The sequence below is a fragment of the Crinia signifera genome, chromosome 2 (assembly GCF_055691185.1).
Source record: "Crinia signifera chromosome 2, ASM5569118v1, whole genome shotgun sequence".
Taxonomy (NCBI): Eukaryota; Metazoa; Chordata; class Amphibia; order Anura; family Myobatrachidae; genus Crinia; species Crinia signifera.
The window spans coordinates 313,280,608-313,424,786 of NC_139218.1; the positions used below are offsets into that span (position 1 = coordinate 313,280,608).

Sequence of the window (144,179 nt, forward strand, 5' to 3'; positions counted from 1 at the left end):
TATCACTCTCTACAATGTCCAACCTCAGTAAAACAGCAAATCAAGGGAGCGATTGAATTGTACTGTCCTCTGCCTGGCATCTATTCAAATGGGCGTCCAATGGAGAATTTCTCTGTGCGAGTGGCATTTAGTATTTAACATGACTTAAAAGTACCGGGATTGCCATTCAAATCAGGTAAAACCGTCCAAAGCAGTGGTTTTGGTGCCCAAATGGAATTTGGTTGCCCAAACCATCGGCTTTGCACACATTTCTTTGCACACTTCAGTAGGCTGCGAGAATAGATGTCTCTGATTTTCAACCAGCCTTAGTATTAGTTGTCAGAGAAAAATATAGAAAAAAAATAATTATTTGCCTATGCACCAATAATACATACTAATAACACTAAATGATAAAACAGACATAAAAAAATGTAAATTAATGATGTTAAATACCAGACCTAAACTAATACCTAACATACTATTCAATACAAAACATAAAATTATATTTGAGTTAGTGTAGTGTATCTAACAAAAATATACTAAACTGTTAATGTCACTTTGGACCTCTTTAAAATACTGTATATTAATGTGACAACCAGGTAGGTATTTCTTGTGCAATATTCAAGTAAGTATTTCAATTATGATAAATAGGTAAGTATTCTAGGTGTTATTCCCTGGTTCCTCTTTGTAGGTATTTATGAATAAATGTATTTCGAAAAGAAATTAACACATATATGTAGGCAATTCACATTACACAAGATAATTCACAATGCAGATTACAATAAATGTATTATACTAAACGGGAATCTAGTAGAATCACTTCTGACTTTCCCTAAAAGTAATCAGATTAAATTACAATACCTTACTGTTAGGTTAGACTTTTAAATATGAATGCACAATTGACACTGATTTGGTAATAAACAGGACAAATTTATATCAATAGCAGTCATTTTTTCTCATTAAGCATATTTCAACATGAGGTAGATATGAGAATATACCTTCAATACCATACTGTGTTTCAACCTAACCATTATTGCCCAATCTTTTTACTCCATCAGCCTGCATTAAATTGCATAAACAACAATGGGGTTTATTCTGGTTCGGGCGGCTGGGCCATAAGCGTACGTTCCGGGTTTTTTTTTTATCTGCGCATGCGTACCTTCCGCAATGCGCAGGCGCGACGACTCCACAACGCTCACGGACGGTTGTTTCCGTGCGAAAAAACCTGTCCGCAAGAGTACGGTCATTGTGGGCGGCATAGGGGCGTGTTGAGGGGAGCGGCCGAAATAATGAGGAAAACTGGGCGTAAACATGGGCGTACACGGGGGTGTGCACAAAAAATGTACGCTGCTACAACCGCTCGATCGGCGAAAGCAACGTGCATTTCGGACACAAAACAAGCGGCCGCCACCTCCAGACCACCCCTACAGATACCGCATGAGAGCGGACGCCTGGGTCTGCTAATTAACGCTGATTACTACTCAAACACATACACCTGAATGTAATAAGCACTGCTGCAGCCTATTAAGTCCAAACCATTATTTCACTACCTGCAAGCCACACACAGCCCTCAAACACATTGGAAGCATATCTTTCTACACTTCTCTACATGTAAAGGTTGGTTTCATTTTAGTTAAGACCTGCTTATATATGCCAAGGTAGTTATTTGGTAACCATTTACACACATTCAGTAAGTGTTTTCATATACTTTAAACAGCAGCACACTCAATCTACACAAGTCGACATGTGTCAACGTTTTCACTCGAATACAAACAATTTTTTTTTCATTTTGATAAAAATACATAAAACAATAATTGAATAACAATTAGAATAAATCATTTAATTGTCTTAATCATAGTTGAAAGGCTAGATTATGAGGGCCATAAATATTAAGGGTATGTCAGCATGCACGGACGTACGCTAACTCTCACGATCGGTGACATACGCTGAGTTTTCCATTGAAAACAGGCGAGACCCGTCCGTACAAGGTGGTGAACGCTCAGATAGCCGTAAGATGTCGGTGTGAAAATGGAAGAGTCCCATCCGTAAACGGTGGTGTACGCTTTGTTGTACGCCAGTTGTCGGTGTATAAGCGGTGATCCATCCGTGTACGGTGGCGTACGCTCAAGTGTACGCCACTCCCCTTTGTCGGTGTTTGTGGCCATCCGTATGCGGATGTTTTGTGGGTGGACTTTCGCTCAGCGTACGGTAAACGTACGCTGATACGGAACGTACGTACGTTTGTCCGCCGCAACCAGAATAAGGCCCAATGTTTGGCAGAGCAAACATTGTTGTTTATGCAATTTAATGCTGATGACCCACAACCTAGGCAACCTGTTTCAGTGAAAAAATTACATTAAGGTAAAATTATAAATCTAATAACTTATAAGGGAGTATAAAGGAATGAGTGTCCTGATCCTATTTTTTTTTCTGAGGAGACTAAGTTATCAATTACAACACTGATATTGACTGGCTGGCCTACTTTTTAACCAGTTAATCTGCTGATTGCTATGAAATCCAATAAAAGAAGTTGCAATCAGTGGGTTTAGAGTACCTGTTGGTCAATATTGTGTAGAGCATTATCATATTAGGCTCTGCTTATATAGATTCAGAAAGTTTACATAAGTAGTACTTTTTTGAAATGTTAACACAATATTAGAAGTTGGAAATTAATTTGAAGCAGAATTAATCCAAAGATGCAGAATCGCCCTTCCAAAAAAAAAAAAACAGAGTCCACAATGGTTTCTAATCAATCAAATGAAATCATGTTTAAGAAGGCATATTTAAATACGCTGATGTTTTCACCACCAGGAACGGGATGTCATAAGAGACGATTTTAGCACCTGGAAAAATATTGCTCAAATTCAGATGTTACAATGTCCAACTCTTCCCCTAAACTTGGCCAATGTAATGGCATGCATCTTTAATGCTCTCAATGTAATTTGAATCTGACTTCTGATGGTATTTTTAGATCAGAAAGCATTCGATTTTGTTAGGCCAATGGAAATGCGACGTATAAAATAAAAGTTGCAGGGCAAGTAAGTCTCACACAAAACAGCTCCATAAATGCAGGCATAATTAGCCCTGGTTTGTTTGGGTGATACCCATGTTCTCTTCCATATTGCACTTCAGAAATATGTCAAGTAAGAAAGTAAATGAACAGTTGCACAGTGTTAGTGCATGTAATGCTTTATTTCATTTTATGGCATGATATACATTTATCGATTTTGTATACAGTAAGAAAGCAAGGTACTTATGTAATATCTGGGCGCCCAATTTTTTCATCGCATCACATGTAATATAGTGGCATACAATTCATGCAATGCGATTTTTCATTGTAAAGACCCGATTTTTAATTGTATAGTCACCCATGGGTGATTTCATACCCCTACTATCCAACTACGCATGGAGTTGATTTTATATAGTGTGGCGAGCGCAGCGAGCCCCGCGAGGGGACGCAGAATACATGTAAAGTAATCTGCGTCCCCTCGCGGGGCGCGCTGCGCTCGCCATGCTTCGGGCTTGTGGTTTGCTGCGCTCGCCACACTATATAAAATCAACTCCATGCGTAGTTGGATAGTGGGGGTATGAAATCTCCCATGGTTGACTATACAATGAAAAATCGGGTCTTTACAATGAAAAATCGCATCGCATCGCATGCCTTAAGTAGTGGCATGCAATGAAAAAATCGGGCGCCCAGATAATATATAAGTACCGAAAGCAAATCCAGTGTGCTGCCAGTGTGCTAACTGGATGGATGTAAGTTACACCAAAACATGGGTGAAATTGTGTTTAAAAATATAAAATTTAAATAGTATTCGTATGATGCGTGCAATTCTGTATAGTGTGCAACTCTTGTATTTTCACAAAATTATATGTAAGAAACGTAAGTGTAGTATGTACGATGTAGCTCTACAGAGAGAGAGGGTTCCCTATGGTCTGGCAGTGGGAAAACGACTTTGTATAAAAATAAATGCTTTGCCCTTTCTAAGTCACTTGTGGCAAACTGTGATGTACACTACTCCATTACTGCACTTTAATGAGCCCCACTGAGAGATTGTGTCTATTTTTCTCTCTGTTTTGCATTTTTTAAATGTATTCTCTATTAAAAAAAAAAAAAAAATTCATTATATAATGAACTATTTGTGTGATCATCATATTTTAAGTAAGGCTGGTGCCAGCATATTATGCAATATCCTAACTCATATAGATTTTCCAAGGATTTGGGACTGCATTAAAAAATATTTTTAGTGATTTTGACAGTAATAAAGAAAAATTAGACACTACTTTTTTTTAAATGAAGAATGTGATAATGATAATGGAATGGGATGGATCTAGCTTGTCTGAAAAACGATAAAGCAAATGAGTACTGTATATGCAAAGAGGATATGAAAACAGCCATTTTTCTCACTTGGATCATTATGGGGTTATTCAGATCTGATCGGTTCCCTGATAATTTGCAGAACCCTACAAACAGGTAATCACCGCCCAGACAGAGTGAAATCCTGCCCTGTGCAAGAATTCAAATCAATGTGCAAGGCTTGGAAATGGCTTGCAAAAATTATGCCCATCAGTGATTAGCCATAACATTTTCTCCCTCCCCCATACATTAATTCCATTTTTTTTTACCTATATGCTTGTTGCCTGGGGTTTCTATGCTCGTTGTCAGGGGGTGATATGCTCATTATGCTCATGAGAGATGGAGGGGTGTGAGAGAAAGGTTTGAGAGAAAGGGGGCAAGATGACAAAGAGAGCAGGAGAGAGAAAAGAGGGAGAGAGAGAGAGGAGGGAGGGAGAGAGAGAGAGAGAGAGAGGAGGGAGGGAGAGAGATGGGGGGCAGGGGTTTGAAATGGATGTGAAAGCATGACAGGCATCACTGGCAGAAGGGAATGGGACAGAGGAAAGTGGGGAGAGAGGAGAAGGAGAGAGAAGAGGGAGAGAGTGAGATATGGGGGAGGAAGGGTGCAAGGGGTTTCTCTCTTGCAGATAAAGAGCCTGGTCTCCGCAGTCTGAGTGCTGGCTCTCCCGACACACAGCACCAGGTCTCCCATGGACACAGACAGGCTTTAATCTCCCTTTCTGACAGCTTCCGGCTGCCCACAACAGCCGCTCTGTACTGACACTCGGCTGTCAGCCGCTGCCTGTGCAGGGGGAGGCTGGAGCAGAGCAGCAGAATAAGAGGGGCCGGAGAGCAGCCACAGCCTGCCTCCGGCTTTCAAAGATCACTGTATCATGACCCTGTGCCCCCATGGCGCCGCCCCCCCACCACCACCACTAGGGCTGCGGACCATATGTTATGTAGGCCTGAACTATTTTAGTTTCCCTGCATTGCATCTCCGCCCTGCCTTTAGGTGTCACACTCTCTGCCAATGGCCTGTCTAGCAGATTCCACTATGATACTGAAGGTTAATTGCCTAATCATGAGCAGCTGGGAATTGTTATTTAGTTTCGGCTCACTATCATGCCTGTACAGATAATTTTAGTCTTCTAGGTCACAGGTTCTCAAACTTGGCTCCTTATTCTGGTTGACTCACAAGGTCCACCAGTCGCTGCTCCCTGCCTGCACAGCCACTCGCCCCCTCGCATGGTGCAATTACCTGCAGGCTTGCAAATGGATGATTTGCATAATCATCCATTCACAGCCTTGCATGCAGGCACAACATCATATGATTTTTCAAGCGCTTGCATATCTAAGACACATCTTTGGTGTCTTACATCTGCGAGTGCCTGTACGGGAATTGGGCAGGCAGCTGACATCTGCTGAAGTCAGCTGACCACCCCCACCCCCCCACCCCCGCACCCGCGTCATTGGGGAATTACCCAATGTTTTCATGGGAACGCCCATGAAATGCTGCGCATTCCCATGGCCGAATCCCCCATGCCGCAACCCCACGCCTGCGAATAATCTATTCGCTGTGGACGTTTGCACACAGTGGCTGCACATGTGCATAACTGTCTATGCACATGCGCAATCACAAAACATCGCTCCCCTGTGTGGACACGCAGGGGAATGTGTCAACCGAAATAAGGCCCTTGGTTCTTAGGACCCCACACAGTGGATGTTTTGCAGGTCTCCTCACAGAATCACAAGTGAAATAATTAGCTCCACCTGTGGATCTATTTAAATGTTCATTGAGTAATGAATGCACCTGTGCACCTGCCGGGTGACCAAGAAAACGTGAACTGAGGACTGATTTTGAGAACCCCTGTTCTAGGTGATTCCCTGTTTATTTGGCTTTGCTTCAGCCATTTCGTCATTTTCTTCAGTCTGCTTCTACATTTGCCTGGTGACAAGATTTCATGGTAAGTCTGCATTCCTGTGACCTTTGTTAAATCCGGACTTTCCTTGTTTATTCCATCATTGTCATATCTTTGGACTTTTTACCTGTATTTAAACACTGTTATACTTTATTGGTTCAAGCTACCCATTCCATGTACCTGCCGGTTTCAATATTCACCTTTCCAATATCAGTCAATTTTAATATGCAGTCATTATTTTCATTCTACACCTTGTCAATCAAAAATCAGTGTTCTCCAATTGTAAGCATTTTGTCTGTTCTTCCTGTAATCCTGCACCATGCCCGTGTCTTATTTCCCTGCACCGGGCCTCTGATTAACCTTATTTCATATAACTCCTGCATGTATGCACACAGAAGAGCCAAGTAAGCATGATACCATCGAATGTGATTTTTCCACTGTGTGCAGTCTATGTGTAGCCCAGGACTAACTCAGTGGCTGCGATAGAAACAGCCTGATTGGGGCTGCAGCTGACATCACACACCTTCCCTGAAAATGCCTGGGCACAACTGCGTTTTTCCTGTCATTCCTAGAAAAAGGCAGGTTACCTCCCTCAAATGCTGGCTCTGTCAATCAACTTGTATTCAGCCAACGATGAAAAAAATGTGATGAATTTTATTGCAGGTATACATCGTGCGTGTGTACTACGATCTGTAGTCATGCGCAGTCTATCCATTATCACCTGTCCTGCAAATTCCCAGCTGCGCAGTGCGGTCTGGATAACCCCGATTGATGGGTTCTACTGTGTTATACATGTCATAGTGTTAATTTAGATTTCATTTTATAAATGTCACCTGAAATTTGCCAGCTAAAGTGCAATGATGCTGATGTGTACAATAAAATAGTAGGTTCTGCAGACGAGGATCAAAATGGCTTACCTTTTTCAGTAGCGTACCCTTTTTGACTCCACAAATGCTAAAGTCGAAACATTGTATACATTGTATTTGTATGGAAGTCTTTAAAATGTTGAGGATGGCAAAAAAAGCTCTTTAGTTTGTTTAAAGCTATTTTGGGTGAAATACATTGAAATGTAATGTACTGTAGCTTTTATTGGTATTTAACAATCCTTTCTGTGCCTATAGCCCATGTATTATTCTCTAGCAATTTTTTGGGGTTACAGTTCTTTTTAAATAAATTCTGTAGGTTTACCTGCTCTTGTGGAGAGTTATTGGTAATCTGTGCTGCCACGACAAATACTTTGTGCCTTTTGGTACTTTTTATAAAGTGGTTGGAGATGTTTCCATGGGACTTTTGCCACCTTTATGGAGAGTAGTCTGTAAATTGTAGAGTAACATGACATGTACAGTAATTGCAGATTGTTTTTATGGAGCTACTGGGGGCTACATAGCTACTACATAGGTGCCGATTTATGTTTTTGCTGGTGGGTGCTCAAGCCAAAAATATAGAGGAGTGGCTTCATGGGGAAGGGGTGTGGCCACAAAATAATACCAATTTATATTACCGGAGCACAGTTGTCTCCAATATTCAAATTACAGCAACAGAGTTCCACATACATAAATGCCCCCACAGTGCAGGTTCATAAATGTCCCTACAGTACAGGTACATATATGCCCCCACAGCAGAGGCGGAACTAGCGAGCAGTGGGCCCAGGTGCAAAAATATTCTTTGGGCCCCCCGCCCCACTCAAAATGTGAACAGTGTGCGCCAAAGATGGCTGCAGTGTGCATGTGTGTGTGCATAAGATTAGGGCTACAGGCTGTGGGGTGTGTGTATGGTTAGGGTTATAGGCTGCGGGGTGTGTGTGTGTGTGTGTGGTTAGGGATATAGGCTGTGGGGTGTGTGTATGGTTAGGGTTATAGGCTGTGGGGTGTGTGTGTGTGTGTATGGTTAGGGTTATAGGCTGTGGGGTGTGTGTGTGTACGGTTAGGGTTATAGGCTGCGGGGTGTGTGTGTGTGTATGGTTAGGGTTATAGGCTGTGGGGTGTGTGTGTATGGTTAGGGTTATAGGCTGTGGGGTGTGTGTGTATATGGTTAGGGTTATAGGCTGCAGTGTGTATGGTTAGGGTTATAGGCTGCAGTGTGTATGGTTAGGGTTATAGGCTGTGGGGTGTGTATGTGTGGTTAGGGTTATAGGCTGTGGGGTGTGTATGTGTGGTTAGGGTTATAGGCTGCGGAGTGTGTGTATGGTTAGGGTTATAGGCTGCAGTGCGTGTGGTTAGGGTTATAGGCTGCGGGGTGTGTGTGTATGGTTAGGGTTATAGGCTGTGGGGTGTGTGTGTATGGTTAGGGTTATAGGCTGTGGGGTGTGTGTGTATGGTTAGGGTTATAGGCTGTGGGGTGTGTGTATGGTTAGGGTTATAGGCTGCAGTGTGTATGGTTAGGGTTATAGGCTGTGGGGTGTGTATGTGTGGTTAGGGTTATAGGCTGTGGGGTGTGTATGTGTGGTTAGGGTTATAGGCTGCGGGATGTGTATGTGTGGTTAGGATTATAGGCTGCGGGGTGTGTATGTGTGGTTAGGGTTATAGGCTGCGGGGTGTGTATGTGTGGTTAGGGTTATAGGCTGTGGGGTGTTTGTGTATGGTTAGGGTTATAGGCTGTGGGGTGTGTGTGTATGGTTAGGGTTATAGGCTGTGGGGTGTGTGTTTGGTTAGGGTTATAGGCTGTGGGGTGTGTGTATGGTTAGGGTTATAGGCTGCAGTGTGTATGGTTAGGGTTATAGGCTGTGGGGTGTGTATGTGTGGTTAGGGTTATAGGCTGTGGGGTGTGTATGTGTGGTTAGGGTTATAGGCTGCGGGGTGTGTGTATGGTTAGGGTTATAGGCTGGGGTGTGTGTGTATGGTTAGGGTTATAGGCTGCGGGGTGTGTATGTGTGGTTAGTGTTATAGGCTGCGGGGTGTGTGTATGGTTAGGGTTATAGGCTGCAGTGCGTGTGGTTAGGGTTATAGGCTGCGGGGTGTGTGTATGGTTAGGGTTATAGGCTGCGGGGTGTGTGTATGGTTAGGGTTATAGGCTGTGGGGTGTGTGTATGGTTAGGGTTATAGGCTGCGGTGTGTGTGGTTAGGGTTATAGGCTGCGGGGTGTGTGCCTGCGTGGTTAGTGCTATAGACTGCTATGGGCGGGAGAGTATGGGTAGGTTTAGGCTGTGGGGAGGGAGATGGGTGGGGTTAGGCTGCAGGTGGGTGGTGAATGGTTGGGCTGTGGAGGGGGTGTATATATAGGGTTAAGTCTATGGGGATGTGTAGTTAGGGCTAGGTTACTGGGGTGTGTATAACTAAGGTTAGGCTGAGGGTGGGGTGTGTATAATTACAGTTGGGCAGCAGGGGAAGGGAGTTGTATGGTTAGTTAGGCTGGGAGGGTTAGGGTTTGTGCCCCTATGACATTTTTAGTTAATTTCTTCGGCATCCTCCACCCCCCACCCCCCTTTAATATGCTAACATATTTTTTTGCCTCCAGCTTCCGTTTTATTTTAAGTTTTATGCAGCACCCCACCCCCCCCTTTACAGTATAATTTCCAATGATTCAGCAATGTATAATGCGCCCCCCCCCCCCACTCCCTCCAAGTAACTTACCCCTGGCATGGCAGTGGCTGTCATTGCTGCTGTCTGTGACGCTCCGGCACTCCTCCTCCTGGAGCCCTCCATGCTCAGCCTCAGAGCAGACAGGAATTCACTTCCTGTCAGGCTCCAAGACTGAGAGCAGCAACAGGCAGCCTTGCGATTGGCTGCCTGTTGGAAGGAGGACGATCACCGCCGGACAGAATGGATGCAGGGCGCTGCTGCCTTTGCTTCTGCATCCATGTCTGCCCCACGTGTACGCGCACCTGCTGCCCTGCCATGTACCCCGGGCCCCTGCCAGCCGCGCGCGGCCATGGCCGCCATGCACAATATATAAAAAAAAACAAAAACAAGGAACTCTGTCATGCCGAGCAGGCGGCAGCACCGGGCCCCTTTAACCCCTTGGGCCCCGGTGCACTGCACCGTCTGCACCGGCGGTAGTTCCGCCCCTGCCCCACAGTGCAGGTACTCTGCAAATAGAATACACTCTTCCCGGCATACTGTTTCCCAGGTGGCGAGTCTGGCAATGTGGGTGCTGCAGCCGCAAATTAGAAAGTTAATATGGCGGCCCAGCAGCAGGACTCGGGCCCGTGGGTGCTCATCAATGTCCGTGGGTGCTCGGGCCCCACAGAATCGGCACCTATGAGCTACTACACCTTTTTTTGAGGTGGACAGTAGTTTTGAATTCTTATAAGTTTAATACATAGGAATAAATCAGTGAAATAATTTAAGAAATTAATAAAATAAGCATCTAAAGTTCAGAGTGTTGAAGTTACTATAAATCTTGTATGAACTTATAACTTAAACTCACAGAAGAAAAAGATGACTCTCTTTGTTGGGGCACAACTTATTAAAATCTATTGTTCTTTAATGATATGCATTAAAAATAGGACTCACGGGTATACATCAAAATATCTGTCACTCAGTAAAGAAGATAGAGAGAGACGCTCAGTTAGCTTCATCTGAAGGTTTATTAATAGAGGATATTGGTGAAAAAATTATTAGTGAAAAATTATTAGTAAAAAATTATAAGTGTATCAGCCTCAGTCAGAAATTATCTCATCGTGGGGATATTCTCCCATGAAGCATTACGATTGCCTGGCTGATATTTATTTGGAGTGACAAAAGTGTAAAATATATATATAATTAACAATTATGTGTTCAGTGATTGTGCAATTAAAATTTTGGCAAAATATAGCAGATGATATTCAGGTGACTGTTACGGATGGGTTACCACAGTATGAGATCCTGTGGTATCTTTTGGCACATACTCATAGGATTATCCGGTGCTATGTAAATACATATAAAGCTTGGAGGTAAGATTCTACAATTTTACAATGGGGACAGAGAGGAGTATAGTCAAAGAAAGCTGCTCTCTTGAGTCTCAAATCATTCCTACTGTCTGGCCATATGTCTCTCGGACAGTGAACGAACCGAATGTGGGGGTGAGTTTTTTTTAGATCAAGTGTTGATTTTTTTTTTAGATCAAGTGTTGAGAGCAGTAGAAGAAAGATTTCGGGATCTGCTGTTGAAATTCGGCATCCAGTATCACCCCTGTTGGTTATAACCAGCGCAGGAGATCAATCAGGAGCTGAACACAATGAAGGTTGAAGGTTATAGGAATCCCTTAATAGGGAATGCTAATGAGATATATATCTCTCCATATAGACATGTAATCTTTTGTAGACAATATAATTCTTATATAATAAGGGGGCCTCTTCCCACAGAAAAAGAATTGTAGTCAGTAAATCCCTTTTTCTAGTATATATATATATATATATATATATATATATATATATATATATATATACTGTGTATATATGCACCTTCAGAGATACAGCCTATTCAAATACAGGGTAAAGGAATACTAGACTATATAGATTTTACTTAGCATATAAGAGCTCCATGTTTCTTCTATCGGCACCTTAGCCTCCCATCCGTGACGGTCATACCTTCCCTGGACGCGCGTTTTGCCTGAAAGCTTGTTCACACGAGCCTAGGGCTTGGTGTACAGACCGTGACACAGGTCTACAAGATCTGCTAGCTGAAAGCTATTGAATACGTTTATGAACATTGAATGTTGTTTTGATCATTCACCACCTTTTAAGTAAAAGCAATTTGAGAATACCACTGTGTTATTCTTAATATTCTATAAATACAACATAAACATTCCTCCCACTGTAAATAACCCATATGACTAAGACAGAGCGCAACACTAACTTGTGATATCTATACGTTCAAATTAATGGGGTCCTAGTCAGATCTCACTGTGTTTGCAGCTAGTCACAACCATCACTCAGTGCGCAGGTACACAAACAAAACTTCTATACTCTTTATTATATATCGATAACTATTACCCCATTGTTAATCGTGTCTGTTATGGATTTGTTGGCTTGAAAGGATAGGATATTGTGTTCCTCAAAAGGTTGCTATATGCTTAATAATAATCTTGGGGTTTGAGCAAATTTGCCTGGAGAGACAAATTTCTTGCTGGTAAATAAACAGCAATGTTTTGTACAACCAGGTGCTTACTGTCTAAAATATAACAGTTCTGTATATTTTTAAATGGAGTAAATAAACACGTTGGTGCTTCAATCATAATTTGGTAGTGTAAAGTACTTGATGTGATGCTTGGTAATTGAGGTGAACCTATAAAAATGTGGAATAAACTCAGGCTACTCTGACAGAGTACTGTAGTTACAAGGCTCAAAGTGCAGTCAACATTTCATAGTTTAAATGAATCTTTCTTCAGGATAAGAACTGAATATAGAATCAATAAAACTCTGAAATGTTGACTGTAAATTAGGCCCTGTAACTATTTTCTTAGAGTAGTCTGAGTGTAGTCCAAATCTTTACAAACACGCACATAAAATGCAGAATACAAATATTACATGTTACACTGAAACTCAAATAAATGTACTCATGTTCAAAATACAAAATGCAGTGATTTATTGTGTATTTAAGTTCTCTTTCCTTTGAATTCTCTTTATTTATTTAAGGTTCTCAAACTGTACATAATGCAGAGAAATAAAAAACAATTCATACTGACATTAGCTTGTAACATATCCAAGACCAGGGAAAATTCTGCTAAGGTATTGCCTGTTAATGCTGGTTCTTTACTGTGGGGAGACTTATACCCCTTTCACACTGCACTTTTAAAACGGTATATTGCCGTTTTTTTTCCATTTTAAAACGTTTAAGGCTGCAGTGTGAAAGTGCCAGAGTTGATTTACCGGTTAAAGTTAACTGGTATTTCAACACGTTTAAAAAGCAGAGTCCTACACTTTTCAAGCCGTTTTTTAGGCAGTGTGAACTGCTCTATTTCTATGGCTTGAAACGTGTCCCTTGGGGGTTAAACGGGTTGAATGTGTGAATGGTATTAAATGCTTTTTAAAACGGTTTTCACCTGCAATGTGAAAGGTCTGAAGGTTCAGACCCGTTTTAACGTCCCATTTAAGAATACCGGGTCCATACCAGTTTCTGCAATGTGAAAGCAGTATAAGTAAATTTATGGCATGTTAAATGTTTTTATTATTGTTATTATTTATGTTTTTTTATGGCATGTTAAATTGTTGATTTATTAAGTTGAATGTTCAAATATTCCATATAAAGGTCTTAATATTTAACACAATTATTAACTAATTGATCAAATATATTAAAGGATTTGAAATAATAATTTTAGTTTAGTCATTTGCTCTCCCACAATAACAATCAATTTGGGATTTACAAAAAGGATAAAAAGAAATGGAACATGTATTTTTTTTTTCTAATTTCATACACAGAATTAAGCAAAGATGTAGAGTATGGCAAGAACCTATAATTACACCAAAATCTTAAGCTCGTATCAGAAAAATAATAAAAATATCAGTCCCAACACTAGTTAGAGAACATTATAACAGAATGTTGTCCCCAGATACAGACAACATTATATCTGAATAAAGCTGGCATATTTTCCAAATTTCGTTATCCACTGGGTAGGGGTAATGTTGATATTGTCCTTATATCTATAAAATCTATAAACAGGCAAACATATATATGGATGTATAAATATATACATTGGTACGTGTAGAACATACAAATCTCACCACAGGATATATTATTTTGTTTTGATTCAAAAAGTTGTCACGGAAACTAAATCTAAGTACATCACTCATAAATTTCTTCCCAAGCATCCCTTCTCTTATATACAAGCCCAGACAAGATAACTCAGTTTGTAATTCCATACATTGATGTCCAGAATATTACATTTCAGCTTGAGTAGAACAAAGTTTGCTTGCGGTTATTGCTATTCCAATGGCCAGACTTCCATTGTCAGCAAAAAGCTGAGCCACCGGGGCATTAAGCACTAGGCAATCACCGTCTGTAATCACAGAGTCAACACAGTCTAAGACTGACCGGGGACTCGACTCCCACGTCAGTCTCCTACGGTTCCTGCTCAACTCTAGTTTGTAGTTGAAATTCTCTGCCTGTGTCGGTGTGCCAATCAGCATCATTGTAGCAAAAAACTGTGGGTATCCTTTATACTTCTCTTTTTTTCTGAGCACAAGTAAAAAATGGTGGCCCAGGCATGAATGCGCAATGATCCAATCCACAGGCGCTGGAAGATGCATGTCAGTAGCAAGAAATACTATTTCTGTTCCATGCAGTATGTTAATTGTGTGTGTTTGAGTCAAATGAGCAATAACAACCTCCAAGTGACCTTTCCATTTACAGGCAAACAAAGGGCAAGTGCATGAAGTCAGCTGTGGATCATGGACCGTTTCATGGCGCTGATGATGTGTGGTTTGTTGAGAGGAGTCTTCAGGGACTGCACATCTGTTTGTAACATTCTGAAAGAGAAAGAAATGAGTGTAGAAGGTAGGCAATAGCACTCATGTTTAGTGAAATCCCTGAGCACAGAAGCAGACGAACATAAAATAAACATAAAATGAATGATAATTGTTACAAAAAGGTGTATAAAAGCAGTTGCTGCAAGAAAACCAGCTCTTAGATCCCACAGTGGCTGTAGCAGCCTAAAATAGCGCAATAAAGCCTCTGCTACTATTCCGTTATCTTCAGCAGACAATTAATTTTATTTGTAACTGTCTGTATCAGGAAAACATATGATGCATGACATGACAATTAGTTTAATTGCATACCACAGAAATACTGTGACCCAAATAAAGCATAAAATGATCTTACAGAACCTTTCTAGATAACAGATTGCAATAGCTTTTAATGTTCTTTCCTCTTCATAGTCCTTCTGTCAGGCCTGAGGTAAATATATTATTGCCTAAAGGAAATGTCTGAAATGAAATTAGATTTTTGTATGAATGGTTTGCATTGAGCAAGAGTTAACCCCTTAATGACCAGGGGTATTTTAGACCTTGGGCTGAAAACCAAATGATATAATTTATATATAGGTTAGTTAAAGCAAGGAACACTACTTTGTATAGGCATGTCAAGTGCAAACTCTTTTGTGGTAGTGCCATGGCTCCAATAAACTCTGTAGGTCAATATAGTTATATATATGCCTAATACATCTGTAATCAAACAAGACTACCCACAGAAGCTTACACATCCTAGAGAAGTGGTACCCCAACTGGAATCACGGTAACCTACTGTATCAGCATTTTTCAAGGCATCCTTAGTCCAAAAGTTTCTTCTTGATAAATGACCCTTAAATCACCCTTAAGCCCATATACATTAGCCGATAGGCTCTACCGCCAATATCGTTAATGATATCAGCGGTAATCGTGGTTGAATGATATAGCACATACACACTGGAGGTGATTCTGATTGATTCAGTTCCCCGTGTGAGATGTTTTTGTTGTGTGCATGTGCATAATGATTTATGCACATGTGCATGGTCCATGGGTGAATGGCTTCTTCGACTTGCATATTCCCCATGCCATTTGCACAGAGTGATGCGGGCCAGGGGCATGGGACAGTAGAGTCGGGTGTCGCCCATAGGAATGCCCAGCGTTTCATGGGCATCCCCTTGAAAACGCTGGCTGTTCCCATGGGATTGCAGGAGGGACAAGGTGTGCTGGGGCAAGCGGCTGACATCCCATGATGTCAGCCGCCTGCCCTGTCTTCGTCACGCTGCCTGCAAATAGAAGTCAATCTCCACTAACGTATATTTGCAAAGGCAGGAGAAATCATTCAATGGTCAGCAACCATAGAATGATTTCTCCTGCTGCGGGCACATGCGAGGGGTTGTGTCTTAGTGACACATCCCCTTGCATGGTTGCAAGGGGAAATGGCATCTTACAGAGTAAACTAGAATCACCCTCACTGAACAATATCAAAAACTATATAGTTGAATGACGTCACTTGGCCCCGCTGCTATCATGCCTCATTGACAATATAGGGGAGTTATTCAATGTTGTCCAGTTTTTCAGCTAGCTGCAAAACCTGGGCTTACATATTCAATGTGGCCATTTTCAGACACCTTTTCCATCAATGCAGGTTGGACTTTGCATCGGTAAAAAAAGTTGAAAACAAATGCATTTTTGATTGAAACACATAGATTGGCGAGTATTTCACCGATCTCCTGTTTTTCCAACCGTGACAATTTTTCCAAAGTACAAAAATCGGCACTTGGACTGAATAGGTTGAATGTAAATTAGACTGGAAATAAATGGTGTCAATTTTTCTGACTGCCAAAAATCGGCAAGGATTGAATATCACCATAGTTAACACTGGACATGCTGCACAGAAGATGGGTTGGAGTCATTAACGATGTGCGGGAGCACACATTATTGACAATATTGAGCTTACACACTAAGCAGTTATATTTGTAAGATATAGCTCAGAAGGGCCATCCTAACCAACCCTACCCATGGCGCGCACATGCGGTAGGAGGGCTATTGAGTCTAAAGCTGAAAGTCCTCTGTTTGCAATTCATCACTCTTTTGATTATTCATGATTAAGGAGATAATAAAAGCCGGTATGCATGCAATTTGGGTTTTAAGATGAATCACATTTATAATGTGATACATAATACATCCCGCTCAAAAGAGTAATAACACAATTACCAAATGATAATCATGAAGTGTGTTGTCTGGAACCTGTACTTTCCTAGGTGTAAAAAAAAAAAAATAGACAGTAAGTTTCATTTGAATTTACAATTACATTTTCATATTTTATAACTGTGTCATATTAAGCACATTTAACCTGGAAATCCATTGTAGTAATGATCTAGATTATTATCTATTTATAGGCGTTTCAGACCTTCTCCGTTTATCTAATTCATTATAATAGATGTCCATAAGCAGATACTTTGTGCTTTATCCTTCCCATTACGGTAAGCAGAGTGTAAAGTACATGCTTTCTATACAGAATATCTCATTTTATTAATCAGTACAGATACATACACACAGCCAGATACATAAGAATAACACCATCCAAGACATTCCCTAGATAAGAAAAACTTGCTAAAATATAATTATTCTTTGCCTGCTTGTTGGGCATTGACAATATGATTAATTTAACACCCTTTGGTAAACAATGAAGTGCCAGCAAACCACTAGGGACATTTTCATCTCTGCAATTTTAATAATGTCAAAAGATGAATGCCAATACTCACATCTAATACACTTACTGTAATTACTTCCACTAACCAAACTCTTAATGCAACATTAGCAATTACACTAATTAAAAATAATGAACTTTCTCTTGCATTCTCCTAAACCTCTTGGCATGAGTCAACGTACTTACGCTCTCTACGACTATAAATATTTCTATTAGGAAGCTGATTTTAAAATACCCTTTAAAATGAATTTAAAATTTACAATTGGAAATGTTGACTCCAATACATTAGTTCTTTGGAGAAATGGAGATGATTCAACATTCACATTTAGTGAACCATTAAATCTGGTAATTGCTTTAGCATAATTCATTAACCTTTAAGAGGGGAGCTAATAGCAAATAATGACAAGGTAGGACTTGTTTATCATTATTTTCTTAATGCGGAGAACTTCCAGCACACACTTTATATACACATTATAAATGCCCAGCGTGCTGAAGAGTGACCTACTGTAAAATATATGAACTTAGTACTGTAGGTGCTTGATACTATAGACAGGGTAAAATACATAAAATACATTGGGGCAGATGTATTAATCTGCCTATAACGTTTGGCGAATAACGATTCCCGCTTCGCCAGCATAACGTGGAGAAGCGGGCAAACGTTATAGGCAGATGTATTAACCCCATCCCAGCTGATAAGGAGAGCCGTTATCCCCAGTGTGAACGGCTCTCCTTATCGTCTCCCTCGCCGCCCCGCACATGCGCACTCGCCGTCGTCGTCCCCTGGCCGGCTTTCTGGGCATGCGCGAGATCTCGCTAAAACCGCGAGATCTCCAGCGCAGCCCAAGCCAGACGCAGGGCTAGCGTTGTCCCCATAGTGGGGACATAGCCCTGAGCTGGCGAAGCGGCCGGGGCGAATTAATGCCTTGAAGGCTGTTAATACATCGCCCCGGCCGTTAATCCCTGGGGGGGAGTGCAGGGACAGCCCCGCCGAGCGTAACTCGGCGGGCTGTCACTAGCGCACGTTAGGTGCGCTAGTAATACATTAGGATAAACGTAATCCCCCCCCCAGTTAACCAGCGTTAAGTGCATTTTTGCACTTAACGCTGGTTGATACATCTGCCCCAGTATGAGGGTCAGATGCAAGGCCTGCTTTAAATTGCAGTTTCCCCGGAAACCTTTGTTTTCCAGGGTAATGCTTTCACTACAGTAAGTGGTCTTTTCTAAACAGGATGGATGGAGTCCTATACAAAACTTAAAGAATAAATCATAATAACAATAATAATGCCAGAATAAATGATCAGGATTAAAAAAATAGGCATGGACCATAGGGCCAACAGTCAATAGGTCAACATCAAAAGGTAGGCATTTGAAAGCCAATCAGTGTCTGGCCAGTCATTTCAAAATATTCATCAGCCGCATCCCGCCCCACTGCCCGGCAAAATGTTGCTTTAAGCTCCCAGCTGCCACCGCTGCTCAGACGGACCCCGCTGCCCACTACTACAAGCTGCCCACCCCTTGCCACCACCAGCTGGCTGGACCCTGCATCTCTCCCTCCGCCACCACAGCAGCTTCCCAGGATTACATGCAATAACCTGCATGTGAGTTATTGCATGCAAAAATGGCACATCGAGTGCCAAATTGCATGTGAGCCTCCCGGGGAGCTAACTCAAGGGCAAACTGGTCCGACTTGTCCTTAGGACAAATCAGCTAAGTGTATGGGGGCCTTAAGGAGCAGATTCCATCAAGTATGACTCTTGCACAGTGTTAGTTATGCCAGAAATGAAACTGCAGCGCAGTCAAAAGTGAAATAGGGGAGCCACACCAACTGCTTCCCAAGTGCTGCCAAACATCCCCAGCTGGGACTCACTGGCTGTTTGATTACCTTTTCTGTATTTTAGACTGCACTGTAGCCCCACATCTGGCGCTGCCACAGATTTGGTGCAAATAACAGGGTTCTTCAGTAGGAAATTATTTAATTACTGGAACTATATTTCTTAAGTCTTAGCTCCATTCCGGTCACTCCGGTTACTTTACTGGAAATTGTATTCTTCAGTCTTCAACTCCAGTCTGCTCAGTCTGGTAACTACTCTGGAAATTATATTCTTCAGTCACATTAGAGGTATTTGGACTTTCATTTCTACTGTACAGTTTGTCCAACTACAACAGTTCATCCCAGTGTCAGTCCAGTTGGAGAATCCAACCAGGTAGTCAGGTGTCGCAAGAGTCCATACTTCCTTGCAGGGCTTGCAGGGGTTCCTGGTGAGGACCACTGGTGTATTCTATTCCTCACCACTGTCCTTGGTCATACCAATCTCTTTACTGATTCTTCATACTTTCTCCGTTTATACACAAGCTATATAACACCTGCTAAATTATAACATCCAAATTCCAATCCGATGATCCCATAAGACTTCCGCAAAAAAAAAACACATTTCCATGTCACATGATTAACGCACCTGCATCTAACTGAATCTGCCCTGGAGTGTTTTACAGTGGAAGGTTTTGTCACAATGAGGAAGACTGGTGACTATAGTGACATGCATCTATATGAATGAAATAACACATATACCTCTTGCTCATAATACTCATAACCCTCTTAGCTTGAGGTATAAAGCTTCCATACTCCTATACAAAGTAGATAGGATTGCAGTGTGTAAAACCATGGCCAGTTAATTCTCCCAGCATCAGTGAGGGATGACTTGCACCCTGTAGAATGATAAAACCAAGAGAGATAAAGGACCTTATTCAGATCCTTTCGGTCCTCCGTGCATTTGCACAAAGGACCTATGTTGAGCATTTCTGCGCATGTATAGTTTGTAGTCACTATATAGGTGTCTTTGAACTGCGAGCGCTGGAGAAAGGCAATTTCTCCCGGCCTGGGAATGGATGATTATGTAAATCATCCATTTGCAGCCATGCAGGGGGTCCTGCATGTGAGGGGGGGCTGGGTTGCCGGCCAGCACTGCAGGTGGCGTCTGATGTACGCACAAGGCTGCAAAATTCGCAGGCTTGCAGGTCAATAAGAATAAGGTCCACAGTACCAACAAACCAGCTACTATATTGTCATTTTTTAAATATAACCTATAACATTGCATTTCGGAGCTGGTTGGTATCTTCATGCACTTTATTTCTTTCCAAGGCTTTGTACATCGGCCCCCAGATACTAATATTTTATAATACTCAATCCAATATAAAATAAAACAACTGTGTTATAAAGGAAATAATAATCTTTACGTAAAAGTCCTTGGTTTTGTGTTTTGAATGATGGTCTTTCCTGATGGTTCATGCAGCCTGAAGATGGGCAGTTGGTCATATTTTATAGTTAATCTGTGAACGAGGATGTTGTTGATGCAGAAGACTGCACTAGATGTTTTGCAATTCTTTGTACCCCGCTGTTTACTTTCATCTCCATACCTGGAGCCATAGAGGATCATGTCACTGTAGCTGTAGGAGCTGGTTAGTGTGAGTCGTTCATGACTAAAAGAATTCTGTGATGGAGATGAGTGATGGAGGATTATTGTAGAAATCTTTTTTTTTTCTTCATGTACTTTCCTTTAGAGATAACTACAATCTTTGAGACCAAATGCAACTGCACAGAAGTCTCCTTTCGGCTTTGACAAAATCATTTCTTTTTGATGTTTGGATTGACCACATGCGCTATGTAATTATGATAATAATATGCTTTTGCAATAGCATAGTAGTACATCTGTCACCATGGAGTGCTAAACTATAAATCTCTGCAGATTGAATCCACAATGCTACTGTGCTTTGGTTTTGCAAAATACATTCTAAATTGCTTTTTTTTTAAGTTTCATTAGAGAAAGATACAGAAATATAGGCTGCAATTCTTATTTTTAAATTTAACAGATGACCTTAAACAATGACAATCAGTACAGTTGAAAGTGTACAGAAGAAAGACATCCACTAGGAAAAAGTATCTGATAGTTGATGTTAAAAATAAAGGCCACATGTAATCGGGTGTGAGAATCAGAAAATGATTTTAGGAGAGTTTTCCAATTTTTTTTTAAGCGGCAATCATTTACACAGAAAAAAACAACAGTTTAATTATACCATGTAATTGATTGCCGCTTTAAAAAAATGGGAAAATTCTCCCAAAATCTCTCACTTTCTGGTTACCGCACCCGATTATAATTGGCCATAAAGATCTGTTATGCTGATAATACAAAGTGCTACAGCTATATAGAGCTGACGCTATTAAGCACCACAATTAAGTCATCAGCTCCTAACAAATAACTTACTTGGAGGTAAAGAGAGAGAATTGGGAAATAGGAAACTGGTTTATTAGCTACGTTTGTATATTTCATGTTGGGGGGTGTAGTAACAGCGGTTGACGTATCAGTAGATACAGTGTGATTTGCAAAATATAGGAGATTGTGTGTGTGTGTATAGATTTGAATACCTAGCACCTTTTACTAAACTATAAATACTCAGACACTGAATTAGAAAAAATACAAAGAAGAGCAACAAAGCTTGTTAGGGGATTGGAGAATTTAACCTATGAGGAAAGACTAAGTAAGTTGGGACTATTTACATTAGAAAAGAGACGTCTAAGGGGGGACATGCTCAACATGTATAAATATATTAGGGGCCAACACAAGGAACTGTCTAAATCCCTTTTTTGTTCTAGAATGGAAAATAGGACCAGGGGGCATGAGTATAGACAAGAAGAAAAAAGATTTTCTTCAGCGGGCAGGAAAAATTTCTTTACGGTTAGAACTGTCAAACTCTGGGACTCTCTTCCGGGCGAAGTTGTATCAGTGACCACAAAAAATAAGTTCAAAATAAGGTTGGACAATCATTTATTGGCCAAAAATATCCAGGGTTATATCTAAGTAACAACTCAGTCTTTAAATGAGTACAACATAATATACAGCATAACCAGGTTGAACCAGATGGACGCAAGTCTTTTTTCAGCCTTACCTACTATGTAACTATGTAACTGATGAGGTAATTCAGATGTGATTGGAGTAGAGTTAGATGCGGCAAAGTAACGATTATTGGAATATTGTGTGTGCAGGACCTACACAAAAAGCTTGTGCAATGACAGATGCAGATCAGCATCAGACTGTAGGGATTGTAGTGTAGTCTGATGCTGTTTGGGGACAGTGAGAGTTTAGCGGCAACCTCTGATTTAATGCCTAGGCCTGTCTCATAATGACACTGGGAAGCAGTGGCAGATTGTGGCATCAGGATGCTCACAGTGCTTGCCAGGCCAGATAACAGCTACCTCAATCTCTGATCAGGCAGCAGTTAAAGGTATTCTAGAAGTTAAATATCCATAGGAGAGCCAATGTCCATGCCCTGCTGCAGCAGATCCTCAAATGGGCCTTTGTGGAGATTGTGAGTCATTACAGAATCATGGCTCCTCCTCCATCAGCCAACAAGCCAAGAAAAGAGCACTGTAACCCAAGTGAGTGCTTCCTGAGATTGGGCCAGAACACAGTATGCACAGTAGGTATCTGGCCTATGTTATGTGTGTGTGTGTGTGTGTGTGTGTGTGTGTGTGCACCCAGCTTGTTCTCCTGTATGGGATGGGCCTTGACCTATAGTATGGCAGGCTGTTGGGGGAGCTGAGGACCTTTACCTATGGGAGTGGCACTGGTATGATAATGTATGTCTCATCCTGAGCTATGTATTTTAAAATCCCACAAAGATGTTTGTGTTTGCTCTTCTGAGAGCTTTTAGGCTTTTGCAAAAGGGTTCCTGGGGTGGGGACGAGAGATAGAAGGAAGGTCTCCATCCACGAGGCCCATTTCGGATCTTTAGACTCAGCCTGAGAGCAGACTATCTCTCTCTCTCTGTCTCTCGCTCTCTCACAGTCTCTCTCTATCAAGATTATATATATTTAAACTTAACAGGAAACATTTAAATTCTTCTTTCTCTTTTCCTTAGTAGCTATAGGATACTTTAATAAAATTCAACTGTAAACTCAAAGAAACAACAAAATGCAACCTGGGCCTGATTGAGATGTGGATCCATCCTGTGCAGCAAAATACTGAAGTTTGCTACTTTGCACATGTACAGTTTGTTGCCAGCATTGGCATCCATTTCTCAAAATGGAGATGTGTTGCTGTTAGGAGAAGGGGACCCCTGCCGGACCCTAACTCCGTTGCCTCAGACAGGAGTCGGCAGCTGTGTGCAGAGCTAGGCTTCGCCTGGGCCCGTCTCGGCTGGGGAGCGAGTTAGGCCCGCTCCGCTCCGCTACAGGCAGGTCTTAAGGGTGGACAACACCTGCTGCCGAGGCCAGGAGAGCGCAAGGGGATAACCTAACTAACCCTGAGATGGCAAGGGACCCTAATCCCACTGAGAACAATGTCTCAACTACGGGCGTAACAATACGCAAAGGTGTACCATAAATCCAAAGCAAGTGTAACAATACACAGAGGTGTCTCAGTATAACCAAAAGCACAGTAAAGGAGGTTTGGGGGAATACCCCACTTATCTGTGCGCAGCAGGACAGGTCAGCTGGAACCAAGGAGGGACAGGAGACTGCACACCGACACCGGAATGGCTGGATACTGGATACAGACACTGGGAACAAACTGGAAGCTGCTCATGGACACAAGGACGGGCTGGACACTGGATGCGGACTCAGGAACAAACTGGAAGCTGCACATGGACACACAGATGGGCTAGATACTGGATGCGGACACTAGGAACAAACTGGAAGCTGCACATGGACACGAGGATAGGCTGGATACTGGACACGGACTCAGGAACAGGATGGGAGCACGGAACACTTCTAGCAAAGACTGAAGCTATAACCGGCAGGAAGTAATAGATGAGGAAGGTTTATATAGTGAACACCAGGAAGTGATCAACACACATAGCCTGCAGGTGAGCATAGCAAGCTAGCAGTTGATGAGAACACCTGAGCCCTAATCACACACCCACACAGACAGAGTGAGCTGCAATGGCCCAGGCTGACCACCGGAGGTCACCAACGAGCAAATACCAACACAGACAGGAAAATACACAGGGAGCCAACACACAGGGGAATGCGTGAATCTGCGCATAACACCGATCCGCTGGAGGCGGATCGTAACAGTATCCCCCCCTAAAAAAGGTGGACTCCGGACACCTTAGTAGGATACGACAAAGACAGAACAGAGTTAATGTCTCCGACGAGACTTCTTCTTCTTCTTCTTCTTTGGTAAATTGGTACAGGAAGCCGTCCCTGGTTTACAATAGGCTTCTTCGAAGACCACAGGGCCTTTATATACCGGATAACCATCAATCTCCGAATCAGAATCAGATACAGACTCAAGCCTAGACCTCAGTACTCTAGAAGCTAACATTTCAGGGATATATCTGTTAGACGGAGTCAAGAAAGCACACCCCGCGGTAATAGCTAAGGGCTGGGCTTTCCACGCTGAATGACATGAGTTGTTCACGGGGGTAACATCACCAACGATCTCACTTGAGGTTGTGGCTATAGGGACCCCCCTTGAGGATATGGCCTTATGAGCAGATCTTTTGGCTGAATCTCCCAAATCCGACGAAGGTTCTGCCGGCCAGGAGGTCGGCCCAGGGACATCTGAATCAACCTTATTGGGGCCAAATCTTTCTAATACAGCATCCTTAAATGCTGAGAAGTTCTTTAACAAGGGATCCTCAGACTGAACCAATTCGGACGCCCATCTGAAAGGCACACCTCTGAAGGAATATATTAGATATAACACCAAATTGTCAGGAGTGATGCCTAAAAACGGTCTGGACTCCATGATGATGACATAATGTTCTAATAATGCAACAAATTGGGCTAAGTCCCCATCAAAGACTATAGAGGTAGAAATATTATCCAAGACATCAGACATTTCACTCTCTGTTACCTGACTGGACTGCATATCTGGGACTATGGCCTGTGGGGCTGAGACTTTAAAGTCTGATGGTCCTTCTCGTGTGGCAGCACTAAGATGAGTCTCTGGCTGAACAATACAGTGATGCATTTCTGACTGGGCAGCACAATGGTGAATCTCCGGCTGAGCAGCACTAGGGTGAAACTCTGGCTGCGCAACACTGTGAAGTGTTTCTAAGTGAGCAGCACGATAATGAGTCTCTGGCTGAACAGCACAAGGTAGACCAACAGCTGTTCTCTCGAAGCCACCGGCAAGGCTGGAACTTAGCTGAGAAGCAGGACAATCAGGATTCCTCTGAGAGATGGGGCAGACAGAGTCCCCTTCTGGGGCAACAGAACAGACAGGGTCCCCTTCTGGGGTAACAGGACAGACAAAGTCCCCTTCTGGGGTAACAGGACAGACAAAGTCCCCTTCTGGGGCAACAGGACAGACAGAGTCCTCTTCTGGGGCGACAAGACAGACAGAGTCCCCTTCTGGGGCAACAGGACAGACAGAGTCCCCTTTTGGGGTGACAAGACAGACAGAGTCCCCTTTTGGGGTGACAAGACAGACAGAGTCCCCTTTTGGGGCGACAAGACAGACAGAGTCCCCTTTTGGGGCGACACAGGCTTGAACCCCCTCTGGGGCGACACAGGCTTGAACCCCCTCTGGGGCGACACAGGCTTGAACCCCCTCTGGGGCGACACAGGCTTGAACCCCCTCTGGGGCGACACAGGCTTGAACCCCCTCTGGGGCGACACAGGCTTGAACCCCCTCTGGGGCGACACAGGCTTGAACCCCTTCTGGGGCGACACAGGCTTGAACCCCTTCTGGGGCGACACAGGCTTGAACCCCTTCTGGGGCGACACAGGCTTGAACCCCTTCTGGGGCAACACAGGCTTGAACCCCTTCTGGGGCAACACAGGCTTGAACCCCTTCTGGGGCAACACAGGCTTGAACCCCTTCTGGGGCAACACCAACTTGAACCCCTTCTGGGGCTGCGGCCTCCGGGCCCCCACTCGGGGCTGCGGCCTCCGGGCCCCCACTCGGGGCTGCGGCCTCCGGGCCCCCACTCGGGGCTGCGGCCTCCGGGCCCCCACTCGGGGCTGCGGCCTCCGGGCCCCCACTCGGGGCTGCGGCCTCCGGGCCCCCACTCGGGGCTGCGGCCTCCGGGCCCCCACTCGGGGCTGCGGCCTCCGGGCCCCCGGCATCTGGCCGGTTCGGCGGGCCCCCGGCATCTGACCGGCTCGGCGGGCCCCCGGCATCTGACCGGCTCGGCGGGCCCCCGGCATCTGACCGGCTCGGCGGGCCCCCGGCATCTGACCGGCTCGGCGGGCCCCCGGCATCAGACCGGCTCGGCGGGCCCCCGGCATCAGGCTCGCTCGGCGGGCCCCCGGCATCTGGTTCGCTCGGCGGGCCCCCGGCATCTGACTGGTACGGCGGGCCCCCGGCACATGACTCAACCACCTGGGCTTTCCCTTCAAGGGTTTGCAACTCTAACTCCCTGGTCATTAAAACATCAGCACTGGGACCAGTAGAAAAAGGCAGAGTGCTTTTACTGGGAGACTCGGCAGAGAGCTCCTCTGCCACAGTGGAGACAGGCTTAGATCTGACAACCTGCTCAGACCTGGCCAGAGGAGATACCCTGTCGGCACCACCGGAATTACGCAAGCCACACGTCTGCAAGAAGTGGCCAGAATCTCCACAGTATAAGCATAGATTAAGGTTTCTACGCCGCTGACGCTCCTCTAACGGAAGCTTCGGCCGTAGATAACTTCTATGCTTTACCTGACCCTCTGGGTCTGAGGACTTGCTGCCTAATACTTCCGTAGGCAGGGCCTCATTAGGGGTTGAACGAACCCCAGTGACCTCTGGGAGGACCAGAAAAATATCAGTGATGAGTCTTTGCAGCTGCAGAAGAGACTGCTGCAAAATCTCCCACTGTCCAGGTTTTACGGCATTGAATGCCAAATTTAGAGCCGCTAATGATTCTTGCATGGCCTGCATGATATGGTCATGCAAGTTTATACACCAGCAAGAAAAAACTGACACAAGAATAAACTGACACAAGAATAAACTGACACAAGAATAAACTGACACAAGAATAAACTGACACAAGAATAAACTGACACGGGCAAAAAACTGACACGGGCAACAAACTGACACGGGCAACAAACTGACACGGGCAACAAACTGACACGGGCAACAAACTGACACGGGCAACAAACTGACACGGGCAACAAACTGACACGGGCAACAAACTGACACGGGCAACAAACTGACACGGGCAACAAACTGACACGGGCAACAAACTGACACGGGCAACAAACTGACACAGGCAAAAAACTGACACGGCTGGAAATCTCTGGACTGAGAGGGCAGAACCCAGCTCCAGAGTGCTGTATGGCCGGTTATAATGTTAGGAGAAGGGGACCCCTGCCGGACCCTAACTCCGTTGCCTCAGACAGGAGTCGGCAGCTGTGTGCAGAGCTAGGCTTCGCCTGGGCCCGTCTCGGCTGGGGAGCGAGTTAGGCCCGCTCCGCTCCGCTACAGGCAGGTCTTAAGGGTGGACAACACCTGCTGCCGAGGCCAGGAGAGCGCAAGGGGATAACCTAACTAACCCTGAGATGGCAAGGGACCCTAATCCCACTGAGAACAATGTCTCAACTACGGGCGTAACAATACGCAAAGGTGTACCATAAATCCAAAGCAAGTGTAACAATACACAGAGGTGTCTCAGTATAACCAAAAGCACAGTAAAGGAGGTTTGGGGGAATACCCCACTTATCTGTGCGCAGCAGGACAGGTCAGCTGGAACCAAGGAGGGACAGGAGACTGCACACCGACACCGGAATGGCTGGATACTGGATACAGACACTGGGAACAAACTGGAAGCTGCTCATGGACACAAGGACGGGCTGGACACTGGATGCGGACTCAGGAACAAACTGGAAGCTGCACATGGACACACAGATGGGCTAGATACTGGATGCGGACACTAGGAACAAACTGGAAGCTGCACATGGACACGAGGATAGGCTGGATACTGGACACGGACTCAGGAACAGGATGGGAGCACGGAACACTTCTAGCAAAGACTGAAGCTATAACCGGCAGGAAGTAATAGATGAGGAAGGTTTATATAGTGAACACCAGGAAGTGATCAACACACATAGCCTGCAGGTGAGCATAGCAAGCTAGCAGTTGATGAGAACACCTGAGCCCTAATCACACACCCACACAGACAGAGTGAGCTGCAATGGCCCAGGCTGACCACCGGAGGTCACCAACGAGCAAATACCAACACAGACAGGAAAATACACAGGGAGCCAACACACAGGGGAATGCGTGAATCTGCGCATAACACCGATCCGCTGGAGGCGGATCGTAACAGTTGCCCCCACAATGTTGAGGAATAGGGCCAAAATCTCCATCAGAGCGCCTCTTGGTAGCTCCTGTCATGGACGCCTTGCATGACCACAGGGCTCATGCAGGGGTTTAAGAAATGAATCAATACTGTGTCCTAGAATGGGGATCAGTAACTCAGCAGCAGGTGTGGCGCCTCCTGCTGCACTAAAATATTACTGCTATCACTACTGCTACTATATATTAATAGCAGAAGGGAAACTGTTATGATTTATTTATATAATGCAATTATCTTAGCATTATATAGCAAATTAAAGCTCTTGGTTGTAATCCGTTGCTTTGTTTCAGAGTTATGTGGGAAAATGTGCACCTGCCATTTACAATGCATCACCACTGTGACAGTAGGTGAATACCTGTGTACATGCTTTATGACCTGGAACATGTGACCTGCTGGGTGGTCTGGATACTGTGACAGTTATTTGCGGCCACCCACTATGCAGGGATTTTTTTTATTTTATTTACTCCTAAAGGGGTAAAATGTTCTGCCCAGCAAACCATTTCCTGGTTGAAACTGGGCACATCAGCTAGTATTCTTTATTTGTGTACTGAGCATGGTATGGTTTGTATCTGTATCAATGTAAGTTGATGTCACATCATTAATAGCTAACTATACAGGAAACCAGTGATACATTTCAGGGCACAAATGCTCCCAGATTATTTGTCTTTTCAAAATTCTTTATCATCTAAACATTTAATAGCTAACAAATATTATTTAAGTATTATTGTGAACCCCAAAATGCCTTAGCAACATTGTACAGAATACAATATACAAAAACGTTCATCTGGCACGAAAAAAAAATATTTCAGAAAAAAACCATCATAGAACAGTTTGCAAACTCAATCAACAATGCCAATTATGTGTGATTAGAACACTGTAGCAGCATGCTTGGTATTAGATGTGGGTTCTAATGGAAACAGATCATTATCTGTGTGGTTTCATTATCTTTGCTTTTATTGTCTCCATCCTTTAATATTTTATTTTCTAAATTGCATCTAGTACAATGTAATGGATATTCCAGTCCTATATACCAACTTCTTTACAGGTTCCAATCCTAATTAGGAGTTTGTCGTCTGTACTGTGCCTGCTCGTATTGGGTCTGATTTGCACGTAGGTCTGAATGCAGCTGCATTCGGAATGTGGATGGATTGCACACCTTAACCCTGAAGAAGCCAGAGAGGTGAAACGATCGTTGGTTTCAGTGGGAGTGACGCAGACACTGTGCGCCTCCCAATCTTGCCGCACTTGCCGCAGCAGCAGCCGTGCCACAGACCGGCTTCAACACTATCCAGCGCTCCGGACACTTTTTAGCCGTACCAGCATTATCAGCCCCAGCTTCTGCAGCCCCCTCCACGCGCTAATCGTGGAAGACACTTACAGCGGCAGCAGCTACAGCCTGCCTGACTGGAGAGTGCCGCTCAGCGCATCAGCGGTACCAGCCGCATCAGCCCCAGCTCCTGCAGCCCTCTCCACGCGATCATCGTGGAAGACGCTTACAGCTGCAGCAGCTACAGCCTGCCCGACTGGATTGTCACAGTGCCGCTCAGCGCATCAGCGGTACCAGCCGCATCAGCCCCAGCTCCTGCAGCCCTCTCCACGCGATTACCGTGGAGACGCATACAGTCGCAGCAGCCACAGTCTTTCTGACAGGACTATCACAGTGCCGCCCAGCGCATAACGTGCACTTACAGGTACCCGCTCAACCGCACTCCTTCTACCTCCTTCCCTCCCTGGTTCCTCCTTCCACTTCTTACCTGCTACCTTCCGTCCTCCTCCCAATCTTTTCTTTTTCCCCCACACTCACTTCATTGGTGCTATAAAATCCCCCACAGTGTGATAACAAGCCCGCTCACCCACCATACCTAAAAAAAGCCCACCTAACAAATGATGGCAGCTTACTTGGGGCGTATGAAGGTATGACAGGAGAAGGGTGACCTCTCCCAGTTTCATACAGTATTCCACCCCTAGTGATAGGTATAATAGGTGGGCAGTAGCCGCTTTTCGCACCAAAGGGTAACACCAATCTCTTTCTTCCTGACTCCATACTGGGCAGAGCTCTTCCCCCACAATACCCATAAGAGCCCACTACTATCAGGTGGCAGCTGACAAGTGGAAGTGGGTAGCCTGCCAGAGGTGAAAGGAGACTTTCCAATCCTCAAACCAGACTACCCCACCACTGTTAAGGGTATATAAAGTCGGTGGGATCACTCATACTCTTGTGGATACAGTCAGACTCTCATCTCCATCTGGTCCCTCCTTTTTTCATTTCTCTTGGTCATTTTCCTCCCCCTCTCTCCTTGTGTCCATAAACCCCTTCCCCCATTCCCCACCCCAATATCCCTAATCCCTATCCACCCACCTTGCGGGAGCATCTGTACTATTTTCTGCATATTGTGACTCAGAGATCTGTACATACAAACAGTACCTGAGCCGCTAATGATTAAAACATTAACTGTCATTGAGATATTGTTGATAGTTAGAGATTGGTTTGGATGTAATTATTAAATACTGACAGTATAAGCATACTATGTTGACACTACAGCTGTCGGCTAAACTGAAATAACACAAAACTGCCACAGCACAGATAAACTCATCTCGTTGTGCCAACTGCTATCTGTACTAACACCAATCTGTGTTGCAAATATATGTGTAACTGCCGACATGGTGGCAGGTAGACTGTGACAACTTATATCTAGGAGATTGGTTTGGATTAAATCAGAAAATATTGACAGTTTAAGCATACTATGTTGACACTACAGCTGTCGGCTAAACTGAAATAACACAAGATTGCCACAGCACAGATAAACTCATCTCTTTGTGCCAATTGCTATCTGTACTAATACCAATCTGCTTTGCAAATATATGCGTATTTGCCGACATGGTGGCAGGTAGACTGTGACAACTTATATTTCATGCTTCACATGCCGGCCATGAACCGAACTAGAGCCTGTCTGTATTGATTGAGACATACTCTAGTGTCGGCCTGCCGACAAATACACTGTTGACGACGGGCATCTCTGTAGACGGTTAAAAATAGATAGGACTGCTTAATAGGCACTGTTGATGAATGACATTTATATAGACTGTTGTAAAGAATAGCAGAGAGTACGGTACAAACAAATGCATATAACAGTCCACAACATCAGGCACTGGAAAGTGTCCCCTTAAAAGTAGATTCCTAAGTCTGCGGAATCTCACTATAATTAAAGGTATATTTTCCCCTTTTTGGCAAACAAACTAGGAGAATCACTAGTCAGCCTACACGCTACCTCTTTTTAAGAACAGCTATACTTTGCAGAGGGATTGTTACCCCTTCGATACAATGTTGAAATAGTAACTGTTCTAGCAATACTTGAAACATTTTATTTACTGTGGTGAAATTTCATGTATTGACCTATCCATTATACCTCCACTCTCTAACTGATAGTTTATGGTTCTGACTAAGTGAATCCTAGTAAGTGTTAATAGATAACATCCCGCTTTTAGCAACACGCAGGTGACCCCCTCTAACCCACTACCTGTGTTGGGGAACATTACCACCTGGACTGGGGGCTGGGCTACATTAATTTAGTCCAACCTCATAGGCTCATCTTTGAGACTTTTTTCAAAGAGTCCTTATACTTTTAGACTCATACGTATCTTTTTGAGCCGAGTCACATGGTGTTGCAGAACCAGGGGATGTTATGCCCACAGGGCACACACAAGTTAGTGTGAATCACTCAATTTCTGTAGATATATATTTATATGTTATATGTTTGTGTGTGAGCGCCTAAAAAACGTTCTTGTCTAGTGTTTATTTTAACATAATCAAATAAAAGTTAATTTTTAGCCTACACCATATTCGGGGTTGGACCAATCTAACCCACTCCTTTAAGTGTTACTAGCATCCTTAACTAGTCTACTCTACCCCAGTGACACTGGCTCCGTGATATATCTACCTATATCATCCCACTCAAACCTGTGTTGCTACTCATGACTCACTGACAATATCTTATGATATATTTCTACAAGTTTCTGATTACTGAATTGTAATCATTGTTAAAGAGTGCCCCAACAAAGAGAGAGTCTTTCTCTTCCTTCCTTTGCATATATAATTACTCTCTAGGGTGCACCTCCACGCTATCTACCTGAAGTGAGATCCCTCTAAACAGGCCTCCTATATCATTTTGAATTGTGGATTCATCGATACACACCCATACCTACTGTATTTACCAATCATTACCTGTGCTCTGATCCACCTTCCACTTCCCCTTTCCTTTACATTTCAAAGAATGCTAATGGGTCTAGACACTAATCGATATGTGTACACATCACACTGCAACACGTTTTCCATATGCCAGAGCTGTTGGAATCACTTATACCTTTCATCTCTCCTGTGCTAGCTGCAAATGGTGCAAATGAAAAACACGCTTAGAATATTGTGTAACTCTGCCAAACACCCACTAAATACCCACTACACTTCCACAAGATGGTTCTATACCATGTGTACATCCAGATACCACCCAGTTGATACCAAGAACTGCTCATCTCCTGGATGGAAACATTTTCAGATTCAGAATCACCCAGATATACGCAAAGAGACATTTATTTGCAACTCATAATCAGGCTTATCATGTCATGGTTGAGTCCACATTATACCAGCCTAAAGTAACCCTGACCAAGGCCTGATTAAAGGTTCATGGTGCCCTAGGCTAATAAACATGGAGCCTCCCTTGTAATGCTGCTAAACAAACATGTATTGGCACACGGGGACTCGCCAGTCATAATGCCCATGTGCATGTAACAAAGATTTTACATCTGGAATGCAGGATCTAATGATTGTGGCGTTGGAGGAGACTTTGGCTTTAGGCTGCCCAACTTGCATTGTAGCACAATGTACATAAAGGAATGGCTCCATCAGTAAGTAACATTGATACAGCCATTTGTCAGTCACATTAAGAACCTTACCACCCACAGTACATTGGGACGGGTGATAGCTAACAATAGGCCATTGCTTTATTCCTCAGCCGTGACCTGCAAGGTACCCCCCCCCCCCCCCCCCCAGTCCTGGTGCTCTAGGCTGCAGCCTAATCTGACTATTGGTCAATCAGGCACTGCTCCAGGTGTCACAAACACATGACACGAAAACAAAACGAAAACAAGGGCAGGAGCCAGGTCAGAACATTTACATTTGCGGGTTCCCTTCGCTCACCATACTTCATGCCCAGTGGACCACTTCACTCTGCTTCACTTGCTATCTAGGTACTAAAGAGAAAATATGTTGACAGCACTAACCCACAACCTTGCCCTGCTTTCGCCTGTTGTGTGGTTGTGATGCCAGAGGTCTTTTAGCTCACTAGGATCTAGCAACTACCATAATATATCATGGCCCAAATGACAACATATCCTTCACTAATTGTAGGAATTATCCTAATTATCTTTATGCATAGGAATTATCATATGAATTAGCATTATCCATTGGAATTATCTTATGAATTATCATTATCCATATAAATTATCACCAATGTATAATGAGGAGGAGGAAAAGATAAAGGACAAATATATGATACTCTGAAAATGAAAAGAAACAACATAAAATACAATCAGAATTCTGAAACGCTGATGTTGCATACACAATGGGCTATTTTGCCCAGCATGTATGGACAGCGATGATTGCGAAAATCGATGGGCTGAAAATTGCTCAGTACATTCACTCTGAGTGATTTTCGCCCATCTAAGTTGGATAGCTGTACACTCCCTATCAGTTCAGTTTTGCCATTTGAGGTGCTTTCAGCTCAAAAGCCACCCATTGTGTACGGGGCAGCCATGAGCGGTGAGCTGTGATCTGTGATGCGCGCTCCTGCATTATTGCTGTCAGCCGAAGTAATACCAGCAGATGAGCATCAGCGGGCGGCGATAATGCAGGAGGAGCACGCATCACAGCTCACTGCTCATGGCTGCCCCGTACACAATTGGCGGCTTTTGAGCTGAAAGCACCTCAAACGGCAAAAATGAGCTGCTTTAAGCCCAAAATTGGCCAGTGTGTATGGGCTTCAACTCTTTCAGGTCCAACGTCTAGTCAGGCTCAACAGCCCTAGCGCTAGTACCAGATCCAATGGTGAGCCACTTTAAAATAAGAACATTAACATCCTTCAACATTCAACATTCACTTAAAGTAGAATGCCAATGGCGTAAATCTCGTAGTATGACTGATTTCCTTACATACAGTATAAGACTAGCTACCACTCCTACTGCAATGCTTTGGACACTGCCAAACAAACATACTACCATTCTCTCATCTCTTCTCATGCCACCAACCCTAAGCGACTTTTTAACACATTTAAGTCTCTTCTGTACCCTGCCCTTCCTCCCCCACTGGCTACCATCAGTGCACAAGAACTTGCCTCATACATTAAGGACAAGATTGATAACATCTAAGATGAAATGGTATGCTCCACAACCGCTAACCCTCTTTCTTCCCCACCTGTACCCTCTGGCACTGTGAGCCCACAAATGAAAAGGAAGTATCCACACTGTTCTTATCCTCCTACTCTACTACCTCGCCTCTTGATCCTATACCTGCACAAGTCATTAAAAATCTATCTCCTGTGCTTAACCCAACCTTAAATAAAATCTACAATATCTCTCTCTTGCTACTGGTACTTTTCCTTCTCTGCTCAAACATGCAGTGATTACTTCCATTCTGAAAAAACACAATTCTGACCCTAACTCTCTCTCTAACTATTGTCCTATCTCTCAGCTCTCCAAGCTACTGGAGAGACTTGTCTACTCTCGCCTCACAAACTTTCTTAACTCTCACACCCTATTAGACCCACTTCAGTCAGGCTTTCGCTCTCAACACTCCACTGAGACAGCACTGACTAAAGTGGTGAATGATCTGGTAACTGCTAAGTCTAAAGGCCATTACTCACTACTTATTCTTCTACATCTTTCTGCTGCGTTTGACACTGTGGATCACACTCTTCTCTTACAAACACTACACTGCCTCTCTTTCAGTGTTCGCTTCTCTGACTCTACTTCCTCTTCACTACCTCTGTTAGTCGTAGGTCCTCTGCTTTTCTCAATCTATACTTCCTCTCTTGCCACACTAATCAGCTCTTTCAGATTTCAGTATCACTTATATGCGGATGATACTCAAACTTATCTATCAACCCCAGAGTTGTCACCAGTGGTTTTGGTCTCACCAGTGGTCTCTGAATGTCTCTCTGCCATCTCATTTTGGATGTCTTCTCGCCAACTCAAACTCAATATTTCCAAAACAGAATTACTTATATTCCCGCCAACTAAGAACAGTTATCATCCTTACATTTCCATCACTGTTGATAACTCGACAATCTACCCTACCCCACAAGCTCCTTGCTTAGGGGTCATCCTCGACTCTGAACTGTCCTTTCTTCTCCACATTCAATCTGTCTCCAAATCATGTTACATGCATCTAAAAAACATATCCAAAATACGACCCTATCTCACACACAAGACACTACAAAATTTCTTATCCATGCACTCATTATATCCCGCATTGATTGTTGCAATAGTCTCCTAACTGGTCTTCCCAAGAACAGACTCTCACCACTGCAATCCATTTGCAATGCTGCTGCTAGGCTGATCTTCCTTGCAAGACGCTCATCGTCTGCCGATCCACTCTGCCAGTTCCTTCATTGGTTGCCTGCATCTTACCGTATTCAATATAAAACTCTTGCATATAAAGCTATTAAACATTCTGCACCAGCATATATCTCGGTACTTGTGTAGTTTCACGACGCCAGGGTGTACGCTCGCCACGAAATATGTCCAAAAAAGTAACTTAACTCTATGCCAAGTTCATACCTCCACTATCCATGTTGGCATGGAGTTGATTTTAAATGGTGTGGCGAGCGCAGCGAGCCACCGAGCCCGCAGCGTGGGCGAGCGAAGATATAGGTACTACACAAGTACCTATATCTCTTTACTTATCATAAAATATCTCTCATCTCGACCACTCCGCTCTGCGTCTCTCTTCTGCATGGATCACTAGCTCCCATTCACTATTACAGGACTTTCATCAGGCTGCTCCCATCCTATGGAATGCTCTTCCACGCACAATAAGACTCTCCACTAGCCTCCAAACTTTCAAGTGTTCACTGAAAACTCACCTCTTCAGGGAAGCCTATCATAGTTAAGTTCTACACGCATTACCTTCTGAGGCACTTATGTATTATATAGCTTCCCTTCTGGACTTGGTAGGACTGCTATGCTATTACTGATGCCTGTCCTTGTGTTTCCCTCCTATATCCCTATAGATTGTAAGCTTGCAGCAGGGCCCTCCTACCTCCAAGTCTCTCTGTTACCCAGTTTGTTTTATCACTGTCTACTATTGTAAATTGCAACGCAATCTGCTGCGCTATATAAGAAACTGTAAATAAATAAATAAATAAATGTAGACAATTTTTGAATTTTTAAAACATTACAATTAATTTAAACATTTAAACCAGACTGTTTGAATTGCAAAACAAACATTTCTACTGCAAAGGGTTAATAGTTACATAACAGATAAATGCTGTTGTGCTTCTAAATTTGAAATAGTTAATATTTATTATTATATTTTGATTGAAATGGAATAAAGTAAGACAATACTGATCCTCCCTATGCTATGGTGATAGTCTGATTATAAAGCACTTACTGTACATCTAAGAGATTCTTCCTAGTAAATGGAATCTTTCTGTAAAGACACAAATTCATAATCCTATGCCAAATTTTCTGTGTGATACATTATGTTATTACCAAGCTGTGAAATGCATCTTCTTGAAATTGTTGGCACTATAGATAAAGGATCTATTGCCTACAGTTACGTAACTTCCAGCAAATATGAGCCACAATTCAGGACTTGAAGCCATAAGCCGATGATCTAACGCCACACTCCTGCCAATAGATAATACGTTTCCCTGCTATATATATATGCAAAGACAAGAAATATAAATCCTTTTAATCTTTTTATTCATGTCTCACTTAATATCTTCCCTGCATATGCTAATGGGACTTTGCAAATTCTCTTGGATAAAGACAATCTCTTTGGCATAGCCTCAGAATCCACATCAGAAATTAAGTTATCAGCCGTTATGTGAGAGATTTACTAACACCGGGATCACAGGAATCCTTTTAATTATGTAAAGTAATTCTGAGGCTTAATTTAACAACTTGTGAAAATTACATGGGAATTTTTTTTCTGAAAGAGGGATGCAGGAGACCGCTGTAGCAAACGATTACACTACATTTACATGAATTGTCGCTAATGGAGCACCCACATATGTGTGAGTGGAATGCATTTACACTGACTAAAAGGAACAATGACAATTTGCTTTTAATGTGCCTACTCACTATACATTGTGGCCTTACTTGCATGTTTTCCTGCAGTTATGTCTGCAACTTTATGCTAATGGTGTTACAATGTCCTTCTCTGATGACATTCACGTATCTGAATATGCAAGAACTATGGTGCCCACTATCAGTGTCTACAGACACTGTAATCATGCTTTGTGTGCCTTCAGATGCCACTCGCAGTCATACCATTGACAGTTTCACCAGCCCAATGCTAGGTTCTAGTCAGATGACCTCATCACGGTGGGGGAGATAGGAGCCCCAGGCACTGTGGGCAAGACAGGAGCCTTTGGCACCTCAGGTAGACAGGCACCTCAGGCAGCTACCCATGCTATGCTGAGGAGAGCTCCTTCCTCAACACCAGCATAGAGGCATGCACCACCACCCCCATAGAGGCATGCATCCACATCACAACCACTATCGCAGAGGCATTTGCCCCTACCACAGGCATCGGAGAGGCATGCACCACTATGACCATGGGAGACGCCTGCACTCCCACCACCATCAGAGAGACATGTGCCCCCACCACCAGAGAGGCATGTGCCCCCACCACTACCATCTGAGAGGCATGCGCCTCCACCACCACTGGAGAGACATGCACTTCCACTCTACCACTGGAGAGGCATATGCCCCCACCATCACTATCAGACAGACAAACTTCCCCACCATTGGAGAGGCATGCACTCCCACCATCTTAGAGGCATGTGCCCCACCACCACCAAGGGAGAGGCGTGAGCCACCACCACCATTGAAGAGGCTTGCACTCCCACTACCACCATTGGAGAGGCATGCGCACCTACCACCACCATTGCAGAGGCATGGGCTTCCACCCCCAACCCCAGAGAGGCATGCATCCCCACCCCCAGAGAGGCATGCATCCCCTCAAACAGCATTGGAGAGGCATGAGCCTCCACCAACAGCATCGGGGAGGCATGTGCCCCCACCTGCATTGGAGAAGCATTCTCTCCTACCACCAGCATCGGAGAGGCATGAGACCCCACCACCATCATCAAGAGGCATGCACACCCACCACCAGCATTACAGAGGCATGTGTCCCCCTCCACCTCCATTGGAGAGGTGCTTGCTGACACATAATGTATTATTTTCAAATTTTCTTATTTTTCCAATTAGAGTTTCTATATTCTGAATGAATTTTTGAGAGCTACTGCGTCACTGGAAGCATGTATTCATTATTTCCCAGCATGAGTACTCATAACTCTCACATAGGAAATTAAGACGCATTAAGAGGTTATAGGCAATCAGCTTATAACTGATCTGTGATCTTACAACCAATTATATAAACACCATGGTGTGCTTTCTTATAATTACTCTGTTTTTAGGTCAGAATTTACCATGTCGCAGTAAGGTTGTACAATTTGGGTTGCCAGCCAAATAAAGTGGATAACGTTCTCATGCACACTATGCTCACAGTCCGCACACACTGCACTTGCATACGTTACTTGCAAACTCGATATCTGATTGATAGTAGGACCATGTCTAGGTCAACACACACCATAAACCAAAGGATAACACAAGCATAAGGTTGGATGGCCTTTTACTTTTTCATACTTTAGCATTCATGTTGACACTGAATGAATATGGTAAAGAGACCTGAGTGCAGTGCTAGCAGGGTAAGGCACCTGGCCTAAAGCATGGCAAGAGTATGCAGTACACCAAAAAAACATGAAAAACTCATATCCCTTCTTTCATGTGTCAAACATTTCCTTGCATCCTTTTCCTTGTGTCAGCCTTTTGTCTATGTTGACCCTGTGCATGTTGACCATTTGGTCAACTATTGACTGTGGACCTACCACAAAAAGACTTGTGCACAGTGCCAGCTCCTACCTGATGGTAGGAGGGGTCTGCCACTGGCCACGATGCCAGTACCCCCTCCACTGCTGCTGCTCAATCACTGGTTCCGGCACCCCCTGCCACTGCTCACCTGTTGATTCCGGCACCCACAGGTACCGGAATCACTGCCCTTGGCTGCGATGCCAACATGCTTCAGCTGCAGCCCATGGAAGCCAAAGAGGCAGCTCGGAGGAAGAGAACACCTCCCAATGGGACTGCCTTACTGCGAGTGACTGGCAGGTCTGACCTCCAATAAAAAATCAGTGCCAGTCACAGTGAAGACGGTGCAGTCTCATGGACTGCATCTGGCTTCACCAACATTGAGCACAGTGACAGATTTTACCTGGGGGGCTGCAGTCTTGCAGCCCATTGGTAAAATCTGCAACTGCTGGTGATGACGATAGACAGGGAGGCTCACTAGAAAGACAGGGGGCTCTGATGGAGATACATAAGGAAGAGACAATAGCTAGTGACCAGATGAATGACATGTCCAAAATACTAGTGACAATATATTCCTGTATAGTTACACTGTATACAGATCATAGCCCCAAATTAATCTGCTCTCACATCCAAGGTCAACAACAATACCCTGATCTCTTTGAAAATAAAAAGGTTTGCCTACAGAAGAAAGTGCAGAGTCTAATATATGAAACAATCTACAAGTATATAAAACAATCAGGGAGATTATAGCATAACATTCTTGATGCAACAAAATTCTCCATATAGTCAAAATATTTGTTTTATTTTCTGCTTATTATATTCCATGACTTGTTTGGAGGGGGGGGGGGGGGGGGCAGTTTGGAAGATTCAAATTCAAGTGTCCAGTTCTTCAGTCAGTCCTGTTGTAAATCATAAGTATGAAAGCTAAACAAGTTCTTAACCTGGGTTTGTTTTAGTGGCTAAGGGTGAGATGTTCTAAGCCTTGAAAAGTGATAAAACAAGTGATAACCAATCAGCTCCTAACTCTCATTTCTCAAACACAGCCTGTGACATGGCAATTAGGAGCTGGTTGACTGGTTGTTTATCACTCTCTGTTTTATCACTTTTTAAGCTTAGTACATCTGGCCATAAGTATTAAAGGGCTTAATGAACAGCATATATTCTAATTTGATCTGGCACAATTCTGATGGCCATAATCCCAACAGCTTCTAGGTAACATAAATCCCAACTTTCCTGATTTCCACGGGACAGTCCCATTTTTTGGGACTTTGCCTCACCGCGGACCTGTATATCGTGGCATCTGGCTGAAATGGGGGCATGGCTTAATAACATCAGCGTCTGCCAGACCACCCCAACTGCACATCCATTTCTCCTCTCAGGGCTTCTCCCGGAGAGGAGCACAATAAGATAGGCAAGTATAGTTTTAGGGCTGGTAATAGGGCACACTGATAATTTTGATAGCCATGAAGTCAGATAAATGCTGACTGACCTTGGTTCCGATTTTGCTTACACTTGAACTTCAGCCCTAAATGTTATCATGCACAGAGACTTAAGGTGTAATTTGAGCTTCCGATTTTGACTATATAGTCAAAATTGGAATAAAAGTTAACACAAATCGCACAGTGTGTGTATACAGCTTGCGATGCCAATGTGTGTCCCTTGTGGAATCGGCATTGCAAGATAAAACTGAATATGCAGGCAAGCCAATTCTGACTATATTGTATACAGTCTGGTGTTCTAGTAGAGTCAAATCAGCCATAGTCACAATCACAGGTAAATATAGTCAAGATTATATGGTTCGGTGCTCCAGGGAGTTCAAGGGAAATCACATAGTCAAAATCATACATAGCCATAATCACACTGTGTGTATGGGCATTGGCATCACAAGCTGTATACACACTGTGCAATTTGTGACAATTTTTCTTCCGATTTTGATTACTGTATGCAGTCAAAACCTGAAGCATAAATCGCACCGGCAATAACTATCAAAAACATATTTACATTTTAATCAAAAATAATTTATGAATTTGTAATTCTTCAGGTGCAAACAACCATTTTCTAATATAGTTAGCTAAGGATTCAGCTCGGCTTGCCGGGAATGTCACGTTTTTCAGCCGCCGCCTTATAGTCTTAGAGAGAAATTAAAATGATTTAGAGTTTTTGCTTGATATTGGAATTCATTTCCATTCCTCCTGCCGTATGAATGATTACTGACCTGTGATACTTATTAGAGATTGCACAGGGGTCAACTCATTTGTTTTCTTAACACCAAAAATTAAAGGATGTTATAGTCCTGTCATTGGGGCAGAATTTATGCAGAGCTAGTGTGTCATCTTTATTAGAGATTTCAGCACAGTGTGAAAGAACGGTGGCTGTGATTAATGCGAGCGACTGTTTCTGGAAGAAAATGCAGAGAACCAGATATGACGAGGGTAATAATTCAGTATACTCATTTTTTTTTACTCAGAATTATAGAGTTTGATGCAATAAAAGAAAATACACAAACAAAAACCACTTACGCTCATTACAAGAGACTGTATATTATCATAGAGTAGACCATTCATAAGGTATAAATTACTTACCCAACTGTTATATGGCTGAATCTCCTTTTTATATATGCAAGTGAAGTAATACATACTCCACACATCAGGGGAAATTTACTAAGAAGGAAGATTACGGCCAATCCCGCGTATGAACGGATACAACTGGGATCGGCCGTAATCAGCTGAAAATATGGAGAATACAGCTAATTTACAAAGCTGCCGTATTCTCCTGATTCATATTTTCTGATGGTAAAGTCATGCGTATTTGGCGGCTGAGTTTCCTAGCAGCCAAATACAGAAGATGCTTAAGCATTGCACGGATCAGTCAGATCCATGCAGGCTTCTCTGTGTAAAATACAAAAATAAGTAAATAATGAAAGAAAAAATGGCGTGGGGTAACCCTCCGCCAGAGTATACCAGCCCCGGACTCATTGAGCCGGTCCTGGTTGCAAAAATGCTGGTGTAAAATCAAGTGTGGTCACCCTGTATGTATATAAGGCTCTTGGCCTGGTCATGGTTGGCAAAATATAGGGGACAAATAGAGTAGGGGTACCTCGTATTTCGGAAACCAGCACCAGGCTCAAACAGCCAGCGGTATCATACCACAGCCAGTGCAAAAGTTTTACATAAGGTCCTCCAGCCAAAGCATGATCACCCTGGCGGTCAGGCCCGTCAGGTCCCTGGGGGAGTGGGGACCCACCCAATAAAGGGAAACCCCAGCCCGTACTGAAGCCTGGGGCTCCCCCACTACCCCTGGGCTGTGGGTGGTGGGGTGGTGACAGTGAAATATGTAGAAAATAGAATATTAGGTTCTGTTGTGGAACAAGAAGTCCCAGCAAGCCTCCCCCCCCGCATGAAGGGACATGGAGAACCACAACTCCCAGCATGCTGGGCATTAATGGGCCTGCTGGTTCTTGTAGTTCCGCAACAGAACCAATACCTAAATAAAACACACACCCACAGGCGTGCGCACATTGAGTGTTAGTGCGCAGACACTCATGCACACACCATGATAAAGTATAACTTTAATACACACCACACACACATACATACTTATCTATAGGATCCCTATAGGCCTGTCTGCTTCTCCAGAAGACAATTTATAGGGTACCTGTGAAAAAAATCATACTCACCATTCCATTCAGTGTAGATCGCGTTCTCTTTGTTCCATGTAGCATCCAGGATGCTGCTCTGATACCAGTGCCACTTTTTGTGCAGGGCTACTTATTATTAGTGCTCCAGTCTGTTCCTTATTAGTTATATGCAGTGGTGGTTTTTACCTATGCAGCCCCCCCAGGTAAAATCTGCCACTGTCTCTGCCTAAAGTAAAGCCAGATGCAGTCTGTGAGACTGCTCTGGCTTCAATGTGACTGGCAGTGACTTCCTATTGGAAATCTGACCTGCCAGTCACTCAAGGTAGTCCCACTGGGAGGTGTTCCCTCCCTCCGGGAGGCCTCTCTGTGTGCAAATGCGCGGCAGCCCCCAAAATGGGTTCCGCGCATGGGCGACGATACTGCGCATGTGCCGGACCTGGGAACCTAATTAAGCCTCTGAGGGCTGCTGCAAAGAACCCATGGAGGCTTGGGCCAGGGCATGTGCAGTATGTATGAAGTTATTGCGCATGCGCTGGCCCCATGCAGGGGACCGGCGGCCAGGACCGGAAGGACGGTGCGAGAAGCGTGGCAGCAGAGGGGGGTTGCGCATTGTGGTAGCCCCCCTCCTCCAAAAGGGTAAGAGCCACCACTGGTTATATGGCAAAACCCATCACTTCAGTTATGGAATTGCTTTACCATTTACCATTTCTCTTATACAGGTAGATGGGTTTGATAAGAGCGTGTGTGGATTATTAGTTCAACGGTGTCTAGATTGACAGTCAATAGGCCAATCAATATTGGTCAACAGGCAATAGCTCAACACACGAAACAGGTTGACTTGGTCTGGGTCGTCAATACAAAAGTGCAACACAAGCAAAAGATCAACACAGGAATAAGTCAACACTTTTTTCCACATTTTTGTGCGTCTGTAGAAACGGACACAGTATTAGTGTATCAGTGTAGTGGACACCATATTAGTGTATTGCGTCCTGTCACTGCGCTCGCAACGTTCACCTTGCTTCGGGCCCTCTAGGCCTACTTTGATTGTAAAGTAAGAACAAGTTTGTCAACCTTTTCATGTGTTGACCTATTGCCTGTCGTCCTAGACACTGGGCGGTATTCAATGAGCCTGATTCGCCATGTTTTTATGGCGAATTTGTGCTGTTTGGCGAATTTCTGACTTAAACGGTGAATCACCCTATTCAATGACCACATGGCGAATACATTTCAAGGTTTTTTTCGCCATGATTCACCGAGTAGCAATCGCTATCTTTTTATGGTGAAGTGGAATGTGAACTTTTAAAATAAAGTGTTTTGTTTTTTACATTTGGTGTCAAAAAATCAGGAATTTTATTCTGAGGAGGGGCATGCTACTTTTATTCATGTGCTGTAAGCACATGAATATATATTTAATTTAAAAAAAAAATATATATATTTTTTTTTTTTTTACACAGCAGCCAGCAGGGGGCGCCGGAGCCGAGCCGCTCATTACATATTCATATATTCACTGCACCCGATCGTTACGATCGCGTATAGTGAATATACGCTCCCCTGCTGGCACCCCCGGGGGGCAGCCTGTGCTGCCTGGCACCCGGGGAGCCCACCTACCCCCACAAAGTTCTGGGGCAGGCAGAGAGACTACCATCTCTCTGCCTGGCACCGTCCTCAGGCTCCCTGCGGCAATCGCCGCAGGAGCTCATATTCGCCAGTCAGGGGCAGCAGCCCCTGACACGTTGAATACCGGAGCCCGCCGGCTCCGGAACGTGGCAAATGTGCAGCGAATCCTAAAAAGGATTCGCTGCACCTCGCAGGTATTCTCATTGAATACCGCCCACTGTCGACCTATCAACCAGAACCAGATAAAAGCCTGTCCTGAGGAAGAGTAGAAAGCAGTGTGATAGCATAGCTCTATCGCACTGCTTCCTGGATGAATTTGGGAAATTTTAATTTAGGCTACTAACATTAGCTAGCCGAATGCATAGCTGCATTGGAGGTCTCCATTTGTGGTCAGAAAAGGTGTTGCAATACCCCCGTGGTATGTAAGGGGTATCCTTAACCCAGTGCCCAGTGAATTGGTCAAAATAGGTGTAAAAATGACCAAGCAACCATTTTTATTCATCATGATGACCTGTAATGTTTTCCTTATATAGGAAATATAATCTTTTTTTACACAACATTTCTATTTGAATTTATAGAACAAATGTGAGTGACGCTGGCATTTTTGGTGGATATTTTGCACATCTCTCTTAGAGATGTTGGCACTCAAAGGTAGTTAAATATTCTACCTCAATATTGGTGGTTAAATCATACCTCACAACTGTCCAGATTTTTGTGGGACAGTCCTTTTTTTGGACTGTTCCACGTCTCCCCCAGGGTCGGCGGTATCCCATAGCGAGGGAGTCCCCCCTGCCTATTCAGTGAAACAGAGGGGCTTACATTGCGCTGGCCATGCCCCCATAGTTACAAAAAATGTGGGGCAGGAATGTGCCTAACAAAGCAAGATCAAAATTTTGGGAGGTATCGGTAAAGATTCATTTTCTAAACCTTCACATTAATGCTTTCATCCATCAACGGACTCGAACGCCGGATTGGCCCTGGCATTTGTGCAAACGCCCGAGCTTTTTTCGTTTTGCACACTTACGCATGTGCTGGCTTGCAGGAGAGATGGGAGTAGCGACATGTGATGCCCCCTCTCTCCTGGACCCCAGTGGCACACAGAGAGAGCCACTGGACCCACCGCAAGTCCAGCGGCATTCTCTGTGTGCTGATTGGGAGGCGGAGCCTCCACCTTTCAGAAAGAAATTGTCCCACCTGGCCATCGGTCCCTCTGGAATTTGCCAAAAGTGGCAGATGGCCAGTCCGGCCCTGCTTTCATCCATTCTATCATAAAGAAATGAGTGGCATACCACTGCATACACGTTCACTTCCATAACCGAAACATAGCAATTCAGATTTAGCCATCAAGAGACGAAAAATGTAACACATGAAAGTGGGTGTAAATCCAAGTTCCTGATCCCATGCAAGATGGCGCTGCCAGAGCCTGCCAGTGTATGAGAGCTTACACACAATAGCTGCATTGCATAGCCAATTGCATTACATTACAAGAATTGCTTTATTTTTTAACACAGTCTACTTTGCTGCAAACTTCTTTTTTAATGAAACATGTCTGACTGTACAGTATATTGTTTATGAATGAGATTACACACCAGAATAAAAGCAAAGTTGGGTCTTCTCGCCCAGCAGCTCATCCATCATGACATAACTGTAATGCATTTTAGCCCATATTTCAGTCATTTTGCTTTTCAAAGTCAGAGTGTACTTATCTGTAGTGCTGTCACTGCATAGATGGACAGCTCTCTGTTGAGCCAGTTCCACACTGCCAGCCAAGAGATGTAGTGTACGATGAGCCGACGATGCAGAACGAAAATATCAGCCGTAGCTGTGCCAAGATCTAAAGTCTTTCTCAATAGCTACAGTATTCTGACTACTTCCCAGGAAGGTGATGTTACCATCTCCTTCTACATAGAACTGGCAGAGAAAAGAAGGGGCAAGGTCTGAGGTGTGCACGGACTGTCATGCCTCAAGTCATCCATATAGCAATGCAGCCATTATTATGATTAATGCCATATTTTATACTAGGTCAACAACAGTCACATTCATTGCAAAATACAGCTGTTTAAGAAAATTGTGAATGGTAACTCTATACTTTTATATATGCAAAATAAATGTTCAGTGACTTATCGCACCTTGCTTTCTATTCTGTAGAAATACAAATGTTTGCAGAAATATGGACCCATCAGTATTTTCACACTTCTATATATAAATATGCATGGAAGCTTAACAAGGAATGAATTGCAGATTTAGGGCCAGATTCTCTAAGCTTCAAAAGTGATAAAATAGAGAGTGATAAACAGCCATCCAATCAGCTCCTACCTGCCATGTCACAGGCTGTGTTTGAAAAATGTCAGGCAGGAGCTGATTGGCTGGCTGTTTATCACTCTCTATTTTATCACTTTTGAAGCTTAGAGAATCTGGCCCTTAGAATTACAATATGATTTTGTTGTAGTACTGTAGGTTTATGTTTTCAGTCCAATACATTTATTTGTTGGGGTATACCGTGTAAATACATTCACCCTTGGGGGGTTATTCTGGTTCACTTGCAAGGTAAATTCTCTCTCAGAAGGACAAAACCATGTGCGCTGCAGGTGGGGCTGATGTAACATGTGCAGAGAGAGAGAGAGAGAGAGTTAAGGTGCCCATACACTGAGCCGATTTGGTCCGTAAAATCGGCCCAAATCGGCTCAGTCTGATATCCCCTCAGGTCCGATGCGCAGTCCCATGCACATTGGACCTAAGCTGGTGGTCGGACCTTCTGGCAGCAGGGCGAGGAGCAGGGACACATGCGATCCATCACAACAAATTGTGAGGGATCGCATGTGTCCCTGCCGCCCGGGGAGGTCCCAGGTGGCTTGCGGGGAATCGGGTGGCTGTACACTGCTGTGAGACATCGCAGCAGTGTATTGCCACCTTTAGGTTTGGGTGAGTTATTTTGTTTCTGTGCAGGGTAAATACTGGCTGCTTTATTTGTACAATGCATTATAGATATCAGTTTAAAGTACACACCCCACCCATACCTAATTCTCTCTTCACAAGTTACATCTGCCCCACTTGCAGTGCACACAGTTTTGTCCATCTGAGAGTGAATTTGCCTTTGCGAATGAACCAGAATAGGTCTACTAGATCCCAACCAATCATAAACATCACTCATACGTCAGTATGTCAAAAAGTAAAGAAGGTCTGTAAATGTAGGAGAACCATATTACATGATACAGAGCAGATGATTCAAAGTCACGCAGAAAGTGGCTGTAGTTGCAGGTAGCCATGGAATCCTGATTTACTATTTTATGCTATGGCAGATTCAGTTCAATCAACGTGAAAGCTTGTCTGTGTGTACTGCCCATTGGCTTAACACCAGCTGCTGCAACCTTAATAAGTATAATCACATCAGTCCAGGGGCGGGCTGGGCCGGGGGGCAGAGTGCCATATGCCCCCCGGGCCGCTTACCCACCCACTGGCTGCGGGCCGCCCTGGATCAGCTCCTCCAGCCCTCCTGCGCTGGCCGCGGCTTCCTGAACACGGCCGCGGCTACAGGAAAATGCCGCCGGCCTCCTGCACTGAGGATGTCCTCAGTGCAGGAGGCCGGCGGCCATTTTCCTGTAGCCGCGGCCGTGTCCTGGAAGCCGCGGCCAGCGCAGGAGGGCTGGAGGAGCTGATCCAGCGCGGCCCGCAGCCAGTGGGTGGGTAAGCGCTCCCCCCCCCTCCCGGGGGCATATCTGTCTGGCACTCTGTGGGGGCATATCTGTCTGGCACTCTGTGGGGGCATATCTGTCTGGCACTCTGTGGGGGCATATCTGTCTGGCACTCTGTGGGGGCATATCTGTCTGGCACTCTGTGGGGGCATATCTGTCTGGCACTCTGTGGGTGCATATCTGTCTGGCACTCTGTGGGGGCATATCTGTCTGGCACTCTGTGGGGGCATATCTGTCTGGCACTCTGTGGGGGCATATCTGTCTGGCACTCTGTGGGGGCATATCTGTCTGGCACTCTGTGGGGGCATATCTCTCTGGCACTCTGTGGGGGCATATCTGTCTGGCACTCTGTGGGGGCATATCTCTCTGGCACTCTGTGGGGGCATATCTGGCAGGCACTCTGTGGCGGCATATCTGGCAGGCACTCTGTGGGGGCATATCTGGCAGGCACTCTGTGGCGGCATATCTGGCAGGCACTCTGGCGGCATATCTGGCAGGCACTCTGTGGCGGCATATCTGGCACTGTGGGGGCATATCTGGCACTGTGGGGGCATATCTGGCACTGTGGGGGCATATGTGTATTTGGCACTGTGGCGGAATATCTGGCACTGTGGGGGCATATCTGTCACATTGTGCGGTGTAATGGGCATCATGGTATGGGGCGTAATGGGCATTACGGTGTGGAGAGCATTGGGTAATTGCCATCACAGTATGGGGTGTAATGGGCATCAAGGTGTGCGGCATAATGTGTAATTAGCATCACAGTGTGCGGTGTATTGAGTAATTAGCATCGCAGTTTTGGGTGTAATGTGTAACTGGCATCATGGTGTTCAGCATAATGTGTAATTGGCATTACGGCATGTGGCTTTATGTGTAATGGGTATTACAAGGTTCGCTAAAATGTGCAATCTGCAGGTAGACAATACAATCATGGTACAGGCCACGTCCCCTTGTGATAGGCCACGCCCCTAATTTTCCTGCGCGCCTTCTGCGCGCAAAAGCATTCCGGCTGCCGTAAAATTGGCAGATTATGGGCCAGTGCTCTGGACTTGCCCCCTAGGCTAAAAGTTGCCAGCCAGCCCCTGCATCAGTCCCATCATAAGCGCCGAAACCGTGGGTGGTCCGGGGCCCGAGCACCCACGTAAAGTGTGGAGCACCCACGGCACGGGCCACGGCAGTGGGGTCCCAGCAGCGGATATGCTGTCATCAGCAGGAGGCCCTGCGGCAGATAGGAACTAGCAGCGGTAGTACTGCTGCTAGTTCCCATCTTCCGCAGGACCCTGCTGCTGACGACATATCCACTGCTGGGACCTCGCCGGATCCCCGCTGCTGGGTCCATGGGGGGGGCGTGGGGTTGGTAGTGTGTGTGGGGGGGTTGTTCTCTGTGGGGGGGTGGGGGAATTTGTGGGGTGGGAGCAGGTGGGAGCACCCACCGGAAAAAATATAAATCGGCGCCCCTGAGTCCCATAGGTGTATGAGATACTGTGGGGTGAACAGGGGCGGGCTGGGCCGGGGGGCAGGGTGCCATGTGCCCCCCAGGCCGCTCAATCTAATGTGTGTGGGCCGCCCGTTTGGCTGCTGCTGCAGCCACGGCTAACCAGTTTCCGAATGGTCTTCGGAAACATGGCCGCCGGCCTCCTGCACTGAGGACGTCTAGTGCAGGAGGCCGCTACAGAGAGTGGCTGTTGACTCTCTGAGGAGCTCAGACCTCTGTGGCTGCCAGCAGCTGCTGCGCCTGTATCACACTGCATTACAGGCAGCAGCGTGGACAGCACAGAGGATCCCGCCCTGCTCCTGGTCTGCGTCCCTGTAGGGATCGAAAAGGGGGCGGGGCTAACGTCCGGAGGGGGCGGAGCTACACGACTGTGAAGGAGATGATGAGCTGCCAGCCTGAAGTGCCCTGAACCAGGTATGTAAAATGTGAGTGTACTTTAACTGGTGTGGGCATGTGTACAAGCAGCGCTACTAGTGTCGCAATTGGTGTGGACATATGTACAGGCAGCGTTACTAGTGTCGGCAACTGGTGTGGGCATGTGTACAAGCAGCGCTACTAGTGTCGGCAACTGGTGTGGACATATGTACAGGCAGCGTTACTAGTGTCGGCAACTGGTGTGGGCATGTGTACAAGCAGCGCTACTAGTGTCGGCAACTGGTGTGGGCATGTGTACAAGCAGCGCTACTAGTGTCGGCAACTGGTGTGGGCATTTGTACAAGCAGCGCTACTAGTGTCGGCAACTGGTGTGGACATATGTACAAGCAGCTTTACTAGTGTCGGCAACTGGTGTGGACATATGTACAGGCAGCGTTACTAGTGTCGGCAACTGGTGCCGACATATGTACAAGCAGCGCTACTAGTGTCAGCAACTGGTGTGGGCATATGTACAAGCAGCGCTACTAGTGTCGGCAACTGCTGTGGGCATATGTATAATCAGCGCTACTAGTGTCGGCAACTGGTGTGGGCATATGTACAGGCAGCGCTAGTAGTGTCGGCAATTGGTGTGGACATATGTATAATCAGCGCTACTAGTGTCGGCAACTGGTGTGGACATATGTACAAGCAGCGCTACTAGCGTCGGCAACTGGTGTGGGCATATGTATAATCAGCGCTACTAGTGTCGTCAACTGGTGTGGGCATATGTACAGGCAGCTTTACTAGTGTCGGCAACTGGTGTGAGCATATGTATAATCAGTGCTACTAGTGTCGGCAACTGGTGTGGACATATGTACAGGCAGCGTTACTAGTGTCGGCAACTGGTGGGGGCATATGTATAGGCAGCACTACTGTTGTTGTGTCTGGTGTCGGTGTGGGTGTTACGTTTAAGCAGTGCTACTACTGTCAGCAACTGGTGTGGGCATTATGTACAGTATAAGTTGCGCTGCTACTGTCGGTAACTGTGTGCGATATATATATATATATATATATATATATATACACACAGCGCTACTACTGTCGGTAACCCTGGGCCATTATGTAGTCATATGCAGGTGTACTCGGGGCATTGCGTGGAGCATAATGTGTGTCGTAATATCATATGGGCATTATGGTGTGCGGCATATTGTGTAAGGGGCATTACGCTGTGTGGCATAATACATAATGGGCATTACTGTGTGTGGTATAATGTGTTATGGGCATTACGATGTTATTAGTACTTTTATAGGGCCACGCCTCTTCCCCATGAAGTATCGCTCCTACATTTTGCCGCGCGCCTTCGGCGCGCACTCTCCTATTTCAGGTGTGGTTGTGGGGCAAGCACCAATTTCCTTTCTGGCACAGGGTACCAAAGTGGCTAGCAATGCCACTGGTTCTGGCATAACTAGCCAGGGTGAGCAGCCTGTGGTGTCCTATTATTTTTTTTTTTTTTATTAATACATATACGAAAAACCTCCATTTAACGATACGCTGTTATTTATGGGCCGGTGCTCTGGACTTGCCCCCCAGGCTAAAAGTTGCCAGCCAGCCCCTGGGGGTGAATGTATGAAGCGTGGAGAAGTGGTATCTATCCCCATAAAGAATGTTATGTGCAAGGTGATAATGCACCAGCCAATCAGCCCCTAACTGTCAATTTATATGTTGGAGGTGATTGGCTGGCTCATTATCTCCTTGCACATGTTCTTTATGGCGATACCATTTTTCCAAGCTTCATACATTTATCCCAGAATGTCTGAAACAAGCTTAGTTCTATCCCTATACGCATGACTCAGAATCTAACGAAGCAATTGATACACACCCACAACACTACCATAGCACTCCCAGAAGTGTGGGTGGTTAGCTGCAATCGATTTGCCATCACTGGCTTCCTGCCCAAAAATGCACTTTTTCATGGAAAGACAGATATAGCTAAGACAGATAAGTTACATCCAGATGGACATATGTAAGCATAACTACATTTACATCTGTTAGAAGATATGGCCCATTTATCATTGGAGAACTGCAAATGTGTGTCTTTACAGGCTGCATGCCTGCTGAACAAGCACCGCAGCAGCACTTCCTGTACAAGCACTTCCTACATAACAGAACACTTCCTGCATGACACACATCACACATGTACAGATTAGGGATGTGCACCGGCCACTTTTCCTGTTTTGGGTTCTGATTACCTTGAGGTTTTGGGTTCTAATGGGTTTTGCCAAAACACCCCCTAAACGTTTTGTGTTTGTATTTTTGGGTTTTGGGTTCCTGATTTTTTTTTTTTTAAAGCATAAAAACTGCTAAAATCGCAGAATTTTTTTTTTTGGGGGGGGGGGGGGGGGGGTTGTTGCTCCTACGCTATTATTAACCTCAATAATATTCATTTCCACTCATTTCCAGTCTGTTCTGAACACCTCACACCTCACAATATTGTTTTTAGGGCAAAAGCACTGAGGTAGCTGGATAACTATGCTAAGCCACACAAGTGTGCGGCACAAACACGTGGCTCATGTAAGAGTGGCACTGCAGCGGCAGACAGGATGGCAGTTTAAAAAACTAGGCCCCAAAAAGACCCCTACCTGGCTTGATCCTGCACTGTTTACCATGTGCAGCCAAGGAGCGATGGGCATTTTGTGCAGCACAGAGTTTGTCTGCAAGTGTGTAACGGTTTCGATCAGTTTAACATCCAACAAGACCCCTATCTGGCTTGATTGTGTGATTATGATTATTATTAATTAATGTAATCTGATTGTTTAATTTTGTGATTATTATTCATTTATTACCAGTCGTCTCTTAAATCATTGCCTAATGGGTGGAGGGGAGGGGGCTAATCAGTTTAAAGGTGGCAGATGGAAGAGTTCCTCCACCTCTCCAGGACCCCTGGGTTGGCGATGTATCGCTTTTCAGCAACCGGTGTCTTACTACCTAACCGTACATGTACGGGTAAGCAGCCAACAAGACCCCTATCTGGTATGTGAGGGCTATCTGGCTGCTACTTCTGTCACTCAATAGATCGCTAGGGTGGATTCAGCTATCTGGCTCGCTAGACGGGTGTTCCCTTTCCTCACTGCTTCACATGCGTCCCTCCCGAAGCTGCGTGCTTGGTCGATTTGGATGTGGACTGAGTAAATAATACTGGCAGCCTCTATTCAGTATTCAGTGCAGGCAGCACCAGTGGACTATATATAATTAAATTAAATTAATTAAATATTAATAATATAGCAGCCTAGTAGGTAGTGAAAATAAGCTACTAGGTAGGTAGGCAGTAGAACTGCCAGTGGCCCCCACAAAAGGTAGTTACACAGCAGCAGTAGCAGACTATTATGCACCAGCAGAATTTATAATAATTTTATTATTAGGTACTGCTTGGCACTCAGTGGCACACATCAGTGCACCAGCAGCATGGAATTATTTTTTACAGTCCCACGCAGTACAAGTATTATTTTTTAATTAAATTATATATAGCAGCCTAGTATGTAGTTGTACTAGGTAGGTGCACCTAGGCAGTAGCACTGCCAGTGGCAACAGTGGACTGAGTAAATAATACTGGCAACCTCTATTCACAGTATTCATTGCAGGCAGCACCAGTGGACTATATACAGGTTGAGTATCCGGTATCCGGACATCCCTTATCTGAATTATTCCAAAAACCGTGGTTTTTGGAATCATTCAAAAAATTTTTTTTTAACCCCCTAACCCTCTTTTCATACTTACCAAGTCCCCGGGCGTCCACAGCAGGCCTCCGGCATCTTCTCCAGGGTCTCCAGCAGTCCCAGGAATGCATTGCGCGAGTGTGCGCGCGCGCGCGCCGGTGACGTCACCGGTGCGCGCGCACACTCGCGCAATAGGGGGTTAAAAAAAAAAAATATTCCAAAAACCGGAAAATTCCCCTATCCGAAATGCTCGCGTTCCCGAGCATTTCGGATAGGGGATACTCAACCTGTATAATTAAATTAATTAAGTATTAATAATATAGCAGCCTAGTAGGTAGAGAAACTAAACTACTAGGTACTGCTTGGCAGTAGCACTCAGTGGCACACGTCAGTGCACCAGCAGCATGGAATTATTTTTAACAGTCACATGCAGCACAGGTATTATTTTTTAATTAATTTATATATAGCAGCCTAGTATGTACTAGGTAGGTACACTTAGGCTACAGCAGCACTGCCAGTGGCAACAGTGGACTGAGTAAATAATACTGGCAGATTCATTGCAGGCAGCACCAGTGGACTATATATATATAATATAATTAATTAGTAATATAATATATATAATATTACAGCACAGCACCAGAGGTAGGCCCCAGCACAGAGGAGACAGTAGTACTACAGGTACACAGTTGGACTGTCCTCCTTGCTAGGGAGATCCCTCCCTAAGCAGAGAGGAGAACAGAGTACACAGCAGCACTGAGGGAGACAGCCCCAGCGAATAAAATAATTACAGCACAGCACACCAGAGGTAAACCGCACAGAGGAGACAGCAGTACTACAAGTACACAGTTAGACTACACAGCAGCACTGAGGGAGACAGCCCCAGCGAATAAAAAATATTGTGTTCAAGGTCAAGCTCAAGCTCAAGTTTAAGCCCCAGCAGCAGCACCAACACACCCTCTCCCAACCCACTACTAGACTGGAGTGACGATGGCGGGCGTGGCAGCAGAGGCGTAGGGAGGGCGGAGCCACCGGAGCTCACGCTCCAGGCGCCGATTGGATGACTGGCGCCGCCGGCCCGCCCCCCCTCCGCAAATGTACTATACTAAATAGTACTAACGGCGGGCAGCATGTTCCGACGCGTGGCGTTTAATAGGGAACATCGGGCAGTCACACTCACACTGACTGTCAGCCCGCAGCCCCATCACCCGATTCTCTGGAAGCGGCACAGCGTTGTGTGCAGCCCCAGCGTCCATGATATCCTTCTGCGCATGCGCCGCTGCCAGCCTGTGCTTAAAAGCACAGGCTGATTTACAGCTCTAGGGTGCGCACGCACACAGCGCTCTGCCGAGTCTGATGTGTCTCAGCAGCACAGGCTGGCCGCGGCGCATGCGCAGAAGGACAACACGGACGCTGGGGCTGCGCCGCTGCCGGAGAATCGGGTGATGGGGCTGCCAGTCAGTGTGAGTGTGACTGCCCGATGTTCCCTTACTATTGAAAGCCACCGTGTGGCACTGGTAGGCTTTGAGGAGTTTTTTTTTCTCCCTGGCCTCTGCTGCTGCCAAGGGCTCAGGCTGCCCTAGCAAAGCCCGGCCAGGCTCCAGCCCATTGATTGTGGGCCCACCCTCTTGAGTCCTGTGGCAGCCACTATGTGGCTGTCTCTGAGAAGCCCTAAATTGCCCCCATGGCCCCTGCTGCCCTAGCTCGGCCCTTCTATTTGGCCTGTTGTCCACCGGGAAGGCTGAGTGACACTGACACCACACAGGTGTCACTGGCTGCCTGTCACAGAGACCCCAGACAAAGCATGAAACCCCTGGCATCGAGCATGAAACCCTTAGCAACGAGCATGCAGGTAAGTGGCACTTATGTGGCATAATATGTAATAGGCAGTATGTTGTGTGTTATTATATAATGGGCATTACGGTGTTTGGTGTAATGGGCATTACTGTGTTTGGTATAGCGTGTAATGGGCATTACAGTGTTTGGTATAACATGTAATGGGCATTATGGTGTTTGGTATACTGTGTAATGGGCATTACGGGGTTTGGTATACTGTGTAATGGGCATTACGGGGTTTGGTATACTGTGTAATGGGTTTCACGGGGTTTGGTATACTGTGTAATGTGCATTACGGGGTTTGGTATAATGTGTAATGGGCATTACGGGGTTTGGTATAATGTGTAATGGGCATTACGGGGTTTGGTATAATGTGTAATGGGCATTACGGGGTTTGGTATAATGTGTATTGGGCATTACGGGGTTTGGTATAATGTGTATTGGGCATTTTACGGGGTTTGGTATAATGTGTATTGGGCATTACGGGGTTTGGTATAGCGTGTATTGGACATTACGGGGTCTGGTATAGCGTGTATTGGGCATTACGGGGTTTGGTATAGCGTGTATTGGCCATTACGGGGTTTGGTATAGCGTGTATTGGGCATTACGGGGTTTGGTATAGCGTGTATTGGGCATTACGGTGTTTGGCATAACATGTAATGGGCATTATGGTGTTTGGTATAGCGTGTAATGGGCATTACGACATGTGGTGTAATAGGTATTATGGTGCGTGTCATAATGTGTAATGGGCATTATGGCATGCGGTATAATATGTAATGGGTGTGTGATGACATCAAGTACATGGTAAAAATAGTGTTGTTTTAATTCAGCATGGTGACTCCTCCTGGAGACTGCTATAACCATGTTGATTTAAAAGAACACTATTTTACCAACATATCAGTCAGTCTCCGAGCGGGGGGGGGGGGGGGCGCGAAATATGCCCTTGCTCCGGGCACCATGGCACCTAGCTACACCGCTGCGCGGCAGCAGCTACTTAAAGCCTTGCGAAATCTGGCGCCGGGCGATGACGTTCTGCCCACACGGACGGACCCGAGTCAGGCGGGAATCTCCGAGCGCTGCTCGGAACCGGGCTCAGAATGATGATGTCCGTGGGGGCTCGGATCTCTGGAATCCAAGTCTGCACATCTCTAGTACAGATGACTTCCCTCAGATAGGGGGTTAATGTACCAAGCAGTGAATAGAGTGGATAAGTCACCCTTAGCAAACAATCAGATTAAAACTATCACACTTCTGTATGTACTTGATAAACGGTACCTCAAACCTTGGTTTCTATGAGCAGCTTCACTCTTTTTACTGGTCGATACACCAATCCCATACTAGGCAAAGGTTACTTGCCTTCAGCTCAGCTTTACCCATATGCAACTGCCTCATGCTGCCTTACAAAAGAGAACCCGGGCCAGACGCACTAAGCTTGAAAAGTGATAAAATGGAGAATGATAAACAGCCTTCCAATCAGCTCCTTCCTGCCATGTCACAGATTGTGTTTGAAAAATATCAGGCAGGAGCTGATTGGTTGGTTGTTCATCACTCTCCGTTTCATCACTTTTGAAGCTTAGTGCATCTGTCCCCCCAATCCCTTGCACACAAGCTGATATTCACAACACTCTCTCCTATAAACCAGTGAGGAAGCATATCTCCCAACATAGAAACATAGAAACATAGAATTTGACGGCAGATAAGAACCACTTGGCCCATCTAGTCTGCCCCTTTTTTATACATGTTACCTCAAACCATATTTTATCCTTATTTTTTTGTAAGGATATCAATATGCCTATCCCAAGCATGTTTAAATTGTACTACTGTATTTGCGTCTACCACCTCTGATGGTAGGCTATTCCACTTATCTACTACTCTTTCTGTGAAGTAATTCTTCCTCACATTTCCCCTGAATCTTCCTCCCTCTAGTGTCAGTGCATGTCCTCGTGTTCTGTTGCTCCTCTTCCTGTGAAGAATGTCTCCCACCTGTACCTTGTTAAAACCCTTGATATATTTGACCCCCTTTTTTTTAGGGGGGGGGGGGGGGGGCAATGAGGGAAAAATACTACTGGAACTTGCTGAGGTTTGGCTTCAGTACAGTCCAGTATTCAAAGGGAACCTACAAAAACTGACAGACTGGAATGGGTCAGTTGTCCATAGAAACCATTCAGCTTCAAGATATAATTAATTATGTACATTCAACTTCCCCACAAGTCTGTTTTAGATTTGATACAGTAATTCTCACCCTTGTTTTTAACTTTAACTTTAAAATAATTATTCTAATACCAGTATCAATCGAAGGAACATACTGTAAAATATCCATTATGTTAGTGAATGCTATGTGAAGGACGTCAACATTATGTGAAAATGCTGCTGCTGACACAGTCTTATTGACGCTAACTGCTCTAGTACTCTCTGTAACTTAAATTAACTTGTTTTGCATTTTTGGTACGCTGATAGCACAAAATCAGAAATTACCTAGTACTTTCTTCTTCATTACATTCTGGGCTTTAGTAAACAGGGCAATCTTTTTACTGGAAGCTTTTTATTATGTGCACAATTGATTTTGTTCTGCCCTAAGCATAAATATCAATAAAGTGAGCCTTTGTCTGAGCCTAAAAGCAAACTGTGATTTATGGGAACAATCACTTTCAGTTATAGTTAATTAATCTTAAGTATACTGAAGCAGCCCTTGTGCTTTTTAGGTCTGGTTAAAGTCATCGGATAGGACAGGGGTCAATTTATAAAAGCATTTACTGCAAAAACACAAAAAAATGAAAGACAACATACAGACTAAATAATGCTAGGTCCTGTTATACGTATTTTTTTTTGTTTATTATAAAAAATTTTGGCTACTTAGATACGCATGTGAAATTGTTAGTAGTATATTTCATAGATAGATATAAAAGGCATCATTTTGTCAATACAGTACACACAAATTTGGTCTTATTTAATACAGTGCTTACGTCTGTCAGGTGTACAGATGCTTATATCAATTATGTTTTCCACTTGTTATTTATTATTTAGTAACATTTTTATAGTGCGCACAGTGGGTTTCACTATATATATTCCCTACCACATGTACAAACACATATACACAATAAGACTCTCCACTAGCCTCCAAACTTTCAAGCGTTCCCTGAAAACTCACCTCTTCAGGCAAGCCTATCGTATTTAAGTTCTAAACGCATAACCCTCTGAGGCACTTATGTATTATATAGCTTCCCTTCTGGACTTGTAACTTGGTGGGACTGCTATGCTATTACTGGTGCCTGTCCTTGTGTTTCCCTCCTATATCCCTTTAGATTGTAAGCTTGCAGCAGAGCCCTCCTACCTCCAAGTCTTTCTGTTGTTACCCAGTTTGTTTTATCACTGTCTACGATTGTAAAGCGCAACGGAATCTGCTGCGCTATATAAGAAACTGTAAATAAATAAATAAAATAAATACACTAGGGTTATTTGTATGAATACAATTAACCTACCAGTATATGTTTTTTTGAGTGTGGCAAGACACCAGAGCAAGCATGAGGAGAATATACAAACTCCACATTGTTATGGTCTTGTATAACTTCCTCATTGTTGGGGAACAGTGCTTCCTATATGGTCAATAAATTGCCCACCGGTGCCCTGCCATTTCTTGCCTGGTAGAGATCAAGGCATCCCTGACCACAGACCCAAGAAGGTTGTTAAAATAAAATTCCCTTATTCAAGGAAACCATTCCTCAACTGCATTTGGTCATTCAAATCACATAAACCATTACACTACTGAAACCTTTTTAGACTACCCTGTGCTGTTGTTTCATATGTTTGTACAAGTCAACTGGCTAATCACAGTGTGATTCACCTGTAGCTGGGGCCCAGTGCAACAAGGGTGCCACGCACCATCTTACCTAGCGTCAGCTGAGCCATTCCAGCCAATGGCATTATTTTCTAGTACGTCATAGGCACGTTAGAGTTTAGTGCCCACCCTTAATATAGTATACATGTCAGATATCTATCTATCTATCTATCTATCTATCTATCTATCTATCTATCTATCTATCTATCTATCATCAAGTAAAATGACTTACAGAATTATATAGATATTGCTTGGCAAATGTGACAAAATAAAGGTATCCATTGCTTTCTGGGTTAAAAATATTGCAGTAGTCCAAGTGGAAATACTATGGTACTAATGATTGAAGTGCTACAGGATCTAGGATAAATCCAGAGTCTGAAGTAGATAGATAATACTTCTGGTATCCATATATAAATTTTATAAGTGAGACATCATAAATACAGAGAATTAACATTGCAAGAAAACCTACGTAGAGGTTTTGAACTAATAAGTAAAATATTAATATGTGCACAATTCATATTTAATGTTGACATCTCTTTTTAAGATACAGGAATAGAGTAATAAAAAGTTAAGAATTAATGGGAAAAGCAAGAAAAAGATCAGAGGAGGGAAAAGAAAAAAAAATTAAAAGGTGGAGAGAAGGGGTAGCGGAAAAAGGGAACCAACACGACTGGAAAATACAGTCATAGCACAGTCAATCGTACAATCACCGGAATGTCATTGAGGATCAGTATCTAGATTAATTTAGTGAAAGGGACTTTGAAGTAGGTGGTCCAGGGATCCCAGGTTTTAATGAATTTTGAAGAAGAGCCTTTAAAAATGCTGGTGATGCACTCCATTAAATGGACATGTCAGATTTTTGCCATGATTTCAGCAAATGTATGAAGGTCTGAAGATCTCCAGTGGCTCGCAATACAGGATCTGGTCGCGAGAACGAAATGAGTGAACAATTTGTTCTGCGCGCGAGATGCCTCTGGAATATCCATGGAAAGGAAAAAACATCCAGCCCGAAGGGAATATTTAGAGATAAAATACAGGGTACTTGTGTATCATCAGGGTGCCCGGCTACGCTACGTTTTAAATGTAGGCTAAGCTACATTGTCAGTGTAGCCGGCGCTGTGATATATAGGAGGCAGAAGGGTGGTGTGGTTTATACTTACTCTTACGGCCCGGGCTCCGCGTCGATCCCCGCTGACTCCCCGCGATTCATGGTGACTCCCCGGCAGTCGAATTCAGTCCCCCTGCTCAGGCACTCGCAGCGGACGCTGTACGTAATTCAGCGTAGTGCCGCTGGCGGCGCATCACATGGTTTCCCTGTTCCCCCAGTGGCACTACGCTAATTGCGTACAGTGTCCTTGGCGAGTGCCGGAGCAGGGGGACTGAATGCGACTGTCGGGGAGTCACCGTGGATCGTGGGGAGTCAGCGGGGATCTACGCGGTGCTCGGGCCGGAGGAGGGTAAGTATAGACTAGCCATTTTACCCCCATTATCCACGTCATACCCCCACTATCCACGTCATACCCCCAGTATCCACGTCAGCGTGGAGTTGATTTTATAAAGTGTGGCGACTGCAGCGAGCCTCGCGAGTGGTTGCGTATCCGCGTCCACCTCGTGGGGCTCGCTGCGCTCGCCACACTTTATAAAATCACCTCCACACTGACGTGGATACTGGGGGTATGACGTGGATAGTGGGGATATTAAGCATTGTGTATTTTTAGGGCTCCAGAGCCACTTACATAGTTTACGTAGCCAGCATAGTGCTGTATTGGTATTCTCAATACATCACTATATAAACTACGTAATGGGTACCCTGATAATACCCCTGAAGTACCAAATAGAGTTAGCTAGAGTTGCAACATTTTGCCAGAGAGAATTTAAAACTGGGCAATCCCACCAAATATGTAGAAATGTGCCGTCCACACTTTTACATCTCCAACAAAGGGGGAAAATGTCTGCATTCACTTTATTAAGCCTGACCGGTACATAGTACCATCTATAAAATAATTTGTATGCATTTTCTATTAATCTTACACATATCGAGCTAGAGGCAACATTAGAGTATATATCGGACCATTCTTCATCCTCGAGTGTCACCCCCAAATTGGTTTCCCACGCTATTTCATGTGCAGCTCTATGAGGCAACAACAAAAGGTATAGAGAAGATATAAGGCCTTTAGTGGATGCATTATGGAAAACTAGAGTCTCTGTTGAAGAAAGTGGTCTTGCAGTGATTTGTGATTTTACCGAGAAGTGGAAATATCTGATTTGGAGATATTGAATTTTTTTTTTATGAGGGAGTGAATGTGATGTTTGAATGTCCGCAAAGGTGGGGAAGACTGTATTTTGAGAAATATCATTAAGGAATCTTATCCCGCTGTTTCACCAGAATCCAAAACAGTTCGGGGAACACCCTGGGTGAAAGCTAGGAATATCAAACAATGGAACCAAAGGGCTAGGAAGAGGGGCAAGATTGAATTGTCTATTCGACGCATCCCAAACTTCGAAGGAGTGTGAAATTATCGGGTGGGACTTAATATTTTTAGGTCGGGCCTTTCTAGGTAACCACAACAATGAAGAAATAGAGTGCATCTTAAGAACATTAGATTCCATCCCTACCCATACCCTCTCAGACCTGGGTCTATTCCAAAGAATACATTGTACCAATTTTGCAGCTAGGTAATATGATTAAAAGTTTGGGGGCCCAAGGCCACCCTCAGATGAACGTCTGAATTACCAAACGATTAACTCTTGGTTGTTTCTTGGACAAAATAAAGTTCAAAATATTACATTGAAGAGGTTTAAAGACATTTGTAGGAATACTTCTGGTATCATATTCATCTCCACCATGTATCAAGTACATGCACGATTGTGTGAAAGGTTGCTTCTGCATTCAAATTTTCATTAAGTCCAGGCTCAAGTAGGTATACAGACACAAGATGTCATTGTGTGGGATGAAGTTATTTCAATGCTTTGCAAAAGAGCACATAACTTCTTTCTCCTGCAAAAATACTTGCATTCTCCACCATCTTTGAGGTCTCGTCCCTTACCTACTGTAATAATGAAAATGCACTTCACACCATCCAGTTGCAGTTATTGTGTACATAGCACATTTATAGTCATATTTCAACTACTGTACAATGTATTAAACAGCTTCAAACACACAGAAATGACATGTCACTCTCATTCTCATTACTGGTTTAAGAAATAAATTAAACTACTCTTGCAGCATTGCAGGTCCACTGGTTTTGTAGTAATAAATGACCCTTAATAACAGAAATCACTGAAGCATCATGTGTCAGCTAACACCAATCCCAATGGAGAAGTAAACGACACTGACACCAAGGAGTGAAGACAGATGAGCTGTTTTTAGTAGATGGGTTGACTTTGCAAAAACATCAACATCTTTTTAGTTAGTTTTCAACAGGAAATTTTAAATTAGTCTATTTGTGTAATTGCTTTAATAACTTTATGTCTGACAAGTATTCACCTCAGGGACAAGCCAATTTTTTTTTACATTATTGCAATTGTACTGTTTTGGGGTGAATATCTCTTTTATTGCTTCTTTAATCTACTAAAGTATATTTGCTTTTGTTTTTAGGACAGATAGTGCTTTCATATTGTGAAACATATTAAAATGTTTGTAAATATATATTCGTGCTACACAGCAAATTAAAATGAACTAACATTGAACTATAAATATATCCCAACATGCTCTTTATTATTTATCACATTTTTTCTATATAATATTATATGGTTTAAGGCCCATACACACTGGGCGACTTTGAGCTGAAAGTCGTTCAAAATAGCAGGGTTGAGCGGCTTTCAGCTCAAAGCCGTCCAATGTTTATGGTCCGGCGATGAGCGGTGAACGCTGCTGCGCGCTCCCGCAACATCCCCGGGAAAGCCGCTCATCTGCTGGTTATACCAGCAGATGAGCGGCTTATAGGATGGCTTTGCATAGCACTCCGCTATGCAACGCCGTCCTCCCCCCTCCATCGGCGCCGGGCAGGTGGAAAGCCTCTCAGTATGTATGCACGGAGTGGCTTTACCCGCAGTGATGATTGTCATCATCGCTGTCCATACACGCTGGGCATAGTTGCCCAGTGTGTATGGACCTTAAGACACAAATGTGAATTTCGAGCTTTGAGATCTTGACATCTATTTCTCACACCAGAAAAACTCTGAAATATCGAACCCGCCATTTGGCCTGCCAAACTGCAGCGTTGGTTATATATGTACCAGACTTCTTGTAGGGTATGCAGGAGAAAATATAAAATATTTCGGTACTTCTGTCGTTTCACGGCGCCAGTATGGCGCTGTGCGTCTGAGTCCCCTTGCGTAAGTTTGTGACACCTGCGACACCGGGCGGCTTTACAAGATCTAAAGCTTTGTTGGAGTTCTCCTGAGCAACACCGCATTTATATAAATATCTTTGCCGTGAGACCCCACGGATCTGCATGCGCTAGCAGAAACTGGATGGGAGGGTGATACGGGCATTAAAACACCTAAAAGCCTGGTCGGTACACCTAGCTCGGAGACACCAGTCCCTCCTTTCTATTCAGTCCCAACACACATGGAAAATCTGAAATATAGCCTCAGTGGAAGTGCGGCGTCCAGAAAAGGAGTCCTAGTGTGAAAGTGGAACATCTAAGGAATGAAATTATATCACGTCCCCAGGAGGTCCGGTGAGCTCAAAATAAATTTTTCTCGTTTCTCGTTTTTCTCATTTTTTCTGATCCGTCGGTTTGTGGAGAAATAAAGAGACTGTTATTTTTAAGAGAATTGTGGAGACTGTATATTCTAAAAGTCCACATTGGAAATATTTTGTATTTTCTCCTGCATACCCTACAAGAAGTCTTGTGCATATATAACCAGCATTGTCATGTAGTTTTGTTCTTTTAAACTCTAAGTCATATGAGCACCCAGGAATGTGCACCCAGGAACAATGACCAACATTGAAGAAGACCAGCAGTCACGACTGGAACTCCCTTTTGGGGGTTACAAATTGCCACCAAAGGTTGATGATCAGTTGTTAATGTGAACCTTTGTCCGTACAAACATGTATGACATTTCTTTATTCCCTATACTAGACTTAAGGCCTCTCGATTAATTTGAGCATAATTCTTCTCTGCTGCAGTCAAGGACCGTGAGACGAATGCAATTGGTTTCTCACTTCCATCTCTTAGTTGATGTGAGAACACTGCTCCAATGCCATATGGTGAGGCATCACATGCCAGTCTGATGGGCAGTTTTGGATCAAAATGAGTAAGGAATTTATCAGATGTAATCAATATTTTCATTCTGCAAATGCTTTCTCACAGTCTTTTGCCCACTTCCAACGAGCATTTTTCAGTAGTAAGGCATTTAGTGGGTGTAGGATTGTGTAGATGTCTGGTAAGAACTTGTTATAACAATTCACTAGACCCAAGTAAGATCTCAGTTGCAACACAGACTGGGGTGGTACTGCTTCAATTTTGTCATTTTACCTGGCCACAGTAGGAAATGCTTTCTTGGAAAAAATGCACACTTGTTTTTATTTACTCTGAGTCCATACTCCTGTAGCTGATTTCATACTTTCTCTAAATTATTTAGATGGTCCACATCATCTTTTCCTGTAAAAATTATGTCATCCAGGTAACATTGTGTACCTTATATTCCTTGTAGGACTAGATCCATTGCTCTATGCCATAGTGCTGGGCCGAAGACGATTATATTGTTATAAGCCTTTGTGTGTGTTGATGGTTAGATATTTCTTGGATACCTCCTCAATTTCCATCTGTAAATACCCTTAAGCTAGATCAATTTTGGAAAAGCGGTCGCTCCCAGAAATAACTGAAAAGATGTAATCTATTTTAGGCAAAGGATACTGTACAGTTCGTAGCACTAGTGAATACTTCCCATTTTATCCTTCTTTACTACTGGAACTATGGCCCTTATTCTAGTATACTTGCAGAGAAAATTCCTTCTCAAATGGACAAAACCATGTGCACTGCAGGGGGCCAGATGTAACTTGTGCAGAGAGAATTAGATTTGGGTGAGTTTTTTTGTTTCTGTGCAGGGAAAATACTGGCTGCTTTACTTTTACACTGCAATATAGATCTCACTTTGAAGTAAAACCCCACCCAAATCTAATTCTTTCTGCACATTTTATATCTGCCCCACCTGCGGTGCACATGGTTCTGCCCATTTGAGAAGGAATTTACCTCTGCGAGTGAACTAGAATAAGGGCCTATAAGCGTAGCACATTCACTCCATTCCACTGGGGAGAGTGTACCAGAGTCTTCCAATTTCTGTAATTCCTTCTCAACCCTTGGTCAGATCGCATATGGTACTGTATGAGCTTTATAAAATTTTGGAACTGCCTGGGGATCCACCACCTGCATCTGATTTAGAACAAGAAAGTTTTGTAAATGTGATTTTACTTTGTGTTTGTGCCAATAAATGATTGTGAAAATAATTATGCTAAATTATTATCAAATTGCCCTCTCAAGAATTCCCAGCAACCCGAACAGTACTGATGCTTTGAAATGCCCTTTTCTGTGCAAAAATAATCCGGTAGTATTTAAAAAAAAGTGTCATGATAAAAAGAAAAATAAATAAAAATAACGGCCTGTAAGATTAACGTACCAAATTCGCTTTGCATTGCGTAATCAGTCGAATTGTAAATAAAACGAAAAGATACAGATTCATCCTCTCATTCATTCCCAGCACCCACCAGAATGTCCCTACTGGCGATTGCTGGCTGAGAGGGACTCCATCAGACTGGCACATGCGAGCATCTCACACGCACATGCGTCCCAGTAACTCAGTGGCTGGGCGGCGGACACCCTGCCCGTCTCCGCTTCAGGGAGATGGGCAGGGTTAGGGGGGGTGCAGGGAGGCGGTGGGAACCGGCACAGGGTCGGAAAGGGGCGCACAAGCATCTCAAGCGCACACGCCCCCTTCCAACCCTTAAGGGGGTGTGTGCCCCCTTAAGGAATTACAGGGGCGCACAAGCATCTCAAGCGCACACGCCCCCTTCCAACCCTTATCGCCAGCCCTCGCAAAGCTGAGAGGGGCTCCATCTGTACTACACTCAAAATGGAAATAACCATTCTTTTTATTCAAAGTGAGCTACATTTCCCCACAGCTGATACCATGTAGAATATGGGTAAAATAAAGAACGTACTGTATTTCTTTTTCAGGTTATCATTGCAATTATGATTATCCTTCTTATATAAATCTCAACATAGTGACAGCACTGCACACTACACTTTTATTATGTAGAGAAATTATAGCAGAGGTAAAGATGGGCCTAGCGAAACATACTGACAATTTAAGAAGTGTAGAAAGAGCAGGACACAAGAATAAAAACAACTAATTTCAGATGTAGAATCAAGGGGGTGATTCAGTGTAGAATCAAGGGGGTAAGCAGGGGGCGAATGCCCGCCCCCCTGCGCCGAGTGAATGCCCGCAGCGGCATGTGCATGGATCTGTTCGCTGACACATCCATTCTGAAGCGGCCGTACGAGTGAAAAATCCTTCGATGGTCGCTGACCATCGAAGGATTTTTCCCCCACTTGCAGATAAAAGTCAGTCTGAACTGACTTTTATCTGTGCTGGAGAAGGCCGAACAGGGGGCTTGTCAGTCACCCGCCTCGTGCAGACTTCAGCATACCTGCGTTCACATGGGGACACCCAGCATTTTTCTGACGCACCCACAATTTTTGTGGGCCCGACCAGGAAACGCTGTTGATTATGAAAAATGATGCCGGTGATAATACAGATTTGTTTACATAACCGTAATCCTGGAGCATCTGCAGTCTTACAGTCTTACCATCTGGCCATCCATCAGAACAACCACGATCCGAGTCACCATTTCCCTTGAACTCCCGGCAGCTTCCAAGACACACGATAGATCTTATGTAAGATCACATAAGATCTATCGTAAGATCTCCAACTACCAGCATACTAATCGTTAGTAGCATCTTCTGGTCATACGTTAAGCACATAAAATCATACGACCTGCAGGACCGCGCATCGGACCTAAATACCTCTTGATGTGCACAAAAACACACACAATGCATCGTATCAGCCATCGAAATTGGGCATAAGGCCCTGAAAATGTTCTGGTGTATGGCCAGCATAAGGCCAAGAGAGTCTAACAACACCTCATTTCAAGTAAATGACTCAACTCCATCGTGCTTATTTCTAATGTTTTACTTAATACAATTATTACAATTTCTTCATGGCGTAGTTGTCTCGGTGTCCTCAAATGCTCTTCACAGTCCAAGTCTGGTTTATCTCCAAGTGAATCAATCCAAATAGTAAACACAGAGATTACACCAATTGTGCTCATGCATTTCTTGTCATTATCTCTTGGATAATCACAGATTAGATTAATACACCATGATATAATGTTGTAACTACTCACAGCACTGTCATTTATTTTAATAACACAATGTGCCATGTCAAGCAATGATACAGCATTTACATCTGGATTGTACAAATATGGGTTCCAATCAAATTAAACAAAGGAGGATTGAAATGAAGGGAAGTGTAACTAGTGCTATTAACGTTTGAAGATCCATCACTGACTTAATCGAGACATTTTATTAGGTTTATCGAAGCGCTAATATTATTTGTGGGCATTCTGCAGCTATTGTACAGACCAATTCAATGCAACTTGAGAGAAACAGTCATTTTCTAAATGACAGCACAATCACATTTATGGGCAGTTATGCTTTTAGACTAATTCAATCACCTTTGCTCAGTCTTCCCCTGTTTCAGAGAGCAAGAAATAGGATTAACATTCCATAAGGGAATAGCTGTCAGATTACAGAAGACAGTAACACCACTCCATCTCATGCTACAAACAGATAATGTGAATAAGTATTTTCAGTGTAAAGTAGCCATTCCTTTGCCACTAGTGAGATAATAAATGATTTATATGTTCTGTATGTCAGTGCCAGATTAAGCCTACGGGGGGGGGGGGGGGGCGGGGCACTTTAGAAAGGGGGGGCCCCCTTGCACTTGTCATTACTGGCCGCAAACTGCATGGGAGAATATTACATTGTCAAAACACAGAGTAAAGGCAGTATAAACTTGGTCAATGGGTAACTGCAGGGGATCTCTTATATATTTAGCCAGATCTGTCACTCATCCCCTGTGCGTATAACACCGGGCGGAGTTACAAGAGTGATTGACAGCATTATACACACAAAGTTTCTGCCTTAGGACAACCCCCACCCCACCCAGTGTTATACACAAACCCCCCCCCCCCTAGGGAAAAGACCAGCGTTATACACACCACCACCCCCTTGACATCACCTCCTCCCGCCCAGCCAGGGCTACAGCACACACTCACCATCCACCGCGAGTAGGTCTGCATGCACCCCCCAACTCCCCCCGTGAGCGGGTCTGCCCACACCCCCCCTACCACGAGTGGGTCTGCCCGCAAACCCCCCCGTGAGTGGTTCTGCCCGCAAACCCCCCTGCGAGCGGGTCTGCACGCACACACACCCCCGCGAGCGGGTCTGCCTTGAGGACCGGTTTGGCCAGCACTGATGTAAAGTAAGCAGTGTGACATGAGAAATGGTGTCACTGTGTTACTAAAGCTAATGTGTAAATGTCTCTCTACAGCCATAAGTAGTGTTAGCTGGCATATACTGTATGATGTGCATAGGCGAATATATGGGGTGGTCCGGGGGTGCATTTTGTAGCTGAGGGATGGGGCTTTCCAACGAGCCCAGCCCCGTGTCTCTAGCCCCCTGGGAACCGAAGATACTGCCAAGCAAAGCTGGAACGTTTTCCCTATAGGATAACATGGGACCCGCTAATTCCGACCCCCACCCAGTTCAACGGCTGCCAGTTCCCCCATCGGCATCACTGAAGCTCGAGGTTGATCTCAGTCTAACCCAAATCGCTGGGCCTTCAATCTGATACCAGGCTGGATCCTTATGGGTTAATTGGTTCCAGGGATATTCATTTCATTTCTTAAATGTAATTTCATGACTGTTTATGTTCTTTGAGGGCATATTTCTCTGGAACCAAACAGCCCAGTTTCACGGGACCAAAATCATTTGAAGCCAACTCAAAAGTTCTTCAATATGATACTGGTCTCATGTAAATGGGTCAGTTGGTTCCGAAGATATAGCTGGTTGGTTAAAGGGGGGGTAGGGAGAGGGGAGTGGTTGTCTCTCCCCCTCACACCAGAAAATGCAGGGACTAGGCTGGTGTATAAGGGGTCAGCCTGGGAATGTCCCTGCATGATCCTGGGACCATATTCCTGGGTAAATCCCTGCATTTTCTGTTGTGAAAGGGGTATTATTTCAAACAGCCGTGACCTGCAGTGCTCTGAATACAGCAGGGCAGCCCCCTGCTCTCTGCCCAGCTGTCAATGACTGTCACCCCTGCAGCTTCCAATTCTTCTCCCCACTTTCACCTCAGCCTGCCCCCCCTTTAATCATGTGGTGCCGGTGCCGGCACCTGGCGTGCTCCCCCGACGTCATGCGTACCACAACAGCGCACACAATATTTCAACTGTCCACTCGGCTAGAGGGGAAACCGGGAGGGGAGTGGGAGCGTGCTCTGCGCTGCGCTCTGCTCCTCTCCCCATAGAAGCAGCTACACTGCTCTCCATCTTTCCCTGCAGCAGCAGGGAAGGCTCATATAAAAATTTACAGTAAGTGGCACTTTTGGGGGCATTGCTTATTTAAGGGACGCTACAAGTGGCCGAATGTGGGGGCATTACGCATAATGTGTGGCTTAATGTGTAAGGGGCATTACGGTGTGCAGCATCATGTGTAAGCGGCATTATGTGTGCAGCATCATGTGTAATGGTTACTATGGTGCACGGCATCATGTGTAATGGGTATTATGGTGTGCGGCATCATGTGTAATGGGTACTATGGTGTGCGGCATCATGTGTAATGGGTACTATGGTGCCATCAAGCAAGAACCCCCTAGCAATGAGCAAGTAGGTAAGCAGCACCTTTGTGGCAAATATGTAATGGGCATTATGGTTTGTTATATAGCATGTAATGGGCATCATGATGTGTGGCACAATGTGTAATGGGCATTATGGTGTGTGGCCTTATGTGTAATTGGCCTTACGGCGTGTGGCTTTATGTGTAATGGGTATTATGGAGTTTGCTAAAATGTGTAATGGGCATTACTGTGTATGGTCTAAAGTGTAATACCACACCCCTTTTTGTGATGCCACGCCTCCTTCCCCATGAGACCACGCCCCCTTTTGCCGCGCGGCTACGCCGCGCAAAGGTCACCCTGCTGTTGTGTCCAGATCTGGGACCAGCCATTACCATAATTCTAGATTCGCCTATAATGATGTGATGTATTGTATGTTTCAATAAAAATGATGCAATGAAGCCTGTTAATTAGTAAATACAGAACACTACTAGTATCTGCATTGTTGGTTACTGACTGCAGTTTATTCCTGAATAAACCAAATGCAATTTACAGTAATCCTTCTTTTACAAATAGACTTAGATTAGCAGTGGGACCTGCAGTTGTAGTATTGATATTTCACTGTTGATTTACAGCTACACATGCTGTGTGGAAAACCACAAATGACAATTTCCCTGCCATGTTCATTATGCATTAATAGCTCAGCCTTTTGTTTACTTTGCTGAGAGTAAGGCGAATATAAATTATAAATGTAGCACATTCAGATAAGCCATCCATCAGTTGGATGATTCACTTCGCACAAGGCCTGTCACTGCTTCTTTTCTTTCACAGTCGCTACCTCCAAAGTCAGGCTGATTTATACGCACTAAACATGGACATTATTTTGGAAACGCAATAAAAATACTTTATGAAACCGATCTGCAATCAGTAACTGTATGCGTGTGCCGAAGTTCATCTGCCCTGGATTTTCTTTCATTGCATTTTGTAGAATTTCCTTTTTTATGTATTTGTTTATTAGATCACACATCCGAAATGCAAAAACATGGTAACATTTTACAAGTTACACATACATAATATAACAACGTGGTGTATTGGTACTGTATATACATGCAGGCATCTACAAGAAACAGATAGGGGCGAGATGTATCAAATGGAAAATTTGGTAAAACCCCGGTTTTACCGCATTTTCCAATGTATCAAAAATGATACCGCAGTGTAGGGTATCGCCACCTTTGGGTGGCGATACCCTATAGAAGCCTATGGGCTTCTTTTCGCCGCCCGCCGACGCAAACCCGCCACCTCGCCGACCCCCCCCCCTCTGGCTTACCTTCCTAAAGGGTCCTCCTGGACCCCGGAAGGTAAGCCCTTCCTCCCCTAGTGAAGCAGCCGGACATCCTTCGGCTGCAGGCTGGAGGAGGAAGCGCCGGGGACAGCATGCATAGCTGTCCCCGGCGTGAGGGGAGAGCGTGGCGGCAGGGAGGTGACGGAGACCCCCCGCACACCACAGTACAGGTATCGCGGGGTGCCTCCGTCACCGCACCACGATGCCAGCCGCATATGTTAGTACATATGCGGCAGCATCGCGGCGGGGGTGCGGCGAAGGGCGGCGATGTATTTTAATATATCCCGCCCAGGATCATTTATTCTGTAGGAAAATGTAGTGGCCTGGCACAAAAGCTACTGACCTCCTGTGATTTAATGTGCTTTGCTGCACTCTTGTCATTGATTTATATGCAAGGCAACACAAAACGCAGCACAGTATCTATAATACCTTATCCAATAAGCAGATCATACAGTGAGATGCAGTCAGCATTCTGGTGGTCAGGATGCTGGCGATCAGTATGGCAACACTGGCATCTCAATAGCCTTCAGAAGGGTGCTGGAACCTAGAAAGGATCAGGATCAGCCGGCATCCCGATCGGTGAGTACGCGGGGGTGGTAGCAGGTGGCTGGGGATGCAGAGGGGGTAAGGTTTAGGCACTGTGAGGAAGAACTTAAGGTTAGGCTGTGGAGGGAGGGGAGGTCAGAGTTAGGCTACAGAGAGGGCAGGTTATACTTAGACGGATGGATGCAGGAGTTACAATTAGGCACTATTGGAGAGATTTAGGGTGAGTCTGAGGTGAGTTAGGGTTCAGGGGGTACGGGATTGGGGTTAGATCCTTATGGAGCACGGTAGAGATTTTTCATTATATATCATGCATACATTTTCCCTGCAGTGAGGATAATGGTTGTCGTTTGACAGGTGGCATCCTGACCGCCGGAGTACCGTATGTATCCCCATATAGTATATACTGCAAATATAGAAAAAATACTTGCAAGGTAGGCAAAAAAGTTGGAATACCTGTAGAGGTCTCTGCTGGGGAGAATTTTATTGCAATACTAAGAATATGGGCAGGATGTACTAAAATTAAAATATGTTTGTTTTTGAAAACCCCAGAAAACCCTGTTTTTCATATGTACCAAGCTCCAGAATGCAATCATTTACCCCTTTACAAAGACGTCAGAATTTTGAACTTGGAGGTTATTACATTTGGCAGCATGTCTTTGACATTGTCTGATGACAAATTTAAAGGGACCATACTATGAAATGCTAAATGGTTTTCTGAATAATTTGGAGAACGGATATTTGGATAAGACGACATATATAACAGCAATACTGAGGACATAATATGTAACCGGCACTACTGGCGACATATATAACAGCACTACTGAGGACATAATATGTAACCGGCACTACTGGCGACATATATAAAAGCCCTACTGAGGATATAATATGTAACCGGCACTACTGGCGACATATATAACAGCACTACTGAGGACATAATATGTAACCGGCACTACTGGCGACATATATAACAGCACTACTGAGGACATAATATGTGACCGGCACTACTGTGGCCATCTATAACAGTGCTACTGAGGACATGATATGTAACTGGCACTAAATATATGCAAGCCAAGGGTTGCTTGGCATTCAAACTCAGTATCTGAGATAGTACACAAACCTTGCTTCATGTTTTGACACCTTGTTTTATACACAAAAAACATCTATGTGTTGTGTATTTCATGTGTTTGATGTGTTTGTTCACCATAAATGCAAGATACCTCAAGATACAGCATTGAAATATAAAAATACTCTGGGCCTTATTCTGGTCTGTGCGTACTTTCCCGAATTCTTACGGATGGCGTTTTTTAGCCGTCTGCGCATGCATGGGCACGCTATGCGCATGTGCCACGCACGGTCTCCGTACTTGTTCGCACTAATACCGTACAGAAATGTGCACCGCAAACATTCGGGAAATATGGGCGTAATATGGGCGTCATTCGGAACTACACAGGGGCGTAGTTTCAAAGTGGGCTAAACTGGGCGTAAACATGGGCGTACACGAGGGAGTGCACTCATTCTGGTAGGCGTGCATTCGGACAGCACACCGAATGCACACAAACCAAAAGGCAAGAAATATGCGGTGTCCATAAGCAAGTATTTCTTTGCGGACACCACTCGGTCATGCGCTAGGCAATCGGAACGCCTAATCACTACGGGCGCACCTCAACCAATGTCAGCTGAACACAATACAATCCACTCCTTTACTCATTACTCATTAATTACACGCTTCTCATTGCTTCAATTGGAACCATTGCAGCTTAAATGGACCATTACTAAACACACAAATATATGCTGCAGTTTGGACACACATTTACACTGCAACCAATGGACAGAACTTACTATCACTAATAGAAATAGACATGTCACTTCTACATTTAACAATTAAACCACACATTTGGGGATCAAATTATAAATTGCATAAGTGGGTCATGTTACAGATTTGGGTGTTCTGATAATAGTGGTGATTTGTGTGTAAATACACCGCATCGGTGCGTACGGCCAGGTTCCCGTCCGTTCTGACGCGGTAGGACCGTGCATACGCTGTAAGACCGTGCAGAATCTGTGTGTGTCCACCGCACACGCAAAGGTTTGGATGTCGTCCGTAAACACGCCCTCTTCTTAAAGAGTGAGTCCGTCCGAATGCGGAGGCTCGGTGGGCGTTTCTTCGGACGATGTCCGCACAGCGTGGCGTGCGTCCCGCTCCGAAAGAGTGCGCGAATGTACGCACAGACCAGAATAACCTCCATTAACATACAGAATAATCAGTTATCCAAAATTCTTCTGGTCCCGAGCATTTTGTATAAGGGATACTCAACCTGTAATTAATAATATTGTCCCTTTAAATCCAGCATCTGAAACTTCCAAAGATGCAAAGGTCTTTGATAGTGGCGCATAGCAAATTTACCTCTAAACGCAAAATAGAACATGCTACACTGCAAACAGAAAGAAAGACTGAACAATGTAAGAGAAGAAGAATAGTGATAAAAACTGGAATTAGGGAATTTGTTAAAGAAGACATAGAAATTGCAGACCGCTGTATAACTATTTTTGCTCTGTGTTTACAAGTGAATATTTATCTGTACTGTGGACACAATTATATTTACTACAGAGGAATAATGGTATATAATGAATGGATCCAGATGGTTTATGTACTAGAGTAAGAAAAGAACTATGAGGAGAATTTGCTGCACCATTAAACAAGCTTATTAACTGATTGTTGCTGACAGGTATAAGTCCAGGTTATTGGATAATTTCAAATGTATGCACTATACACAAAAGGCAGTAGACATTAATATAAATCACATCAACAGTGGTGAAATGAACAATTTAATTTCTAAAACAAGGAATTGCTGACTATTTTAAGTCAAACAAATGACAGCATCCAGGAGAGAATGCATTTGATGCTTCTAGATCAGCGGTTCTCAAACTGTGGGTCGTTACCCCAAAGTGGGTCCCAACCTTCTCAGCATGGGGTCGTGACTCCATGTAGCTGACCATCAGGCTGATGACTTTTCTAATCTCAGTCAGTGATTCAAGGAGCCTGAAAGATCTGTTGAATTGTCTGTTTTTTAGACTCCTCCCATCATGTTGTGTCTCCACAATGCTGCCATGTATGTGCTGTCTGCTGCCTAAACGTGTGACGTGATGACCGTCTGCATTCAGTTGTTGGGGTCCCGTAATAATTTTTATTGTCTAATGGGGTCCCAGAGCAAAATAGTTTGAGGATCCCTGTTCTAGATAATGAAAAAGAAATACAGTAGATCTTTTAGGGCGCAGGTGCAAATCTGAATGGATTTGAGCAAAGCTTATGATAGGGTAAGGGGCAGGTTGGTCTTTGCAGTGCAAAAAACTGCCCAAGCTAGTAGGGAGGGGCATCGTTGCCATTGTTATTGAGCATTGGCTCTGTGTCATGGCCCCTTGGGGAAAAATGAAAAGAAAACTATTCATTTATGCTTGACATTGATGGAGGGAAACATCTGGTTCTCCCCTAACGGTGGCAAACTATTCTACATTGGCCATAAACCATTGAAGATTTCAAACCATCAAAGGTTGATGGCCATCCCTACATGTCAGGCCAATTCACATGTTACTAGCTGCTGGGCTAGCAACCGCGATCACAAGGCAGCGTCCACAGACATGTTAAGAAGCTCATTGAAGTAAAAGCACTGACAATTGATGCTGGAGGAATTTAGGCTATGGGTGGAACACGGCGAGCATGCTGCGGCAGTTAAGACAAGTGCAGATGCGGGGAGTCACACTGTGGTGGCTGTGCATGCCCCCCCACACACACACACGCTCCAGGGGATATCACTGATAATCCGGCAAAACTGGTTATCCAGCACAGTATTCAAACTCAAGTGCCATATTTTTGGTGGTCAACTTGTAACATTTACGTCTTACTCTGTTCTGGCCACACACAGATACCTTAAACTGCATACTACCTAGGTAATCTCACTGGCCAGAGGCCCATCTTTTTTCTGTGGATTATCTTGGCAGGATTGCAACCAGTTGTAAAATCACAGTTTAATAAATCCAATATTATTATTCAGAGCATTAAAATAAATTGGTCTAGTGATTTGCCATGAGATATGTCTACAATCACTATATGTTTCAGTGATTTTTATGATTTCGCCTATAAAAAATCCAGCTATTTGTAATGTGCCCCAATTACAAAAACTGGTGATTTCAGCAAATTGCACTCGATTAAATTTCCCTCCAGGTGAGGGATACTGGAGTGTGAATAGTTCATATCGATGCTGGCAAAATATTCCTCTCTAATAAATGCCAAATCCAAATAAATTTGGATTTAAGGTTGATCCCAAACTTGCCTACTTTTTAAAAGTAGTTTTGGGGAGATTATAGATTGAAGTAGAATGAACCATTAAGGAAGGCTCCACCCAAAGGGCATGTCTAGCTCCACCTATGGGCTTCTCTCTTTCCACGCTGGGGTGTGTTCTGCAGAGGCAGGTGAAAAGTAAAGAACTAATCAGAGTACTGGTTACACACTGACATCACCACTACAGTACATGGCTACATATTGGCATCCCAGCTACATTACATGGGCACACACTGATATCCCAGCTACATTACATGGCTACACACCGACATCACAGCTACATAACAAGACTTAGGGCACGGAGATCTAGGATGTTTTAACCTACAATACATGAAATGTCACAGAAAACCAGAAGTCTCCATTGGCATGTGGAAGGTAGACAACTAAAGCTTGCCCACGGTAGTGGCTAGATCCCCACCAGGTAATGTAGTCACTTATACTATTAGACCATGTGAACCCTGGGACATACTGTACTATGTTACCTGGGACAGCAGGGGGAAGAGCAAAGTCATTGAGCTAGCAGTTTTACTATCCACGTCAACATCTAATTCTTTTAGTAACCTGTGGTGGTCAAAGCAGAGTGGAGCTTGCCGCCGGTACACTTTGGGTCTGGAACCTTGTCCTTTTCCCTGCCATCGTGGTTCATATGGTATTTCTCATGGTTCAAATGGTCTCATTCCATCTAAGCCTACTTAAACTGAAGGGGAGATCGATACTACCACTTGCCCAGCATTTTTCATATTTTGGAATCATGTAGAAGGTTATAAATATGTATTTTTCAGGTTTCTGCACAGCTGTACATACTGTATGTTGACAAATAATTCCTAATAGAAATATCAGAGAAATGCAACAGGCTTGATTTTACAGAAATTCAGATTTTTGTTCAACTTTGCTGCAGGATTTAGAGCAGCGATATAGAATTATAATTTGTTTTCTTGATTTTCACAACATATATTTTGTAAAGTACATTGCTTTTGTTGGCACACGTCTACGTTTTAGCAGAGCATTGCACTTTAATGCTTTATGTTAGGAAACTGTCGTACTACACATATTTATTATGATATGCAAACATGCAAGAAGGTTGTCAAAGAAATATAACGCATCTGATCAATCTGGCCCTAAGTCATCAAAACCAATAAAAGTAAGAAATGAGATGCAATATGTTGTGCTATAATAGATTTTATGCCATCTGCCAGCGAAAGCAATCATTCTCAGCAGCACCAGTTTCTAGAAACCTTGAGTCAACGGAAAACTGGTTCCAGGTCAGTTATTAGACAAAATATGAGTAGAGAACATGGCTCAAAGCTTCCGTGAAGGCCACCTACTGTACTGTAGCTATGCTTCTAATCTCAGTTAGTTATCATATATAATATGAGACATCAATGAAGACTTTTAATGCTTATGCCTCCATCTACAGCACAAAAATAACACTTAAAACAATGCAGGAAATGGATCTGGCTGGTATTTTGTTAAGAAATACTATGGGGCAAATGAAATAGGGTGTGAGAATCAGAAAGTGAGAGATTTGGGGTGAGTTTTCCCATTTTTTAAAGCAACAATAATTTACACTGCAAAACCAGGTTGATTTTGCCATGTAAATGCGTGCCAGCCCCGGAAGTGTCTTGTGTTCCAAAGCAAGGAATGTCTGCTTCTTTTGCTAAGTAGACCACATCTCAGGGTACAGTTTGTTTTAAATATATATATATATATATATATATATATATATATATATATATATATATATTATATATACATATATATATATATATATATATATATATATCGCGTGGGAATGAGGGCGGCACTCTTCAGACTTGTTTAATGCAATTTAAAAGCCTTTATTATCCATAGGATAATAAAGGCTTTTAAATTGCATTAAACAAGTCTGAAGAGTGCCGCCCTCATTCAAACGCGATATATTGGACCAAGCATCCTGGGGAAGGCACCGAAGCACTAATCCACAGCAACAGCTATATATATATATATATATATATATATATATATATATATATATATATATATATATATATATATATAGACTTATGCAAGCTGTTTTGAAAAAAGCCTTATTAAAAGGCTGAAACGTCAACATATACTGGCTGTATATTGTATTATTTTATTAAGTCCCGAGTGCCGCGATCTCCCGCTACCTATATATATTGTCCCTCTGTACAAAATAATTGCTTAAAGTACCACACCATTGGGATTCTCTTCTCTCTTGTGTTTAAAGTGTCACTCAGGAACAGAATTGAGAAGGAGAACAAATTACACTGATTTATCCATCTTGGAGGTGCTTGGAGATCTGTCAGTATTTGTTTGTATACATTTTGGGAATCAAATTATGTTTCAGTGGAACCATTGATGGTTTGGTATCGAACCTCCATTGCTTTTTTTTTTTTTGCCTCTACCAATGTATTTGGGGGGGCATATGAACTTATAGGAGGCAGGCTGACTCTTTTTATTGGTTCCTGTGTCTTCAGACTGGCATGGCTGTGGTCAGCACATGAGAAGCTCAACATGAGTTTTTCATGTTTTTTTTGTGGCAATTTGTACATTTCATCACATGGACCCCCAATTAGTGCACTGCATCCCCTTGCATGGAAAAGCTTCACTCAGCATGCCTCAGGAAAGGTGCCTCACTCCTCGATATGCTACTTGGCACAATTTAATCCTCTCCATTGGAAACCACATTGAAGGTAACATATAAAAAGTAAAAAAAACCTCATGTTGACCTTTTCATTTGTCGACCATTGGCCTATCATCATTTTGTTTGTGTCAACTTTTTGTGTATGTCAGCCTTATCCATATAAAGCATATGGGGTTGACCTATTGATTGTCACCCTAGACAATGTTGACCTGATCATCTGGATACCCCATGATGAATTTAAAGGGTGAATTTACCACAAGGTAGTATAGGTGCTGTCCGACCCGCCAAGGAAATATGTTTGTTTTTTTAATCGATCCACCCAACTGCAGGCAGAGCAGAGAGACCAGACAGCATCTGGGTGATGGAGCCACCATCGGGGGTGAGTGGGCAGGTAGCCCATTCCCCGCATGTCCATCATGGCTCCATTAGCATGAGAATGACCAGCGTTCTCATGGGCACGCCCAAGAAACGCTGGGCTTTTCCATATGCTAATGGGCCAGCCTGCCGCCACCCGCCCTCCGTTCACAATCATGGGTGCATGCACCCAGCGACCAGTTTGGTCATTGTAGAGGCACGCACCCAGCGCATGCACATGTGCAGAAATGCACATGCGCAATGCAAAAACATTGGCCCCGTGCGAACGCATGCGGCGGGCCTGCGAATGGACCAGAATAAAGTTGTTTATGTGTATTTTTACAAGAACGGCAATCAACAATCGGAACAGCTGTTATCTGCAGTTCGCAGTCAATTACATTCACCGCTATGTAGCATAGAAGAAATTAGCCTGGTTTCTGCCAGTGGAATGTTTTCCTGTGAGATTGTATTCCTGGCTCAGCACATATCCCTTTGTGTCTGTGAAAAGACACTGTGAAAATATGGCATTTGAAATAATTCTCCCAGAATTACCAAAGCAGTATTTTTGTTACATTTTATTATTATACACAGGTGTAACTATAGTATTTTTACAACTACAATTCCCAATGTACATGGCCTTCATACAATGTACATGGCCTTCACACATAAAGCAAGTCGATAACAGACCTTTCATAAAATTGTGTATATTAGTATACTGTGTTGGAATGTGCAGAATTATGGGGGTTATTCTAATTGCCTCGCTCCTTTGCGTTTTTGCGCAGGGGGGGGGCGATGGCGAGCCTCTGTGCATGCACATTTATGCGCATGTGCAGACGCTTGGTGCGAGTGGGAAAGGCAAGACTGCTTGTTCACTGTCCCGTTCAGGGGGTGGCTGCGAGGGTTTGCGCCCATGGGAACCCCCATCGTTTCATGGGCATTCCCATGAAACGCTGGGCGTTCCCATGTAAATGCACCTGTGAAGTGGATGTCAGCTGCCTGCCCGCTTCCTGCACATGGGGCTTATAGATGTGAGACACCAGAGAGGTGTCTCACATCTGCAAGCGCTGTAGAAATCATTCAGTGGTCGTCGACCATCAAATGATTCCTCCCCGCATGCAAGCTGAGAATGGATGTTTATGCAAAGCATCCATTGGCATATGTGTGGGGAAATCACGGTGTGCGAGTGGGGGCAGGCGGCTGTGCGGTGACAGGCGGTGTTTGGTTGACTCGCAAAGCAGCCAAATTCACAGCTTTGCGAATCAACCAGAATAAGGTCCTATATGCATGGGATACTCATGGCTACAAAAGCACTAACCAGGTCATCCAAATTACACCCGTCTCTTTGATAAATTCACGAATACCCCTTTCACACCACAGCTATAACACAGTATATTGCCGTTTTTTAAGTGTTTCAAAATGGTTCTAGGTGCAGCGTGAAAGTGCCAGAGTGAATTTACTGTTTACAATAACCCAGTAATTCAAACTGTGTCAAAAGAAGGATCCTACACAGTTCAAAGCCAATCCATTTTGCAATGTGAAAGACTCAGAAGGTGCTAGGCTGTCTCCCTGCCTGATGACACAATCCTGAATCAGGAAACCAGAGTTACTACCATTGGAAGTAGTGGAGAAGCATTGCTGGCATATTTCTACACTACAGAGCATACAGTTATAGCAACATGGACTGATGAGGAGGGGAGGGAGATGCTTAGATAAGCGGGGAGGCAGAAATTGCCAGGCAAATAACTGGCACTGTAAAAGGTTATCTAATATATAACTAAAGACATTTGTAATTGGTCCGGTACATAATCATCTACAAACAGGCTTATTTTTAGCTATATTACAAAAATGTGAGCAATAAAAGTACATTACAAATGACATCCACTGTTTTCTATGGGTGAAATGGGTTCAGTGTGAAAGGTACCAACCCGGTAATGAATTGGCAATATACCGGTTACAACTGGCGATGTGAAAGGGGTTTTACTTGCTCAGACCCATTTTAAGAAACATTTTCAAATGTCGGGTCTAAGCAGGTTATGTGATGTGAAAGCAGTAATAAGGTAAGGTTTGTTGACATGTTTAAATTTCGGTCTGCCTGAACCTGTATGTATTAGCATCTAGGTGTAGAAATCAGAGCTGGATTAAGATTCTGGGAGGCCTGGGGTACTTATGAAAGGGGGCCTTTAGGTCTAAACTGAAAATCATAATACAAATGTGTGTGTGTGTGTGTGTGTGTGTGTACATACTGTATACACATAATGTGTGTGTGTATGCAAGTTGAGAATGGCACGTGGAGGTGGGCAGACAGCAGGGATGATGTGATGGGAGAAAAGTGATGAGTGCAGTGGACAAGGGGAGAGCAGAGAAGAAGTTGTTAAAAATGGGGTAGAAGTGGGTGGGGAGGGGATGGTTGGGATAAGATGAAGTTAAGGAAGCAGAAAAAAGTTAATGTGAAAAACAGAAGAAGGTAGAAGAACTAAGGTGCAGTGTAATTAAATGGATTGGCATATTTTCAGTGGCAGACAGGACAGATGGGTCAAAGAAGAAGCGCTTGTGACTAGTATTGAAGTGCCTTTGAGTATTGAAGAAGTGCCTGTGAGTATTGAAGAAGTGACTGTGAGTGTTGAAGCCAAGAGAAGAGTAGAGGAGCGTTGGTGACTATAAAGATGGAAGAACAGAGGTAACAGTAATCACAAGTTGTAGAGGCAGATAACGTAGAGCAAAGGCAAATCGCATTTTATAAAAACAGTGGAGTAAATTAAAATAATCAAATAAATACAGTAAAATGATTAAGGCAAAAAAGGTAGGGAATTACACTATTAGATATTACACAACAGACATGGGTATGAGCAGGGCAGGATTTGTGCCTAGGCCAGTGAGGCACCGGCCTCAGGGCGGCACCAATTAAGGGGTGGCAGGCAGGCTGACATTCTGTTAAATAGCAGCATGGCACAGCATGTGGGCAGCGGCCAGTGTTGAGCGCCGCAGACATGGATTATCATATGTCGCTGGCAGCGCCGCTCGTCACCCGCCACTGCCCACCCACTCTGCCATTCACATTACATCACCGCTTAGTGGCTGGGTCTGACAGTCCCCCTGCGCGTCCAGAAATTGGCTACTCTACACACACATACACACACAGTCTATTGGCTGCTGTGTATCCAGCAGCTGAGCTGAGCGGCGCGCAGATCCTCCCTGCACTCAGTCAGTCACAGTGTGTGAGCCGGAGAGAGACTGACAGAGACACTGTGCTAATCACTGTACTAATAAGTGCATCCCTCCCTCCGGGTCCTCCGTACAGTGAGCAGTCCAGAGTGCTTAAAAAAATATTAAGGTGGGCTACAGTTACATTTTTATGAAATATATAAATAACAATGTATATACATATATGATTACATTAAAATAGGGGGGGGACACAAAAATGTTGTGCCTAGGGGCGGCCTGACCCCTAAATTCGCCCCGGGTATGAGAGATGTGAGAGATCAGATACCATACAGATAAGTTGGTGTTTGTAGAATTATGGAAGTAGTTGAGCTTATACCAGAGACATGCAGTAGTCCAGGGTATGGCTGGCAGTGGGGAAGTGCAGGATCCCATTGGCAGCTACACAGAAGGTCAGAAGCAGACTCCTCAGTCAGTAACCAGCAATGGGTGAATCTAACAGTCCAGAGCAGTGATAACTAACTCCTGTCCTCATGGCCGCCTAACAGTGTTTTCTCTCCTCCTGCTGACCATTCCCTCTGTGCTACACAACCATTACACTGTTATTAGTATTTCCTGTTACAGATATACCCCTCAAAGAGTCAATACTCCGCCTGGAGCAGCTTTCTGGGCATTCCCCTGGGAACGCAGATGAGCGGCTGACATCACATTACGCCCCCACACGCCCTGTCATCGGGACACACCGACGGATAAAAAAATTCAGTTTACACTGACTTTTATTTCTGAATGGGAGAGAAATCATTCGATGGTTGGCGACCATCGAATGATTTCTCTCCCCTTCGGCTGCATGCGAGGGGATGTGTTCTAATACACATCTCCTCGCATGGTACCGATGGACAGGGCTGTCATCAGGAATTTTTTGGCCCGGGACTCATTTTCAATCTGGGCCCCCCTCCTCACTTGACTTACTGTAACCCGACTCCTGCTCCTCCATCTCCTCTTCCGCTGAGCTGCAGCCCGGAGGTCCTGAAGTGCAAGCTTCTTCAACTCAGGAAGCCGGCGGCCAATTAAAATGCAGCACTGGCTGGTGAGCCAATCAGAGCTCACTTACTGGCAGCCACCCTGATTGGCTGCCAGTATGCGAGCTCTGATTGGCTCAAAAGCCGGTACAGCATTTTATTTGTCCGCCGGCGTCCTGGGTTGAATAACCCTGCGCTCCTGTACCTGCTTTGTTCAGCACACTGAGCGCAGCGGAGGCAGTCAGGCCATGGGGGTGTTGCGTTGGGCAAAACGAACTGCCCAGGCTCTTCCAGAGGCTGGGGCCCGGGACAGCTGTACCCACAGCACCTCCCTATTGGCGGCCCTGCCGAGGGGATTCAGCCTTTGGCAGCCTTTGTTTCAAGTTTTGAAACCTTTTTTCATGCAGAAATAAAATGACAATTGTCATGTGTTTGATGTGTTTAGACAACATAAATGCTTTTTTTTTATCACACATGGGTTCCGCCCAAAATATTCCGAAATACGGAATAATCCATTATCCAAAATGCTTATGGTCTCTGGTTTTATAACAACATAACAACAAACTGTTGATTTGAATTGTATTTTGTTTTAGTATATAAAACTTTAATTAATTTTGCTTTGCTTTATACAGAAATAAACAGATGAGTTGCCAAAGATTAAAGACTATCTACCAGTACAGGGAGAATTAAATATTCTGAGCTATGTCTCCAGTTTCTGATCCTCGAGGCCGCTATAAATTAATGTGGCATAAATTAGTAATTGTGTATCTTTTTTTACTTATAACAAACTTCTTAACAACTGTCGTACATGGTTTTTAATTACAAAACAAAATACAATTGGAGTTGCAATTTGAGCCTGCGGGATCAATACATTTGGCTGCTGTCTTCTGCATAGTGCTATGTATAGGTCAGAATGATACAGTAGTTACAGTTATAATATATTCCATTTGATTTACTCCATGAGTGGCATTATAATTGTACATTACTTTCAATAAACAGCCACTTGTGAAAGCGAAATCTTATGGATGAATTTAGAGGGGTGTCTTAGAATAACTTCATTTGTGACAGTAACACAATGCAGCACAGATTGGGCAGCATTGTCTCTAATGCACATCACATACTTATGAGTAAACATCACAAACGTAAAAAGCAATTTAAATGCATGATTTGTAATAATGCAGACTGTGTCTAGCAGCACTTCAGGCAAAATGCATAGCTTCTTTATTAATACAGCAACGGTTGACATCAAATTTTTCATGAACCAGTTCACATGAGTACAATTACTGGCAAAATAATATATTATCGCTACTGAAGTAAGGGAACAGCCTACAAAAAATACATTTTATATATATATATATATATATATATATATATACACACACACACTCACACACACACACACACACACATATATATAGACGAAGATATACAGACAGCGGCACTCGGCAGGTTTATTCAAAATAGCGTATTAAAAATGACCAAACCAACGTTTCGGGGACACGCCCCTTTGTCAAGGTGTAGGTGAAAACTTTTTTCACCTACACCTTGACAAAGGGGCGTGTCCCCCAACGGTGGCTTGGTCATTTTTAATGCACTATTTTGAATAAACCTGCCGAGTGCCGCTGTCTGTATATCTCCGTCTATCCACTGTATCCAAAAGGCACAAGGTAACTGCAAAGAGAGGTGGAGTGCCGGGCAGCTACAAGTCTCTCTCTCTATTTATTATTATTATTTACAGTTTCTTATATAGCGCAGCAGATTCCGTTGCGCTTTACAATAGTAGACAGTGATAAGACAAACTGGGTAACAACAGACAGACTTGGAGGTAGGAGGGCCCTGCTGCTCTATCTCTCTCATGTTATAACTAGTAATGATTACACTACACTTGCATTTCGCATATGAAAGTGACTCATTGGGGGAAATTTACTAAAACGGGAATTCCATTTCACATTGGATGCTGCTATGGACAACCAATCAGAATGTACTTCTTACTTATTTAGCACCTTCTAGAAGATAATAGATAGTAGGTTGCCCAAAGAAACATCCCATATGAAACAGAACTCCCATCTTAGTAAATTCCCCCCATTTTATGCAGAATGGTTAATAAAAAGACAACAAATATAAGAAATCATTTGAACAATTGGAGGGGCAATTTGAGCCTGCGGGATGGTGGATAAGGGCAGGAAAGCAGTCCGGATTATGTGCTCCCGCCAGGCTCCAAACTGCATGCACAGGATAAAGGCGAGTCCAACAATGAAGGCTGATCAGTCAAAACCTTGATGCGTTTCAAGTCATTATTGGCTCTTCTTCAAAAGGTGCTGTGAGTGATCATCTTGAGCATGACTGGTATGAAAGTCTCCGTTTGTTGAAATACGATGACCTGGTCATCGTATGCCAACAAACGGAGACTTTCTGCTGCCTCCCAAAACTTCACACAGCCTTCAGAGGGGGCATATACATAGCGCCTATGTGGGCCACCTAGAGGGAGTGAGCACAAAATCTTATTTTGGGTTTTTACTATCGCTACCCAAAACCGGAAGTCACGGACCGCCTCTTCCGGTCGCGGGAATGAGGTGGGCTCACTTGTGGTATAAATACCAGTCATGCTCAAGATGATCACTTACAGCACGTCAAGTTTGGACTGATCAATTTGGAGCCTGGCAGGGTGTTTAATCTGGACTGCTTGCCTACCCTTCTCCAGGCTCCAATTGCCCCTTTTTTTCAATTTTTTTACACATTATTTTTTGTACTTATTTTAAACCTTAATACATATACTCCTTTATCTCAGCACCTGAAGTCTATCACAAAAAAAAAATTTACGCCATTTCACCTATGGTCTGAGGGAGACCTATTGGGGGTTATTTTGGTTCACTCTTTCTGATAAGTTCCTTCTTAGATGGACAAAACCATGTGCACTGCAGGTGGGGCAGATGTTACTTGTGCAGAGAGAGTTACATTTGGGTGGGGTTTTACTTCAAAGTGAGATCTATATTGCAGTGTAAAAATAAAGCAGTCAGTATTTTCCCTGCACAGAAACAAAATTACTCACCCAAATCTTATTCTCTCTGCACATTTTACATTTGCCCCCCTGCAGTGCACATGGTTTTATCCATCTAAGAAGGAATTTTCCAGACGGAATGAACCAGAATAAAGACCTTAGTGAATGACAACAAGGCTACAGAGGAAGCACTGATTCAATACTGTATACGATCCCAACTTCATTCAACACTTTACAGGACCCATTAGGGAGTCTAGATGCAAAAGCCGAATTTTAATTATTTTGTTTGTTAAGCTAAATAGTGGTTATACTGTAGGTTGTACCCCTGAATGGTTTTTTTCCAATAAGTGTTTGTCCAACCTTATTTTAAATGTATATATTGTGTCTGCCAATACCACCTCTTCTGGAAAAGAGTTCCATACCTTTACTGCCCTGACCTAAAAAAGCCTTTCCTTCTAAGTAGGTCCACATAAACACTGTCTATGTGTAGCGCATACCCTTATATATTATATACAACATTTAAGGCTTTTTGATTTCAGCTTGTAAGATCTAAAGTTGTGGGTCGCAGAAAGTCACAACGGATACAGCAGCCAGTATCATAATCACAGTGAACATATCTCACAGCATTGAGAATCAACATGAAAATCCGTGGTTACAGCAGAGATTCACCTAATATAAATACATTTATAGCTTATTTCTCTACGCAAGAAACTACTTGATTTGTGATAGAAGAAAGAAACAAGAGAAATGTTCCAGTTGTTTTACGGATTAATTCAGTCCAGGAGCCAGGTATAGAGATGATAAAATAAATCTGCACAAACATTACTTGTGCTGTATAGAGATGATAAAATAAATCTGCACAAACATTGCTTGTGCTGTATAGAGATGATAAAATAAATCTGCACAAACATTACTTGTGCTGTATAGAGATGATAAAATAAATCTGCACTTGTGCTGACTACTGGCCCAGCTTTGGCCCTGATTCATATTTGTAAGTACAGCACAAAAAAAAAAAAAGTAACATCGGAGCAGATTTGTTCACAACATTTTACTAAAATAAGGTGAGAAAGGGTGGAGATGAGGCCATTGTGAACAGCTATGGGATCAGATTGATCACTGTGTAAAAAAGAAAATAATTAAAATGTAAAAAATTATACTCCCCTACCCAGGGACCGGTGATCGGTGCTCAAGTGAGGGCTGCTGGTCATCGCGGCACCCTGCTGCTTCTGGTACCCCCGACGTAGTAAACTGATGTATTGGAGGTCATTCCAACGTAGTGAGGTAGCCCTCTGGGAGCTTGGATCAGGGATCCTGCTGTACATGAGCATGAGCCGTGAAAACAGATGACATTGCCGGGGAGAAGAGGGTCATTGCGATGGCATGGTAGAGACAGAGCTTTCTTGCAAGCTCTGTTCCTGATGGGATAATTAATACATCAGTGCGATGTAATCAATTGTAGCATTTTGAATTGGGACGATATTATCACAGCACATCCACATGTGATGATGCAAATGTCTAAAATCCACCATGTTGCAATACAAGGGGAGCAAATTGAAACATCGAATTTGATGGCATATAAGAACCACTTGGCACATTACAACAGAAAAGCCTGCTCCACCATCCACGACAATAGATGATAGAGGCAGTGCTAGTGTCACTGACAAGCTGCATTTACCTCCACCTTCCCCAGGTCCTGGCAGATCCATAGTTCTCCACCTGCAGCCTGCAGCCTGCCCCTCCTGGTACTCACACATGCTGTGTCTAGTGGATAGGATTCATCCTCTCCCCAGTTCCCAGCCGCTTCCTTTTTTACCACAGCATATATGATGTCATGCCGTCACCACCACAAAAGTAAAGATGGGCCACTAAAGGTGACATTAGGGTGACTTCTCCCCACGGCAGGATCGCATGCGTTATAACAAATTTGGTCCTTTTGCATCTTGCACCTGGAAAGCCTGCCCAGGTTGGAAGCAATCCAGGTGATTGCTTGTGCAGCCAGTGCGACTCACTGGCTAAGGTGAGATGCACACAGGAATGTGCATTACATTGGACCTGCTGTCATTCCCATGCCTAGAATTGCCTAGTGTATGGAAACCTTAAGAGACGTCGACTCTGAGCATGCTGAAGATAAGGTAAGAGGGGGCTGGAGGGACACAGAGAGGCAGAGAAGCTGCTGAAGGGTCACAGGGTATGAATCTGCTGAAGTGAGAAGCAGATATGTGTATAAGGGGTACATCTGTGGGCAACCCTATCCTGAAAACCCGAGCACTAGCTTTGGCACTGCCGGGTAATAGGGGGGGGGGTGTTAGGTGGCAGCGAAAAGGAGTTCCACTGCCTCTCCAGGACCACTTTAAAGTGGACGTAGTTAAAGGACCAATCAGCTCCTAACTGCCATGCTAAAAGCTAAATCAGAGGGTTTTCTGGTACTTTATTACTTTCCAAGGCTTAGTACACCTAGCCCATAGTCAGTGGTGAATTTCACCTACAGTATGGTCTGCAGGACTGTAGCACCCAGAGTAAAATCTGCCAGCTAGTTGCAGTCCGTGACTGCACTGGCTTCACTGTGACTGGCAGTGACTTCCTATTGGAAGTACTACCTGTCAGTCTCAGACAATAAAGGCAGTCCCATTGGGAGGAGTTTTTCCTTTAAACTTCTGTGGGTTGCAGCTGATGCAGTCCATAGAAGCCAGGGGTTTGCGCTATCGTACCACAGACTTACCACGAACTAGAAGGTGCCGGTACTGGCACCTAATTTCATTGTGCAGGTGCTAGGACCTGGGACTGGTTTCTGCCTCCTCTCCGGGCACTAAAAGTAAGTAAAAGCCGCAATCAGGGGCGGATTGGCCCGCCGGGAAACTGGGCCATTTCCCGGTGGGCCGGGCCAAAACTCATTAAAAATGGGCCGACCGGGCTCCCCCCTGGGCTGGCTGCCCAAATCCAAAATGGCCGCGGGAGAGCTGCTGCGCATGTGCAATAGAGCACAGCACCTTCCATGGGCTCCCAGCTCCCGTTCACCCTCGGCCCGGCTGGAGAAGCTCCGCCCCCCTCCTCTCGACATCAGACACCGAGCAGAAAGCAGCAGGTGAGGGGAGAGCACTCTATACAGACACCATCACCACCCCCTTCATTACATACACTGCGAGGCCCCCTTCCCGCATTACATACACCGCGAGCCCCCCCATTACATAAGCTGCCACCCGCCCCCCGCCCCCCCGGACTGCTGTATGATTCCCGTGCTGGATTCAAGTCCCAATCCGCCCCTGGCCGCCACTGCCCATAATACAGTAAGGATTCCAACATACAGAATGTACAGTGACATATTATTTCATACTGCACTGTACTGTTGTCTGATTTTGATCTTCAGTATCTATGGCCAGTTTTCTTATGATATCAGCAATCTGCTTTGCAGGTTATGTTAATGGAAGTATCATTTTAAAACTTTATTTTGTGTTTACTCAGGTTGTGTTTTTCTTCTAATCAATTTTGTTTGAAGTTCTGAAGCAATTAATTGTAACAAATTAGCAAACATAATAAAGGCGGGGGAAGCAAAAGCTTTTTCACATCACTGTATGAGAATACAGTGAACACCCACTAGCAGTGTATTCGAAAATCTACTTAGAGAAATGAAACATTACATCATGCTGTATTGGCACTTCTCATGCAGCTCTCCAATGGAGCTCGCTCTTACACTGCAGGGATTGATACTCAAAGTAGAAATTCAATAAGTGAAATGATGCCATCAGTAATACTGAAATACTACATTTAGATCTTCTGGGAAATGAGAACAAAACGCATGGTAACAAAAATATGATGATTAGGGAATGTGGGAAATTGGCCTATTAAAATGACTTTCCTGTACTGGATCAATATTTGCAGTTTGTTGAATTTTTCTATTACATACAAAAAAAAGCATAAAATGAGCTATTTAAATCCCAGGCCAGAGCCTTTCAAGATGATGCTTGAGATTTCAGGTAGGGTCCATGTAATAGAACGGTATGTTTACTGTTGTGGTACATCTATAATCATTGTTTAATATACAACATTGTAAATATATTATATATTTTAACCGGGATGCCGGCAGTCACAACACAGATGCTGGCATCCTGACTACCGGCACTGGAATGCCAACATTGGTGATAATGCCAGTGTCAGAATATCCCTAATATAAGCATATGGGGAGCAAGAGCATTAGGCCTGGGGGAAGGGTTCGCTGAAGGCACTACGTATTAAGGCCCCCATACACTATGTGATTTGGGCCTGTATGTGCCGACATCTCGTCTGACCTGATGCGCGGTCCCACACACATCGGGTCGGAGTCAGGAGGTCGGACGAGCTGCAAATATTTGCAAATGGAGGTGGGCAGGAGACTCAGAGAAGCAGTGGGCAGTGAACACGGCGTATAGGAAGCATATAGAAGGCAGAGGGAGCCAGGAACAGAATGGGGCGGGGGTAGGGGGGGCTGGGCGCAGAGAGCCGGGCAGGGGACACAGAGAGGCAGTGAGCAGTGAACGCAGGGAGGGGAATAGAGAGCCGGGTAGCGTAGTGGAAGCCAGGCAGCGGGCGTACATAGAACAAAAAAAACACATACAAATGAATGGGCAGCCAATCACTGGCTTCTCATTCATTTGTATGTGTTTTTTTTTCTATGTGCGCCCGCTGCCCGGCTTCACCTATGCTACCCGGCTCTCTTCGGTAAGTGTACTTATCGGACACCTGTTTTGATTCGCTCCTTCGGGTGCCGGTGTCGATTTTCTGACCACATCCATATGTATCCCATCTTATCCTTTTACCATGGCAATTCAGGAGAGGGGGGTACTAGTGACACATAGAAGCACAATTCCAACCCCCGCCCACACATACATCCCCTCGCCACTGTCTACAGAAATATTTTGATAATGATTTGTAGTAGAATGGGTTAAAAAATATTATTAATAATAATAACAATAATAATAATATTAATAATAATATACGATTCTTTCTTAAAAGATAAATTGCTCCTTAAATAATCATTTCTGGGTGAGATTTAATAGGATGCGTTTTTTAGAAAGTTTCCGAAATTGCACCTTATCGCATTTTTTTTAAATCGCATTTTTTGCCTTAAATCGACTATTTAATTATATGCAAATTCTCTGCAAAAAAGTATGATTTTTACCGCAATTCGCATTCCATTAAGTTGGCGAGTTTGGGAAACTGTGCAAATTCGGCCGTTTTTTGCCCAGATATCGCAAAAAAAAAAAAAAATCCTATTAAATGTCACCCAAAATGTGAGAGTATTGCTTTATGCATAGCAAGGATGAATGAGATCAATTGTAATCATTTATAATAACCAGCACAAGCACAGAAAAGCCCAGACCGAACAGCATGGACACCACTGCACCTACAATATTTGTGATGGAAGGGGCTATCATTTGTGCATTTTTTATTAATTTTTTCTAGGAATTGTCTGCACATAGATCAAGGTGGTCACTATGGGTCTTATTCAGACCCGCTCGCCGGGCTGCAAATTCACAGCCTAAACGATTATCAAACAACCGATCATACACACAGTACGCAGTGCACATGCACAAGCCGTCCATCCGAAGGCAGCGACCGAACTTTGCTGCTCACGGGGTGATTGTCACCCTGCGGGTGCTTGGGGGCCTGCCGTTGGCATTTTCTGCGAGTGGGGGAGGAATCATTGGATGGTGAATCATTTTCCCCCATGTTCACATCTGCGTAGGCATTCACAGCCACGCACAGGGGCGGGGGAGTGTGGGGGTGTGCATTTGGCGGGTGTAATTTACCTGCTCGCTTGCCTCTGAACACTCACAGCTCAGCGAGCAGGTCTGAATCGGGCCCTTGTTGTCACATTGTTCATAGCTGATGTGAGAACTCGATACTAAAAGAATCTGCCTATTATTTTCTAGAAGGTAAATAAATAAGTAGATTCTGATTGGTTGCCTACAGCAACATCCCATGTGAACTGGAACGCCCATCTTAGTAAATTTACCCTGATGTGTCAAAGTAGTTTGCTAATAAGATCACTTGTACTATCTGATTCAGGGACCGTCTGTGTGTGTGATCTGCTGACTGCATGTAGAGCAGTCATTGCTGGGGGATCCCTCTTTGCATTCCGGTACCTGGCAAATATGGAAATTGGGCTGCTTTTGCAAATGAAATATCAGGATTCAAGAACTTCCATCTTAGTAAATTTCCCCCATCGGCTCCTACTGAAGCCCGAGCATATCTCCTATATATTTGGCTACATCTGTCACTCAAAGTGGGTGTCTGTGTCTATAACGCTCTGTTCCTGGACTTTCCTCTTAATGTGTGATTGCCTTCATCTGTGCTGAACACCTTTCTGAGAAATTAACCTATTTGAAACAGGTGATGGCAATCATACATTAAGGGGAAGTCTAGAAACAGAGCATTGTGTCCCTCCTGGAGAGGGTCATGTTGGGAGGTATGTGACAGAGAACCAGCCCAGTGAGCCCACAGACAGTGCCAGACACCCACTGCCTTCCCATGTTGCCCAGCACTGCTACTCCACAGCCACCAGGTGAGCGCCCCCCTCCCGCGATTTGCGGCAATACCTCCCCCCCGCGCGCCCCCCCTTCCCGCGATTCGCGGCAAAAACACCCGCTCCCCCGCGACCCCCCCTACCGCGATTCGCAGCAAAAACACCCCCGCGACCCCCTCTCCCGCGATTCGCTGCAAAAAGAACCCCCCCACGACCCCTCCCGCAATTCGCGGCATAACCACCACCCCGCGACCCCCCCCCCTCCCGCGAATCGCGGCAAACCCTCCCCCGTGACCCCCCCCCCCGATTCGCGGAAAAAACACCCCCCCCCCGAGACCTCCCTCCCGCGATTCGCGGCAAAAAGAACCCCCCCGCGACCCCCCTTGCACGATTGGCGGCACCCCCCCTGCGACCCCCCTCCCGCGATTCGCGGCACCCCCCCCCCCGCAATTCGCAGCAGCCCCAGGATTAAATGGCACATGCAAAACACTGACATGGCTATGGTCGACAATGAAAAAGGTTGACATGAGTTTTTGAAGATTTATTTTTAATATTTTCATATTCATTCTCATGTGTCGACATGGACACCAATGAAGTGCCACACTTATGTCAACATTTACATGTGTTGACCTTTCTGTGTTGATTTTTTTCTTGTGGCGATTCGCGTCACACCCCCCGCAACCCCCCCTCCGGCGATTCGCGGCACCCCGGCACCCCCCCGCGACCCCCCCCCTCCCGCAATTCGCGGCAACCCCCCACCGGAACCCCCATGAACCCCGCTCTCCCGCGATTCGCGGCACCCACCCCCCGCAACCCCCCCCTCCCGCAAATCGCGGCACCCCCCGCGATTCGCGGCAGCCCCAGGATTAAATGGCACATGCAAAACACTGACATGGCTATGGTCGACAATGAAAAAGGTTGACATGAGTTTTTGAAGATTTATTTCATTTTTTGAATGTTTTCATATTCATTGTCATGTGTCAACATGGACACCAATGAAGTGGCACACTTATGTCAACATTTACATGTGTTGACCTTTCTGTGTTGATTTTTTCTTGTGGCGATTCACGTCACACCCCCCGCAACCCCCCCTCCCGCGATTCGCGGCACCCCCCGTGACCCCCCACCTCCCGCAATTCGCGGCAACCCCCCACCGGAACCCCTGTGAACCCCGCCCTCCCGCGATTCGCGGCACCCAACCCCGCGACCCCCCCCTCCCGCAATTCGCGGCACCCCCCGTGATTCGCGGCAGCTCCAGAATTAAATTGCACATGGAAAACACTGACATGGCTATGGTCGACAATGAAAAAGGTTGACATGAGTTTTTGAAGGTTTTTTTTTCATTTTTTTGAATATTTTCATATTCATTCTCATGTGTCGACATGGACACCAATGAACTGCCACACTTATGTCAACATTTACATGTGTTGACCTTTCTATGTTGATTTTTTCTTGTGGCGATTTGCGTCACACCCCCCCCCCCACAACCCCCACTCCCGCGATTCACGGCACACACACACACACCTCCCACGCGATTCTCGGCACCCCACCCCGTGACCCCCCCTCCCGTGATTCACGGCACACCCCCGCGACCCCCCCTCCCATGATTCGCCGCAACCCCCGCCCCGTAACCCCCCCTCCCGCGATTCGCGGCACCCACCCCCGCGACCCCCCCTCCCGCAATTCGCGGCAGCCCCCCGCGATTCGCGGCAGCTCCAGAATTAAATTGCACATGGAAAACACTGACATGGCTATGGTCGACAATGAAAAAGGTTGACATGAGTTTTTGAATTTTTTTTTTCATTTTTTGAATGTTTTCATATTCATTCTCATGTGTCGACATGGACACCAATGAAGTGCCACACTTATGTCAACATTTACATGTGTTGACCTTTCTGTGTTGATTTTTTCTTGTGGCGATTCGCGTCACACCCCCCCCCCCACAACCCCCACTCCCGCGATTCACGGCACACACACACACCCCCCCCCGTGATTCTCGGCACCCCACCCCGTGACCCCCCCTCCCGTGATTCACGGCACACCCCCCGCGACCCCCCCTACCATGATTCGGCGCAACCCCCGCCCCCGTAACCCCCCTCCCGCGATTTGCGGCAACCCACCCCGCGACCCCCCTCCCGCGATTCTCTGCAATCCCTCCCCTCCCGCGATTCGCAGCATCCACCCCCCCACAACCCCCCCCTCCTGCAATTCGCGACCCCCCCTCCTGCAATTCGCGGCACCCTCCGCGACCCCCCCTCCCGCGATTCGCGGACACCTAAGTTGCAATACAGAGCATCTTTCATACAATTCTAACCATATTTCTCATATACAAACGTTCACAAATTAAGGGGGCGCAGCCCCTTTACGACGGTGTGAAGAGCGCCCGTAGGGCGTGATGAATCACCTAGTAGTTTTAAATAAATGGTGAATGTTCTTATTACAGGAATCAGCAGTAATAAAAAAATGTCATTACGTGGTCTAGAACCCGACCATAAATATGCCCCAAAAACATGTGTGTGGGAAGGTAGTGGGAGGAACGTGAAAGCATAAGAGAATTACAGTGAAAAAAAAACCATATTCACATAAAGTGCAGTAGACCTGAATACAGGCACAGACACACAAGTGGAGAGGCATCTTACTAGCAGGTGCTGGTAATAATGATGATGATGACAAAGATAATAATTACAAGCACAATCTACTGTAGCCACTTCTGTTTTGCTGATTGCAAATTGACCTCTCCAGCTGACAGTACTTAAATCATTAATGTGGTTCTTTATTATACAGAATCAGACCCATCTATTCCCATTACTTAATTGATATTTCTAGCTGAACTGCAGGAGACAATACGATTCCTGTTTCATTTGCAAAGTGGAAAATTACAGATGTTTGTATTTCATTTTATTAATGTTTGTATTGCGTAATTGTATTTATCTTTATATGGAATACGATTTTTGTATTTAACACGCAACTTATATGCAATTATTGGCAATAATGTCAGGACACTATTCTCTCCCGAATATATTATTGGTATTAGTGTCAGTATACGTTTTTCGCCTGTATATATGAGCAGGGCCGGTGCTAGGGTGTTCCGCTGGCCGGGGCATGCACCCATGGGAACGCCCAGCGTTTCGTGGGCATTCCCGTGAAAACGTTGCGCATTCTCATGGTAATTCCCCGATGACACGGGTGTGGGTGGCGGGCAGCTGGTGTCATTGGATCTCACCTGCCCGCCATCTTCCCACACATCGTGGCTGCAGATATAAGACATGCCAGAAAAATTCCAAGGCTGTGAAATTCGCAGCCCGGGAGTCAACCAGAATAAGGGCCAATGTCCACAGGATGAAGCTTATATACATAACAGTCACAATACTAGTGCTGCTTGCACACAATGTCCACAGTAGTAGTGCCGCTTATAAGCATAATGTGCATAGTACTAGTTCCGCTTATACATGTACAGAGGGGAGGAGAAGAAAAAAAACACAGAATAATTAGATTGGGGGGGGGGGGGGGTTTCCAAATCCTCAATCACAGAACGAACAAAAAAAAAAATAGGGGGTCCAGAGACAGGTGCCAGTACTGTCTACGTTCTGAATAAACATTTTAAATCACAGTTTACTGTATTTTCATAAGGCATGAGCAGAGAGGAGCATTCAGGATACATGTACTATATATATAAACGTTAAATAGTCTGCACACTTCTGTCAACATCACTGCGAAGTGCTGTAGCCACACAGAAGTTGATAGCAGAAAAACACAAGAAACCAGCACATCCAATTGCAAAAAAATGTTATAGTCCAAAAAAAGTAGGTAGAGTCATATACAACTCCATATTGCAGTAGACAAATATATAAAAATACAAAAGAATATACCAGTGTCCAGCAATCCAGAACATCGTACACGGCATAGCAAAGATAATCTACTGCAAATCACCCATGCTTTTTTCAAGCCATAAAAAAACACCAGTACTCAACAACAACATTTATATCACCTCCCATCGTCTGCTGTCCGTCAGAACCCATTTCCAGTTAAAGTGGCGCTAACTACAGTTCTGACGGACAGTAGATGCTGGTATATATGCTATATATCTTATCAGACACTCAACGGGACGGATGCAGACTCGGGTTAATATCAAAGATCAATTATTCTAAACTGCTACTTTGAATATTTTATCTGGATTGTATTCTGGGCTAAGAAATATTGTGATACATCGCCATTATAATTCAAAAACTTATATTCTTTGAATACACTGCCTCTAACAGAGACCCCATATGTGGTGGCTATACACAGATATAATATTCATCTCCACATACAATATACCATATATTAAATATGAACAGTGGTATATTGTATTTTTTCCCCATATCAGATTTTAGTGGGTATTCAATATGGTATTCCAACTGTCGGAATGTTCTGACTGTCGGAATCCCTGGCTGTTTTTGCTCAGTTCGACTGGTATTCAATGTTCCGGCTGTCGAGTGTCTGAAACTGGGAGGATTGGAGAAAATGGCTGCCGTGAATTCATCAATCCACGGCCGTTTTCGACAAAACAGACCCGACTTGTTTTAAAGTTGGATCTGTTTTGTCAGAATCTGCCTTCAATGCAGTCAGAAACGGCAGCATTGAATAGGTGAGTGCCGATATTTCTTGTTCGGAAATTTCTGCACATACAGTATTGAATACACCCCTTTGTATATGACAAATGACATCAGTGCAAAACTTTAAATACACAATACAATATAATACAATAAAATGGAGGAACAAGCGCTATATTACCTTCATTTATTGTATTTTAATTGTGTCACTGTTTTGAAGTTCTGGACGAGCTTTAAAGGGGGATACCTGCTGCTTACAGCACACAGTGGCTAGGTGCAGAATAATCTTGTTTCTGTGCAGGGCTGCCAATAGGTGGGTACTGTGGGTACAGCTCTCCTGGGCCCTGGCCTCTGGAAGGGCCTGGGCAAATAATTTCGCCCACCGCAACCCCCCTGACTGCCTCCGCTGCACTCAGTGCGCTAAACAAAGCAGTTCCCAGAGTGCAGGCTTATTCAACCCAGCACACCGGTGGCCAATTAAAATGCTGCACCGGCTTTTAAACATATCAGAGCTTGCATACTGGCAGCCAATCAGAGTGGCTGTCGGTACACAAGCTCTGATTGGCTAACCAGCCGGTGCTGCATTTTAATTTGCCGCCGTCTGCTCTGGGACCTTGGCTGCAGCTCAGCAGAAGAGGAGCTGGGTTACGGTAAGCCAAGTGAGGAGGGGGGCCTGGGGCCCGGACTGGAAATGAGCCCCGGGCCCCAAAATTTCTGATGGCAGCCCTGTTTCTGTGTATACTGTATTTTTCAAACACAGTCTGTGACAGGACAGAGCTTAATGGTTAGTAGTTTACCTCTCTGCAAGCATTGATAACTCTCCCCCAAAATGTGATATCTATCTGGGATGGAACACATAGCTGGCCACAGTTTGTTTTTATGGTATATTTGAATTGGACACATATTGAAGTCACTGATCATCTATATTTGGTGAAGATAAAAAGTAGGTCAAGTTCTCCTAAGAGTAGGATAACTGCAAATTCATCTTATGCAGTAACCACAAAGTAGCCAAGTGGCTAAGATCAATTCATTGTAACAATTAGGCTAGAATGTAGTACACCGCAAAAGTTACCCGTTGAGAATCAAACCAAAAATGAATAAGAAAAAAACCCTTCCATGAAATGGAATTATAAAATAATATTGCAAAACCTTGGCTTGAAGAAAAGAGGACAATCAACAAGAAGTATTACAATATTCATATGAAAACATAAACATATCTTTAACAGGCATGACATGAGATCCCAACAGGAGATGAACTCTGAGTTCAAGAGAATTCTCTGCACATTCCACTTGTCTCATTTCTCAAGTAGAAAAAAACAGATTTTTAAGACAAGACAGAAAACAGTGTGATACAGTATGAGACCTTGAACTGCTATTACTGTGCATAGAGGAAAATAACATAACAAATCTGCATGATAAGGGATAACTACCCACTACCAAGAGTGGAAGAGTAGCTAACAACATCAGTTTGTGCCATGTTCTTTTTAGAATAAAGTCAGATACCTTTTCCAATCCCCAGGGCATTGTTTTTAAAAATAACTTCTATATTCACTTCTGATTCACTGTTACAGCCTATATGATAGCCGTTGCTTCCATTTAAACTGGAATTGTTGGCGCTTATATTGGCTGTGCCAGAGATGCTTGCAGATTATCTCACTCGAATATAATTGAAGGTTGTGATTTACAAAATGATCCTGTTATTTGGACATCACTGAATTGATAGCATTGCATCAATGGTCAACTGAAATATCCAATGGTTAATGCTAATGCTCTCTTATATGACTCACCTATTAATCAAAGCGTACCCTTCCACAGCATAACTTAGTCCTGAGGCTTGTCCTCTGACCACTGCCACACACGTTGACCGTATCTGCCTGCGTACATCCTGCCATCAACTCACCTCCCACTTGCTTGCACCTTATGTAATCTGTCTGTCTCCCCTTCCTACTAGATTGTACGCTCTTCAGAGAAGGGCCCTCTTTCCTCCTGTTGTCAAAGCCCTCTTCTGTTCACATTTCACTCACAGCTCTCCCATACACAAACACTCACCATCTTTGGCCACCAGCCCCTCGTAGTATGTTGATCAAGTTCTCACTACTTACATTTAAGCTGTACTGTGTATCATACTATGGCATTTATTTTACCTTTAATCTATTTCTGTTATTTAATTACTGTAATGTTAAGTTTTGTCTCCCTGCGCTGTTCCTTTGTACAGCGCTGAGAAAAACTTGTGGGGCCTTATAAATAAAATAATAATAATATTAGAAAAAAGATATAGCAATACCCCAAATATCTCAACAGAGAGGCATACATTAACAATGACCCAACCACTACTTACATAGACAGTTGGTGTATGAGAACATGTTGGGTTGGCAGTTGTATGCATTTTGAATTGTGGAAACCACAGCCTACAAATGCTCAGCATATAGAGTACCAAGCAATGAGAGCAAAGAAAACCTGGACCTAATCAGTGAGTTCATTTAGAAGTGGAGAATGGAGTATTAAATGATGTGATGTATGAGAAACATATGACCATAAATCCAACTGGAGATATTAAAAAATTTTGAATTGTAAAAATTGGCAGGTGAAAGGGTAAAGCATTGTTGCAGCTAACAATGGTGAATGATCTGCATTGCCATGGCAATTGAATCTGACTTATCTGATATACAATAAGAATTTATGGTCAATTATCTCTAATTTTATGAGTCAAGAAGTGATCAAATAAATGTACTGCTCATGACAAATCACTGTAGTAGCGTGGTCTGAAAACTGGAAAGCTAAATCTACTAATACAGCAAGTTTCAAAAATGTAATCCAAGTTTATGGCTATTCTAAGTGCACTTACTATCACCAATGATTCTATATATGTTTAGTGGAAGTATGTTGTTTGTATAACCTCAAAAAGTTAAGGACTGTTAAATGTCAAATGCAAGGAAACAAAGTTTTCAAACATTTTAAGGAAACTTATTTGCAAGTCTAGATAAAATAAAGAATGGACTGTATGTAGGGGTGAACTCATGGGTACAAAGGACACAAAACATTAAAGAAATCAGAGAGAAGCACATAATAAATGGTCACAAAGAGTGTAAACTGTCTCAATAGAAGTAAACTGAAATTAGTGATCATTTCTTTGTAAAATGAGCTGTAAAATAAAGGGGGGATATAATTAAGCCGGATTAATGTTACAGTAGGTTAATCTGCTGTCTTGTAATGACAAATTGGCAATTGTATGTGCTAAAAATGTGCACTCCTGATGGCCTTACTATTGATTTGGTGAGTATCATGCAAGGTGTACAGGAAACCGAAAGACAGACAATAAGTCAGACCGATATGACACCCTAGAATGGAGTGGCAAAGTGTGTACAGGAGAAATGATAAATTTCATGCAACCAAACAATGCAATACAGTATATCATTTGGTAGTTAGCAAGTTTGCAATGTGTGTATGCTCAAGTTTTCTCATTCTGGGCTCAGGGGAAATCCTCAGTAAAGTTGTAACAATTGCTGGTTGCTCCAGTGTGTATCCATTTTTAATACTTGGAGATTGATAAAATAGAGAGACAGACTACCAACCAATCAGCACAGGTTGGGTTTAAAAAGTGACAGGTGTATTGGCTAGTTAGTACTTTATGTCCACTTTATCATTCTCCACGTCTTAGTAAATCATATGATAAAGGAATATGAGGACAGAGGAAAATCCCTATGGTAGTAAATCGTCCATACCTTACATTTTCAATCTTTGAATGTACAAATTGATCCAGGGAGAACAAATGCATCCTGTCAATGAGGCATTTAGATTCCTTACATATGAAAAATTCAAATAGTTCAAAAGTGAAATGCAATGTAATAGTGATGTGCTGGGGAAAATGTTTTATTGTTTGCTGTTTATTCACAATTGTTATGTAACTACAATTTAAAAACTACAGATCAAAAAAGGTGGGAATGCAAGTAACATTTGTGGTACCCTAATGAATGGGGTTACAACCTACAGGTAGTTAACTCACTTGTGTCCCCAATTGTTAATTCAAGGACTTACAATGGTTAATACAAGGGTCACTTAAATACCTGTAGTACCCCCCCCCCCCCCCCCAGCCCTCATCTACATTAGTTAATTGTTGTCCCCATTCAATACTTTCAGGCTGTCATATAGACTTTATAGTGACCCTCACCTCCGGGTCACTACTGAGCCTGTGCAGTGAGATCTGACAGGGGACCTCGGCTAGCCAGCAAAGGAGACACCTGGGAAAATTGCCCCCAGCTGACTGGAGGCCAAGATGGCAGGAAAGTGGAGTTCAGGGCCTGGCTGTTACCAGGGGACTTAGGCCAGTGAGAGAGCACAGACTCAGAGTCAGAGGCTTACCATGCAGCAGCCGGAGGGATGAAAACAAGCATCTGAGGAGAGAGAGAAAGCTCACACAGATGGGAAGTGAACCTGTTAGGAGTGCACTAATGTAGCCACCATTATGGTAGAGTGGGGTCCGGCAGGGAGAGCGGGTGACCAGCAGCCAGAATGGCAAGTCTGGAGTCAGCAGCTGCAGCACAGGTGCAGAAGGAGCTGCTGAAGTGATAGGTTTCTCAACGGCACCCAGTCGGCACAAAAACCCTGATTGGACCATTGCTGGAAGTTCCCCATGTGAGGACCCTGCAGTGAGTTTTTTGAACAGTACCCTGGTTGTGATGGGGCCATCCCTGCTACTGCCAGAGTGTGGAAGCACTGTCATTCAGAAGTGCATGTCCTGAGGAGGAAACAGCAATGTGGAGGAGGCTGCTGTTACCCATGGAGCAGATGCATCCACAGAAGACCCAAGAAGACCCTTTTCCGGAGAGCCAACTTGGACAAGCATCATGAGAGTAGATGCATAAGGACTCCACATTGCCCTCCACTGAAGGTGCAGGCAGTTACCCTGTGTGAAGACCCTGCAAAAACCCTGGCTTATGTGACCCTGGGAAGCAGCAGCATCACAGCAAGAACCAGCAATGACCCCCAACTACAAAGGACAACCCAGGCGGAGCCACAGGTGAGATAGAGTCTACAACTAAAGGACCCCCAGTGACAAAGGATGGCACAGCCCTGAGAGGTCATGAAGGTCCTTGCACCCTGGAGGTGTGCATAACCCGGTGCGGTGTTCTTCATGGGGTGGTGCTTACAAATTGTAGGAGGCAGAACAGCTGCTGCATGTGGGAAGAACTCTGGTGCTGCCCTACTTGGTAAAAGTAAAATAGAGGAATAGGCTCATCTACTATATTTCTACCCAATGTAAAAGTTATTAAGGGGGGGGGGGGGGGTTCTCCTCTTTTTCCCCAGTGCTCGCACTGTTTAAGGAATAATATAGTGGGAAAGCTCTCCTTGTTAAATTGTTTCTAGATTAAAGCTTATCTATTGAAAAAACACAGTTTAACTCAAGATGGTGCACTACAAATACTACAGTGTCCTGCATGTGTTCAACTGTTTCTTATTTAAAGTGAATCTATTGCATAGATTGCATGCTAATGCAGTGCACTACAAATACAGAAATAATGCAGCCTAAGTATGTCCACTATTAATTCTATTTCTAATTCTGGACTGATTAGTTTTTCCATAGCTCAAAACATTTAAGAAATTGTCACTGTGTTGTACTGTATACGCTGATACAAAGTCCCCTGTGGAGGGGAAGAGAAAGTGTTTGCAATGTCTTGTTGTTATGTGTTAATTGTTTCCTATTACAATAAAATGCAGTTAGATCCTATGGTTATTGTGTACGAGGGGGAAAACTGACATGTCTCTTTGATCTTACCCGAAACTGGTCTGTTTATGTACCCCCTACTCAATCTCCATCCGAATCATGGCACAGACTTTGGGGTATTAGTACACTTTCATTATATATTTAATATTGCAAGGTGATTCACTGGTTGTTACATAGTTACATAGTAGGTAAGGCTGAAAAAAGACTTGCGTCCATCTAGTTCAACCTGGTATAGATATCCATTGCTGATTTGGTAGGTTCTGGTATTTTACAGACAAATTATATTTCTTATTTGTACCCATGGATGTTTTTCTCCAGTAAATGTTTGTCCAACTTTGCCTTGAACGCATTTAATGAGCCAGCCGTTACCACCTCTCTGGGAAGAGAGTTCCAGAGTTTGACTGTTCTGACCGTAAAGAAATTCTTTCTACTAGCTGAATGAAATCTTTTTTCTTCTAATCTATACTCATGCCCTCGCGTCCTAGATTCCTTTCTAGTAGAAAATAGGGTGTGTGACAGTTCCTTATATTGGCCCTTGATATACTTGTACATGTTGAGCATGTCCCCCCTTAAACGTCTCTTTTCTAATGTAAATAGTCCCAAATTGCTTAATCTCTCCCCGTAGCTTAAATTCTCCATTCCCCTAATAAGCTTTGTTGCTCGCCTTTGGACTTTTCCTAATTCTATGATGTCCTTTTTATAGTGTGGGGCCCAGAACTGTACTCCGTACTCTAGGTGAGGTCTCACCAATGCTTTATATAGTGGCATAATTACCCTTGAGTCCCTAGTTTCCATTCCCCTCTTAATACATGCCAGAGTTTTGTTGGCCTTTTTTGTAGCTACATTACAATGGGCACTACATCCTAGATTGCTGTCTATTTGGACTCCTAGATCCTTTTCAAGTATGGAATTACCCAGTTCCTCTCCGCTAAGGTTGTAACTTGCACACTGGTTGTGTCTCCCAAGGTGCATAACCTTACATTTATCTACATTGAACCTCATCTTCCATTTTTTTGCCCACTCATCTAGAATTGCAAGATCATTTTGAAGCATGGTGACATCTTCTGGTGATTTGATGACTTTGCTAAGTTTTGTATCGTCCGCAAAGATGGATACATTGCTGAGTAACCCTATCCCAATATCGTTAATAAAAATGTTAAACAAAATGGGCCCCAAAACCGAACCCTGGGGCACTCCACTTAGTACCGGTATCATATCTGATACGGCACCATTCACAACCACTCAGAGTTCTCTATTACATAGCCAATTCCCTACCCATCTGCAGATATTTTCACCCAATCCTAGGTTCTCCATTTTATTAATAAATCTCTTGTGTGGGACAGTATCAAATGCTTTAGGGAAATCTAGGAAAATCACATCTACAGCATTTCTATTATGTTATTGTACTTTTATATAGCCAAGTAGTCCAGGCTGTTTATCACAGAGGTGCTTGAGAATTTGTGAATAGGGGCATGGAGTCTGATTTTTAATTATCTATTTTTGGTCATTTTCCCCTCTTTTCCACTGAATGGGTCCATAAGAGATATAGCATATGTTGGTAATCCCATGCAGTTCTGAAAGGGCCGGCAGATGTCCCACATCCCATTCACATTCTAAAGAAGTATGCAGGGTGGAGAGATAATTACTGGCAATTGTGGTGCTGTGTTGAATCGCATCTATTTACCCCCTCCCTGTGAACAGAGGTGTTTTGTATAAGTGGGCATGGGGCCTTATACATATTTTTTTTTTATGCAGTGTCAATATTGGCTGATTTTGCATGCAGCCTGCAAATGTTAGACAGATTTAATTTATCTGCACTTTTGCCATCTTCCCCACCACCAGTGCAGCATATTTTTTCTCATGTGTACAGTTACTTGCTTTTTCTGTGCTTTACTTCCAAACCAGAATCAGACCCCTCCTCTCACTGTCACATATCCATAATAAATTCTGTCATTAAGTTGATTTCTGAGAAAATGGTGCCGGGCCATAGGTATATGTATAGATCTCCGAATACATGGCACAAGTACCATGATCACAATAATACCTATGGCACTGATTTTTATTTGAAGCGATACTCTTTGTAGCCATACTCTTTGGTTAGCCATTCCTGTTGTTACTTATTACTTTTTACCACTTTTAGATTAAAATATTCCTTTGCATATAGATGCATAACTATATATATAAATATATTCACTTACTACCAGCACAAACTTGCGCAAGGTGTGGGAGGTGATTTCTACAAAAGAAAATACAGTTAAGGTCCGTACACACTGGGCATTTTGGTCCATATATGAGGTAGTGGAAATCATTCCCTGATAATGAGCTTAGATTTTTGCCTGCTGCAGTCATTTTTATGGGGGGGGGGGGGGGGGGGGTTGTTAACGGCTTCCATAGTAGGAGAATATAGAAAGTGGTTCACTGGGCCTAAAAACATGAAAACTTAGCTCATTTTAGTTCAAAATCATGCTTATGGGCCATTATGTTTTCAAAATAGCTGGTAATCTGCTTTGATTTGCAGTTGAAGTTACGATTTGATTTGATTTCATTTGATTGTACTCTTTGGATGTTATACATCACTAATATCTGATACACCTTTTGAAACACTTTGGGCGGTATTCAATGAGCCTGATTCGCCATGTTTTTATGGCGAATTTGTGCTGTTTGGCGAATTTCTGACTAAAACGGTGAATCACCCTATTCAATGACCACATGGCGAATACATTTGAAGGTTTTTTTCGCCATGATTCACCGAGTAGGAATCGCTATCTTTTTATGGAGAAGTGGAATGTGAACTTTTAAAATAAAGTGTTTTGTTTTTTACATTTGGTGTCAAAAAATCAGGAATTTTATTCTGAGGAGGGGCATGCTACTTTTATTCATGTGCTGTAAGCACATGAATATATATTTAATTTTTAAAAAAATATTTTTTTTTTTTTTTTTTTTACACAGCAGCCAGCAGGGGGCGCCGGAGCCGAGCCGCTCATTACATATTCATATATTCACTGCACCCGATGTTACGATCGGGTATAGTGAATATACACTCCCCTGCTGGCACCCCCGGGGGGCAGCCTGTGCTGCCTGGCACCCGGGGAGCCCACCTGCCCCCCACAAACGTTCTGGGCCAGGCAGAGAGACTTCCATCTCTCTGCCTGGCACCGTCCTCAGGCTCCCTGCGGCATTCGCCGCAGGAGCTCATATTCACCAGTCAGGGGCAGCGAGCCCCTGACACGTTGAATACCGGAGCCCGCTGGCTCCTGAACGTGGCGAATGTGCAGCGAATCCTAAAAAGGATTCGCTGCACCTCGCAGGTATTCACATTGAATACCGCCCATTGAGTTAACCCTAAACAAAGGATATTTTGCTTTGTTTTTATGATTAAATCTTGTACTAGAATCCTGCATATATTAAAGAAAACAAAATGAAACTCACCTGTCTAGGCCAGTTGATGATTGAGAATTATAAATGCAAATCACCCATTTTAGTAAATATTTGATGTGATTCTTACTAAATTTACACAACCTTGCATCCTCGTACCTCCGCAAACCATTTGCAGCCTGTATTAAGGGCTAAAAAGTATATTGCCCATTATCAGGCTATTCACCCTGACCCCAGAAAAGCTTGTACACTTTGGCCCTGAAGCAATGTTTTAATAAGTGAATTCTTTTAGAGGAATTAATTAAGTTTTTTTAAGTGTGTGTTTATAAAATAAGGTTATTTTAGTGTCAGAATCATCACTTGTGTCTCATGCATTTGAACACCAAAAGATTTTCACCTTTTGTTTTAATGAACTGTATGGTTAAAGCTCATCACCAATAACACCATGACCAGGCTTCTAGGTGATACATATGGATGAGCAGTCAGAATACTAACACCGGCATCCTGAAGGAGGGAATCCACCTGCTGTCTTTGCGACATTACCAAGAATGGTGGAGCCTGAGAGCCTGAGAGGGCCCCTCTGGGAAGGAGGATGGGAACAATGGAAGTTGAGGAGCCCAGGACATGGACACATATAATAAGGTCATTTTTCTGGCACTGAGCGGTGTATGCTGTTAGGAGTTTAATGAAGAGTGTGTGTGTGTGTGTGTGTGTGTGTGTGTGTGTGTGTGTGTGTGTGTGTGTGTGTGTGTGTGTGTGTGTGTGTGTGTGTGTGTGTGTGTGTGTGTGTGTGTGTGTGTGTGTGGAGGGGGGGTTCTGTTAAATGTTTAATGAAGTGTGGGTTCTGTGAGATCATTATTGAATTAGGGGGTGCAAAGTGGCCACCATGACAGCTCTAGCTTTAGGGTTCCAAAAATGTAGGTTTGCCACTACCTGGTGCTCATGTAAACTGAAGGGATGTACTATAAGGATCTTTACTGAAATACCAACTTTATTTTACCTTTAACCGAACCTCCAGATTGATAAAAATGTAAGCCTGTCTGTCTGCCATTCGTTTCCTCTCTTTTCACAACCAGATTTTTTCAATACACTTCATGCATGTTAAACTTGGTATACACTGGGTCATATGCCATTCAGTTGGGTGGTATGTGCCACTCCCCTGGTTGCTTGCGATGAAGCTAGGTTTGATGTGAGACACATCAAACCTCTTGACATCGCTAGTGACACTATGCAAGTTAATGATGGACAGAATAGTGGATGTTCCTTCCTTCATCAACATCGCTCCAGTGTGTACGGGGGATCTGTGCTGACAGGGATGTCAGAACGACTCTCTGTCACTCCATTGTGTACTCTTTAATGCTGTATATTAAACTTTATGCATCAGGTGATTATGTTTTTGTAAATCATACTACAGATGCTATACACAATTGTTTATTAATACATGATTACAAACATGATATGATGAAGAACATAAAATGTAAACATTTTTATTTACACAAGGACAAATGTAATAAGAAGTTTCAAGATTTAAATCAAAGCATGCTGTCAGTGTTATTATATTTATAGATACAGAGTATCCTGCTTGTTCATCCATCATCTCTTTGTTTACATCTCTACCTGCTTCCCACGCACCGCTGTTTGTACAAAACAGCAGAATTGAAACTTTACTGCTACAGTATGTTACTTAAATGGATTATAATAGTGTTTTCATAACACTGCATAATTCCCATACATACACTTAAACAGAAAAGGATAATAGGAACAACATATGATTTATATATATTAGTAAATAAAGACTTTAGTAATACATTCTAGTTACAGCATGTGCACTGTATATATATATATATATATATATATATATATATATATATATATATATAGTCTATTGTATAATAGTCTATGATATACAGTATATTACTATACTGTATGTAGCACTTTCGCACTGCACAATATTCTGGAACCTATATAAAACCTGTTTCTCAATAACCAACACTCGCAAGTCAGAACTTCAAGACTAATACATATGCATTATATTCCTTCAGTCTTCAGAACAGCACAGATAATTATCGTACAGCAGTGCCCTGTGACTGCAACTATAAAGAGACTACTTTGGATTGTTACAGCTCAATCCATTCCTGACAACAGTTGTGTCCAGATAATTCATCACCACCACGCCATCATCAGCACACAGGCAGGCACGATACAGCAAGCAGCAACAGTGGAGGAATTCCATCGTAGTATTGTTCAGCACCATCCGTCATGGACAGCGGCAAATCCATGCAGGCTCATGTCTACAGATACATCGGCACCACTATGTATAGCTACAATACGTACTCAGCATAGTACAGTTCAGCACCATCCGTCATGGACAGCAGCAATTCCATGCAAGCTCCTGCCTACAGATAGTGATACCCACAGGGACAGCGTACTGTACATCGGCACCACTATTTATGTATAGCTACAATATGTACTCGGCATAGTACTGTTCAGCACCATCCGCCATGGACAGCGACAGTTCTATGCCAGCTCCTGCCTGCAGGTTACACACAGGTCTAGCATACATAGGAATGACTATTTACATGAATGTACAGTATAGCTAATATATGTAATCAGCATACAGACACTTCCAATGTTTAAACATATTTGTATTTTATGAATCTACAGTTAGTTATTAGTGACTATAGGCAAGCACTAGTATGCCAACCTATTATAAGGTTACTGAAACTTATTTGGTGCTACATAAATGCCATTGTGAACATCAGAAGCTGCACATATATGGTGATGCTATAGGCAAGGTACAGATGACTTTAGCATACAGCCAATGCCCCCCAGCGCAAACAACAGCAACATGCACCTATCGTAGCAATGTAAACAAAGCGCCTCTCCACCGAGCACATCAAGGAAACTTCATATAATTGCTTTCCAGATTATAACACATTTGCCCTGCAGATGTATTTTGCATGCAAATGAAATGATGAATCCTATTATGAATGCTCTGAAAAGCACATCTTACATAACATCAGAGTAGCAGAGCAGAGATAAGCAATACACCCACAGTCTGCAAAAGGAAAGAGATCCCCGGGATGGCACACAGAAATGTACACTGTATATTCCCGATATACAACTGATATTATTGGAACTATATAAGTGAATGGTAAATGTTAATAAATAAAACAGCTATGGGAAAACCATGTCTTATTTTATGTCCTGCCCAAACTCACCTTTGAGTTTTGTGTCGGGTTAACCACACAGACCAGCTGTCCAGCTGAGGAGAAGACCCTCTTTGCCTGGTAGTGCTGGAACCTCAGGTGAATAAGATCTAACACTGCCCCAAAACACTGAGTGAAGAAAAGCATCACAACTTTCTGCCTCTTCCCCTGTGTCACTCAGGGCTAGCAATACAGCCGGTCAGTGCTGGGGAGCTGGAGAGGAGTGTAGCGGTGTGTGAGCACTACACTCCTGCACCTCCTAGCATGCCTTCATATTTATCATCCAAATAAGATGCTTAGAATCTTGCAGCAGTCGCCTGACCAATCCAAAGAGCCGGAATGTTATCCTTGAGGACCAGAGACAGCCAATAACAAATGCCTCCCCCTACTGAAGCTCTGATGAATAGAGGTAATGCTGGGGAATGTACTACTGCACATTACCATACATCAGCCCATCACATTCATCTCTCCGTTACAGACCCATCCTTACAGAGACGCCTGCAACCAATCTCATTGGTTAATGTCTTCATTTAATAATTGACTCACTTTATGCTGTAACCTCTCTTAGCATCAGGGGAGAGAGAAAGCTAGGCTTTACATTATCACTTCAGAACAACAAGGAAAAGTTAAGCGAATCGACTGTGTGTATACTTCATAGAAACGGCAGTCTGGGGATTTTAACATGTGTGATGGGAATATGATAGCGCTGTTGAATGAGATTTATATTTCCCATTACACTTGCTGAGAATTTTTAATGATGTCCTGTTACTCTTCTCTCCAATAACTCTTGTCTTGAGGAAAGAGGGAGTACACACTGTACACACCGATAGGGGCAGATACACTGTACACTGACAGGGGCATCCTCTGCAGGGAGCACGCACTGTACCGACAGGGACATAATCTGCATGGAGCACAAACTGCACCAGCAGAGCAGCACACACAGGTGCATCATCTGAAAGGGGCATCATCTGCACGGCCACGGAGCACACACTATACACCGACAGGAGCATCATCTGCAAGGAGCAAACACTATGCACCGACAGGATCATCATATGCAGGGAGCACACACACTGTACACCGACAGGGGCAGATACACTGTACACCGACACAACCTACACGGAGCACACAAAGTACACCAGCAGGGGCAGAGACCGTACACTGTAGAGGGTGTGGGTTAAAAGATAGATGGGGTTTTGGTTGACAGTTATTAGGTCGACCAATGAAGGTTGACAGTGAAAATGTCAACATGTGAAGAATGTTGACATGCACGAGGTCGACATTGCCAAAAGGTCAACACAAGCAAAATGTTGGGTACTTGTGAGTTATCCGGGCTGCCGATTTCTAAATCGGGTCGGATCGGGCACATCGCATCGCATCGCATGCGACCATCGGATGCGATGCGATGCGATGACCCGATTTTTCCATAGGAATCAATGTTAAAATGGACTGAGTCCATTTTAACATGGAATTCAATGGGAAAAAGGGGTCCTTTTCATACCCCTACTATCCAAGTGGGCATGGAGTTGGATATAAACCTGTGGCGAGCGTAGCGAGCCACCGAGCCCGAAGCGTGGCGAGCCCCGCGAGGGGACACAGAATACCGTCCCCTCGCGGGGCTCGCTTCGCTCGCTCGCCACAGGTTTATATCCAACTCCATGCCCACTTGGATAGTAGGGGTATGAAAAGGACCCCTTTTTCCCATTGAATTCCATGTTAAAATGGACTCAGTCAATTTTAACATTGATTCCTATGGAAAAATCGGGTCATCGCATCCGATGATCGCATGCGATGCGATGCGATGCGATATCGCATCGCATCTGATTGTATGCCTTAACTTAAGGCATACAATCAAAAAATCGGCAGCCCAGATAACTCACAAGTACCAAATGTTGATATAAAAAGGGTCAACGTGAGGTTATCGCGGTTATGTGTCTATGTCGACATCTGTCAACATGAACCCCCAATTAGTGCACCACATACACTCTCATGGTGCCTCAATCCACTTTACTTGGCATACTTTATCGTTCTGAATTGTAGTAAATCGTAGTGAAATTGTGAAAAACTTATGTCCACATTTTCATGTGTTGACCATTGCTATGTCAACCTATTGCTTGTGTTGACCTATTGTCAATGTCATTCTAGTGCATGTTGACCTTTTAACCGTGTCGTTCTATTGCCTGCCGATCAACATATTGAGTTTTGACGTGGACTCAGTCGACCTTACAGATTAGGGCATAACCTTTGTGGAGTACACACTGACTGACAGGGGCACAATCTGCATGGAGCACACACTGTACAATGACAAGGGCACTGGCATAATATGCAGGGAGCACACACTGTACAATGACAAGGGAACTGGCATAATATGCAGGGAGCACACACTGTACAATGACAAGGGCACTGGCATAATATGCAGGGAGCGTATCAGCGTAGCAACATCTTACCTACAGTTTTGCATCTAAAAATATCCCTCTCGCATCACATGTGATTAATGCTTGAAGGCAGAGCGCTGGGAGTCACGGAGAAGAGTCTTACAGATGGGAGAAAAACAGAGCTGATTTGCATATCGGCAAGCAACAAATCGCTTTTTAAATGCTGCATTGTTCCAGTTATTAGTGCAGGAGCTTGGGTGCAGACAATAAATTAGCTTACATTTATTACTGCTAAACTGTGTCTGCAAATGTCCACAGCGGAGATAAATTTAAGGTTAAACTCAATAGATTCCAACTTTGACGTCCACCAAGATAATTACTGATGTATTACAGGTGATACACACACACACACGCACGTACGTGTGCACCATTGCCCCTGAATTGTGTGACATTACATTTTCTGTGAGAGGGGCGTGTAGTGGATGTTAGAAAGATAAAGGGGCATTGTAATTTAGTATAATGTAAACTGGGGTCCACTGTAATGTGGAACAATATGAACTAGAGGGCACTGTAATGTGAAACAATATGAACTGGAGGGCACGTGTGCCATATTCTGATCTGCTCAATATAATGTGGAGGGCACTATAATGTTACATAATAAGAACTGGGGCACTTTAATGTGGCACAATATGAAATAGGGGCATTATAGTGTGGAATAATGTAAACTGGGGCACTATAACATGGCATAAGTTGACATGGAAGGCACTCTAATGTGGCACAGTATGTACAGGGGACACTGTGGGCGAGATTTATTGAATGGCGATTTTTTTTTGCAAAGTGCGCATTGTTTGCAACTTGCCATTTATTGCACTTTTTAGAAATCGCATTTTTAGTCCCAATTTGCGTTTTTAATGGGTTTGCGAATTAGCGCTGAAAAAGTGTGTTAATGTGCGATATGGTGCGAATGGAGTCGATTTAAAACGCCATAAAAGTGCGATTTCCGGGTTAGGTTAAGTGCGAATTTGTGGCCAACCGGAATGCGAATTAGACAAATCCATACAACCTCCTAACCTATTGGCCCACCTTAGTCCATTTCAATATGCATCACACCCCCTATATAAAGGGGCACAGGCGCCATTTTACCCTTTGAAAGGGAGTTAGGAGTTGGTGATGGACAGCAGAGGAGGCATGAGAGCAAACCCAGGAGGCAGAGGGACAGCCAGCTGAGGGCCAATTACCCCAACCACTGTGAGAGGTAGGGGAGTGAGAGGCAGCACTGCATCTCACACAGCCAGCACTGTGAGAGCCAGGACAGGGAGAGGCAGCATGCTGCCAGCAAGAGCTGTGGCAGGGAGAGGCCACATGGTGGAAGGTCAGCAGGTGGAGATGGAGGAGGATGATGCAGGAACAAGCTATGTGTCCTCACAGGAGGAACAGAGTGGCAGGCACACAGAGGAGGAGCTGCAGGAGGATTGCGCATTGTTTGCAACTCGCCATTTATTGCACTTTTAGAAATCGCATTTTTAGTCCCAATTTGCATTTTTTAATGGGTTTGCGAATTAGCGCTGAAAAAGTGTGTTAATGTGCGATATGGTGCGAATGGAGTCGATTTAAAACGCCATAAAAGTGCGATTTCCGGGTTAGGTCAAGTGCGAATTTGTGGCCAACTGGAATGCGAATTACACAAATCCACCTGACCAGGCCATACAACCTCCTAACCTATTGGCCCACCTTAGTCCATTTCAATATGCATCACACTCCCTATATAAAGCGGCGCAGGCGCCATTTTACCCTTTGAAAGGGAGTTAGGAGTTGGTGATGGACAGCAGAGGAGGCATGAGAGCAAACCAAGGAGGCAGAGGGACAGCCAGCTGAGGGCCAATTACCCCAACCACTGTGAGAGGTAGGGGAGTGAGAGGCAGCACTGCATCTCACACAGCCAGCACTGTGAGAGCCAGGACAGGGAGAGGCAGCATGCTGCCAGCAAGAGCTGTGGCAGGGAGAGGCCACATGGTGGAAGGTCAGCAGGTGGAGATGGAGGAGGATGATGCAGGAACAAGCTATGTGTCCTCACAGGAGGAACAGAGTGGCAGGCACACAGAGGAGGAGCTGCAGGAGGATGTTTTTTCAGAGGTGGAGTGGCCTCAGCATGGGGAAGATGATGCAGAGGAGGAGGTGGAGGAAGGCGCAGACCAGGAGGAGGAGGGTGACCCAGAGAATGAGGAGGAGGTGGATCCAACCCGTACTGCTAGTGGGAGGAAAGTGCGGTTCTCCTACGAAGAGAATATGGCCCTGGTGCGTGCTCTGTTGCCACTTTATGACCGGCTGCTGGGTCCTCACCACCACCGCACAACTGTGGCACGGAAGAAGGGGATGTGGGAGACCATAACCAACTCTGTGAATGCATTGAGTGCACACAAGAGGAGTGTACAGAACGTTAAAAAACGATACAACGATATTAAGCGCCTCCTCAAATCCAAGCTCTGAAACAGAAAGAGGCCTGTCCCACGGGAGGCAGACCTAGGCAGCATGTCACATTCAGCATGTCACATTCAAGGCATAGGAGAAGCTGTTACGCAGAATAATACCACCCGAGGTGCTTCCAGGCGTGCACATTGTGGACACAGACAGGCCCCCCCACTCCACCTCAAACTGGTAAGTGTTAACACATGTACACAATCAACTTTTCATTGTAATGGTCACCTGCAATTATGATGTATTGTTTTGTGTGTCCAATTGAAGTGATTTTGTGGAACTACATATGCCCTTATGAATGTGTTGGTTGGTAATTAATGCATTGTGTGTTGGTCTGGGTCATGTAGTTCCACAAAACCAATTACAGTGTGTTGACCTTATCACTGTTGACCTGTACTGTTCCTGTGATTGTACACCTAGACACTGGTAAGGTTTCAAGCATTTCAGTGAAACTTTGACATGTTTAACATGATGATGTATATGATGAATTAAAATGGCAGCCATAATATACTGCAATGTGCTCATGTTTAATTTACATAAAACATGATGGTAGCATAATATTTGCATAATTTTGCAATCATCAAGGTAATTAACGTTAGCATACATAGTTTAAACAATCTTTACATTAGCCAGAAAGAAAAATGCACTTAAAGTGGTAATGTCCATATTGCTAAATCTGCCATTTTGTTTTCACAGCTCCAGCTCCAGACTCCCAGCCTGCTGTTGTGGTTCATCCATCTCATCGCAATGGTGGGGATTTCGACCCTGCAGGTAAGATGTGATAGTGTTAACCAAAGCATTTTTACACATCACACATGGTTGAAACCTACACCCTGCACTCTACAACTACACAACCATGCCTGGGATTTTGAAAGACTTTGCACATCCTGATGTAAATTAATATTTAGTAAAGCATGTGTTGTACCTAACATATGCATTTGACAACTATGATTGACATGTGCTTTGACACCACATGACATTGCAATGGTCGATGATAGTGTTTGAAATGTTTACCCAACAAATAGAGTGCAATGGAATGTGGCTTTTTTTTTTAAGGAACCCATACAAAGGATTGTAAAACACCATCAGCAATAGTTCCTTTATGGTGGAAATAGTAACCCACCACATAGATGCAATATGCATCTGGCAGACCTCAGCATTATAACTAACTTTCCATTATCCACAAACCAACATTCTGCTTAACATACTTACCTCTGTAATCTTATTTGTAGGAACATCACAACCGATGCCAGAGCCAATAGATCCCATACAGATGCTGAATGCTATGAGTGAAATAATCCTGGAGCCCGTCACCACTTTGGAACCTGCACAACAAAGAACACAGCCAATCAATGTTCCTCCCTATACTCAGTCACATGGGCAGCAGCCCCCACTCCTACAAGCCACCAATACTCCTGCTAATGCAGATGATTTGACCAGAACCATTCACACATTTAAAGAAAAGCACATTTTTTATGGAGTCACAGAGCCTCCAAATTGAACACATAAAGGGGTATGTGCAAAGCATTGGTCAGCAAATTAGAAAAGTATCTCAAAGTCTGTGTGCAAGTGTGCAAGTGTAGAAACACAAATTCGTATTGCATCCACAATAAACACACGCTTAGGAGAGATTGGGCAGGCCATTAGGGGCAAACCACAAATTTTGCCAAACTAAATGAAAATATGCTGGCACAGACCCAAGCTATTAATGGCCAAACAACTGCGTTGATGTCCCTACAAAGTCAGTTAAGCATAAGCGCAACCAATTTGTTAGGTCAACAACAAACCACATCTACTCAAAGTAGTAGTGTGTCCTCAACAACCATGAGTGGGTCACCCACTACTCCCCCACGTCGTAGTGTACGTACTAGGGGTGGGTGTGGCTCTATCGGCAAGGGTGGTATTTCCCGGTCTCAGGGAAAAATTGCTTAACGGTATAAATATTGTCGATTGTTCTGTGATGTTACATGCATCCGTATTGATGTTGACATTGTCATATTGCACTATTTCTTGACATTTGCAGAAACGTGCCTTTTTCTGCAAGTAAAATCTTTTTGCTTACTGCAACCTTGGTGTCATTCTGTTGAATACTTAAACCATACTTTGATTTGTGTTTGAATATTGAAATATTACCTTCAAAGGTTGTTTTATGCCTACCAGGGGATTAATGAGATTTTATTAGGGGCTATTACAGAAGTTTGAAAGGGTCCAGAATTTACCATTGCAGAGTGTAAGTACCATGTAATTTAACCATTACATTTGAATCCCCTCAGCTCAGGCCTCCATGGCAGCTCCACCCCTTGCACCTATGTTTTGTACCTTTAACAATGATTTCTATACATCAACCATGTTAGGATTACTTACATTATAAAGTCAAAGGTACCACCAGGTTTCAAGGAAATGACAAAGCAGGTATGGCAGAACTTGCAGGGGGTGTGCATTAGGGTGAATATTTTAAAGACCCAACTTCCTACTTAATTGCCGAGCACTTCTGCTCTACAGTTGAATACTTGCACTCTTTGGGAATAAGAGGATCGGCTTCTCCTCTCCATCTACCTCCTGGGAAAGGACTGCCCATAATCCAGTCCCAGAGGCATCCGTCTTCAACAAAAACTGTTTTTGAAAATCATAGTGCCAGAATTCATATTATTCAGGTGTATAGCCTCCGGGTATCTGGTGGCAGATTCCACTACCACTTATTTGTATTGGTGCTCTCAAACAGATTTTTCCACTGGTCCTTTCAGATCCATACCAATTTGTTTAAAAGGCATGGAAATGATAGGGAGGGGTAACAGTGGAGCCCTAAACTCTATCCGAGGGGCCATCTTCTGGCACACTGGGCATTCCTGTCAATGCCTCTTGACTGAGGCATAGATGCCTGGCCAAAAGAACCGTAACAGCATGCATTGGAGTGTTTTCTCCTCCCCTAAATGACCACCTCACAAATGCATATGTGTAGCTTCTAATTCCAACTGCTCATGTTTTCGGGAAACTAACAACTGATCTATTCTTTTTGCCTATAAAGTAGTAACACAATAGCAAATCATTTTACAATACAAAATATGGCGCACCTTCTGATGGTAAAGCATCAATCACTCTACCATTAATTAGTTTTACAGCCTCAAAGTCATGAACTAGATTGCTGTTAGGACGTTGGTCTCATGCAGAGTCCTGCAATTATACCCTATATATAGGGTTCCATTCAGCCTCCAACTTGGTTTCCTGGGGTGGTTTAGTAGTTTCAGTAGCTCTCTCAGATCCAAACTTTGGTAGTCTCTGGTCCATGAGTTGCCTCAGCGGCTGTCAATTTGTTAAAATCATGCCAGGTAACCAGCTCCTGCAGCAATCGGAAGTCACGGCCCAGGATTAATGGATAAGGTGGTCTGGAGGTCACCGTTGCTGCCACCTTTAATGGCCAGCCTTGGTTGATCAGGGGTAATCATACACATGGGCAATCCTCAACATCGCCATGGATACACAATACCGTGACAGGAGGCAGGTCTTTGTCAACTCCTGGAGTAACTATGTTGGCAGCGTCAATGTTGAGCTCACTGCCAGTATCCACGAGTGCCCAGATCTCCCGGCCTTCCAACTGTACCAGTATCCGGAACAGGGTGAACTCTGTGTGGGATACAACCGCAGCCACCATGCTGATCAATGGGTGAGCCACTTTTGCCACACTGCAATCCATTGGCTCTCCCTGTTTTGGGCAGTTCTGGTGCACATGACCAGGTTGCCACATTCAAAGCACACCATGGGAGGCGGAGCCTTTGGCTTATGCACTGGCACCTGAGTTCTGGACTGGTACTGGCATGAATCCTGATCTGGCTCTACTCAGTTTTCCAAGAGTCAGGTGCCACTCAATCAGTAGCCAGATCCTCAAATCTCTGGGGTCAGCCTGAAGGGCCCATTTCTGCACCAAGTGGTCTAACACCCGCATAGCCTGTTCCAGTGTGTAATGATAATCTCAGAGTTAACCCTCACTCTGACTGGCGGGTCTGCAAGGTGTTCATTACAGCCTGAATTGTGATTCTGTTGCCAAGGTGCTGAAGCCACAGCAGCACCTGAGCCTGACCCTATTTCTATACCCTGAGTTGGCTGGCACCGACTTAGACTTTGCCACTAATAGCCACCTCTCCCGGGCAGACTAGCTCCATCTACAGTAGTACTCGGATGCCACCTGGTCTTTCACGGTGACACAAAGTCCCAGCCGAGTCAGGGTACCAGTAAGAGAATAAACTGACTAGACAACACAAAGATAAACTAGACTAGAACATCAACATAAACTAGAGCAGTAGTCACCAACCCGTCGCTTACGAGTTACTGATAGCTTGCCTTAGTGATCTGGGTGGCTCGACCACTGCACCACAGAGAGGAGGTGCACAGCACCCACACATCTCTCAGCACCAATCACAGCCTGCCTGCCACATTATGATACATCCCGCGGGGCTCAGCCCGGAGGATGTCACTGCTCATCACACGGCTTACCACCACCTGCTGCTGTCATTGGCTGCTGCTACTGACTGCAGCCTTGCTCTCTCTCGATCGCCGCCGCTAGTTCTAAGGGGAGGAGAGCACATTGTGTGTCTCTCCTTCCCCTCGCTGTGTATACCTGTGACTGGGCTGACAGTCAATCACAGCTCACAGGCTGGCAGCCAATCAGGAGCTGGCCCACGAGCTTTGATTTGCTGACGGCCCAGTCAGGGAAGTGACGGGAAGGAGAGATGCGCAATGTACTGTGCTCCTCTGCTCTTCAGAAGGGAAGTGGCAGAGGAGGAGAAGACACCATGGAGGAGACAGACAGAGGCAAGACAACCAGGCCAGCCAGCCAGCAGGGGGACACTGGACTCTCCTCCCCTGGCAGCAGCAGGAGCAACAACGGTGAGTTGTGCTGCTGCTGCTGGCACAGTGGGGGCATATCTGGCACTGTGGGGCATATCTGGCACTGTGGGGGCATACCTGTTTCTGGCACAGTGGGGGCATATCTCTCAGTGCGGGCACATGTGCATCTGGCACTATGGGGGCATATGTGTATCTGGCACTATTAAGGCATATTTACAGTATATGGCATAGCATCTACTCAGAGAGGCTTGGGGCATGGCCAGCAGCTCTCAGAGCACTGAGCATGCCCCCATAGCAGAAAAAATGGTGGATGTGGTCTCGCAGGAGTATAACGATAATAGGAGGGGGGAAACTAGGGGGCATGCCCTAGTTTCGGGTATGTGTCTTCTCTAACTCCAGTGTTGGGAGGTACAGTATGTATGCAGCATATTGGACATTGCAGTGTGTGGCATATTGTGTCTGGGGCATTGCAGTATGTGGCATAATGTGCCAGGGGCATTACATTGTGTGGCATAATGTGTAAAGGGCATTTTTCGATTAATATGCAGATTTTTTTTTATTTAATTTAGTAGCTGTTCAGGCAGTTTATTTTGTCTTGAGTAGGTCACGCCCCAAAAAAGGTTTAAGACCACTGGACTAGAGCATGCAACCTTGCAGACAAGGACTGAACACGGGATTTGCGACCTTTACCACTATAATGCGAATCCATCACAAAAATAAACAAGAACGATCTCCAACCTAACCGCCTATGCGATACTGTCACAAGGCTAGACTAATATCTCCGGCATCTGCCATGAGACAAACAAACAAGAAACACAAACAAGACAAGTAGATTGCGGTTAGGCCTGTGCCCTAACTGCCTCCGTGAATCTGTCACGGGACAAGACCGTGAAAATACCAATGGCTGATAGTAATAAAAGGTGCGACTTCCTCCTCAATGTGTGCGGAAGCCACTGCTATTCACAAACTGTATGCAATGGTTCTCTGACGGAGGATTTCCCAGGATACATGGCAGCTATGCTTACTGAAATACTCAGACACAGGCTGGAGCAATCTAGGACACAGCTGCTGCACTAAGGTCCCAGATCCACAGGCTGGAATACTCTAGACTCTGGAATAATCTCAGACAGGAGTTTATTAGGAATCTCTGGGACAGTACAAATCACCAGGAACAAGGAGTATCACAGGAATATCATAGGAGTATCACAGGAGTATAACCGGACTTTTTTTTTTTTTTTTTAATCTAAGGCATTAGTTTATTTCTCCTCACAATCTGCCTCTTCATTTTATTATCACGCCTGTCCAGGAACTTTAGAAAATCCTTGAGTTATGCAGCTACCAGTTTTCTGAACCAGTTGTTGACTTCAACTCATCATTCCAAAATGTTTTAATGTTTTCCATGAATAAACTGTGAGCTTTGTGAAAGGTGTAAATCACTTTGAGCAAGGACCAGACTACTGGGTATATGCAGGGACGCCGATTTATGTTTTTGCTGGTGGGTTCTCAAAGGGGTGTGTCCTTTAGGGAAGGGTTGTGATCCTGCAATGGGTCCCCACAGACACACCCCCCCAGTCTGGGACAGAGGCAGGCGGGTATCCGGGCAGTGCTGCACCGGGTTCTGTGCAGCGATGGGTAGGCAGCGGGGTCCCTGCAGCGGATGGGCAGTCAACGGCAGGGTCCCTGTGGCAGAAGGGAACTAGTAGCGGTATTGGCAATACTGCTACTAGTTTCCATCTGCCGCAGGGACCCTGCCGCTGCGTTTCCATCCGCCACAGGGACCCTGCCGCTGAGTTCCCACCCATTGCAGGGATCCCCCTGCTGACTGCCCGGTAGTTTCGCCAATGTGTTTTTAGACTCAGCGGCACAGGCTGGTGACGAGCAGTGAGCCCTGGAGCACCCACAGAATCGGCGCCTATTGGTAGATGATAGAAATCCTTCCACCCACAACTGCTAAAAGTGATGGGCATCCCAATCTTTGTCATACTGTAATGCTTGTTTGCCCATTACAGAACATTTCCCATCACTTTCTCACATCTGCATACACCTGCTCTGATTTATTCAAGAATTAAATACAATTCTTCAATTCACAGTCTGAGGGACTTTGTATTGTAAGCATTTGTTTTAACAATGCACATGAAAAACAACCATAACAGCACTCCACTCAGAGAGCACTAAGGGAAGGGACACTTCTTGACCTGTTACACAATTTTACCTATGGACTTACCCATCACTGCAAGTCCGTGACTGCACTAGGTTTACTGTGACATCTTAACGCATGGGCTTACTGGGCAGCTGCCCTGGGGCCCCACAATTCTAGGGGCCTTTGAGCAGGGGTTTGCTGGTACTTCTGGAGTTTCTTGTGAGGCTAGTAGAGATTGCTGCCTGGCTGCATTGGTTGTGAATTACATAAAATCAGAGCTGCCGGGAAACGTTCTCTATTGGCCTGCAGCCAAATAATAAATGGCTATAAGCATTGTAATTGCTGGATGGATTATAGCAGGTGGAGAGACACCACAGGAAGTTATGATTTCTTAACTTAAGTAGGGGCCCCAGTGCATTGCTTTGCCTAGGGCCCACAATGCTGTTAAGACGGCCCTGCACTGTGACTGGCAGAGACTTCAGTATAAAAATGCTATCTGCCCACAGTACAGGCAGCCTCACTGAGAGGTGAAATGACATATCTCTACTGGTCACATATCAACTCCAGAAAAACAATGAGTCCTTTGCTAGGGGTGCCATAGTGGCGCTTAATAAATTAGCCATCCTTGTGAAACCAAGGTTGAAATTTAATAGGATGAGAGCATCAGAAAGTGAGGGATTTGGTAAGAAATCTCCATTTTTTTATATAAATGTGGCAATCATTTACACTGCAAAACCAGTTTGATTTTGTAGTGTGAATAATTGCCGCTTTAATAAAACACGAGATTTCTTACCAAATCTCTCACTTTCTGATGCTCTCATCCTATTAAATTCCACCCCAAATGTTTTGGGTACAAAAGCAGCCACATTACACCAGGCATGTCCAAACTATGGACCTCCCGCTGTTGGTAAACTATACATCCCAGCATGCCTTGCCATAGTTTTAGCATTCCCTAATAGCAAAACTGTGGCAAGGCATGATGGGACTTCACAATAGCTGAAGGGCCATAGTTTGGACATGCCTGCATTACACCATAATGGCTAAAGACTATTTATCCTTAGTACTGCACTGTTTCATTACTTTGGAAATAACACCCAGTGACATTTTTAAAAATGAGTGTGGCAACGTCTAAATACATAGCCTTGGATTCCTGGAATTACTTTAAGTAAGTATGTGGTTTTTATTAAACCAACCAAGTATTCTGATGATAGGCCAGAAGTGGCACTTTTCTGACAGATGAGCTGGATGTAATTTGCAGAGTGCTGCATTACATTTTCCTTCATTACTGTTACTTATATTTCAGAAAAGCCAATTACTAAAATGGAGCATAGCCATTTAACCAGAGTAACCTGATTAATCCTGAGCAGAGGACAATCTAGGGCAAATCAGGTCAGTTTTCATGTATGCTTTACTTTGCTCTGCGTGATCTATAATTCCTGCATGCCTAGATTATATGTAAAGTAATTTATGTATGCCAACGAGGCCTGCAGATGGGCAGTGTGAATTGCAACAATGCTTATTTGTGAGGAATATCTGTGTCTTGAAATAAACAAATTTAATATTCTTAAGGCTGAAGCTAAAAAATAAGCCTTATATGAAATTAGATATGCTCTGTATATTCAATAAATCAAACTCCACTTCTGAATCATTTTATGTACTTAGGAATTTTCATGGAAGTTATGATGCATTTCTACTGTATTGGTGCTTGTAGACCATTTGTATAAACTTGCAGATGCTATTGCACATTTAACTCCCCCCCCCCCCCCCAGTGCAGTGCCAGATTAAGCCTTCTGGGGGGCTGGGGCACTTTAGACAGGGGGGCCCCCTTGCACTTGTCATTACTGGCCGCAAACTGCATGGGAGAATATTACAATTTCAATACATAGAGGAAAGGCAGTATAAACTTGGTCAATGTTTAACTGCAGGGGATGGATATATATATAGGATATATATATATATATATATATATATATATATATATATATATATATACACACACACACACACACACACACACACACATACATACATACATACATACATACATACCACATGAAAAGCCTGTGTTTGTCTCTGCACCTTACTTTGTAGGAGACCTCTTAGTCCCTGTGCTGCCTTTGATTAAAAACCCTCCCATGACTAGGCTGCTGCTGCTGTTCTCCATGGGCCTGAGAAGCATGTAATGAGCTCCACCAATCAGAGCTCAGCACAAAATTCTCAGCCTCTGCCCTCTTGTGCAAAGTGTCATGGGACTTAGTCAACTCCCAGTAATACACTGCACACTTGTGCAATCAGTGTGCCTCGGCTCCCGATGCTCAGCACCATTAATCATTGTCACATAGGGGCAGATGTATTAAGCTTTAACAAGAGATAAATCCAAGGGTGATAAGGAGAGATAAACATCCAGCCAATCACCTGCTAGCTGCCATGTTACAGGCTGTGTTTGAAAAAAGTCAGTAAGGAGCTGATTGTCTGGACATTTATCTCTACTTATCACCCTTGCATTTATCTCTTGTTAAGGCTTAATACATCTGCCCCATTGGCAGATAGGTGAAGCTGCAGCACTATCCCACTCGCATGCACAAAATCTTTAGCTAAAAAATAAATAAAAACAATTAAAAAAAAATACATGCCAACCACAGGGGGCCCCTAGCTAGAGGGGGGCCCAGGGTTACTGACCCCTTGTGCCCCCATTATAATCCGGCCCTGCCCCGATGCACGCCGCCATTTCCCATCGCAACCTTGAGAGGGGATGTGTACCAAAGACACATCTCCTCATATGTGGGCAGGCTTCTTGGAACGTCAGCCGTCCACCCTCTGCAAACCTCGTCCCGCCTGCATTCCTGTGGAAATGCCCAGTGTTTTCATGGGAATGCCCATGAAACACTGGGCATTCACATGGGCAACACCCACTTTTTACCATTAAACCCCAAATCATTTTAGATACCCCCGAGGTTACCCTTTGCTTTGTACCACACACAGCCAGAACACATATGCCACACAACGTGATGCTCATTATACATATGCCACACACCGTGATGCCCATTATACATTTACCCACACTGTGATGCCATATATACATATGGCACACACCATGATGCCCATTACAGATATGCCACACACCGTGATGCTCATTATACATTTGCAACACACCATGATGCCCATCATACATATGCCACACACCATGATGCCCATTATACATGTCACACACCGTGATGCCCATTATGCATATGCCACACACCATGATGCCCATTATACATATACCCACACTGTGATACCATTATACATATGGCACACACCATGATGCCCATTACAGATATGCCACACACCGTGATGCTCATTATACATATGCCACACACCGTTATGCCATCATACATATGCCACACACCATGGTGCCCATTACAGATATGCCACACACTGTGATGCTCTTTATCCATATGCCACACACTGTGATGCCCATTACATATGCCACAAACTGTGATGCCCATTATGCATATGCCACACACCATGATGCCCATTATACATATGCCACACACTGTGATGTCCATTACACATAAGCTACACACTGTGATGCCCATTACAGATATGCCACACACTGGGATGCCCATTACATATTATGGCACATAAGTGCCACTTACCTACTGTACATGCTCATTGCTAAGGAGTTCTTTTGCAAACCCAGGAGTTACATGCTGGGTTCCAGGTTAAATCATTTAGTAGTTCCAGCAGCACCAAATGGTCCTTGGACCCAGTCACTGGCCCTGATTCAGAGATGGACCAAAGATTTTCCTCTGGGCATGCATCTGTAATATACTGCCCTTGTGTGCCCTGAAGCAGATTGAATCTGCATGGAGAGCCATGTACTGCAGCTTTCATAGGCATTCCTGGGCTGTGACAATGGGGTGGTTGGAGCTTATCGGTGTCAGGAACTACATTGGAAGATACAGTTCCATTGACATCCAAATACAGTTGGACATTCTGTGCAACCAAAACTATGAAGTATGATGATGTGGCCAATAGCCACTCAATGGTTTGTCTTTGTGCGCCCCGGAGTGCATTTAATCTTTAGTAGATCAGGGTCTCTAAAGACAGCCCAATCAGCTGCAGCATTAGGATAACTGGACAGCAGCTGCTACAGCTCAATGTCAACCTCTGAACAAGACTCCTGTGACTGCAAATGTTATACATGTTGTTACAGTGTTCATGGTGGATCGAGGTACCAGTTTTGTTTACTTGGAGAAATAACAAATCACTACTTCAGATTATGATATATGCAAGATAACATCGGACAGTTGTCATGAAATAGCCCTGTAAATACTGTGCATGCTTGTAGATCAGCTCATACAGTAGGTATCAAGCCCTGTACACACACATCGATTTGCTTTTGATTCGATGTTAGATTCGATTTTCTATTCGATTTGGCATTAGATCTGTACTTTTGCATTAGATATCGAATTTGATATTGAATTCGATATACATTTATGGTACATTGTACACATTCGATTTACTAGATCGAATTCGATATTTCCTTGGCTGCACAGTAGATTTTTCTGTTCGATTTTGTGAAAACGGGAGGGCACATCAAATTGAATGCAGATCGAAAGTGACACAAAAACCATTCAATTTTGTTTAGGATTCGATTCGATTTTGCTTCTATAAGCAAAATCGAATAAAAAAATCGGGAAAATCGATGCATGTGTACAGGGCTTAAATTGTAGCTTTGATATGTAGATACATTACAGAGGATTTCAAAGGGTCAGACAACTATTTCATCAAGTACTTGGTCAAACACAGACAATCATAACTACCAACACTTACTGAAATAACTATCATGTCACACTCAGGTTTCAAAAAGTATATACTGTACCTTTTTCTGTAAGTTAAAAATCTTAAAAGCACTGCCATCTTCAGCTACACTAGTTACTAGGGCAGCAGCAAAACGTGGCGTGGCCTCGCATGAGTGATGCGATTTGAAGGCCACGCCCCTCACCACAAGGCCACATCCCAAAAATTTAGGCCTCGCGGCTGCACTGGGAGCTAAGGTCCCGCTGGACCACCGATAAAAGTTGGGAGGTATGGTTACAGTAATAATACATTTATAAGATATTTACTACATATGTAACTACCAGCAGGACAGACAGCCCTATCCATCAGACACTAATTGCCAACCAAAACTACCTACATTTACGTTTTAAACCCAAAAACTGCTGATTTCATTGCACGGAAGTGATTGTGTTTCGTTTTGTTAATTTTGTGGCTTTTGCCATATTAATAATAAGAAGAAACAGCAGGTAATACGGCGTATATTGATGTAATACACACCGACTGTATAGTAATTTGCTGATACAGTGGGTGAAGTCTTCTCTAATGCCCAAGGTTGAATACAGAAAAAGGGCATATTACGCTATGATGATATTCAGAGAGGAATATTTCACTCACTGAGTTTTTAGTTGTAACACAAAAAATGTATGACAAATGATAAAAGACTAGAATTACATATAGAAAAAGACTATAGCCAGGTACACACTTGCTCAGTACAGATTAATCCCCAAATCAGACTGGTTATACAATCCTACTGCAAGACTGCTTGCAGATTCTTCATCCAATCCATGCCAACACACTTGTCCAATTTTTTAGCAAACTTCCAAACTTTTTCTGTTGAAACAATTTCCATATTAAAAATATTAAAATATAATGGCGTCTCCCCGAAAAACAACAAAAACCAGACATGGACTCCACAGAATAATCTATTAATGGAAATAATGGGGAAAATCATTGTGATGGTCTCCATGCCATAGCAGTGGGACTCTCAGTGTTGGGTGACATCTGGTAATTTTCAATACGTACAGTAGGTGCTGGAGCCAGTAAAGGACTTTCTTTCCATGAAGGCAGGTTCTGAGGTAGACCACCAACAATGCAGCCAGTAAGTGACCAGGAAGAGTGAGAAAAGAGATTTCTGCTGAGAGAGACTTCCACTTAAAGTGACCATGTGAAGACCAGATAAGTCAGTAAGTTCACATCATGTACAGCTTTACACCATACTAACTTTGTGTAATGTGCATGAAAGTGGAGAATTTGAAGTAGTCTTCAACTCTCCTCACCACAGTAAACCCGTTTAATGGTAGCATGCGTTCACATAGCCTACAGGATAATTCAGGACCCGGAACATCCCACTGTCCACCTCTCTTCAGTGACTAGATTTCTACCAATAACTGCTTGCCTCAGATGTTGTAGTGTGGGAAGGAGCTACCATAAAATTATTTAGTGACAGAGTAAAGCATGTGAAATTTTCCAGCTTCCTCAAGAGTGACTTATAACAGAGATCTTATAACATGGCCTAGTTTGAGTGATTTCTTAGCTTCTTTTATAACCACTTACACGATTTCCTTTAGAAACGGAGAAATGAAAATAAACTGTACAGTATATATGTAGAGTGAGATATAGCCGTACATTTCCTAAGATGGGAGTACTATTGAAGATGGAATGTAGCAACCGGATTCTACTTCAGGATCATAGCCATGCACACAGGGGGTACCCAGTCACCCCCTAACGACCATCACACCCACAACTTTTAAAAACTGCACCTTTCTAAGCAACGAAATGCGTCAGTGACCTACTACACCCCTGAATCAGCGATCCAACTAGAGATGTGCACCGGCCACTTTTCGGGGTTTGGGTTCTGATTACCTTGAGGTTTTGGGTTCTAATGGGTTTTGTGTTTCGATTTCTTGGGTTTTGGGTTCTGATTTTTTTGTTAAAAAAGCATAAAAACTGCTAATATCGCAGAATTTTTTTTTTTTTTTTTTTTGCTCCTACGCTATATTAACCTCAATAACATTCATTTCCACTCATTTACAGTCTATTCTGAACAGCTCACACCTTACAATATTGTTTTTAGGGCAAAAGGTTGCACCGAGGTAGCTGGATAACTATGATAAGCCACACAAGTGTGCGGCACAAACACTAGACTGATATGGCACACTTAGCATCCCCTCTAGGCTGATACTGCACACCTAGAATTACCCCTGGACTGATATGGCACAGGTAGCATCACCCCTGGACTGATACGGCACATTTAGCATCACCCCTGGACTGATATGGCACACTTAGCATCCCCCCTAGTCTGATACGGCACACCTAGCATCACCCCTGGACTGATATGGCACAGGTAGCATCACCCCTGGACTGATACGGCACATTTAGCATCACCCCTGGACTGATATGGCACACTTAGCATCCCCTCTAGTCTGATACGGCACACCTAGCATCACCCCTGGACTGATATGGCACGCTTAGCATCACCCCTGGACTAATACAGCACACTTGGCAGCACCCCATGAATTATACGGCAGACTTGGCTTACCCCAGGAATTATACGGCACAGATGGTGGCACCCCTGACCTGATACAGCACACATGAAATTATACGGCACAGATGGTGGCACCCCTGGACTGTTACGGCACACATGGCGGCAGGCATGGAATTATACAGCAGACAAATTCCTGCAGTAAAAATAAAAATGTGTATTCTTTTAATTATAAAAAAGAGCAGCACACCTTACTTAGCAACACCCCATGAATTATACAGCACTCTTGGCTCACCCCTGGACTACAGCGCATTTAACAGCCCTTGCAGTAAAAAAAAAAAAAAAAAAACACCTTAATTTTATTTTCATTAAAAAAAAGGGCAGCTCCCCTGATATGGGACACATGGGGCACCCCTGGAATTATACGGCACACATGCGGGCACCCCAGGACTGATACAGGACACATGGGGGCACCCCTGGACAAATACAGCACACATGTGGGCACCCCTGGATGATACAGCACACATGTGGGCACCCCTGGACTGATAGTACTGGTAGCCAGTGGAAACAGCAGATTGGAATTATATACAGGTTGAGTATCCCGTATCCGAATATCCGTTATCCGAATTATTCCGAAAACCAGACATTCCAGAAAGTGAAATATTTTTTTTTTTTTTGCTAAAAACTCACTGGGGACATTTGTAACAGCATCACAGGGGACGTGATATGTAACTGGCACTATATATGTGCAAGACAATGATTGCTTGGCATTCAAATTCAGTGCTGATATAGTACACACATTTTGTTTCACGTTTTGAAACCTTGTTTTTTGAACAAATAAAATATATTTGTGTGTATTTTATGTGGTAATAAAATATATTTGTGTGTATATTATGTGTTTATACAGCATAAATGCAAGATACTTTAAAATACATCATTGAAATATTAAAATATTCCGAAATACGGAATAATCCGTTATCCAAAATTCTCCTGGTCCCGAGCATTTTGGATAAGGGATACTCAACCTGTACTGCAATAAATACTGGTAGCCAGTGGCAACAGACTGGAATTATATACTGCGATAAATACTGGTAGCCAGTGGAAACAGCAGACTGGGTTTTTATATACTGTGATAAATAATACTGGTAGCCAGCGGCAACAGCAGACTGGAATTATATACTGCGATAAATACTGGTAGCCAGTGGAAACAGCAGACTAGAATTATATACTGCAATAAATAAAATACTGGTAGCCACTGCCAGTGGCAACAGCAAACTGGAATTATATACTGTGATAGGTACTGATAGCCAGGGGCAACAGCACACTGGAATTATATACTGCAATAGGTACTGGTAGGCACTAGCCAGTGGCAACAGCAGAGAGCAGACTGCAGCAGACACTAGGCAGTGCAGGGCAGGCAGTGGCACTAGCAGCACCAGTGGACTATCACACTGTGACTGACTATAGAGGAGCAGGCTCAGCAGAGGCAGGCCCCAGCACAAAGGAGAGACAGAACACAGCACCAGTCATCCTTGCAATGGTGATGTCTTGATCACTGAGCAGAGACACAGTACACAGCAACACGGGCCCCAGCAGAGATCACACACAGCAGCAGCACACCCTTCCCTACCCTTCTCCGAGATTGGAGTAAAGATGGCGGCGCGAGGTTGCGGAATTTAAGGGTTCCGTGATCTCGCGAGAATCCGACGCCGGGCGATGACGTTTTGCCCGTGCGCCCGGATTCTAGTAAGGCGGGAAGCGCCGAGCGCTGCTCGTATCCGGGCCCGGATTGATGACGTCCGTGCTGGCTCGAATCTGAGGAATCCGAGCCCGCACATCTCTAGATCCAACCTGCTACTAAACAGTGACCGAACTAGCCCTGCACCATCTTCTCCCCCAGGCTTGCACCATCTGTCCAGCAGACAATACAGTACCTCCACCTTTGCAAAGCCTACCAGGACCTAAGCTCCATTCACCAGGTATTTCAACTGCCTACTGGTGTTATGAAACCCACAAATTATGGGGAACTATAATGAGCAAATTACCGGAATAAAAAAACAAAAACCACCTACTACTTGGCTGCAAATACTTACAGGGTAGCAATTTAAGGGCAAAATAGGAATGGACACTGGCCTAATATGCAATTTAATTTGGACTTTGACCATATGGGTGAATGTTAATGTTATTAATTTAATTTGATTTTAATATTATTATTAAACTGTTATGTTTATCTGAACTTATTTATTTATTTACAGTTTCTTATATAGCGCAGCAGATTCTGTTGCGCTTTACAAATGTAGACAGTGATAGAACAAACTGGGCAACAACAGACAGACTTGTAGGTAAAAGGGCCCTGCTGCAAGCTTACAATCTATAGGGACAATAGATACCCAGTATGCATTCCAAATTTTTGTGCAGTTACTGTACCTACAGTATTCCAATTTTAAGTGCAATTACCTATTCTTTGCTGTGACCAATATATGGGGAATGACGGCCCCTTATTTATTTCTTGTAACAGCAGCTTGGCACACATCTCTACCAACTGAGGGCCCTTTTTTGATATCTTGACATCATTTTCCTTGCAAGCAGCACACCCGCACACGCTGCTGCTGCCGCATCCGGACTCCAACCCAGCCTGGAGGAGACAGACATTAGAGGTCCTGCCGGATCTCTAGTGTCTGTCAGGAGGGCAGCATGCCCAGCACCACCAGAAGTGCAGATTTTGGGAGAGCTGGTGCGCTGTTAGAATGGAACCCCTTGGGCAATGAGCATGTACCCCCACCCTGGCAACGAGCATGTAATTCCCCTTGGAAACCAGTATATAAACCCCCCTCCCTCTGACAATGAGCATATAAGTCCCCACTTGCAAAGAACATATAACTCCTACCTGACAGTGAGCATGTAACCCCCTGTCAATGAGCATGTAACTCCCACTAGCAATGAGCATATAACTTCCCCATGGCAACAAGAATTAAACCCTTGGCAAGAAGCATGTGACCCCTGTCAACGAGCATGTAGCCCATGGCATTAAGCAATATACCTCTGGCAACAAGCATGTAGGTAAGTGTCACTTTTGTGGCATAATATGTAATAGGCAATATTATGTGTGGTATAATGTGTAATAGCACTGATTTCTCACCACCCACCAACATATTCAACATCTGCCCCCGCCAGGCTTGTCATCCTCTTATCCCTCCGTCCAGCAATCCAAACACCCAGACGCTGGACTATAGATACTTTCAACCCACTGCCACCAATTGGTTAAGACCACCCACTGACTGACATACTCGCACCTAGAAAGGCAGACTGACTACCGTACAGACCACCTACCACCAGTATCTGACGGAGTCAGAGAGCTTTTCACAGTGTAAGAAGTACAGTAAGTGACTAGAGACGGCCCCCCCTTACCCATTGGCAGCAGACCACAAGGGGACCCACTAGCGTGACCCAGACTTTAGGAGAATTATCCTCCAGAACTACCCGCACAATTACTTTTATGCATCTTTGAACTTTATATGTGAAGCAATAAAAAGGTTTATTAAACCAACACATATCCTCAGTTTTTTTAATCCATTAGGGGTGAAGTGCAGAAAATTTCCTGTTATAATGTGTAATAGGCATTACATTGTGTGGTATAATATGTAATAGACATTACTGTATGTGGTATAATTTGTATTGGGCATTATGGTGTGAGTCATTATGTGTAATGGTCTTCATGGTGTAATAGGCATTACTGTGTGTGGCATTAGGTTTAATGAGCATTATGGTGTTTGGCATTATGTGTAATGGGCATTACAGTGTCAATTTTTGCAGCACGCCTTTGATGCGCACTTTCCCTCTTTCTAGTGTGTGTGTGCGTGTGTGTGTGTGTGGGGGAATGATTCATTCTGAAGCCCATATACATAAATAAGTCATCTTCTATTTAGTTTACATTGATGCCCAGTAGGTGGTGCTAGACATGCCCACTAAGTGGTGGTAGCCACGCCTTGTAGTCTGTGATAGACACACCTCTACAATGGTTCACCCCCTAATAAAATGGTCTGCACACGCCTATGATCAGTATATAGTAGAGAGTGGGTTAAATAAAATAAGAACATTCTATGGGTACAGCTAATCTGAAAACAGGTACAGGTTAAGTATCCCGTATCCGTATATCTCTTATCCGAATTATTCCAAAAACCGTGGTTTTTGGAATCATTCAAATTTTTATTTTTTTTTACCCCCCCTAACCCTCTTTTCATACTTACCAAGTCCCAGGGCGTCCACAGCAGGCCTCCGGCATCTTCTCCAGGGTCTCCAGCGGTCCCAGGAATGCATTGCGCGAGTGTGCGCGCGCGCCGGTGACGTCACCGGCGCGCGCGCACACTCGCGCAATGCATTCCTGGGATCGCTGGAGACCCGGAGAAGATGCCGGAGGCCTGCTGTGGACGCCCGGGGACTGCGTGGACGCCGAGGGACCACCGGACACCATCAGGGGACAGGTAAGTATGGCTAAAACAATTTATTCCAAAAAGCGGAATATTCCCCTATCCGGAATGCTCGTGGTCCCGAGCATTTCGGATAGGGGATACTCAACCTGTATTTATTATGTATGTGTTAAACATTTAAACTTTTTGTAACCGAGTTGTTGTGCTAGTGTAATTTGAGAAGCTGTTCTTGTAACTGTGGGTAACTAAAACTCTTATTTTAAATAAATTATTATTATTATTTAAAATCTTATCTATATACCTTTGTGCATGAAGAAAACCTTCTTACCTCTCTGGTGAAACAAGAGGAATGGGTAACCAAAAAAACATACCGGTCGGTGGTGTATAAAATACTACGGATTATCACAGTGGTGTCGCATTGCATCGCATGCCATACACCCGATGCACTGCGATGCGATTTAAGCTTACAATGTTAAATGCACCCCCACAGTATAAATGTGAACCCGAAGCGCGGCGAGCGCATTGAGCCCGCGAGGGGCGGCGGTACAGTACGCGTCCTCCGACCTTTTCATACCCCCACTATCCACGTCGGCGTGGAGTTGATTTTATAAAGTGTGCCGAGCGTAGTGAGCCACCGAGCCCGAAGCGTGGCGAGCACAGCGAGCCCCCTGTGGATAGTGGGGGTATGAAAAGGTCGGAGGACGCGTACTGCTGCACTCGCCTCGCTTCGGGTTCACGTTCATAGTGGGGGTGGCGTGAGGGTGCATTTAACATTGTAAGCACCCATTAGGGTGCTTATACAAGATATAATCGCATCCCATCCCATTATATGGCATTGTATGACATTGGGGAACATCGCGCGATATCGCATCGCATGCCTTATGGTCTGCGATGCGACGGGCGCCTTGATACTACACAAGTACCAAATATAAAATACTACAGAGTATCACAGTGGTGTATAAAATACTATGGAGTATCAAAGTGGTGTATAAAATACTATGGAGTATCAAAGTGGTGTATAAAATACTATGGAGTATCAAAGTAGTGCATAAAATACTACGGAGTATCACAGTGGTGTATAAAATACTACGGAGTATCACAGTGGTGTATAAAATACTACGGAGTATTACAGTGGTGTATAAAATACTACGGAGTATCACAGTGGTGTATAAAATACTACGGAGTATTACAGTGGTGTATAAAATACTACTTTGCCAATAAGTCCTCATCTCTCTCAGCAGTTATTTGTTCCCTCTGTCAGCACTGAATGCCCATCACACATATTAATAAAAAAATACTGTAACAGAAATAGATGCTTGGGTCTCCTGGAGTGTGGGGTTTGGCCAATATCCTGTTTTTTGGAACTGTAACATTTAATTAGGTGTTTTTAAAGTGGAAATGACTGTTCAATTATTACTATGGGCCTGATTCAGACTTGCTCGCTAGCAAGCAGCTAAACGCTGCCCCTCCGAATGACGACTAGTACAAAAATAAGATTGCCAATATATAGTTTATATATGTCTTGACTTATTCTGAATAACATAGCATCATTTTATAAAAAATAATACCACGTAAATACAGTCTACTATTGCTGAAAAGGTGACATATCTTGGACATGCGTCTACTGTAACTTAAAATAAAAGTGGATTTTCTTTTTGTGTCATGACTATGTATTTATTGGCACATTTACATTATAACTGTGCTAGTGTACATGCTGCATTATTTCACTACTAATATAATCTGTCTAAACAGTTACTTCTGGTGCACTGATTTCCCTGCATACTGAGTGAATGTAATAAAACACTAGACTACACTTTCTCCATGTTAGAAGTGATTAAGCAGAGAGATGAGACCAATGGTGCATTAAACATTGTAGAAATTATATTACCGATTACTGGGAGCTTTCTATCACTTACTCAGCTGTATATTGGTTACTTCTGTCCACTCCATAGTAAACAAGTGAGTCCAGACAATCCCTCTTGCCCACACTAATATGTTGACAGAACAGAAAACTGCGAATAAACCAAATTTTTATCAGCATATACTATATGGTGTAATTTAATGAAATTATAGTTCAAATCCAGGCAACATGAATGCTCATTGAGCCGGTCCTGGTTCCCCAAATACAGGGGGGGGGGGGAATCTTGGGGATCTCCCATATTTAAGAAACCTTCACCGGGCTCTTGGACCACAAGTCCCAGCATGCGGGGCATTAATGGGACTTGTAGTTCACCTGCTAAAAGAATGTTAAATGAAGACACACAGAATAGTAAAACTTTATTACATACATTTTACAGAAATACATTCACACATACAGTACATACCCTTCCTCTCTCTCCCACGAAGCTGGACCTCCGGGGCAGCTCACCCTGCACTGACAGTGGAGTGAGCCGGGTCCCCGGCATGGAGGTCAGCCAGATTCTGTGACATCATTCCCAAGGTCTCCGCCCCTAGTGCCTGGGACCCGGCTCTCTCCGCTGTCAGGGTGGGGTGAGCGGCGCTGGAGGACCAGCACGTGTCTAAAAATAGTACCCTATTACATTTCACCCTAGGTGCTTCTCCAATAGTAACAAATAGGCCTTTTAAACATAGCACACAGGTGAGCAGGTGAAGCAGGACAAATGCTGGTTGGCTTTGGGACATAGTCACTATATCCAGCAGCAGCAAATAGACATTATAAAAGCAGGGCACACTGGTAAGCAGGTGAAGAAAGTAGCAAATGCTGGTTGCTTTTGGAACACAGTCACTATGGGGTCATTCAGACGTGCTCACTGGTTATCGCATGGTTCGCTTTGGGCATGCGTGAGCAGGCTGCCCAAAGGCAGCGAGCCTGGCTCACTCAGTGCTGCAACCGGGGAAAAATCATCCGCACAGTTAGACACACAGGCCCTCATTCTGGCCCTGTTCCGTGGTACATTATGCGAATGTGCAGGTCCCCTTCGCAAATGGCTTAGATGACTTGCATAGTCGCCAAGTCGTACAAAAGGATCAGGTGGCCTGGGGGCAGACCGCGGTGGGGACGAGGGTCGCCCAAGGGAACGCCCAGCGTTTTATTGAAAACACAGGGCATTCCCATGGGTAAGTGGATGGGCCAATGCCTGCAGGGGGCAGGCGGCTGACATCACAGGACATCAGCCAGCCGACATGCAGCAAATAAAAGCCAGTTTCCACTGTTTTTGTTACACATCCCGCAGCTTACCAAGCCAACCAGAATCACCCCCATAATGGGAATCAAAACCAAGACCGTAGTCCTGTAAAGCAGTAATGCTAATTACATCATCCAAACTGCTGTTTTTTTTATTTGCATTTATGCCATCATCTCGATCTGGAGGGCCTACCGCCCCACCCCATAGAGCTTCCAATTATAACACACAGCGTCATCGCCATCCTTTCTACGTGCTGCAATGTATCCCGGCTCCACTGTCAACCTGGGTCATGGTCGCAAGCGAACATTACATGCGCATCCTCTGACCAGAGCATCAAGTCCAGGTGAGGGGGAGAAGTGCTGATGTCCCTTGATGACAAATGACGCTCCACTTGGTGGCTACTCTAGGACATGGAGAGGGAGACAATGGAGAAGGTGATCTTTTAAGTGATGGAGCCCAGCAGCAACTGAGTCCATTGTCTCTGGCAGTTCCACCTTTGGCTTGACCCTATATTCTATGTTGCAACGGGTGCTCTGGAACTGCTTCAGCAAATGGACATCACTATTATGAGCTAGGGCAGCGAGAACCCCTCAGAAGCAAGTTTCTGGCATTGGAGCAGAAGCTCATTCAACCCGGATCCCCTGTGATGAGCTGTCTCTGTGCTGCCCTGATTTAGTTATCTCCCCTGTGCCGAGAAGGAAACACTAGTGTGCAGTGTGCGTGAGAGCTCTCTCTGGTGGCCGGTCCCATAGACTCTCAGCCAGGCCGATCCCGTAACCCCCTCAGCCAGTCCAGGCAAGCCTCATAGTCCTTCACACTTACTCCTGCAGCTGCACTCCCATACTAGGAATGGCCATCGACACATCCCTGTTGATGGTTGCCATCGATGGCTTTTAAAGCAGGAACCATCGATGGCTATAAAACCTTCTACCACAACCATCGTTTAGCCAAGCATGCACAAAATAACGGGGTGGGCCTCCGTGCCGGGAGATGCGTGCATGCGCAGAAGAAACTTTAATAATATATCCATCAAGTTTCTTTTGAGCGTGTGCGCACCTCCCGGCCGGGCCCAGTGGTGGCGGACGTACTGGTGGAGACATACTCTTCACAAGTGTCCCGGCCAAAGAAGACGCAAACTGTGAGACCCGGACCGCATATAGGGTGGGATTCTCACACATCCCTGGCATTTGCATTGTTAATAATCGCATATGCACTAACATATGCAATTATTAACACAAAAGACACCTCTTGCGTTAAGAGCTGTCCTTTGCGTTGAGGCCGTCGATGTGCAGCAGGTCCCGCCTACCTTCCTGGACCCTTACCCAGCTGCCAGGGCTCTGCTTCCTCCTCCCCGCACCCGGAAGCGGTGCAGGGAGAAGGAGGTCACTGGTCCGGGCAACACAGCAAGAGGCTGCCCAGACACAGGTGAGGGGGGCTGCGCTGATTGGTGGGGGCGTGCGGGGCAGCGGGGGATGCAAAGTGAACCCATAGGCCTCTATGGGGTTACGCCATCTAGAACTGGCATAACCCCCCACACTGAAGCCCCGGAGGTGGGTCTTTGCTGAATATGAAAATGTTTGTTGCATATCGCCCATAATGATAGACAGAGACAGAGTGTGGTAGGCAGGAGACAAGGGACTGCCAGGGAGAAAAAAAAAACACTGTCATTTCATCAGATGCTGTTCATTGATGGTATAAAGCTATTCGAACCACCCCCATTTGATGCCCAAAACATTGATCACTAGGTCCTGACCATCGATGTTTTGGAAACATCTCTATACCATTCCGGAAACTGCCAGTTGATCCGGCCAGTGGCTGCTGGTGCGCAGAATTATTTGGGCTGGTGGGGCCAGGGACAGAGAGAGAGCAAGCAAACACCCATGTGCTGCACCTGCCACCCTGTGGAGAGAAAACCCAGCGGCTCCTGTTAGATGTCCCAGTGCCACAGTTGGAACCTTTATGAGGGGAGTCGGGGACTGCGCAGCTGAGGCCCCAAGGTGAACCCATGTGTGTGTGTGTGAGTGTGCATGTGAAGGAGCGGTCAATTGTGTGTTTGTGTGAGTAAATGAGCTGTCAGTTGCAAGGGGAGAAGGGCTGTGTGTGTGTCTGTTACATTTACCAGTAATAGTATAATATATTTGTCAGAGTTTTTAGTTGAGGAGGGGGGGGGGGGTGTCTTCCCATTTTGCCTAAATTTAGTAATAGTGTTTTTATGTAATCCAAAGGGGATACATAAAATATCCCAGCAGTGGTGATGTCACAGTTAGGGATGCCAATCCCGGGGCATTTTTTCAATCCCGGGAATCGGGATTGAAAAATGCTCAATCCCGGGATTCCCGGGATCCCGGGATTGGCATCTCTAATCAGTTCAGGCAAAACAAATGCTCCAAATAAGCCCAGTCCCCCCCGCTACAGCCGCCGCGCACATTCATTTACTCACAACGGAGCAGGGCAGACAGGGCAGGAGGCGTCAGCGGCGGTAGGCGGCCGGGAGCAGGGCAGACCGGGCAGGAGGCATCAGCGGCGGTAGGCGGCCGGGAGCAGGGCAGACAGGGCAGGAGGCGTCAGCGGCGGCCGGGAGCAGGAGGCATCAGCGGCGGTAGCAGCAGCAGCAGAGCCGCCGGAGGGCAGGCGGCCGACGCTGCCAGGTCCGGTCCAGGTCAGAGATGATTCTGGAGCGGGTATGGGCAGTCCGGCCTGCGCAGCGTGATGGTCAGAGGTCACGCTGCGCAGGTCGGACTGCCCATACCAGCTCCAGACTGCAGTCTGGGGATCAGGACCTCCTGGGTAGCGTCTGAGCACTCGCTCAGACGCTGCCCGGCATTAGATATGCGCATGCGCATATAATCCCGAAATCCCGGGATTGGAAGATCCAATCCCGGGATTCAAATCCCGGCGTTTTTTAGGCCAAATCCCGGGATCCCGCCGATCCCGATCCCGGGATTGGCCACCCTAGTCACAGTCAAAAGGCAGACACCGGCATCGCGGTATGGAGAATCCCGACGGGGCTCTGTAAGTGTACTAACCCTCTCCCCCTATGCCCTAACCCTCCCCTGCTGCAGCCCATCCCTCCATCCCAAAAAATGTCTGACCCTAACCCGCCCTGCGTAGCCTGACCATCGCTCTCCCCCCTAATGCAAACAACCACCTAAACCTAACCAGGAATGTAGTGGCGAGTATATTGAGTGTAGGGTATAGAGGGATCAGTAATGTAGTGTAGGGTATAAAGGGATCACAAATGTAAATATGGACTTTCTTTAGCAAGGAATTCATCTGATTTTATATCACCTCAATATGTGGAACTTAAAAAAAAAGGCAGCTCACATTATGCCCACCAGTAGTGGACAGAACAGTGAATACCACTGCCACTGATTGACAGGCAGAGGTATTCGCGTGGAGGGCTGGGGGCAGCTGCTATTTCCAGAAACGGGGCGCATCGAATGACCAGGCCAAGGACAGCGCAGTTTCAATGGCCTGTGAATCATATGCGATTCAAGCTGAATCAAGCCCAATATACCATCAAAAAGGATCAAATGAGAAATATATATATATATATATATAAAGAAAATATATAAGGGACTGGTTGTACTTCTGAGTAAGGTTTTTGTTTTAGCAATAATATTTTATTATATTTATACCATGATATGTAAACAAAGATTTTTACCAATTACTACTTGTAACATTGAATAACAAGTCAGACCTTGCTTCTGCATACATTAAGTAAATCATCTAATCTGTGCATTATATATGAATAGTTGTCTGTTTTACGCTATCTCTTGACATAGAGTATCCACTTAAACTGGAGTTGTTAATTTCAGCACCCTGGGCTTGTTGAAGCATCACCAATCAATGTCTAAATTCACAGGTCAAACAGGGATGTGTTGGGTTTACTGTATGTGGCAGTAGGTAAAAGCTCCCAAGTAATAATCAATAATTAGCTATTTAGCTGAGTGCAACAACATATAATTATTTAATCATCATTTCCAGACACATTAACAGACATCCTCCATTAATAATTTGCATAATAATCAAAATGTTGTCTTCTGTCAGTAGTGATTTATACCTAGAAAAGTATAGGGGCTTCATTTATTTATTTTCTATATAAGAAATGCATGGCTTTTAACACTATGGGGAAATTTACTAAGCCAAATACATCTCAAATAATCGTATTCGTATTTTTTAAATTATTTTAGCCGTATTCGTATTTTTGGCATTTACTAAGCCAAATATACGTCCATTCGTATTCGTATTGATGGCACATTCATATTAACGAATACGAATGCATACGTCATCGACAAAATACGAATAGGAATCACCATTTAAAAGAATGGTGATTCTTAATTTGCTAAGCGGCCGTATGTAATATACGTATCCAGGCGTATTTGGCAGAAGCCTGCACCACTCAGTCAGATCCATGCAGGCTGCAGTGTAAAAGAAAAAAAAAAAGAGAGAAAATTAAATAAATAATTTAAAAAAACAGCGTGGGATTTTGCTGGGATAAAAACTGATATCTTGATGTCAGTTAAAGTAAAGCCTCATACACACTAGCTGACCCGGCAAATGCAGATATAGTTAATTCTATTGTCCACGGCCGCGGACAGCCGATATTGTGTGTACACACTGAACGATATCAGTGACGTCACCGGGACCTGCTGGTCGTTTGGCTACGGCTATATTGACCTGCATTATCAACAGACATCAATCACCGTTAACGACGCATGGGAGCAAAAATCATTAACAATATTAAGCTCCTTTCTGAGCGATATCTTTCACAATATCCTCTTGTACGTATGGGGCTAAACATAGTATACTGCAGAAATGTGTATTTCACTAGGTTGGATGAGACAGGACTCTTCACCATGATAAATTTTGCAACCATCCTGTGCAGACCTTACACTTCCTCTATAATGATGCAAATGGACACCCATCTTATCTGTGTTAAAAAATACCTTGGGAGATCAGGGGCTGTGGTCTAAAAAGTTAACTATAAAATGTTTTATGATACATATGCCCTATGTAAAGCAATCGCTATTTAATTATTTTATTTACAGCAGTTTATTCAATTCAAAATAATGTTTTAATAATAATGCATACACATAAGGGGGTATCAAGCCATAGGGCTGTTTCACATGCTCCGGCTGTTGCCAGGCGGTGAAGCACCACACAGACAAAAGCTGTGCCGTCCACAGTAGTTAATAATGGACATGATTGTGTTCATTCACATGGGACGGTCACGGCCTGGCCGCCAGGTTTCCGACAGCATTGAAGGCAACGAACAAGTCGGATCTGTTTTGTCGGAAACACCTGCAGATTGTCAAATTTACAGCCATTTTAGGACAATCCGTGGCCATTTTCACCAAACCTCAGACTTTATGACACTCGACAGTCGCAACATTGAATTCCGACTGTCGAGTTCTTGTCAAACAAACAAAAATGGCCCAGGATTCTGACTGTCGAAACGTTATCCTGGATTGAATACCCCCATTATAGAGAAATCTAAAGTGAAGAAGTTACCCAAAGCAACTAATCAGCATCTGTGCTAGTTAAATGCCAAAAACTGATTGGCTGCTTTATCTCTCTCTCAGGATCAAGTGTACGAAGCTTGAAAAATTATAAAATTAAGAGAGATGACAGTTGGGAGTTGACTGGCTGGTGAGTTATCTCCTTTCACTTTGGCCCTTATTCAGATCTGATCGCAGTACAAATTTGTTCTCAAAATAGGGCAAAACCATGTGCACTGCAGGTGGGGCAGTTGTAACATGTGCAGAGAGAGTTACATTTGGGTGGGGTCTGTTGAAACTGAAATCTAAATTGCAGTGTAAAAATAATGCGGCCAGTATTTACCCTGCACAGTAACAAAATAACTCACACAAGTCTAATGGTGCGTACACACGGGTGCAATTTCAGCACATATAGCTGGGAATATGGTCGCTGAGCGACCATATTGCCAGTGATTTGTGTGTGCTGTCGGTGATGAATCGCCGGGTGCGCGCTCCCGTGTGCAGCCCCTGATGGTCGCTGGTCGCAGGAGCTTGCTATTTCCCTGCCTCTTCCCCAGGCAGAGTCTCCTGATTATCAGCGACCATCTCTGGTCGCTGATGAACAGGAGAGACACTCAGCAATATATTGCTCAGCAATATATTGCTAGCAATATATTGCTGAGCAATATATCTCCCCCGTGTGTACGGGGCATAACTCTCTCTATACATGTATCATCCACCTGCAGTGCACATGGTTTTGCCCATTTTGAGAACAAATTTGGACCGCAATCAGATCTGAATAAGGGCCTTTATCTCCACTTTATCTCCAGTTTATCTCTTCTCCAGGCTTAACACATCTGCCCCAACATGCTAAGCTGTCTTAAAGAAGAACTTTCAGTAGCATTTAAGGATGCAAAAATAGAATGCTCACAGCAGTCTGATGCAATGCATGCAAATATAAATTCAGCACGAGGCAAGCAAGATACAGTACAGGGCCGCTTTACAAAACGATTATAAAATTCAATCGTCCTTGAGTCTAAAACTACTTGTCAGCCACATCTTCATGCTGGCAGCTTTCAGACACATTACCATTTTAAGGCTTTAGCAAATTATTTACGCTGGCTGCTCAAATTAATTTTATCAGTGTATATTATCCTTGTGCTGTCTGGCTACTTTTCATAGCATGACAAAAATTAATAACTAGAACTACGAGCAAAGATTCATTACTTAAATAAACAGCCGATTTGATATTTATGCCTTTTTTGTTTAATTTTGACTGTTTTTATATACAGATGAATCGATTACAGATTTGTTGATATTTTTTTAAATCTGCCATTGATTTTGTCAACTTGTATTATATTTAATCTTTGTTTGTTTT

The 144,179-nt window shown here is 44.1% G+C and overlaps 1 protein-coding gene across 1 annotated transcript; it reads right to left on the reverse strand.

Moving 5' to 3' along the window:
• Positions 1-12,716: 12,716 nt before the first annotated feature.
• On the reverse strand, positions 12,717-111,036 carry SIAH3 (siah E3 ubiquitin protein ligase family member 3). Its single transcript, XM_083168969.1, has 2 exons — positions 110,626-111,036; positions 12,717-14,620 (listed from the first exon to the last, which is right to left on the reverse strand). Exons 1-2 carry the CDS (start codon positions 110,758-110,760, stop codon positions 14,033-14,035), a joined length of 723 nt encoding a protein of 240 aa, XP_083025095.1. The 5' UTR covers positions 110,761-111,036; the 3' UTR covers positions 12,717-14,032.
• Positions 111,037-144,179: the final 33,143 nt, after the last annotated feature.

What these genes read in the sequence shown, in the direction of transcription:
- SIAH3 (XM_083168969.1), bottom strand. Translation starts at nt 110,760, where the DNA reads ATGCTTTTCTTCACTCAGTGTTTTGGGGCAGTGTTAGATCTTATTCAC. An exon ending in ACCCGACACAAAACTCAAAG is followed by an intron (nt 14,621 to 110,625) that starts GTGAGTTTGGGC and finishes TTTCTCTTTCAG; the next exon opens with AATGTTACAAACAGATGTGC.